Genomic DNA, 144,179 nt, shown 5'->3' with positions numbered 1-144,179 from the left:
TGAATTATGATGAATCCCATTGTAAGAGCCTTTATGCGAGTTTGTGATATGCATACTCTTACTAAATTTATATGATCATGACATATGATATCACAGCAGAATAGCTCCTCTTTCAATAATTATTATACAAAAATGAGATAGATGATAAATATTAGTTGAAACCTCCAGACCACATTAGAATCCTAGAGGAGCTGTTCCCAGCACTTGCTCTGTGAAACGAATATTCATGCCTTCCTGGTTCCTGAGGCTTAACATGTTGCTGTTAAGAGACATTCTTTTCTCCTTTCATGACCAAAACCGAATTTCTTGGCTTTTGGGGAGTGTTGGATCCAGATGGTTCTAAGCTAAGTTCCTCTTGGAAAACTGCCTTGAAGAGATCTGGCTTAATCTCAGTGATTCGTCCCAGAGGCAACCAATGATGGTTGATTACATGGTGTGAAGTCTAGTCCTTTTTCCTCTGTGGGACAATTAGGAAGGGCTGTTGTAAGCAATAAGACCCAGAAGAATCAGCAAAATTCTTCCTCACAATGGCATTGCAATCCAATACTTCCTTCTACTCATTCTGACTTCCTTTCCTTCCTCACAGAGCTGATCCCAAAGGACTTCTCAATAATCCCCTGGCTTGCAAATATCCATCTGAGAATATGTTTCCCCAGTGGCCAAATTAGGGTTCAGTTGGGTTGTTTATTTGTTGCCAAAGACCCTGACTGGTAAAATGTGGAAATTTGCATATTTTTGCTGTAAGTTTTTTAGTAATATATGTCTGTGGGTATACGTGCACAGATACACACACACATATACACACACGTAGGTTTTTGCTTACATATCAGAGAATGAAACACTTGTCTGTTTTTATTGTGAGTCTAGAAAAAAGGTTTGGGCAGGTCTTTGTTTGTCCTGCCTGTGTAACAGGCGATAGAGTATTTTAACCTTCATTTGATTTCCCAGTGAATCAAACCATTCTTCTTGTGCATTAACTACATGCTTAATGTACTTTACCAGGCGCTGTGTAAAATCGAAGCTATGGATGACCCAAGTAATAACTGAGAGGAAAAAAAAAGCATTTTTCATTTTATTGTTAGTTTTATTTGTAATAATATATTCATTGTGTATTACAGTTAACAGGTGCTTTCCAATGATTTTTCTCATTGTATTCTCATAACATCATGCGAGCTGGCAAGCATTACCATTTTCTTTTACAGAAGAATAAACTGAGACTTGGCAAGATTGATTATCTTGCCCAAGATCACCCAGGTGAAAAGTCCTAGGACCAGGTAGCTCTGGTTCCTGGTCTTACAAGGAACAAGCCACTTTAGACCTGAATCTGCTACTGGATTGTGGAACATTTTTGTTTAGGGAATGATGAGGATGAGATAACCTGGGGGTTGAAAGGAGAAAATAAAACAGAGAGGCTTTGAAAAGGCTTAATACTATGGCCAAACCTGACTTATAGAATGTTATGGGGTTGCCAGCACATGACATGCAGTGGCTCAGCACATGAATCAAGACTGAGAAAACTTGAAGCACAGAGTATGACATAACTAGAGACTGTCTACGGGCCTAGGGCTTCACAGGCTTCAGTAACTATTTGCAGAAATAATTACTGAATAAATCTATAGTGGATGTACAGATCCAGCCTGATCTGGCCATCTGGTAAGGTCATGTGTCTTTCAGTTTCTTGAAGAATCCATCTTATGGGTGGCCATAGTATTACACAATGAGGTGTTTCCTTGGCATTGATGACTTGAGTCTCCTGGTAATGGTCCTCGTTTGAGTCTCAAATGCACATGAGTTGGGTGCAAGGAAGTGATGTTGGCACTAGATTTATAATATTAAGGATAGTGTTGAGGGGGGCACTCAGTGCTCATGTGTCCAACATCCTGCCTGAGAATAGACCCTCTGCCTGCTGCAATACAGCCATTCCTAGACACACGGATTTGCCTTGCCATTACCTCCATGCCTTCATCAGAAAAATCTAAGTATTAGCAAACTCACTGATTTATTCTTTTGATTTAATCTGCTTTAACTATAAGATTCTTGAAGGCAACTATATATCTTGAAGATAACATTTAAGTGTGCTATCCCTTTCACATAGTAGTCAGTTAATAAATTTCTTTAAAAAAGCCTAATGGCACAAAACTGGATCTTGAATAATTGGAAAAATTCAGATAGTAGAGACGAGTGGAATAGGTGTCCATGATGACCATTTGGTCACATGTAGGTTTGACCTATACTAAAATGGCATGGGAAATAATCTGATTAGACTCATGCTGATGGTAAAGACTTGAGGGAGGCAAACATTAATTAGGGAACGTGTGACCATATTATACAGGATTTTGATTGTCAGAAAGAGGGTTCAATGTAGTTGGCCAAGAGAGCCAAAATAGTTAGCGGACTGAAAAGCAACCACGTTGATTAGGAAACATGTGACCATGCAAGGGAGCTTAATGAAAAACCATCATTGGTTTTTAAGTAAAATAAGAAAAGAATCAAGAACTATCAGCATAGAGGCATGTGGGTGGCTCAGTCGGTAAAGCATCTGCCTTCAGCTCAGTTCATGATCCCAGGATCCTGGGATCAAGCCCCACGTCAGGTTCCCTGCTCAGCAGACGGTCTGCTTCTGCCTCTCCCTCTGCCTGCTGCTCTGCCTACTTGTGCTCTCTCTCTATCTCACTGTCAAATAAATAAATAAATAAAATCTTTAAAAAAAAAGAAAAATTAGCACAGAACATCCAAATATTATGGAAGTCTCTTGTTATTTATGAAGAGTGCATATTGTAACATTTAACTCTAAATTTTTTCTGTTATTTAACATTAAATTCTAAATTTCTTTTGGAAAACTACAATTCAATTCTATGAGATTGATTACAATTTACAAAGTATATAAAATCTGCAAAAAAATAGAATATACCTCTGACTAATACATCTTCAAAGATAAATCAGAAGAAAGACATGGGACATAGTTATCTAAGGTCCTGAAATGCTTCCAAGGTCCTTAAATTGTCAAGTATGCAGCTACCCAATATTTTCTGATTTATGCTCAATTTTTCAGAAAGACATATTTTTGCCTCATGATTAAGAAAAGATAAATGACTATGTATTTTACAATGATGTCCATTAAAATGAGGCTTCAATGATGTCAGATAAAAGTCTCCTTTCATTTTTAGCAGAAAAAAGGCAGATCTGAGATAAAGAGTTCATCCAGTTTATGTTTCAAGGCAATCACATAACTGTTTATTATGGTTAGTGTAATATTTTGTTGATAATTAAGTGTTATCAATTTATACAATATCCATATAATTTATTTATTTTTCTCTCCAAATGGGCAGTCATGCTTATTTGATGTGTCTTCTCCCACATACATGTGTCTATAACTATTGATCAAAACACCTCTCTCTCCCATTCAAGTACTAACCAGGCCTGATCCCACTTAGCCCTTGAGATGAGATGAGATCGGGCACATTTAGGGTTGTATGGCCATAGATGATGAGCACTGAGTAGTATATGGACCCACTGAATTACTATATTGTACACCTGAAACTAACAAATACAGTATATTCACTACACTGGAATTAAAAGAAAATTCTCTCATGGTGTACATTGTGCTCTTTCCTCAACACACCCTATGCAATTCTATGGATAGACGACATGGTGGTGAATTATCTGAGTATAATCTCAAATCTCTGAAGTTTTCACTTAAGGCAAACCATTGAAGAATGCCTTACACATCCTCTATCCTTTATCTTCCTGTCCCCATTTGTATCATTTCAATGCCATTATCAAATACTACCTGACTCAAGACTCGTTTCCCACATCACTTTCATCAGAATAAATTTCTCATTTATATCTACCTCACTCCTACAGCACTTTGTCTGAATATTTATTGTACTATTTATACAAACCTGCTTTATATTATTAGCAATTTATAAATAATTACTTCATCTATTAATTTATGAGTCCCTGTGATATTAGAGAAGTGGAGATAGCAGATTGATTTTTAATTTATCACAGTGTCTTAGACATCTAACTTGAACATCCTAGGCTATCAATAAATCTTTACTGAATTTAAAAAAATGTCTTAAAGTCAATTTTAGTAACTTTGTTTTGAGAAAAAGTATTGATTTTGACAGAAGGAATCCTGTCATAGATATGATTTCAAGAAAATTTGTATATGGTGGACAGCAACAGATCAAAACATCATTTCTGTCACTTGATTTATAACCTTGGCAAAGCTACTTTGGGGACACAAAACACTGTCACTGGATCCAGCTTATTTTTGTTATTTTCCGTCTTGGAAATATGTGAGGTTTAAAAATGACCACCTGTAGATATTAGTTTTGTTGTTGAAAAAATTAGAAAAAACACAATATCTAGTTTTTCTTTCTCCACAGATCAAGGTGAGTACCAGCTAAGGCAAAATGAGTGTAACCACAGGTACTTTAATATTTGAAGTTATTTTTAGAACTGTTTCCTATTTCATGATCTACTGTGTTAGATTAATACTTCTTGCCTTATGCAAGTTTTAAGAAGATTAGCATAACAATTGTTTGCATGTTTTATAATATGTGAATTATGCTTATGTATATTATCTCAATCCTCATGGTAGACTTGGAAGGTTGGCTTTATCTACACACTCCTAAAAATGAGTTATAAAATAAATTTTTGAAATTTTATCTGTATGTGTGTGTGTGATTTGTGTTTCCTCCCTTTTGTCCTGAAAAGTTTATATGGTAAGTTCTTTTGAGTTTAGCTTTTTGGATTATTTTTTTTCATAATCCTTAAACGTGGTGCAAATAGTATGGAAGCATAACATGTAAATAGAAAATATTTATCACATAATTGCTAATTCAAACAAAAAGAATAAATAGAAGGAGTCAGCATCTCAACATAACAGTGACTGGTCACCATCGTATTTTGGATTTGATCATTGAGAAACAACTATTGGACATCTTTTGTGTTCGAGTAACTTGAAGTTCTCGTATGTATGAAATAACACCTCAATATTGCCCTTGAATATCATTAGAAAACTGCACATTTGTATAAACATATCTTACTAAAAGTGTTAATGTTAATTTTGTTCAAAACTAAAGAGTAATTCCAAACCTTGAGGCTTATTCCATATGACATAACATAAACTCAGTGGGGATTCTTCTGTTTTACCATAGGACATTGATAATCGTCTTTGACAAAACTTTTCAAACAGTCCAAATGATGTTCTTTATTTAGCAAAACTGATCACTCATTGCATAAAACCTTTAATTTCTGAAATATCCAATGCTTTTTTTCCAACTGGCAAATCAACTTTTTAAATTCTCATTCTCTGGCTTCTAGGTTCATAACAAACGTAAGTCTTATCTTCTACCTTATTGTTATGGTCTTTCTCATACTGTCATCCCCAACCTAGAAATACTCATTCCAAATGGCCCTGTCTTCAAAAATCTCCTTTCTTGTTTAATTTCATCTGGCTGTATTTTGAATCTATTCCTACAGTTTAATTTGTATTCTCTGCGTATGTGTTATCAAATATTATAATCCAAAAAAATCTGTCTTAAAGTTTAGATTTGTAATTTCAACTCTTGGCGTCACCTCAAATTTGCCCCAATGGAACTTTTATCTAAATAGATCAAACAAATATATTATTTTCACTTCAAAAATGCCACTGCCTTTTCCATCTTCCTGATTTCTGTTAATTATACGAACATTATTCTACATATCTTCAACAACAATTCTAATAAATTCTTAACATCAACATCTAATTTCCCCCCATGGTAGGAAAACTGATCTAATTATATAGATTCTGCCTCCGCACTATATCATGCATTTATTCACTCTTTCATTAATTTTTTTCATCCATTCATCCTTCCAACAAATATTTATTTTTCCCTTCTTTCCTGTTTAAATAAATCTCATTTTCAGTATTCTGAGACAGTCTTAGAGCCAGTCTCTGTATCTCCCTTTGCTCGGTATTTGGAACCATCCTAAACCCAATAAACAAACAAATAAATAAATGTTATTAAATAATAATATTTTTAAAACAATAATATAAAATAATAACATCTTACAACATAAAACATAGTTCACACCACTCTCAGCAATGTCTAATTGATACTGGTCACTCAAGCAGCATGACCGGGACCCAGCAGGCTACTCAGTCCCATATCACCTTCCAGGAGCCCATCTAAGGGCCCAGTGTCGGAGCATGATACCAAAGGGAGCACTGACTCCAGCAAGCCCAATGACATCCCCCAGCGTCACCACCTTTGCCTTCAGCCACCAACATTCCCAGCTTGGCCCTCTCATTACCTCATTTTCACGTGCCATGCTGCCTCTGGTCTATCTGTGCTATAGTTATGGCTGCAGTACTATCATGCCCTGGCCCCCAGTGGATCTCATGGTCTGACTGCCCCCCGGCTCATCATCCACGCACCCAGGATCAATGTGGTGCCCATGCCTCCATTGGCCCCTCCTACTATGGCACCCCACCCTCTTCCATGATTGTGCCAACAGCCTTTTTGCCCCCTTCACCTTTGACACTGGTCCCAGCCCCAGCCCCAAAGCCCACTGTCCATCCCCACCTCCCATGGAAGGTGCGCCTACCTCCAAGACACTGAAGACAAAGAGGAGCCTCACGCCAGAGGAGGGGTTTGCACACAAAAACAAGGCTGGTGTTCTTCAAATCCAGATGCCTAACATGCAGGATAAGAGAATGGGAACTGAAAGGGCAGGTGCTACTCTTCACCCTCCTGCTCACAGATCAGTTCTCCGTCATCACGGAGATTTCTGAAGCCACAGGCATGCTTGCAAGGAAAGAGAAACTGTCCCATGAGGGCATCTTTACAAATGATTCTAACTTGCTGGCTTACTTCAACACGGTCAATGGCGCAGGCATCTGCTGACCCGTGAGGAGAGAGGCAAGCAAAAGAGGTAGGTGAGAGAAGGCTGCTGTCAGACCCCAATTGTTTTGCTTCACTTGACCCCCAAGCTCTGCCCCAGACCCAGGAGACTCTGTCTGCACATTTATTTTCCTCTTACTAAGTTTGGAAATTCAAATTGTCCTGTAGAGTTTCCTCCCCAGTCCCATTGATAAGAAAACAGGCTTTTTAAGCAGGCTGCTCGCCGGTGGTCTCTGGAATGCCTTTTCATTAGGGTCTTGATTTGAAGAGATTCATTTCTTGGCAGCCCATTAGGAAATGTGAGCCCAGAAATATCCTGTAGGATTGTGTCATAGTGCCAAATGGGACCTGGCTGATGAAATATGATTGTTACGGTCACTAAGCATTTTGTATCTTGCCATGGGCTATCTAATGAACCTCTTGAACCCTTCTTGTGAAAACAAAACAAAACATGTCATTCTCTAATTGACAAACTTAATGATTTCCTGTTACTTTTCAGCTTAATACAAAAGCCTTACATTGGCAACTCATGGTCCACAACACTGAGTTAATTTATCGCACCGAATTTGTTTCCTCGTGCACTTGTATATATAATCTATGCTCCTACAAAACTATATCATTCACTGTTCCCTGAATACCACTCTTGAGTCTGTGGTCCTAACAGTGCTCTCTAATTCATCACCACCACCCATCTGCATCTGTCAAAGTTTATCTCAAACGCCATTCTCTTTAAAGATTGCTTTTGGACTTCCCTTAACTCAATGCGCTCCCTCTTCCTAGACAGTCCTATAAATCTGTATTTTTATATTTCTCCCTGAATTTATCATAATCTAGGATTTTCAAACTGAAATTTCAGGAGCTGAGGGACCCCTCACAGGTGCTTCAGGCTTTGTGTTGGAGGACCAGAGAGAGAAGGAAGTGCGTATAAGTTCAAATTTTTAAAGCCCAAGCTTGAATCAAAGGCTTATGTTCATTTTTAGTACAGTGTTTTTCTGCATGACATTTATTTTGGAAAGCAATGTTTCTATTTCTTGAAAAGCAAAGACCTCCTTTCATTTTAGTTGTTTTGTATAGTCATTTAGCAGGAATGCATTTCTATTGTCAACATGTTAAGAGCAGGAATTATATTGCATTCCCCTTTGCTTCCTACTCCCTCCCCCGCTCAAACACAAGCCCTGGAGGAGTAAAATAATGGAATGCTATATAATCTGGCTATTTTTCAGTGAGTATGGCTAGCAGAAAAAACATATTTCTACATATGGATCACAATCCATCTAGGGGAGCCGAGTTGAATCAAAAGACCTTTGTTATCAACGGGCGGGAGTTCAGCATAGCAGTGGTTCCAGCATGGTCTCCAGAGGCACCCTGTTTTCAAATCGCAGCCACCAGCCACTAGTTAAGTGATCATGGGAATTTCGCTTTATCTCTCTGGGTCTCAGTCTCCTCGCTGGAAAACATTGGGTGATGATACAAGCACCTACTTCACACACCGCTGATGCAAAGAGTATGTGAGTTAAAATACCTGATCTCTTAGAACAGGGTCTTATCTTGTACATGGTAAGAAGTGGATGTGTTAGTTATTATCATGTTTAACATGTATTTTTATTTACATAATTATAATACACACTTATATAATGTATTTTATATTCATTTATTAGTGTGTCTTTGTCATCTTACCTTCCCATCATCTGAGTGTCTTTCCTATGCTTGAGGAACTCTCACCTGGTAAGGACCCAAAGCTGATTTCTAAAGAAAGGGAGCGAAAGGCTTTGTATTTACACATTCTGCTTGGACAGGCACGTAATGTAAGCTTAAACAATCAGATGAGTCACTCAGTGGTTTGAAACAGGAGCTAATGATATAAACAAGGGAAGTGGAGAATCTCTTTAGATAATGGTACTAATGACAGAAGTCCTAATGACAGAACTGGTCGTGGCCGGGCAGATTGTAGTAACCAGGCAGGAAGAGCCTCAAATTCATGAATTCATTTCAGCTTGGTTCCAGTAGTCTGGCCATCGCCTCTTCCTGATCTTTCTCAGAGCCCATTTCTCTAGTCATCCCACTGATAAGGGGAACCACCAAATGTGTCCTTAAATAATATTTGCATCTCAGCTTTACTGAGATATAATTCACGTACCATGAAGTCCACTGCCTTAAAGCATATAATTCAATGCTTTTTAGTATAGTCACAGAACTATGCAATAATCGCTGCATCAATTTTATGATAGTTTTCATCACCCCAAAAAGAAATCCTGTATCTAATAGCAATCACCACCCCCCACTTTCTTTCAACTCTGGCACCTCCAACCCTAGGCATCCACCAAAGCTACTTTCTGTCTCTATAGATTTGTTTATCTTGGATATTTCACGTACATGGAAGCATATAATATATGCTATTTTGCGACTTGCTTCTTTCACTTAGCATGATGTTTTTAAAGTTCATCCATGTTGTAGTTACTTTGTTCCTTTTGATTGCAAAATAATATGCTATTTTGAGGATATACGCCTTATTTTCTATCTATCAGTTAATAAACGTTTGGCTTCTTCCCACTTTTGAGGGTTAATTTTGAGAACAGTCTTTGAGATTTGTCCAGACTCCAAAAGGGCTCTTCTCAGCTGTTTTTTACCCTTGTTTTCTCTGGCGAAGTAGCTAGCCTACAGCTTAGTTTCCTACACTGATAGAGCTGCCAAATTCCCTTTAATTGCTTGCCACCAAAACCTCTCCTGTTTTGGAGACTGCCCTTAGATCTGAAACTCTCATACTCTGTTGAGAGTAGGGTCAATTCCTCTGGAGAGAACTCGAGAATTCTCTGACACCCCATCTTTCTTGCACGAGCAAAATCTCTGAGTTAGGAACAACAGCACTGGTACACTTCTTTCAAAGTGACACCCTTCTGTACCAGTAGGGTGCTCGGGGTGGGTGGCAGTCTCTGATATTCTCTGCTTTCCTCTTTCAGAATGCCACCACTACCCTAAGAGTTTTCTGGGTGTCCTCCAGCTCCAGGATTCTAGGCCTGCTGTGCCGGGGATAGAACCTCCATCTTAGGAACCCCAGCTTCTCAGAAGCACTCACTTGGAGTTTAGCTTCTACCATACAGAGAGGAAGGGCTGTGGGAAACACTGGTGTTTTGCAGAGCTCTTCATAGTGCTATTTTGAAGTCATACCCCTCCATGTCCTATCAGCAAATTCCCTTTCTACTTATATAATCCAAATGTTATTTCATTTTGTTGTTGTTGCTGGTGTTGGTATCTCAGACTACTAGCTGGTATCACATTGAAGCTCTGTAATCAGATATCCAGATAGCAAGACCCGCTGTGGGAGTGGCCTGTATTTCTCAGTCTTGAAAAACGTGGAAATAAGATGTAAATGAATGTAGAGATTTTAATGAAATTTCACCCTGAACCTGCAAAATTTAAGCTCTTTTGATTGCTTTCTTCAGTGACATAGTTTAGACTCACAAATATGGATATATTGGAAAAAGTATTCTCTTAGCCCTCTCTTTTACTCTGCAAGTGAATTTCTGTAATCTATTTTTAGTTGTATTGCAACCCTTTTTGACAAGGTCAAAATTCAGATGGAATTTTATCTCAATTTTAACATAGATGGGCACCTGCCTGTAATTAAAATCGTTTGAATTAAACTGCATTTCAAATTCTCTAATCCCTATGAATATATCAGCCCTTAAGTTTGAAAAACATTGTGTAGAAATATCTCTTATATAACATTAGTTAATATTTATGAAGAATAAAGAAAATGTAATAACATGAGTATTTGTTTATTTCCATATTACAACTCTCATTCCTTAAAATGCCAGGTTTTTCTAAAGAAGATGTTGAAGACAAAGTACTTGGGAAATGTTTTCTTATTGAACAAAATTTAAAGTTAATTGTGAGACAATTTGAAATAGTCTTTATTTCTTCTGGTAAAATTATCTTGCTATATGAATCCACACTCATTCTGAACAAAGGGTCAGGGTAGACTGTGAACGTAAAGGGTAGATGCATCTGTCAGTGTTCACCGTAGCTGGACACGGCTGGCCACTTGTCAGAGGTCTCCATCACCACCCGTTCCTCATGGTCAGGCAACAGTGTGACAGAATGAAAGTCACCAGACTGAAGTCCCACATCGTGGACTGGTGTTTTCTAATTATTACTGTGCCTGCACTTTTCCCACTAGTAAGTTATAGGCTTTTTGTGGGCAGAGACCATGTTTTATTTGATTTCTTGCTTTTAGGTATGGATCATAGGATTTTTTCCCCCAGATTTTTTATTATGGTAAAATCAAAAGAACACAAAATTTACCATCTTGACCATTTTCAGTGTACAGTTCGATGGTATTCAATACATTTATGATGTTATGCCACCATCATTACCATCCATCCCTGTCACTCTTTCATCTTGTAAAACTGAAACCCTGCGTCCATTAAGCAATAACTCTCCATCGTTCCCCTCCCCTAGCTCCTGATGAGCACCATTCTACTTCTGTCTCCATGATTTTGACTACACTAAATACGAATTGAAGGGGAATTATACAGTATTTGTCTTTTCTGTGACTGGCTTATTTCACTTAGCATAATGTCTCAAAGTTCATCCATCCTGTAGCATGTGTCAGAATTCCTTTCCTTTTTAAGGAAGAATAACATCCCATTGTTTACACATGCCACATTTTACTTATCCGTTCACTTGCTGATGGGTTGCTTCCACATTTTAGTTATTGTGAATAATGGATGCCGCTATAAATATGGATATACAAGTATCTCTTGGAGACCTTGTTTTCAATTCTTTTGGGTGTATACCCAGAAGTGAAATTGCTGGATTATATGGTAGTTCTCTATTTAATCTTTTGAGAAACGATTATACTGTTTCCCACCGCAGCTGTGGCATTTTGCATTCCCACCAAAAGTGTATTAGGGATCCAATTTCTCCGCATCCTCAACAAAACTTGCTATTTTCTGTTTTTATTTTTTATTTTGTTTTATTTTCTTTTGATAGAAGCCATCTTAATAGGTGTGAGGTGGTATCTTACTGTGGTTTTGGTTTGCATTTCTATAATGATCAATTATGATAAGCATCTTTTCATGTCCTTTTTGGCCATTTATAAATCTTCTTTGGAGATATGTCTGTTCCCACATTATAGGATCTTGTAGGTGTGTAACTCGCTACAAGTGAATAAATGACTACTTAAAATTCTAGTCCTATTTTTCTGAACAATAGAGTTGTAGAAAAATTTTCCATTGCCGGTCTTTCAATGCCAAGAGCAGAAGGAAAAGGCATTATTTTTTGTAGAAGTCTAATATGTAACTCCTATTTGTTTACAATCTGGGAAATTAGAGGAAGCATTGATTGGGAGGCAGAGACCTGGGACCTACCTGTCTTTCCACACTTATATTTTGAATATGTTGCATCCTCTTTAAGTTTCAACTTCATCATTTGCAAACTTAAATTATTTACTTTCGGTTATTTTTTTAGACCAAATAACAGCAATTCTGCCTTTTTAATATTCCAGTCACAGTGGTTACTTTTAAATCAACCAGTTCTTAGTAGTAAAGAATATTATGTAATAAAGAGTATATATGGAGTAAAAAATATATGTATATATGTAGTGTATATATGTATATAGATTTATAATAATATATGGATATATGTATGTAGTAAATATATATCCTAGCCTTCTCATTTTCTTTTTGTGTATTTAATCTCTCTACCACCTATGTGAAAAAAACCTGCATTTCTTAATTATTTTATCACCATCTTGAGAAGTTCAGCCTGATACAGACTACTAATAAAAGAAAAACTCAACTTTAAATAAATTCTTCTAAATTTACCAAACTTTTCTAGAAGAGAATCAACTGTGGATTTTTGCCAGAATATTCTTCTATGACTCTGTGATGATCTGAGAATGCCTCGTGCCACTAATCAATTCACAAAATAGCACTCTATACAACTATATCTCCTTTGTATTCTTTGCACTATTATAAGAAAGGCATTTTTCTTTTTTGTTTTTAAGATTTTATTTATTTATTTGAGAGAGAGCACAAGAGGGGGAAGGGTCAGAGGGAGAAGCAGACTCCTTACTGAGTGGGGAGGCGAGGCTGGATCCTGGGATTCCTGGACCATGACCTGAGCTAAAAGCAGATGCTTAACTGACTGAGCCACCCAGGCACCCCACAAAGGTATTTCTATAAAAAAATGAATTTCAGTTATTTAATGAGTCCATGCATATTTGTTAGATTTTTATCTTTTTTCAAAAAGAAAACAAAATTATTCTACCACTGCTGATCGTATCAATTTTGTGTGTAAGTTATTGCCCAAAGAATGTCTAAATATGCACACTTTATTAATATTTCAGAGCGGTTTTAAGGGAATTACTCTATTTGCTTAAAACATCCTGTTTAGATCATAAATTGTGCAATGTGCCATGAATTTTATACATTTAAATATCCAGCTAATTTTCATGTTGATTATAGTCATGTAATGTTCTTTACTTCCTGGTCTTTTTTCAAAGTCTGTTAATGTAGAAAGATGGTTTTTAAATAATTATCATACAGAGCATGTTCCATTAGCAGGATCAAGGTGTTCTGCTTCTGTAATTGAATAATGAGTCTTTTCCCAATTTGTAGGAAAAAATACCTAATGGAGACATTTTTTTTAAAAATATGTTTTTCTTCCAAATACATTTGTCTTTGAACATTGACTCTTGTTGTATCTTATTGATCTTATATGTATATAAAATGATATTGGGTATGCCATAAAATTGTGTATGTAGAGTTTAAAGATACACTCATTATCTCCGTATTTCGATGGTGTTCCTCAAATTGCACTGTGACTTCCAGCTTCTAGACCAATTGAATAATTCTGAGAACCACTGATCTAAGTCCGAGAACTAAAGGAAAACAAAGGAAAATGATAAATGTGGAAAAAATGAAATTAACATTCCTGGCTAATAAACCTCTTTGAGTGCTATAAGATGTGCTAACCCATTTAGTGTAACTACACTAAATCATTTACTGAATACCCTTAACAACCTTCAAGTAGGATTTTTTTTTTTTTTTTTTTTTTTTTTTTTTTTTTTTTTTAAGAAATGCCAGCCAAACAGAATGGGTATTAAAGCTTAGTCTCTTCTTACTTGGATAAAAATGTTCCTCATGATGAACCTTAAAACATTTATAAAAGCTCATTTACCAAAAGTAATGGCAATTAAAATACTGAAGCAAATTTTATTTGAATATTTACATTAAAAAAAGAACCTTGTTTCTTCAGCCATAATGCTGCAGGGGAAGAGATAAAAATTTACTTTCAGTGCTAGGGATAAGGATATCTGTTTCCAGGCTACAGAATTCAATTGACAGAGAGAGAGAGGGAGAGAGAGAGACAGGGAGGGAGAGGGGAAGAGGTAAGGAAGGGAGGAAGGAAGAAAGGGAAAGAAAGTCAGGTATATAGAATAGCATGGAATGGGAGTTCTAGGATATGAGTCATTATTATCCATATTACATAACAGTGTCTTAGTTTTTTAAAATTTTGTTCAGATTTTAACCATTTTTTCCTTTATTAGCTTGATTTTGATCCACTATTGAAAAGAATTTAAGAAGATAATGTCATTATTTGCATAATGAAGAAATAGAATAGTCTTTCTTCCCTATGTCACTATGTATGCCAAAGACATATACTTTGAAAAGTAGACATCTCTAAAAATTTCCTTACACTAGGGAATGCCAATAACATTAAATATATTTCTGTATTTGTTCCACATCTTTTTTGATAAATTTACTACTACTATTTTACTATTAATTTTACTATTAATTAATTAGCAATTTTACTATTAATCAATTCTACCACTTGTTCTATCATATTTTTTAAAGTAATTTCAGGTGAAATTGTCCACCTTTTATCAACAGCTTATGTGTATATTTTACCTGAGCTTGGTCAAGGATACCTATTCTTGCTTTCCATATGATGTAATTTCTCTATGAATGAGATACTAACAAAATTAATTACCCAAATTTACAAAGTCTCACGGGTAAAATAAACCATTATCATGGCTCTAGGTCAATATTAGAGGAAGCTATGGTGTTAAACTAGCTTCCATGCTCAGAGATCTTCCTCCCAACACTGTCCAATCTCCCTTTACTATATAGCAGTAAGTGCAGCTATAGAAAGAGAGAAAGCCATCGCTGTCTTGGTAAGATGTATTGTTTTTGGTCATTTGTTTGGAAGAGATTAAAATCTGCCTTAAGAAAAATGATGCTAGAATCAAAGAAAAGCATCCGTGAGGCTATTTGACAATTCCATGTTTGAAGGACCAAAATCAGTCATTACCCACATAATTCTAAACTGAAAGATTTTCTGCCCTAAAATCCTAACAGGGGCCCAAGTTTTTATTAGTTAAATGAGAAACATTATGAAGTGTTACATGTATATTTAAAGTGCCCAAACAATATCCAATAAGGTAAATATACTTTGTACAATGCTGAAAAAGAAGGGTCAAACTACAATATCCAATAAGGTAAATATACTTTGTACAATGCTGAAAAAGAAGGGTCAAACTACAATATCCAATAAGGTAAATATACTTTGTACAATGCTGAAAAAGAAGGGTCAAACTATCAGGTAAAAATGGAAATTGCTTTAAAACATTGTTCCTTGGTCTCCAAAATATTAATAGGGCTGTTAACAAGTAGCCATTTTATATGCAGGACCATGTTCTCCCTGACAATTACTTTTACCCATCTGCTCTGCTTACTTTTATACAGTTTTCTTCAAAATTTTCTCCACTGTTTTGGCATTCATTGTACTGTAATAGACAAAATAAAGACTAAATATAAAATCACAGTGAAATCATGCTCAGGTGAGAACAATATGGCAGAGAAAGGCATATCTGGTATATTTTGATGGAACTCCTACGACCTGCAAAACACACTTTCCAACTGTTGGGAATAATCCACAGGTTTTTCAAAATTTCTATATGTAAGTATAACATTCTACCAATTGTACCTGAAATATAAGTCAAGCGTTTTCTATTCTATCATGTTGATAAAAATGCAGTTTTAGAGGAAATACATTTTGAGGAAGTAAATAGAAGTATTTCCTATTTGAGCATTGTCTGAAAACCATTACATTGAGACATGGACCTAAGAGAAAATTTAGAGTTTAAAAACCCAAAGATGTTTTATAGGGAAAATGTTTACCTATAGAGTCTTCAGAAGTCTTTCCAAATTCCTATTTGGCAACAGAAAATTAGCTGAATCTTTTCAGCTTACATACAGTAGACCCCTCATAAAATTCTAAGTTTTCTCTGCAATGTGGAGGATATGAAGATATCTCTTTTGTAAGTGAAACAGGCAAGGATACAATCTTAAATTGTTCCAGATTTCAGAATTCCGAGGTATTTTTTCAGGACAAATGTATTTATGTTGTAGTTGTTTAAACTTACTACCCATCCTTCACGTAATTGATAAAAGAAATACTGGATACCACTGCTTCAAATTTTTAATCAATTTTATGACCACTTCATCCGTTTTGACATCACTTAAAAGCAGAAACTTCTCTATTCTAGGTTTTTAGCCTTGTTCCATGATTAATGATTGTGCCATAGCAACACAATCGCGGTAGTTTAATTAGCTAGATGGTTTTACAGACAGCTGAATCAAAACCTTCATTTTTCTTCCTAGGATTTATGCCCTTAGCGAGGTAAGCTTTTTCCAGGTGAAAATATTCCTGGCCATCCCAAGATAAAGAATATCTAACCAAATAGGAACATGAAACATACATAAAACATTTAATAATTTAATCTTAAAATCTTCAAATGATGATTGAGTGAATGATAGAACCATGTTAACCTTAATTAAAGAAGACACTAACTGAATTGTAATTTGAACAAAATAGTAAAGCTGGTTGTGTTAGGCACAGCCATTATCTATATTTAGGGATGCTAGAGAGGAAAGAAAACACAGGTATTTCAATACGCTTTTGGAAATAGTTATCTATTGTGTAACTTTATTGTTGACCCTTTGTTGCATCATGTATATAGTTACCAAAATAGTGCACAAACTAATTTCAATTCCACAAGTTATTATATATATGAATGGTGATCAAATGATTATATAAAAACAAACGAATGCTTACAGATACAGCATATAGATTATATATAACTATATATATGCACATTACACACACACATATATAGGTGATCACTATATGTTATGCTGTGTATGTATTCTATAAATGCATTGATTTAAAAACATTAGATTAGGCTTTTCATAATTTCATAGCCATTCAGTGCTTCTAAAACTTTTGAGTTGAGGACTCCTTTGAAAAAAATGATGACAGCAATAGACAATGTTCTTCTTCAGTGTGTTTATGGTTTTAAGTTATTCACAAATCTTCCACCTCCCCATATCCAATGCACATCCCATAGAAACTCCAGATTAGTAACTTCCTTGTTGAATCACCTGGGAGGCAAGATGCAGAGTTTATGGTGTTTCAGGAGTAAAGGTGCTGGAGATAGCATCGTGCTTCTCAGCATTGAGGTTTTGTCACTCTCTCTCCCTGTAATGTGTCCCATAAGGGTTTGATCTTGGGCCATAAGGCCACCTTCCAAAAATACATGGCAAAATCAATACTTCTCTTATGCAAACTTTAAAGTGCATAAAATAAAAATTTCCTTCTACATGCTCCACTCAAGATTTATAACGAATTCTTTTTTTTTTTAACCAGAAATCCTTCCATTCTTTTGCATAATATTGCTAACCAAGGTCACTCTGATTTTCCTTGCTTTCTCAATTAATATTTGCTTGGTTACTGTTTTTATTGTACATCATAGAGAACATGTTTATGTCAATTTATACCCTTAGGTAACTTAAAAATCAGGGTATGGGCAGTTTCTTAATGTTTTGTCCCTGTATCTGATCTTTGTCTTGCTCTAAAACACATTGCTTTATCCTTCCAACATATTCCCTTTTCCCCTTGTCGGTTATTTGCATGGATTTAAAGCATTTCAGCCTCTTGCCAAATCTCTTTTTATCTTAGTTTTTCTCAACCTTAATCTATTTTCCTGTACTAAGTCTGTAATTCAGCCTCCACATTCTTTTATTCCCCATGAACTTATCTCTAATCACAGGCATTTTTTTTCCTGCATAAAACCTCCAATACCCCGTGTTACTATTCATTCTGTGTGGTTCTCACAGATTCAGTAGATCAGCGCTTATATTAGCATTCTGGGCCACACAGACCCATGTTCCCAGCTAGCAGCTCTTCCTACAGGTTTCTCAGCCAAACAAGAGAGTGTCTGCGCAAAAGTTTGTCACTGTTAATATGTTATTCTTTTAGTCTTTTTCAGAAAATATCATTTGCCACAGGAATAATAATAATAATAATAATAATAATAATAGAACAAATTGGACTAGAATGCAAGAATTTGCTACCTTTCCACCTGAACCACATGATCCTGGGTTTTGCAGTTTAGAGAAATACATAAAGCAACAATCCAACTCGGACTTTGTTTCTTCATTCAGATTTTACTGGCTTCAGATTTACCCTCCTGACCGAATTCTCATAGCAGCAACATGCATAGTATTTTTTTTTTTTTAATTCATAGGATTTTGAGTTTCACTTCATTGTCTAACCTTTCTCCTTTCTCCGTTAAGGAGCAGAGTCCTGGTAACAAAACCCAGCTTGTTAAAATTGGAACCATACATCCTAATGGCAGGGTTTCTTATAAGATAATTCCTGCTCTTACATCGGCCAGGACTCTGCTGTAGGACCCGCGGGGCAATACTGCAGCGTTGTATTGATGTTCCAGAAGCCACCGCTGTGCTGCGAGAACATGCCTCGCCCCTTCCCGCAGCCCCCCAGGAGTACGTGTATGGGCTGCCCCTGTGGACTTCTCATACTTCCTCTGTTTCCCCAGAGCCTACGCAGTTATAGGGAGGAGGATAAATCCCAAGCACTCCTACTCATCCCCTGGCATACTGAATTTAACTGACCCTTGACTGTACATATGGCCATCTGGACACGAGCTATGTCTCCATTTTTCCTACCTTACATTGTTGATATATGTGTGACCCTCATGCTTTCCTTTGTCAGTTATCTCCCCTCTCCTTATTCTCTCTGTTGGCTTTAGCATGTCAGTGGCTTTCTATTTCATTTTTTCTTCTCATCTGATTTGGTCTTCAGTGAGTCATTCATTCATTTGTTCGAGCATTCATTCATTCAGGAAAAGTTTAACAAACACACCTGCCCGCACTGTGGATGCAAAAGGAAATAAAACAGACGGCTCTCCCTGTTGGAACAGACAGTACAAAGTAAATACGTAAGAATTACAGTAATTTATTATTGCAGCAGGTGCTGAGAAGGAAGTAAAATGGCAAGATGTGATGGAGCACAGACAATGAGAGTGGGGAAGGGAGCCACCTGAGAGTGTATGGGCAGGACCAGTCTCCCTACAGAAGTCTTAAATAAAAAAGTCTTAAATAAAAACTTCAATGAAGTGTATATTCAATTATACACGAGATCAGTGTTCCAGCAAAGTAAGAGACAGAGCAAAGGTCCTGTGGTAGACAAGAGGTGACTTGTTAGAAGACCAAGAAAACCTGTGTGGCAAAGCAGAGTAATAGCTTAGAAGCATGGGGACACAATGAGTGTGCAGATGTTATAAAGATGTTTTAAAGACTTTATGAGATATGAACATGTATTGTATTGTATTTTTAATGATGTTTGGATTCAAAAGAGAGTTTTAAACTGGAAGTTCAATCGACTGGCTTATGTTTATAACGATTACAGCCGATGAGGTAGTCCAAGGGAGAAATGATGATGTCTTGGCCCTGATGATATTAATAGAAATAGACAGATATTTGGGTGTATTTGTGGGTTTAGCTGACATATCATCCTATGGTTCTTTGGAAGTTGTCATTCATCTCTGAATGTTACTTTATAATTTCTACATCTTCATAAGATAGCCAAAGGTTTTACTTTACATGCAGAATGACCCTAGTTAGATGTTCAAGGTGTTTCCAGTGACCAGGTTTGTCTGGGCAGAATATAATTATTTAGGAGTGGAGAACAATATTCACATACAGCTACCATTAGCAATGGGAAAATCAAATGATAGGCCAATGGGAGATTTGGTTGTTGAAAAGAATCCATGAGTTAGCTTTTATTGCTGTTTTTATTACATCAACATTTAAAGAAGAGGTAAGTGAACATTGTAAAATAATAATGGATGACCTTGAAAATGACTACAAAGTATTTGGCTCTGATATGAAAGATGCTATTGGGGAAATCCATTTTCAATATTACCTTCTTCAACCAAAAGAAAAAAATTTCATGGGATGTAAAACATGTCCCCTCATGACTCCTTGTTATAGTATACAGTATGTAAAAGTTCAGCATAGTGTTCGAGGCTCTTTAAAATCTACCCTGTTCACCTTTATTGGTTGTTATTCCTAACACATGGCTTACGCTTTTCCCACACTTGATTTTTTAAAAGATTTTATGTATTTATTTGAGAGAGAGAGAGTGAGAGAGAGAGCCGGGCGGGGGGGGAGGGTCAGAGGGAGAAGTGGACTCCCCCTGAGTGGGGTGCGCAATGCATGGCTTTATACTGGGACTTTAGGATCATGACCTGAGCCAAAGGTAGACACTTAGCTGACTGAGCCACCCATTATTTAAAAATAATTTTTAAAAATTATTTTTAAAAATAATTTTAAATTATTCTTTCAATACTTTTTTTTTTCCTTTGTAAAGTACTTATCCTTGCTATTGTCCCTACTTGGCATGTTTTCCTCTTGTTTATCCTACTCTAAAATTACTATGTCAAGTAACTGAAAATATAACCTCTGTGAAAATTACCTTGAGGTTGCCAACGACTTTTCCCCCTACAATCCCATAGCACTTACGACACAGGTTTATTTATTTTATTAAGATTTTCTTAAGATATAAGAGTTTATATCACTCTGAGAGAGAGAGAGAGAGAGAGCATGGGGAGGAGGAGGAGCAGAGGGAGAAGCAGACTCCCCGTTGAGCTGGGACCTCCCCCCCAACGATGATGACAGTGATGCAGGGCTGATCCCAGGACCCTGGGGTCATGACCTGAGCTGAAGGCAGATTCTTAACCAACTGAGCCCCCCAGGCTGCCCCATGTATGCTTAGTTTAGCAGAGTCTAAACCTGCAGGAAACCACTGAGACTCACTTTTCCCCTCTGCACATTGACTGTACAGGAGGCTACCAATAAATACGTGGGGAATTGAATAAAATCCTACTTCACCTCACCATAATCTAACCACAAACCACAGCCACTAAATTGATGTCCAGTTTGGACCGGAAACAGGAACCCTTGTGTTCTAGTTTTCCTGGGGTGATCCCTCAAGGCGGGCTCCACTTGTAATTCCATAGGGGCCATCGTTACGTTTCCATGACATGCTCAGACTGTCTTGGTCTTACAAAACAGTGGGTCACATGCGTTCTACGTTGTATCATCATGGAGGCCAAGCCCCATGTCAGCTACTCTGCCGGTGGTTCGCCTGCATTATCTCAGTTAATCCTACATTGGTTTGGGTAGGTAGTAGCTAACTTCATACCGGAAAGAGAAAGGAGTTAAGCAACTTGCTTAAGCTCTCACGGCAGGGAAATGTAATTCCAGATCCGTTTGACCCCGGAGTACTTGCCCTTTGCTCTGCAATTCCACTGCCAGGAGAAGCGCAACATCATCTTGGAAAGCCGTAGGCAGGCACAGTGAGTCTCCGTCGCCTGCGCTAAGAAACACAGAGGAAGGCCTGCGTGCTCTACTTACCTATAAACCTGCTACGTTCAGGAGGTGTTCAAAAGGTTTGCTTTCGGCCAACCACTAAGGGGCAGTGATACACAACAATCAGCTCACTGTGGCTCTGAGCAGTGAGTCATGGCAGCTGCGGGTCCAATGCAAGGAAAGGAATTGAATCCTCTCGGTTTTATTTCTCAGTAGAGAACTGGAGCAGAAACAAAGCAAAACACTTTGTCTCCCTCCAGGATCTAGTTATACCTTTTACTAAGACAAACACATCACATTCAATTCTTCTTTCCCACTGCTGATGAGAGAGAAATACATTCAAAGAACCAACCGGGGCAGCCAGATTACTCTCACACAAACAGAAACGGTAGTTTTGCTTACAGAACTCTTTCTTGTCCTTACCCACCGCCCCATGCTCATAGAGGAAAGCAAGGGAACATCTAGCCTGAAAAGATATTCTCATTTCATGGCTGACGTTTAAGATTTCAAATGGGAGGTAATGTCTGAATGCCCGGCCTCCAGAAATTAGTGTCCCAGTAGCTAATGTTCTCCGACCTCTCTCAGCTCCAGCTACTTTGCATAATACCCTCAGATATTGCTTTTGCACTGGGCAAGCTTGGGATGCAGGGAAATTGCTAGTATAAAGGTTGGCGGAAAATCCTCGCACTAGAGTTGACATGCTGTATCGATCGAGTTCGAAATCCAACCGTTCCTGAGACAGATGGGGGAGCTCTGAGACTCTCAATCCAAAAATCGCATCGGTGGCTGCCGATGCCTCTGCATATGCTGACCATAGCTACAGTCTGAGAAGCAGGGTTTACACGCCTGAAATAAATTGTTTTGATTAGAACCTTTAGGAGAGAAAGTCATAAGGTACAGTTTTATTGACTACTTGCCAAACAACACAGACCCATGCACTGTAAGCTTGTTTTGCTCGTGTAAGTCAAGCACCAACTAGGCTTTTATTTTCTAAGGACTTGGAGAGTAATATATTATCATTTACTCTGAATTATTGCACACATGGCGTACGACGAAGCAGAATTAATTCTCAAGTATTGCTGACCTCTGTGTCCGTGTCTGTTTGTTTATTACCTTGTTTCCTTGTAGCAGGTGTCTCCTAATTTTGTGTAATGGAGACTGCTTTGATGACTTGGTAATCTATTAAGTGTCGTGGCCTGCAAAGTGAGTTCAAAAAGCTGCCACTGGGCTCTAAAGAAGCGAATTGTAAAGAGAATAATCATATAACTAGCCATATTAATAATGCCTTCTCTCCTTTTTCTGCCCTTCTTCCCTGAAGCGTATTTTTTTCTCCTGCAGAGAGCTTCCTTTTAAGCTGTTGCTGTTTTTCAAAAACAAGACAATTCAGTGCAATCAACCAAACAAAATTCGGACAAATCGTTGTAAAATGCAAAATTAGAAGCCAGCATGCTTTTTTTTTTTTCCCTGAAGCTGGACCTGTGTTACGTTATCCCTCAAGAAAGGAATTGATCGTTATGTTCTTTTTCCAACCCCATGCAAGGAGATGATTCTTCTTTCTTACTTTCTTAGCCCGTTTGTGTGGGTTTCAGAGTTGGCTATTATAGGTAGAATTTAGTAGACACAAGGCTTATTGTATTACTACCTGTAATGACACTATCTTGGTGTATCTAGTACACCTGCATGAAAGCAAACATCTTGCCGAGGGAGAAAATTGTGTGTGCATGTCTCCATACACAGGCTTTTATGGGAACTAATAAGATGAAAGACAGGAATAAAAGGAAACCATATACATTATATCATCTATTTTATTATAGTCACTGTATTCCACGTTTGACATATATCATTTCATTTTATGTCAAATCACCAAAAAAAAAAAAAAAATACGACAACGAACAAATATATACTGCTGTAATTAAGTGTAAACTTGGGCTCATCAATCTTTTAGTATTTACTAATCCTACCACATTCTAACTTTGTGTCAGATTAATTAATTAATTAATTAAATGAACGTAGAACATAATGACTTCCCTCTAGGATTTTATCATCCATTCAAGAGATATGAATCATGGCATTTCACGGTTAGCTATGAAATGCTAAATGTCAAATGATTATTAAAGCAATGTAATAAGATATCAATAAGGGCCAGATATTGCTGGTCAAACAGAACAATAATTTATTTCATATGATAAATGCCTATTATAAAAAGGACATGTATTAATTAAAATGGCAACCTCAGTATATACGGCTAACATTTGACCAATAGGTCTCCACGTTTCATAAATTGTTCTTAATATATGCTGACACCACCAGATTCTAAAGTGGTGAGATCCAGGGTCTCAATTTTTAATAACTCATTTGAATGACAAGTTGCCTAGCTTTCAATTTATATGCTGCAGGAGAGCTAAAGGCGGAATTAAATCTGCTAGAATCTGCATCTTGGATTTTTGGGGTTAGCCCTGAAATATAGGACCACAAATTCTAAATTTCTTCATGGAATTTGCATTATCAGAAACTCACAAATGCTAATTGCAGAGTGCCTGTCATTTTTCTAAATGACACGAACACTATATCGCTGCAATGCATACCATGGAGATTTTTATCATGGTTATTATTACGAGATAAATAAAAAGATTTCTATGTGAAATTACTAACCATTTCCCTATATGCCAGAAATTCCAGGTGTGATTTTATGGGGTTCCCTTGTCTAGACAACTTACCTCATTCGGTTATGCCCTGAGTATATGAGGCTGTTGGACGCAGCAGGAATATGTAGGTCGAGCACACCGAAAGAGTGAAATGCCGTCCCTCTGCTCTTAAGCACCAGGAGGGTCATAAGTATTGCAGTAAATGGGGCATCATTTATTACTTCTGTCTCTTCTACTGTGCTTTTGAGAGGAAGTATTGGCACTTACTTTGCAACAGATTTGATCTTCTGTTCTCTGAGGAAATGCTGTCACTGGTATTATTTACTCTCTGAGCAACAAATCCTCATAAATTATAATGGTTCTCCAGACAGCCATTTGCAAATTTAATCAGGGATGATTTCCTTGCCTTTTTCAATTAGCCCCAAATTATATTCAGGCGCTGTAATATACTAAGTCCTGTTCTATATTTATTCTGGAAATATGACTGCAATAAGCTTCCAATCTAAAAGAAAGGGTATAGATTAAAATACATCTAGCTTATAGCCTCTTTTTAAAATGTTATATATATATTACATATATAATATACATAATACATATTTCTTCTGCTTTAAAGTGTATAAGTACTGCAAAAGATTCTAGGTCACTTGTGCCAAAACACTTTATTGCTTCTCAAAGACAAAACACACCACCCAAATAACCGATAATCGTAGAATGTTAACATGAACTAGAGCCTTATCCTTGTAGCACAGACTTTGAAGACAGACGGACCTAAATTTGCATTCTGCCTCCACCACTTACTAGGCATATGCCCATGAAAATATTTTAGGTTCTCTAGGATTCAGTTTCTTCAAATGTAAAATGGAATAATACTAATACATCTCTCACACAATTATTAAATGATTAAATGATATAACAGATATAAATAATGTCGAAAAATCTAGACATAGTACTCAATAAATGATAGTCATTATAAACAGCTCACCTCACCTCTCTTTTTTAAATGAAATAACCAATGTAACCTGGAAGAATTTAAATAACTACCAAGGGTCATATTAAGAGTTGGGTCATATTAAAAGCCTCAATACCCGAGGCTATTGAACATGTGTCTCCAGCTGGCAATCACTTTTTATTAAACTCTTTGCTGCAGCAGTTTATATTATATAGACCCCCAACTGTAGATAAGTCCCTGAGCAGTCTACTCACTGTTTAGTGAAGGTCCCATCATTTTTCCAAATAATGATATAGAAGAGTAGTGGTCCGTCACCTGTGAATATTGCCCTAGAGATTTCAATGACATTTTAAAGCTTATTTCAAACTGTTCTTGCATTTGGACCTGGTACTGTTGGACACTGATGTGGGATGGAGTTGAGCTGCTTCAATACTCAACAAGTCTAAACTGATGTTAATAAGCTAAGTAAAGCATCGAGCAAGAGCCAAGAGTAGGGTACCCTCCATAAATAGTAAGAATAACATTTCTCTTCCAGAGGTGGAACATGAGGAGAGGGTTACAACCGGAAGATGTGAAGTTGTATTTGATCTATTTTTTTGCATTCTGCTTATAAAGTTATTCTGGGAGCTAATAATGGGAGACACCAAAGAAATATGTGAACAAGCAAACTGAAAGTTAAACACACACAGCTACATAAATATATTTCTTTTTAAACAATTAGATTAAATACTAGTCAAAATTGCAACAGGCAGACAATAACAGTTTTCTCACCAATAAAGATAATAATTTCTAATTTTAGCATCAGCATCACCCCAAACCTTAGGAATTTCAAGATTTAGCAAACCAAATAGATAAGCTTTTTAAAAATAGGCCCAAATCGAGAAAATACTAACAATGAAAAGAATGTTTGCCCAAAAAAAATTTGTAGTTTTAACCTGCCACAGTATTACATAGGATGAAATTGGGCAAAACAGTAAAATAATTCCATTCTCCTCCTGTCATTAATTTTGGCTCTGGGATTACATTATATTTTGATACTATTTTATTGATTAGGAAAAAATGTAACATTCAATTATTTTCTAAATAAGAAGTGATCTAAAATATACAGACTTTTAAGCTTTGGAGTCATTTTATTAATCTATGAAAAATATGGATATGTAAGTACATATTTATATATGTGAGTTGATGAATACTGGTAGGTATCAAAAATGGTATGCTGAAAGATAAATACATATATATATGTATATATATATACACACACACACATATATATATGTATATGAGAGAGAGAGGGATTGGAGTCTTTAAGGCATCCTAATAAATAACACTTCTCTTCCTTGCCCAGGTTTTTAAAATTAATGTCTTTTTAAAAAAAGATTTATTTGTTTATTTATTTGAGAGAAAGAGTGAGTGGGGGGAGGGACAGAGGGAGAAGGAGAAAGAAAACCTCAAGGGGAGCAGACTTCCCACTGAACGTGGAACCAACTCAGGGCTTGATCCAATGACCCTGAGATCACGACCTGAGCCAAAATCTACAGCCGGACTCTTAACTGACTGAACGACCCAGGTGCCCCAAATTGAGGCCTTAAAGAAAGAAAACAGAGATGAAGGACAAGGTATCATCTCATCTACTGATAAAGATTAAGCTGGAAAACATCAGTTGGTGTTGGCGCAAGTGGTTCTGTTGAGTAGCCCCCAAAACAAAATAGATAAAAACTGGAACAGATGTGTCATTCCATCCCTGTGGTGTCCTTTGGTCTCATTACAACTCTTATGATTCCAGCTTATAGACTTGATTCTTTCTAAATCTTTTATCCACATTAATATAAATCCTGGAAAGTTCACTACACCATCAAGAACATAAAAACAGTGATTTTTTTTTTTACAGGGCAGTGAAACAATATCTTAATAATTTGATCCAGCAAGAACTAGAATGTTACCTCAAATATCTTGTCATCCCAAAGTCTGTGGTACAGCAACATCACTTTCATTAACGTGGTAGCCATTTTCACTCAGCTTAACGATTACCTTCCATATGTATTGTGCGTGCAGATTTTACTTTGCATTGCTAGTTGAGGATGTGTCATCTCTGTTAAGCTTTAATGAGCCTAACATACAACATAAAAGCTGATTTCTATATCTGTCATACTTTTGCAGTTTAATATGACAACAAGTTTAATCAATCTTAAGTGTTTCGCCTTTGTGTTTTTTTTACACTTTTCATAATGTTGTGCATTTGAAACTCAGGCTCTCCACTACTCAAAAATATATATATATTTATATATTTATATATATGTGTATGTATATATACATATATATTTATATATGTGTGTATATACACACACACACACATATATATATATATATATAGTATTCTATGTCAGCATTGTTTTTAACAGAATACGATCCTGTTGGTCTCTATTCAAAAATCTGACCTGAGGAATAATGGAGTTTTATTGCAGCTATTCTTAATGAAGTGACATAGTCTTTCCTCATTGCCTTCTGAACTCCATCATCTCTTTTCCTCAACCTATCAAGCGTGCAAGAGAAGCAAAGGCCCATGAGGATAGCCCGTAGAAACGACTCTTAAATGTACTGTCTATTGTGCACATCCCCATCCTTCCTGTTGGTATATACCTATCAGAGCAGACAAAGGAATCTAAAGTCATATGCCTAGCTGTTAAGCATTTAATAACAATGACTAAAACATTTATTAATTATTATCTTTTTGTAGTCAAGTTAAAAGAATACTCACGGCAGAAGGTAATGTGAAGTAACTATTTTCCTATCACTATTTGCTCTAACAGTCAAACTGAAACCGCCTGGTTGAAATTGAAAACATGCAGATACTTCATCTAGCTCATTCTAAATATGGATATGTTTAGAAATCTCAAGAGGTGGGCGCCTGGTGGCTCAGTTAGTTGAGGGATGGACTCTGGGTTTCGGATCAGATCGCGATCTCGGGGGTGGGAGATAAAGCACGACGTGGGGCTGCACGCACAGAAGAGTCTGCTTGAGATTCTCTCTCGCTGCTCCTCCCCCAACCCTTGCACGTGCTCTCTCTCTCTCTCAGATAAATAAAATAATCTTTAAAAAAAAAAAGAAATCTCAAGAGGTTACTGTATTACTATTATTATTTTTTTTAATTTCGGTAACCAATACTAACAGCGCCTCCAATAGAGTAAAATGTGGACCTCTCTCTGATTCTTAGATTTACTTTTGCCCACTGGGGGAAGATGAACTTTTCTCCTGGGTGAGGCTGAGAGCAGAGTTAACAAATGTGACCCAGCCCCGTTCTCTCTCTCTCTCTCTCTCTGAGAAACCTAGAAGAAAGCACATGCTGCGTCACCTTTCTGAAAGATTTACGGGGTCAGGACCCCATGGAGGGGTGTAAGTTTCCACAAGCTTGAAACTGAGTGGCCAAGCTCAATTTCAGTGTGTAATCTGAGCAAGCCCACGAGGCTAACAGACTGAAAGACAATTTCTCCAGTTTAGCTTTTATCAGCATTCTTGGTGTTCTTTTGATCTCCATCTGTCTAATCCCTGTGTCTCTTAATTGATTCCAACTAGAGCATGAAAATAATGCTATTTATTTTTCTCCCCCTCAGTTGCAACAATAGCTCACATTTACTGATGTTTTATTTGTTTGAATTTCATAAATTTATATTGTTCACAAACTCCACTGAATTATGACTCAGTGTTTCACAAGTGCTTAATTATTTACCTCTACAGCAAAGTTATAGTTTTCATTATATTGATAATAGATTTTATTAAATTTTCATTACTTAGATTCAGTTGGACATGAATAAAATCTCAATGATCATAGATAGAAGACTTAGTGACAACAAGATGGAATGCAGAAGAAATCAACTCAAGTAATATTTAAATGTATGGGAGGATTTGCAAGCAAAGAGTGTAAATTGCTTTTTTTTTTTTTAATGTGCTTTAATTACGTCCACTTCCAAGAAATTATAATACTACCAGCTTTTCATGGAAAGAATCCCAAGTTTTTCAATCCTTGAATAATTTTGGAGATGTTCCAATTTTTTTATAATTTTTTTTCTAGAACAGCTTAAAATCATTACTCTGGTATTTCCCTGATTTTTCATAAATTCAGCCATGTAGACAAAGTGTCTTCTACATAATATTTTGTGCCAGAATTTATCTGGGTACAGACCAGTTTCAAAGGATCTTTAATGTGTCTTTGTTTCATATATTAATAAATGAAATATCAAGTGAACTGATTTTCTTTACCTATAGCCACGAAATATTGTTCTTCCTTAAGAACATATATTTAGGTACATGCATTCTGACTCTCCACTTTTTTTAATCTTTATATTGCATCTACTGCATTTTATTTTACACTTAAGCTGACCTTATCATCCCCCATATCAGAAGAAAATGAGAAAAGAAAAATTTTCAGATTCCCTTGACTCCCTCTTGTATTTTTTGTCCTTCAAATATAGAGTGATACATTATCTGTAGGCCAAGTGCTTTGAGTTCATTTCCCATTTATAAAAATCCAAGCATGCAAATATCCCTATGCTCTCAGAAATGCAAGCTCAATTTAAGCTATGTCACTGAGGAACAAAGGCAATTAAATTAGCCTTCCCTGTTCTCCTTGATGCCTTTCTCCTGACCATACCACTTTACTGATAATTTGTCTCAAAAATCATGTCAAGAGAGCTCACGATCAAACTCTTATGGTACTCACCACCATAAGCCTCACTTCACCTCTGGAAGAAAAAGGTTTGGGTGAGACTGACTTCCCTATTAGTTTTCCACTCTGATGAAAACTTTCCTCAGGAGTCCTGGATCTCTTCATTGACACTGGTGTGCTCTCACTCCAAACTTAAACTTTCATTTCCACTTTAAATGTCATTGATGTGACCTTCACTATGGAAACATAATGGTTAGAATTAATAAATATACCTAATATTACTGTCGGCTTACTTTTGCTGATTATTATCCTTGTCCATCTTACAATTTTAAACCTGGAAAGGACCTTAGTGAAAAAAATAGACAAAATCACTATGTCATTGCATGACTAACATGTAATCATTTGGTGACTAATACAGAGTCAGTGAATACACTGAATGGGAAAGTTACTTCACAAGAATTTGGGAATGGTAACTAAGCTCTAATTCATGTAGTAAATAAAAGCAAGAATAGAATTTTAAAATGCAGTGTGGCAATAATGAATAATCTTAAAATTCTATTCTGAGTATTTTGCACTTAGAAAGGATGATAGTCAATTCTGTGTACACTATTAATTATAGCCAGCCCATTCCCAAATGCTTCACACAATCAGCATTTGTTGACTGATTTACCAACATTTTTCTGGTTACTGATTTTTTTATCCTCCCTAAACATTTTGATGAAAGAGATTTACCCCATCTCTCAGTCTGAGAGTACTTGCATGTCTTCTCTGACGTCTCAGAAACAGTTATAAAATATGGAAAATGTAGAAGCAATTATAAAATATGAAAAATATAATCAAACCCACCAAGACATACCCCTTCATTGCAAAACAAAGCAAATGCACAAAGATAAGATACACATAGTGTTGTTATTCTATGGATTTCTGTATGAGAAACTGGTTATTTTTATTATATGATTTTATGTGATTTTTTTTCTTTTTTAAAATATCAGAGGCAATGTCTCTTGAATGATAATGGAAAATCATCATTAATATTGAGAATCTATAGACATACAATGGAAAAAATGTGAATAAAATTCTAAGCATTGCTTTGAGTTGGATCAAGGAATACTGATATGCTTAACTGTCACCTTTTCTTTTTAAACCTTTTTGAACCAACCTGTGCAAAATAGGAAGAAATGTCAACCAAGAGACATTGTCCATCAGACTATGGCATAGTACAAGCAACTGGTAAATATTTTAAAGTCCCAGAGGAAATCACTTGGAGCCTTGACACTTTATATTTTTATACTTATGCTAAAGACAAAACGTTAAATGGAATGTGTGCTGGTATCCATTTGTATCTTTACGAAGACCTAAATTATTTGGGGGATGATGAAGCTGTGAGCGATCCAGAGACTAGTAGCACGTATTTAATGATGTTATAAGGGAGAAGAATGGCCTTCTCCACAGAGTCACACTACTGTATTGGACCTCCTCTCCCCTTCTTGCTCAAAGGGCCTGTGTTCCTAGTGACACCAGGAATAGCTAACAGTTCTGCTAACTGTACATAGCTGGAGAAGAAACGTAGCTAAATCCTTCTGCCCTGTCTTCTGAAGAGGTCATTCTTTCAAGCAGTAGCTTTAGCAATTCACTTCAATTTGGAGGAAATGAGTTTTTGTTACTTGACTACCTGTTCTCAGAAATACCTTTAGCTTGTCAATAGGAAAGGTCCACTTGGGGTTCAGTCAATGCATAAAGGAAGTTTTTCAGTCACAGGAGATTCTTACCTTTCAATACAGCTACTTTCCCACCTTTCCTTTCCCAGGCTATCCCCAGGCTCTCTCTTACAGTCGCATTGTTTGAAAACCATTACCTTAGTAATGGTATGAGGATTGTGATCTAAAACTTGACTGTAACCATTTCAAAGTGCTAAAGTTAGTGGTAATGCCACCTCAGTGACTAAAGGAACACCAACTGAATTGAAATATTCTCTTGTTAATGGAAAAGAAAAAAAAAAAAAACCAAAAAAAAAAAAAAAAAAGAAAGAAGCCCTGTACAACTTCAGGGAGAGTGAGCAACAATGACTCTCACAATGCCAAGAATAGCAGGGAGCTCTGCTGTACGTACACGTTGAAATAATCATGTCTTGGTCATGTTGGGTATGAATTTCTGTTAAGAGGTGACTTGGGTCTTTGTGCTGTAGGCTTTTGGGCTCTCAGGAGGAATAAAAAGGCCTCCCTGGGAAAACTGGGTACCATTAGATAAAGGATATCTAAATGGCCTGGGGTGGAAATATGACACATTTCCTAATATGTCAGAGCAGAATCAGAACCTGACATTAGCCTCCAAATGGCACTAATTCAGAAACCCATTTTTAATCAACTTGGCTATTTCCATATGTCTATTTTTATATTTCTTGCCTGTCACCCTAATATAAAGTCACTTTGACAAGGGTGCTATTTTGGGCTTCCATTTCTAGTCCATCTCTATGCCTCTGCGTTTTCTGACTTTCTAATTTCAGTTGTAATCCCAACTAGATATCAGAATTATAGGTATGCTAGATTGTGTCTTATACACAGTTGGAATTCAGGAAATGCCGACTATTTCTTAGAAATATATAATTCATTTCATTCCTGTAATTAATCGTGACCTCATGAATACAATAGTAGCTCATCTGACTCTGGATCAAAAGTCAGTATTCTGGAGGGATCAGATCTCTTGCTAGAGTAGCATAGATGCTTTAGAGGTTCAACGAATATTAATCAATGGCGATGGAAATATTAATGAATAGTTAAAAGTGATACTGTAAAAAGGGAGCAGATAATATCTTTTAAGTTAAATTTTAGATTTTTAAATAAAAATAAATGATATGCTACCATTACCTACTTAAGGAAGGAAAAAGTCCACACACACACACATTCCGTTTTTTTTAAATATTAATTTTCAGATACAGAGAGTCATGTAAGGAATGGGAATTCTATTCCTTATTGAAAAATCTCTTCCTATAATTTTTACCAGTCTGTTTCTAAAACAAATCAGCTTTTAAACTGTATTGTCAAGAGGGTAAATTTCCACCCGTTAATGAAGCTGTTGCATGAAGTTCAATAGCCATTCTTTTAAAATGAATAGTTTACTAGAGTTGTACCCACTCTCCAATTTTTAAAAATGTATATAGGTAAACTTTCTCATTTTTATTTATGGAGCTCTGGAAAAAATAATTGCTGAGTTATAAGACACAATAGCTATGTTTCAGATTTACAGCGCATGCATATATCTTTCAGAATGCAGAACTCTTGCAGAGTGTGATATGCATTGGGCATGCATCAAAAAGAATTTCCAAACTGTATATTGGCATGTGGAAGGGAGGGTGGATTATCAGTGATATCGAGATATTAATTATTCAGTTTCACTGCTATGCATTATGAATAATGTATATGACATTCAATGGTAAAACAGCAGTTCCCATCAGCATGCAATACTCTATAAACAAGTATAGGGATCCCATGGCATTAGTAACATAATTAATTGGTCCTGGATCTTAGTATGAAGGCTTCATCATCATCAGGAATAGTAGGACAAACCTGGATTTTCATATGCCTCTGCTGTTGGCCTGGCAGGTAGCACAAGATAGGATATAGTTAACAAGGCCAAGTGGATTAATTCTGTTGGGAAGGAGAACTTAGAACTAAGTTTTGAACAGTGATACGTGGCAAACTGAGGTAGAGAAAATGAACTTTCTTTCCTTTTTCCTTCTTCTTTTTTTTTTTTTAATGCTCTTACATTTTACCAGTAAATGTTTGTCAGCATTTACTTAGCATCAGAAAATCAGACAGGAATGGCTACAAGCTCAGATTCTGGGGCAATTCAGAGCTTGTTTTGAATCTTGCTCTGGGACTCAGGGAAAGTTATTTCTCTAGAAGTTTCTTCACTTGAATAAAATGTTGAAAATAACATCTAAACTAACAGATTGCTGTGAGGACTAAATTAGATAACTCTTGACAACAAAATACCGACTAGAATTATCATTCTTTTTATTGTTACTGAAGAAGGACCTTAGTTTCTGCATGTCCTATCTGGGTACTGACAGAACACCTGAAAAGGAAATATTTCTTAAAAATAAAGGGAAAAAAGCACAATTTGAGATTTTAAAGTAAACTCAATATGATGAAATAAACTATTTTTTTCTGCCTTGGCTCATTGGCACAAACATCATAAGAAAGATGGTGACAGAGAAATCTCAAGTTTCAGGCAAAGCAGTTTAGGACTCCCTCCCCAGGACACATCTCTGGGGAAATTAACGACAGAAGGGAAACATAGACTCCAAGAACTAATCAATCAAACAATAACAATAAAATATGAGTTACCAAGCAACAGCACAAGTAAGACAATCCCAGGAAGACAAATGCTGTCTTGGACGAGCGTATTTAGACAGTGCATGGCTGCAATCTGGAAAAGAAGACATCTGCAGAGAAGAGCGCTTGAAGAAAACATTTTAGGTCCCATTCCTTCTTGGCTCCTGGTGACCTTATTCCTTCAGAACAAAACCCTACCGCCAGAGCCTAGACCATCCATGCTGGGGCCTGCGAGGTTACATCTGTGCATGGGAGAAGCCTGGAGCTGATGAAAACAGGTGTGAGTTGAATACCCCTTGGGCCTGGGCATCACTACTTCAGTCCCCTTTTTCCTGAGGAACTGACCAAAAATGAGGACGATCAAATTGGCTGAGATTGTCACCAAAAAAAAAAAAAAAAAAAAGTCTGACTGACTCCATACTCAAACCACGTTAGCAGAGCATATCTGATAACCCAAAGGAAAGTGGCACCCACAAGCCAAAACCTGAATATCTGTGGAGGACAAACACCATAAAAGAAATTGACCAACAGAAAGATTTGAATCAGCATTATTGCAATGGACAATCATTTTTAAAAAGAAATTAAAGAAAAATATTAGAAAATAAAAAACAATTATAAATATTATATGTGAAAATATATTGGTTGAAATAAATGCAGAATACATGGAGATCATAATGATAAGGATACAATAAAGAAGAAATTAGTGGAATGGAATATCAGATTGAAGAAATCCTAGATGATTTCAGGGAAGGATAAAGGTGGAAAATACATAAGGAAGCCTAAGATATATAAGGACCAAACTATAAAAATTAATAGTATTTTTCTATACCAGTGATAAATAACTAAGACATATCACAAAGCCCTAGTAATAAAAACAGAGCCATTTGGTTGCAGAACAGATAAATAGATAAAATTGATTAAAGGACTTAGAGGCAGAACCATATGTATGTGGACATAAAATGCCGTAAATATGTTACCGCAAATTTAAAGGACAAGGGCACGTTGTTCAAACTGTAACAGCTGGCTCACAATAGGAAGAAAACTAAAGCTGTATGTATCTTTATGTAACACCAGGTAACTCCTATTGGATGACTTACCTAAACATGAAAAAGAAACCTATAAAGATAGTAGAAGGAAGTGTGAAAAATATTTCCCACCCCAAGGAGAAGGACTTCTCACCAAAAAGCAATTTAAAAAGGATTAATTAATTAATTAACAACTTCTGTCAGCGACGAACACTATAGACAAAATTAGAGGGAGGCCAGAAGGGGGGTTGGCATATGCGTATCCAAAACTGGCAATGGTTGGATACATCTCCCCCTCAAACACACACACAAAAAACCATCAAAACAAAACAAAACAAAACACAAAAAAACCAAGGTCTTGTAAATCAACAAGAATGATATGGCAATTCCAATGAGCAAAATGAGCAAAACATAACAATTGTCATGTACAGAAGAGAAATCTCGAAGTGCTGGTAAGCATATGAAGAAATGCACAGTCATTACAAGTCAGAAGCAAGCAAATGCAAGTAACAATGAGATATGAGCTTATACTTGTTTCTCCTGCAAAACTTTAAAGGCTGGACAATTCTACCTCTGTGCGTGGGTATCAGGGTACAGCCGCTCTCACGCTGGCGGTGGTGCTGTAGACTGTGGGATCTATTCTGGACAAGAGCCTGCCAGGACACGCATTACTCTTACACATAATACTTTGTCCTAGCAATTCTGCTCCTGGGAGTCCATAATGCACAATTTCTTACACAGGTCCAGAGGGCGCATTTATCAGGATGTTCAGTACAGTGTTCTGAACGGCGGTGAAGCATTACAGGCAATCGGGGTGCCTATCACCCGGAAAGCAGATGGAGAAATGTAGTGGATGCACATCATAGAGCCGAAGAAGAAAGGGATAAACATGCACATAACGTAACATGGTTGGATTTTACAATACAGCTTTGAGTTAAAAAACAACAACAACAAAAGAGAACTAAACTAAAACCAAAACAAAAAACCCCAGAGAGACAAAGCACAATATTACTTATGTAAATTTAGAAACTGCTTGCATATATAATCAATATACATTTTAAAAGAACATGAACAAAAATGCATAATAAACATATTGGAGTTTTTGTCTCTACAGAAAAATGGAAGAAAAATGTCTAGGAAATGAAACAAGGAAGTAATAAGGAAGGGAGGGAGGAAGGAAGGCAAAAGGGACCAGGGAGGGAGCTCAGAGGGAGGAAAAAGCAAACGAAAGAAGAGAGGGGACTTGAAAGGATCAACAACGATAAGGTACCATGAGTGGTATGATTCACTCAATTTTCTTAATTTGAGGTTTTGAAAAAAAATGAACCAATAATTTGTAGGAGAGCATCTCTCCTTTCAATGAATGTTGCATCACACAAACACATGTGCTATTTTGTACAAATAAACCCTAGAGATACGTGTAGGTAAACAAAGTCATGATGAAGACAAAGATGAAATCATACATTTTCTTCCTGAAATCTCAAAGACTTTAATATAATTCGTATGACATTTAACAGCACATTATCTGATAAATAATACGTGTTTAATATGGTACCCACTAATTAAATCCTTTATGCTGTAATTAGTTTAAAAGAAAAACATAATAAGCTTATTTATTCTTTTGAAAAAGACAGAGTAACACTGCAGGGTCCACAGCTGGTTGTCTATCAACCCATGTCTGGTGGGCAAGACTCCTCCTGGTCCCTTAGTATGTGGTGCTGGCAACAGAACCAAAGCCAAATGGGGCTGTAGCTGAGTCTTCAGGGGTCCAACTTAAAAATCCAACTGAGTATAGGATCCAATTGGGTCTGCTTTGGGCTGGCCTGGGTCTGGTGGGAGGCCACAGTGTTATATCAAATAAGAGCTAATTGTTCATGGGAATCTCAGAAGTCAAAAAAGCCACAAACATTGGTGGACAGGGATTTAACAGTTGTTAGAGCCCTCACCACCTCAAGAAGACTCCTGTGATAGGTCATGAGAGGTTTTAGTCTGGCTCTGGGAAACCCAAAGCCCTAGCTAAAAGAAATTTGATGCTTTCTATCCAAAGAGTTTAGCTCACTACCTTCTGGCACGGCTATTATTTCATGTTTAAGAACTGTAGCCCCAGAAGCTGCAGATTATCTAGAAAAATGGCAAAATTTTACTAAAAATAACTTCGAGATAGGATGGCCATCTTGGGGAACATTCCAATTAGATGAGATCACTCATTTAAGAAATGCACTTGAGAACAAGGGATCCCAAGTTGAATAAACAGAATGGAATGCCTACTTTAATTGGTATGCAGAAACTTCCAAAAGACTTCAAGATTCCAAAATAGCTTCATTAAAAGGCTCCTTACAAAAGGCTAATGGAAATTTAAATACACAAGAGGTACCTAAAACGAAAAATCATAGGACTAATGTGACTCCTGCTATCTGCCCCCCCCCACCCATTCTCTTTCACCTGAGTACTCAGGTTTTACTAATTCTTTGTCGGAACTACCTTTCCACTCTGAAGAGACTATTAGACAGTTACTTTTTAAAATCAAACTACCTGAGCTTACAGATGAACTTCAGATATCTTTCACCCTTCGGTGAAAGATTGAACTAAGAGTCCTAGTTAAAGAATTTCCTAAACCTAAGGCAGAACCCCAAGACATTTTTTGAAGAATTTAGAGTCACTATCGGGCCTATGACCCTGGGCTGCCGGATCTTTGTCAGCTTGTACACATGTTGGGAGGACTTGGTGGAGCTCAAAAATGAATGCAAGAAGCAAGATGGCAAAACCCAGAGGATTATATCCAAGCTCCTTGGTTTCAACATCCAGAGACCAGAAAAAGCTCGCACAATAGCAGTTGAATTTTTACAAGCCATTCTTGAAGTTTTCCCTGCCACCCTGATTGGTCTATTTTTCAAACATGCAAACAGACACACAAAAATGAATCTGTGCCGTTCTTTAAATCCCGTTTGGAAGCCCTTTTTCTATGGCATTCAGGGTTCCATATAATAAATAAGGTCACACAGGCTGCTCTGGCTGCCTTCTTTGTAAATGGATTATCTTCTAAGATTAGTGGATTGATAAAAGGGCAAAAAAGTAAGATGGGAGGCCACAGGCCTGGTGCAATTCATGACTCAGTTCTGCGTTTTGAAAGAACCCTGGAGCAAGACTGAAAACAAAAATCCGCCCAACTATTAGCTTTCCAGCTACAAAAGCTCCAAGGCCAGAGACCCAAAACAACACCTGGGGCTCCTGCATTTCACCCTCCCCAGGGGTCCGTCATCAAAACGCTGGTCCCAAGATAGTTGACAGTAGTCTGAGGGGTTCTCACACTTTAGATGGATTCGTCTTCCAGAAAACTATTACCAGTAATTCCCTTAAAGAGCCAAGGGGAAACAAAAATTAAAATTAATGGGAAAATTTGCCAAATTTTAGTTGCTACCAGAGCTACACTTTCTACTTTAAATTTCACCCTCATAAAGCAACATATCCCCTGGAATAAAAAGAAAGTTTCCATAGTGGAGGTATCTAATAACGTCCAGGGAGAATTTTTTAAAATATTTATTTATTTATTTTAGAGAGGGAGAGCGAGAGTGTAAACTGGGGTGGGGGTGGACAGAGGGAGAGGGAGCAAGAGAATCTTCAAGCAGACTTCCCATTGAGCATGGAGCCCAAAGTGAAAAGTGGAAACAAAAGATGCAGACAGATGCAACTGAACCGCTCCCTAAATTACCTCCATATCCACTGAAGCCTGAGGCCATACAAGGCTTCACACCCACGATGGTGGATTTAATTGCTCAGGGGCCGATCATTCCCAGTCTTAGCCCCTGCAACACTCAGATCTTGCCAGTCAGAAAACTTAATGGGTTGAGCTGCAGATTTGTCCAGGACCTGAGAGCTATTAACAAAATAGTCATTCCTGGGGCGCCTGGGGGGCTCAGTCAGTTAAGCGTCTGCCTTCAGCTCAGGTCATGATCTCGGGGGCCTGAGATTGAGTCCCACATTGGGCTTCTTGCTCAGCCAGGAGTCTGCTTCTCTCTCTCCCTCTGCCCCTCCCTCTGCTCATGTTCTCTCTCTCAAATAAATAAAATCTTAAACAAAAAAATAGTCATTCCTGTTTTCCGATTACTCTAACTCAAACACACTTCTGTTGTAAGTTCCATCGAACTCAAAATGGTTCACTGGTGTAGACCTTTGTTCAACCTTTTTTCAGCATCTCTGTAGACCCCAACAGCCAATATCCGTTTGCCTTTACTAGGAACAATTGACAATATACCTGGACAGTTATGTCTCCAGGGTTCATTGAGGTCCTTTCTTATTTTCCTCAAGTACTTCACTGAGATTTAAGTGCCCTCCAGTTCCCTGGGAAATCAATTTTTGTACAATATGCAGATGACCTTTTGCTGTGCTCAGTTACCAGAGAAGCACCCATACAAGAGTCTGTTTATTTGCTGCAACAGTTAGCTGAAAAGGGACTCAGAGTCTTTAAGAAAAAATTGCAATTATCTCTAGACACTATTCATTACCTGGGTCAGGATCAAAGTACTGAAGGAATTCGGCTGTCTCCAAAAGAATTAAACTAATCCAGGAATTTTCTAGACCCACAGCTAAGGTACAGCTTTGTAGATTTCTAGGCTTGACTGGTTATTGCAGACTATGGGTTCCTAATTTCTACCACACTATTTACCTAACTATTTAAAATCTTTCACTGTGTTTGTGCACGAAAGGGGTAATTTAGCCCTGGGAATACTCACACAAGAACATGATAATAAGCATAGGCTTATTGCCTATTATAGCATACAAGTTGGTTCAGTTGCTCATGTGTATTTCAGCTGTCTTAAGGCTCTATGGTTGCAGCTGTGAAGTCAGTGAAAGCTCCAGCAGATCTGACCCTAGGAAATGATGTTTATTTGCAAACTACACACTCTGTCCAAAGCCTTCTTAACTCTGAATTGACTCAACATTCCTCTGCAAGTAGACTAACTTTCTTAGAGTTTCTTCTGCTTTTGCCACCTAATCTGCATCTTAAATGTTGTAACATCCTTAATCCTGGTGTTATTACCCTTATCTGATGAAGGCCAGCCTCATGACAGCGGGGCAATAGCGTCCCATTTTGTGACATTACATCCTTATTAACAAGACACCCCTATGCTAATCCTAATCTAATTTTGTTTGTGGATGGGTCATACTGTAGAAATGGAAAACGGAGTTTTCGGGATGGTGACATCATGCTCTTACCACCCAATGTAACCAAATTGAAAGTAGAACTAACTACTCTCAAGCTAAATTCTCCCAACGAGCAGAGCTCCATGGCTTTACCTGAACATGCCAGCTATCAGGACAAACCATTATACTGATAGCAGGGATGCCTTTGGGGTTGTCCATGATCTGGGGATGTTATGGAAACAAAGAGGTTATTTGTTTGTTTGTTTGTTTTTTCCTTCCTCTGAGACCCCAATCAAAACCTAGCAGCAAGTAAATGATTTCCTTACTGCATTTCTCTTATCTTCTGAAATTGCTGACTTTAAAACTGAAGTTCATACTCAATGACTGAACCCGAGTGTCAGCATATGGATTTCTAATATATATCCAGTGGGAATATAAAATATCACAACCATTTTGAAGAAAATCTTTGCAGCTTCTTAAATGTGGTCATTGTACTTCTAAGAGTGTGGAAAGCCTATGTGTATATACAGACTTGCACATAAATGTTCATAGCCTCTATTTTTAATAAATTTTTAATTATTTCTATATACAACAAAATGGATAAATTTCAAAATCGTTATGGTGAGTGAAAGAAGTCCAACAAGAAAGAGTACATACTATACAGCCACATTTATATAAAATTCTAGAAAATGCAAACTAACCTATCCTGGATAAAAGCAGATTAATTGTTACCTGGGAAAGAGGGTGTTGGTGGGATGGTAAACGGGCAGGGAGGACGAGAGGGAGACACCACAAAGCGGAATGTGGAAACTTTGGGGAGTCATATGTTCATTATCCTGATTTTCATGGTGGGTTCATGGGTGCATTTGTATGTCAAATCTTATCAATTATACCTTTAAATGTGTATAATGTATTATATGTCAATTGTACCTCAATAAAGCTATATTAGAAAAAATGCATTGGAACAATATAAAGGTACATTTGAAGAAAATCATCCAATAGTGTCAAGAGGGATCTATTTTTTTTTTTAAGGAAACATATTCCTTTTCAGATTTTTTAAAAAAGATTTATTTATTTATTTTAGCAAGAGAGAGAAAGAGACAGAGAGAGAGCAAGCTGGAGGGGCAGAGGGAGAGGGAGAGAGATTCTCAAGCCGACTCTGCTGAACATGGAGCCTGACACAGGGCTCGGTCTCACAACCTGAGCTGAAACCAAGAGTCAGATATTTAACCAACTGTGCCACCAAGGCCCCCACAAGGGATCTTTATTTTAATTTGAACAAATACGCAGTTAAAACCAAAACAACAAAATTAAACCTGAGTGGAATGCCTAAAATTCAGTGTAGGCTTGTTATGGTACCAATAAGGGTCAATGTCTCCAAAGCCTGGAGTCCCCCATTAGCTATTTCCCTGTAGAGAACATCAGGGCATAAAGCTCATGGCCTATACTGATATTTTACTTACCTGTATACTTTCACTTCCTAAAGTCCTCCAACCACAGGCACAGACTCTGTATTTGATACAAATGTATGCAATAAGGCTCACTTTCCACAAGCAAGAAGTATCTTAATTTCAACCTAATTGTTTTAAAAACAATCCAGTTTGAACTATGTGTCTCCTTTCTATTTGACAGATAGAAAATTCGTCTTTGGCCATAGGAAGCAGCAAAAAAACCCCCAATAGTTGCCTCTGGTTCTTGATCAGAATGCACTATTCTCTCAAAGAAGCCTACAGATTTATTTCACACGGTTCCTTTAGTCCCCTCTGCTCTGCTGAGTCTTTGACTCATAAATCTTTTGCCAACCATGATACTTTTCCACTTAGAATTCCACTTAGAATTCTTAATACTTCCCGGGGAATTTTCTACAGATCAGATTAAGGAGCCCCACCACTGGTGCTAGCCATAGAACTATATCTCACTTTGTTTTCTCCAGTTTCCAGATTTTGTTTTTTGCCTGGAAGAAAATCTTCCCTTTGTATTCATGTTTCTTTCAGTCTCTCTCCTCTAGGGAACCTAGACTGATTGCTTCAGTGGATTTTGGTTTTAGGAAACAAATGCCAAATAAGGAGAGTGTCATGCAGACAACTTCTGTTTTTTTCTTCCTGCCAAAAATGCCTCAGTTAAGAAAAGGCAGCTCGGAGCTTGTTACCCGCAGGACAGAAGAAAGGAGAGGAAAATTACAAGGAGAAAGATAAATTGATGTCTCAAACATTTCACAAGAACAAAAAAGTTGCATTTGCAAACTGTTTTGGTAGCATTTGCTAAAATCTCTCTAGTAGCCAATCCAATGAGCAAAATTAGACGTATCTGCCATGTCCCACGAAGCATTTCACTTGTTCTACATCATGGGCAAGACCAGTAGGACCAGCTTCTACTTTGGTGAGAGTTAGAATCTACCAGATAACAACTCTAAGGTTAGCCTGTGAGAATACACATGAATGTGTGAGTCTCTGTGTGTGCGTAAGGGAGGGAGACAGCCAGAAACCTAAACTGCTTTGTTGCATGAAACAATATGCTTTAATTTACATTAATTATTTTCTCACATACTGTACTATTTTATTTTCTCTTCATCCCTTATGATAAAATATTTTAATTTAGTATCTATTGAAAAAATCAGGTTTAGGCAAGTTAAATGACTTGCCAAAAAGTGCAATTTATGTGACAGGTGGGATTTGAAAACCAGTTTCTCTCATTTAAATCTCTTAATATCCTAGTGTTATTAACAGAATTAAATTCAGATTCTGGCTTGACAATTTTGCACATAAGATGTACTTTTCTTTTCTATAAAATGGGGATAACCAATTAGGGAGCCACCATACTTACTACTTGTAAGGGAAATACGGCCACATATAAAAAAAGATTGGTAAACCAATTTGATTGTCCCAACATCAATTCCTCTGGTCTCCTTGAAGAAAGTGTAAAAGTATTGCCAAACTATTCTGATGGTAGATATCCTTAAAAAATTAAAATATTTTGTTTATTAGGTACAATTCCAGACTTAATATAATGGAATAACTACATTTAGGTGAGACAAACTGTGAAGATCTTTCTAAAAGAAGTTATCTACATACTGTTGTTATCGATTTTTTTACTGGTAAACTCTTGGTATGAGCAATTTTTGGTAAGTAAGCAAGAACTACATATGTAGATGAAAAGTAATTTACACCCCAAGATGCCTAATGGAGCAGAGTTAATAGTAGTGTAGTTGATTTCTTCCCTTTGTCTCCCCAGACCTGCTCTCTACCTCCTCCTCCTCCTTCTTTGCCCTGAGAAGCTGACCCATGTGAACTAGGATCTCAGTACACCCAGGATCTCAGGATTGGTTTTGTTGGGTGGGTTTGCTGGGTCTCAGTTAGAGAAGAGAGAAAGGAGAGTGGGCTCAAGGTCCTCATTCATCTTGTTGCCTACTACTAAGACCAACTTAGGTTGTCTGTCTCTTAAAAGACAGCCTGTTCTACAAGATTCTTCCTCTTCCTGGCATTGGGAAACTTTCCTTTACCCTAATCCTTCAGCCTTGGGGGTGATAACAGTTCTGCTGATAATAGTCAAAAATCTTGCATGACCCCTTTCTTTCCATTTTCTATACCCATCCATCCTTTGTAATTAATTTCTGTGTAAATAAACTTCTTCAAATTACCTTAATTTGAGGGTACCATCTGTTTCTTGTTTGCACTCTGACTAATACAAATTATTATATAAACTTTCAGAAATTTGCTTACATGTAAAAGCTTATATCCAAACATATAACCTTTTTTTCTTCACAATTAGCAGTATTCTTTGCATACTTTTTAAAAATTAATTACATAGCTCGTAGATCTCTTTCCACATTAGCACAATAGAGATTTATCATATTAAAATGAAGTAGGTTTTAAATAGTATAAAATTTGGAAGCTATCAGAAGAAACCGAAATGTTACATATAATAGAAATGCTTATGGTCACAAAAATAGTTTAATCCACGATCTTTTTGTTTGCTTCCTATATTTTCAGAATCCATTGAATGAGAATTTAACATCATCCCAGGATGGAAGGTTATTCACCTTTTGGAAAACAAGTTATTTTTCCTTTTAATCCCTTGTGTGAATGATTCCTTCAAGATAAATCCTTTCATAGCCAGTTAGTAAAACAGAGCATATTTACTACTTCAGTAAAAAGTGTGTATCATTTGAAAGTGAAAAATACCAGGGAGCAGTATAGCTGTAGGTAGGCTTCATTACCATTAGGATGAAGATTGAAATGTATCAAATCAATACTCTGTACACTTTAAATTTATACCAGTGGTATATGCCAATTATATCGCAATAAAAAATTTTCCAATAAAAAATTTTTCAAAATATAGTTCAGATTGGAGCCTATAAAACCACTGCTCATATCACCAATAATAAGTCTTTTCTGCATTCTAGTTTATCCTTTGGGCACATTTAGGAGCAATTGTAGAGGATGGGAGGAAACAAGAACATCTTTTGACTCTGAGAATGAGTTAGCAGGGTGTGTGTCTCTTTTGTACAGCTCTTAGGCATCTGCCACAATCGTCTAACTCGTTTAGCTACCCCTCATTTATGTTACTCGGGTTCATGGAACTTCTGAATAAACCCACCCACAGATTTTCAGTTTCTTGACATCTTCTTCACATCCATTGATATATTTATTATCAAAAGGTTCTAATAAAATCATTGGAATGCCTTTACAACTATAAATATTCTGGAGAAGTGTTAAATAACATTAGCAAAGGAAATACAGTATCTTGAAATCTAAAAAGAATAACATAACTCTGAGCAAAAATTATATTTTCACAGAAAATAAAACCATATGGCCAAGTGAGAACCACTTTTCTTTATTTACACCATCTTATTATTAAATGTTCCGTATGCTATTGTCTGGGCGAGTGGAACCACATTATGTTTAAACAGATTCAATCTATTCATTGATTTAAACTGACAAAACAGAACAATTGTTTATTTCCAAAAAAAGCATACCATTTTCTCCGTGGCACTTTTTTTCTCTGTGGATTCCATCAGTTTTTGGCTAGGAAGTGTGTTCTCTCCGCCCTGGAGGAGTCTGCTTTCTTTTGGTTGGCAATTAGCCCTTTCTCCGTGTTTATTTCAGCACTGAGACTCAGGAGTCTTGTGGAACCTATCTCTAAGCTCATATAATTCCTTTCATTATTTTAAAGCTACATTAGTCTTTTTAAGCCAAAGAAGAATGGGCCTTCTCTGTGAATTTCAGTCTTAAAGTATCCTATTATAAAGAACACTGTAATTTCCTACAAAAGTACGTTAAAACACTGAGGTAGTCCTCACTAAGATTGGAATTAAATATTCAATAGAAATGATAATAACATGTTATCAAGTAAATAATCTAACAATTTCAGACCTATACAATTACTAAAAAAATTCAAGGGACACTTAAGATAAAAATGGGCATTAGGTAATATACACATTAATTCTATCAGAGGTGCCAGTGTATTTCAATATTCACACATGATAAGTAAAATATGGAGTTATACTATATCGTAACTCTGACCTAAATTTATGATGGCGCCCAGGGCATAATGATGCTGCCCCACCAGAAAATCCCCACACCCTAATCTCTGAAACCTGTGACTATGTTACATATCATATTCAGATGTTATTAAGGTTACTGACATTGAAATAGGGAGATTATTCTGGTTTATCCAAGTGAACGTGAAGTAATCACATGGGTTCTTAAAAGTGGGAGATGAAGGCAGAAGGAATGAGTCAAAGAGACCCAGCAGAAAGGGGAGACAGAGAGAAGACTCAAAGCATGAGAAGGACTGGACCATCGTCACTGGCTTTGAAAATGGAGGAAGAGTCCTCCCAGGAAGCTTGAGAAAGTCTCCCAGCAGAGAGCCAACGAAGAAGCAGGGACCTCATTCCTACAACCACAGGGAGGTCAATCTGCCAGCTCCATGAATTACCCTGGAAGATCATTCTCCTCCAGAACCATCGAAAAGGAAGGCAAGCCCTGCCAACAATTTGACTTAGACCTTGTAAGATGGGGACTATAATACTGGGAAAGGCAAGCCAATTCCACTGACTACAGAGCTGTGAGATACTAAACTGATGTTGCTTAACCCACTGACTTTGTGGTAATCTGCTAAAGCAGCAAAAGAGAAGTAATACAGTAGCTGAGCTTTGCTTGTTACAGTTTTGCTGGTTCAGAGCCTTCTAAATGACCTGATCAATGTTCTTTTAAATCATTTTATTTTATTGTTCTAACTGTAACTATTTTCAACAGGTAGGAGGCCAAGAAATAAGATGTATTACCACCCAATTAAGGCATTTTCCCTAACTTTGTAAAAAATTGTTTGAATCATAATATCCAGTTCCAAAGCTTTCACAAATATATGGATTGTAACTAATTAAATGCATTAGTTTTCTATGGCTACAAAGTACCACAAACTCAGTGGCTTCACCAGTAAAAATGTATTTTCTCACAGTTCTGGAGGCGAGCAGGGCTATGTTCTTTTCTGGATTCTCTAGGGAAGAATCTGTTTCCATGCCTTTTCCAGCTACTAGAGAACATTCTCATTCCTTGCCTCATGGCCCCCATCTTCAAAAGCCAACAACACTACATGTTAAAGGCCATTGTGATTAAAGTGGACCCACCAAAATAATGCAGGATAATCTCTCTATTTTAGGGTCAGTTGATTAGTAAACTTAACACCTTAATTTCCCATGTGCCATGTAACCTAACATTCTCATGTTCTGGAGATTAGGACATAGACATCTTTGTGTGTGTGTGGGGGGGTGTCTTACTATACCTACTTTAGGCACTAAGGGCTCATGGAATAATGGTCAAAAGAATTGACTTTGAAGTCTAGACAAATGGGGTTCGTATTCTGCTTCTTTTGTTATATGATGTTGGGCATGTATTAGTATATTCTGAGTGTCAAATTTCCCAGCTCCAAAATAGAGGCAAGAGGAGCTACATCGTAGGGAACTTTGGAAATTAAATTTATGTAAAATGTTTAGAAAAGCGTTACTACAGAAACAATACAACACCTGATTATTATTGTAAGTGTTGAACAAGAGAGGAAGATCCCATTAGAATCCTGACTCAGAGGAAAAGAAGACAGTGACCGTGATGAGGGATAAAAACAATGAGTCTCCTAACTCTTTGGAATATGAATACCCAAGTGAAAAAGCAAGAGAGACAAACACCCTTTCATTACCAATCCTTTCCTTTAGGACTGCCTGTCAGGTGAGAGCCTCCAGGATTAGTGATTTCTTTGGTGAGTGAAGTTGAAAAAAAGAATACCGCTAGTAGAAGTGAAAATTAATTTAAAGGATATTTGGTAGTGTCTAGTACAGTTGAAAAATGCACATAACCAATCTGTTAGTTTTCTAGGGCTGCCATAACAAAGCACAAGTACCTCGAATGGCTTAAGAAAACAGAAATGTATTGACTCACGGTTCCGAAGTCTAAAATAAGACCTAAAATAAGACCAAGATGTTGAAAAGGTTGGTTCTTCTGGAAGGCCATGAGGGAGAATTTATTCCATATCTCTTTTCCAGCTCGGGTGGTGTGCTGGCATTTTCTGATATTCCTTGACTTGTAGAAGCACCATCCTTATCTCTGCCTTCATTTTTGCGTGATGCTTTTCCTCTGCCCATGTGTCTCTGTCCAAATTCCCCCTTTTTATAAAGACACCAGTCAGATTAGGGTCTGCCCTAAAGACCTCATCTTAATTTGATTTCTCTCTAAAGACCCTATCCCTGGATAAGGTCATATTCTGAGGTACTTGGGATGGGGAATTAAACATATGAATTTTGGAGGGACACAATTAAACCTTAACAGTTAAACTCATTAACATATTCCCTTTTAAGAATGCAGTAGTTTCCCCTTTATCCATAGGGGATATATTTTAAGAGCCCCAGTGCATACTTGAAACTGCTGATAGTACCAAACCCTATATATACTGTTTTTTTTCCCCATATGCACATAATTATGATAAAGTATAATTTATAAATTAGGTGCAGTAAGAGATAAAAAATACTGAAGGATAAAATAGAACAATTATAACAATATAATAAAAGTTATGTGAATGTGGTCTCTTTCTCTCTTTCTCTTTCTCTCTAAATATCTTAGTGTAATGTACTCACCCTTCTTGTGATAATGCGAGATGATAAAATGCCTACTTATGAGATGAAGTGAGGTGAATGATATAGGACTATAGTGACGTGGCATTAACTTACAATTGACCTGACAGTAGGTCCGAGGGAGGATCATCTGCTTCTGGACCGTGGTGGACCACGGGCAACTGAAACCATGGAAAGTGAAGCCATAGATAAGGGGGGACTATAGGATACCAGAGAAAGTATTGCATATTGTAACAGAACATAAGGATAATGATTTTCATTGCTACTATGTAAACTGTAGTAAACTATTGGGGGAAAATGTCTGTTGGGCTCATGGATAATTTTTTTTTAATTTTTAATTTTTTTCTTTTTTTTTTTTATTTGAGAGAGAATGAGAGTGCAAGAGTGTGTACACATGAGCAAGGGATAGGAGGGGCAGAGGGAGGGAGGAGAATCTTAAGCTGATGCCATGCTGAGTGTGGAGCCCATTGTGGGATTCCATCTCACCAACCTGAGATCATGCATGTCCTTAGCCTAAATCAAGGCTCAGACACTTAACCAACTGAGTCACCCAGGTGCTCCGGTAATTATTTTTAAGTTTATGTGTACTATATATTATCACACAGTGTTCAAAATTCTCAAATTTGTATATTTTAATGGGGCTAGATTACCAAAACACAACGTAAGTGGAGAGAGCCAGTTACAGCAGTTTTTTAAAAGTATACAAAAAAAGTCATGTATTACTTATGTAAACATAACCACACTTTAAAAATTGAAGAAACAAAAAAGGAACAAATATACAAAAGTCAATATGTGTCCAGATAGAAGGGAGGTGAACTGATGAGAGAAAACACAAACTTCTGTTTCACATGTAATGCATTATTTCTTTGTTTTAAAGAGTCTGAACCATTAAAAAATTATATTGGTGATTCTAATATAATCATTTGGTATCTATGTTGCTATATTATTTACTTACTTTTCTGAATTTTTTAACCTAAGAAAATTTTATAGAAGGAGAAAAAATTACAACAATAACTCCAAACTTGTAATTATTACGTTAATGTTTCTCAATTGGCATGGTACCCATGGATAAGCCACAGCAAATGAGCAGGCTCTTAATACCATCATTTCTATCTTAAAGCTACCAGATGTTTGTGAAAACACTAGGTAGGCACATTTGCATTTTATTTTGCATAAATATACATATAGATTTGCTTAATCTGCATACTACTTTGGAGTTTTACATCGAGTATGTAAGGTAAAATAAAATGCTACAACTTTTACAACAGAATTAAAAGTTGAACTTCCAAATCCAAAATTAAAACAGTTTTAGAGGAATCCCATCACAAGCCTGGCATATATGTCTCCTGATAACACCACTGGAGGAAGACAAAGAAGGAAGGGATTATCTGGGGGAAGTTAGGAGGAAGGACAATATAGTGGCTGAGTACACAGTGTTAGAACACCCATCTACCTCGGTGCTAAACCTATCAGTGTTCTCATCTATGAAAAAAAAGGGCTAATAAAGATGTATACATCTTGAAGTTATAGACAGTCCTATAGAAACAGTTTATGTTAAGAACCTGGCACATGGTAATTTAAAAAAAAAATAGATGTTGAAGTATATATTTATTTTTCTGACATACCAGTGCATCATTTTCCGGACTGTGGCATCGATTTGCCTAACAAATACCTTGGGGACTGTCCGATAAAAAACAGATCTGAATATAGCTAAGGAGTTATTTGACTCAGATTATTGCAATAGGAGGAAAGTGACTCTTGTAAGAGGGAGGACACTCCTAGGAAAGTGTCTGTGCTTATCTCAAAGGTTAGGCAGAAGAGACTCTTGTTTGTATAGGAAGGAGTAAAGTAGGCTAAAAAGGCATGGTGTGGGAAGTAGCATGAACAGATGGCATGATCTCATAGTTGATGTAGTAATGTTTTTCCCTGAGGGCAGTCAATTTTCAGGAGTGCCCATCGAAGAATGTTCTTAATTCCAAAACTTTCTTAAATTCAAGGGTGAGTCAAGGTCCAACGACCTGTGGGGAAGAAAGAAGACTGACTAAAATTTGGCCAAGTCAGAGGGTATTTTGTCTAAATTGTTCAGGTCAGATAACAAGAGTAAAATCATCAAAATCACTTACAGTAGAAGCAGATTAATCCAAATATGTGTGTAATTGATTATAATTTGGAAAATGTTTTTTTCTAGAAAATAATTTCATATGCACCTTGCTTAAAAGCAAACACAAGTTAATTAACATAGATTTGCTCATGAGCAAATAACACTGGCTTTATTAAAGGTGTTAAAATGAAAAGAAAAATGAAAGTAATTTTTTCTTAAATGTTGGTTCCAAAATTATTGGCTCAACATTTATTACAGTGATTTTAGTGGAGACTTGCTAAAGATACACTGGGATTATTTAATTTCTCTTCATGCCACTTAAAATTTTACCCTCTTTCTATGTCAGATGTCTGTGACTGATTGCTAGGTTTATCATTGGCATGTTTTATTTTGTAAATGATAGGATATCATCCCTTGGGCATTATAGGGCTGAAAGGAGAAAGAAAGCTGCTTTTGGAAAACATAAGCCTTCGTTTAAACATGGAGAGATTTAGTTAAGAAAGTAGTAAATAGTAGAATAGTTATAGAAGCATAACTAAGGCAAATGGAGCTAAACAGATTTGTTTGGGGATGTTCTCCTCTCTTTCTCTCTCATGCATGAACTCAAAACATTTAACTCACCGACTGTATCTTATTTTGCTGTTAAATTTTACTTTAAAGCTAAAAATATTTTTAAATATTAATGGCAATAATCATTAATGTATTAGCCAGATAGGTTATTGAATTTTATAAAATATGTAAATAAACTCAATGCAAATGAAATTTCCCAATATAAACAAAATAAGATACAATCATTCATTCTCCTATTACAAAACAGCTCTATGAAGCTATAAAAAACTAAAAAGGAATATACAAAGAGGAATTAAAAGTACTACTAATATATATACATGTATGTGTAATATGGATACACATATATGTATACACACACACACACAATATGAAAGCTCCTTTTAGAAAAAAAATCAGAAATGTATTTTATACATTTTTATTAAATGTAAACTGGATTCTAACCAGCTCCTTTTCCTATTTTAGGATTCTGAAATCCAAGCTCTATATTATTCATGTCTTCTATATCTTCATTACTAGCTCAGAATAGATGTGATTATTTAATTTTTAACAAGCTTAATGTATGGTTGTAAAGAACTATTACATCACATTTGAATCTCAAACTCAGGATTGCTAATGTTTTATGCTGAAAGAAGTCTGAAGCATAGCCCTCCCCTGCTTTGTTTGAATGACCTTTCTTTCACTAATAACCTGGATTTTTCATTTGTCAGTTGGTTTGTTTGTTTGAAATTAAAAAAAAAAAAAGAAATAATAGCAATAAGAGGATAAAAGCAAATAAACTAAGAAAAAACTCCAGCATCTCCATTGAGGTAACTTGACACACATCGGCACATCTTCCTCGTCCCCTTATCAAACTCTTCTTTAATGCAACCCCTCTGTAGCTCTAGGTCTCTTTGAATAAGCAAAACAGAACTGAAAGTGACTTAGACGTCTTCTCCTAAGTGGGAGATGTATGTAAGTATGATGGGCAATGAGGCCTTTGAGGTCTCTTGATGACACTCTATAAATAATCTGGCTGAATTAAAAGAATCTTGAATTCGTAGTAAAATGCTCAATGTGGAAGCAGACATCTTAAGAGTCCTAGACAAATCTCTTAGAGTTTCTCTACTTCGGAGAGCCAAGGCAAGCTTCAGAGACTGGCAAGATGCCTTACAGATTTGTTTCTAAAAGATCTATACGTGGGATGATTAGCTTGATGCAGGACGTGGAAAGTGGGTCATACTCATTTTTTCATGGTAGTTCAACACTTTCTATACATCAGGCACTAACAGGTGCTTGATATCCTAATGTAGTTCAGTCTATTTAAATGCAAGAGATAACTATACCAAAAGAAACCTCCAATTTATGTAAATTATATAATACAAGAATAATAATAATAATACACATATAATATAATATGGATACTCGCAGAGTACTAAGGAAGCACAAGACCAGGATCCAACCTGTCCTTAAGAATCAGAGATAATTTCCAGGATGGGATGGTGCTTTATGGAAAGCATAGAACAATACAGATGGGTAGACTTTCAATTGCTAGAATTAACTTCCTTTGTCATTTTCTTAATTATTTCTATGACTACCATTATACGATAAACATGGCATTTATAAATTTATTAAGTCCAGCTATTGAGGACTGCTTTCTAATTCTCCTAGAAGTGATTAAAAACCCAAGTGAAGCTAGTTTAAATAATAAAGGGAAGTAATTTCAGAGTATCATGCATACTTTAGAGTTTTTGTTTTTGTATTCCTTTATCTAGTTCTGTGCTTTGACTCCGTTTTGCTTTATCCTCTGATGCTGCCTCTTTTTCATATGAAACTTTCATGATCAGGTGGCTTTTCCTGAGTCAGTGAAATAACTTGAAATACTCTAGTCCACACATTTGTAAAGCAAACCATTCAGAAGAAAAACTTATCTCACTCCAACCATCAACTACAAATCCTGGACGACAAAATGAATGTTCTAAATTGGACCAATCCCTTTCGATGTTGAAATGCACAGAAAGATTACATTAGTTTTAGGATAGTGCCATCTGTGAAATAATCGCAAGGACAAATGAATGGGTTTATGTCCTTGGAATGGAAGAGTCATCGGGATTTGGCTCTAGAGCAGAACCCGGAGTGAGAGGCAATCTGGGCGTATGGAGATTTGTGGGGGAGAGTGATATCTTTGTCCCTGGAAGTACCTAGACAACTGCCCAACATCCACGTCGAAACTTCTCTTTATTCTTCTCCACTAATTTTATTTTCTATACCTGTCAACCTATATTTTTTAAGCTTTGGTATGTGGAAACTAATAAGCTGATTTGGTATAAGCGAACTAGAAGGCTTTGGAAGATCTCTAGGTGTATCATTTGTAAACATCTATGAACTTCATTTCTCAGGTGTGTTTTGTGTTTTTCAACACCACTAAGCAATTCTCTAACTCTCAGTAGACACTGACTGGGTGTCCTACAATCTTACTCAATTCTGACTCTACCTACCTAGAGATAGGATGAGCTCCCACAAGTTAAAGGCGCAGTCCAACAAGATTGCTACCCCTTCACACACACATATTTCAGCCAGCAATCACAAACCCAGATTGTCACATGTGCTTCTGACCAACTGGTTATAAATAGGAGGGTCCCATGACTTCCTCCTTGGGTGTACTTAATTTGTTAGAGCAGCTCACAAAACTCAGGAGAAACATTTACTTACATTTAACCATTTATTATAAAAGATATTATAAAAGTCAGGTAGAGGTACATAGGGCGATGTCCAGAAGCCACAGACCTGAGGTGCTGCTCTCCCAGCAGGTGGACACACACACTATTTGAAAGCACATCAAGTCTCCTTGTTCAGAGTTTTTTAATGGTGCTTAATTTGTAGCCCCACCCTCCTCTTCCCAGAGGTCAGGGTGGGGCTGAAAGTTTTAACCGTCTAATCACCTGGACTTTTTGGTGACCAGCCCCTTCCTGAAACTACCTAGAGACCCCACCCTGGGCACCTTGTTACCTAAGATGTACTCCAAAGTGACTCCTCACGAATAACAGACACTCCTGATCTCTCAGGAAATTCAAAGGGTTTTAGGAGCTCTGTGCCAGGAGTAGGGCACAAAGACCTAACATATTATTTATTACACCACAAATATTAATACCTAATTTTAGAAAATTAGCTTCTAATATGAAGGTAGTATACAATCCAAGATTGACACCTTCATTAGGTTTTCAAAGGCTGCCACAATATTACAAACTTAGCAACTTAACACATTTTTTTTTAACTTTGTTTCTGTAGTGGTAAGTAGGACATGTGTCTAAATAGGCTAAAATAAATGTGTCAGCAGGGCTATGCTCCTTCTGAGGGCTCTAAGGAAGAATCTATTTTCTGCTCAATTAGATTCTTAGCAGAATTATTTCCTTGTAGTTGTAGGACTGAGGTCCCCAATTTCTTCCTGATTGTAAACTGAGACTTGTTCCCAACTTCTGGAGGCCACCACATTCTTTGGCTCATGCCCTTTTCTTCCATTTTCAAAGTAGCAATTGTCAGATCTCCCTCACTTTGAATCTTCCTTACCCTCGTCCACTTTTAAATGAGGAATAGTGTGATCTAATATGAGTAGATTGGATTCACCTAGATAATCCAGAATAATTTCCCCATCTAAAAGTTCCTAAACTTTACTATATCTGCAGTGTCTTTTGCTATACTTACAGGTTTGGGAGATTAGGACATGGACATCTTTTGGGGATCATTATTCTGTCTACCATAACACACTAATCTCCACATTATTTATTTCCAGAGTGATCCCCTTAAAATTATTACAGTTACTGTATTAGTCCGGGTCCTCCAGAGAAACAGAATGAATGGGAAGCATGAGTCATGTCTTTGTCTCCCTGGGGACTTTGAGAGTCTGACCATGTGATTGAGTGTGGGACTTTGGGTCGTGTGGTATCTATTTGATCTCCTGAGGGGCTAGAGTCTGAGACTGGTCATGTGGTCAGTCAGCTATGCTTATTTGTTGCCCCATATAAATCTGTACATCAAGACACAGGTGAGCTTATTCGATGCCCCAATAAAGATCTGTACATCAAGAATCAGGTGAGCTTCCCTGATTGACAAAACTCTGTGTATATAATCACACACCCTTAATGAAAAAGTAACATGGTTCATAGCTCTAGAGAGAGAGAACTGAAAGTTCCATAACTGGCACTTTCCTACACTCTGCTGTATGTAGTTCTTCCCTTGATGGATATAAATGTGTATCCTCTAGCTATAATAAACCATAACCATGAGTATCACAGCTTTCAGTGAGTTTTATGAGTCATTCTAGCAAATTAGTAAAACTTAGGGTGGTCTTGGGAACCCCCTGACCTGTAGTTGATGTCAGAAGTGTGAGCAGTTTTGTGGGTTGGACTTGCTCTAATTTTGCAGCTCTTCACTGATAATCTTTACATTTCTTAAACCAATATTTTACCATCTGGTTTCTATATCTAGCCCCAATCTGATTTCCAAGCTTTCCCAGCTATGTACCTTCTACTTGGGCAAAATGCTTCAAAGTGATTCTAGTTCCTCCCTGCTGTGTATATGGTCACAGTAACGTTCTATGCTGTTCACATTTTTTTTTTTTAATCCACATCTTCTTATAGTGATTTAGGGTTTACCCTCTTATTTGCTAATGAGCAACAGATATGAATGATACAAGGAGAGTCTTAACAAATGCTTACTGTCAGAATTTCTTTCCGCTGTTCTTAAAACCCTTGTGCTGCCATGTAAACAGCCTGTTGAGTCATGAGAGGCATGTGGTGACCCAGTTGCCCCCATGACTCCAGGGGACAGCCTCTCAAAAGCAGACCTGTTAATGCGGCCATACTAGATTATACAGTAGTCAGCTGACTTGCCAGCTAAATACAGGTACACCATAAGCCCAGCTGACATTCTTAATCAAATCTCAAGAAGGGACTGGAATTCATTAGTAATGGTACATGAAAAAAGGACTTATAAGGGAAAGGAAGTACAATAGGGATGGTCCATTTTGGGGCCATGTTATCAGGCATATTATGCAAGGAATGGGAAAAGAAGTAGCTTATCTCAGACCCATTGAATGAACAGAACTTGTTTTGACTGGAAGATATATGGCTCCTAGAATAAAAAGGATGCTGGATAAATGAGTTACTTATCCATTATAGTTACTCATACTTTTAGAGTTGGATTTGTAATTCATAAGGTACACTGTAGTGAAACATTGTCTCAAGGTAGATATATTAAGAAAATAGATTGTTTTAAGAGGTCCAGTGATATTCCAATTAGATTCACACTCTAATCTGTCATTTTTCTTCTTGACTCCACTAAATAGGGGGCATACTTGCAACCCTGTAGAGGCAATAGTAGAGCAGTGATTTCTTGCTAATGGACTATTACACTAGGAATAGTAGGGTAGATACTGTACATTAATGTGTAGATGGGTTTTATTTACTGCACTCAGCAATATATTTTAAGTTTGTGCTTAAAATTATAATGCAAAGCTTTCTAAAACTCAAATAGTCAAGACTATTGCATGAGTTCAAAGCCTCCAAAAATTCATAGGACGAATCCTTACACCCAAGCTGACTGTATTTGAATATCATACCTTTAAAGAGGTAATTAAGATTAAATAAGATCATAAAAGTGGACACCTAATCAGATAGGAATGGTATCCTGAAAGGAAGAGGAAGAGACACCACAGATCTCTCTCTCTCTCCCCCTACACACACACAGCAACAAGGTAACCAACTTCAATGTAAGAAAAGAGGTCTCACCAGACACCAACTCTGCTGCTACCTTGAGCTTGGACTTCCAGCCCCCGGAATTGCGTGAAAATTTTTCTGTCGTTAAAGCCACCCAGTCTGTCGTACTTTGTTGTGGCAGTCTGAGCAGGGTAATAATACTCCCTGTTAGTTAGAACGGATATTTATAATTTCTGCATCACAGGTTCATGCTTGTTACCCGTTCCATTTTACTTCATTGTTGTTAGGAACTGCATGATGTTTGTCTTCCTACATCTTTAATTAGAGCTTGTAAATCATTTTAATTAGACCTTTTAATGAAATATTGAATAATGGAAATTTCATTATCGGCACATCCTTTAAAAGGATAATTAAGAATTTGGTAATCTTTCAATAATATTTATGCTTGTTGTATATGCTTAAAATGAACTAAATGATAAGTATTATTTTTTAAACTCCATGTACATTCTGAACATTTGTGTTTAAACTTGGGAAACTGAACATTTGTGTTTAGACTTAGAAAACTGGAGGGCAAATTGAAATGAAGACAAATTTCTATGTGTCTTTAGGTCTGCATGGTTTTGCTTTGCATGCACTTGAAAATTAATATCATTGCATAGGTGAAAGAGCAATGAGATCCTAAGGCAAACTATGGACTTGGGGTGATTATGATGTATCAATGTAGTTTATCAATTATAATAAATGTACCACTCTGGTGAGGAGTGGGCTATGCATGAATGGAGGCAGAGGGATGTGGAAAATCTCTGTACCTTCCTTTCAATTATTTTACTGTGAATCTAAAACTCTAAGAAAGTAAAGTTTTGAATATATAATTACAACCTAATTTTTTAACCTAAAATTTCACAAAAGCAACGGGCAGTCTCATAACAATGATAGCATATATTGATGATGTTAAATTTTCATAAATCAAAATTGAAAGCATCATAAGTCATGGAGGGAAGAAAAGAGCAATGGGTACTATAGTTATTACCATACAAATGAGTGGATAAGCTATTATCCCTAAAGCTGTTTTGTCATTTTGTTCATTCAAAAACGTATATTAAGCACCAATGAAATGATATCTTCTGTATCAAAAATGTAAATTTCTGAAGTGCCTGAGCAGATCTTAGTGGGAAAAATGACGAAATGGGTTAAAAAATAATTTCCTGCTCAGAATGATTAGAAATGACTTATGAATTAATGAGGATGGTGTATAATTTGAATGAAGGACATGGAAATATCAGGAGACAAAGGAATAATTTATTCATGACTCAGTGTAGTAAAGGGGCCTCTATGAGAAGAAGGAATCTGCGAACTGGTCAATGTGTCAGGACAACAAATGAGATATGGGAAATTTATGATTAAAGAAACTTTCTTTCCAGAGGAAAGAAACCAATAGGCAGAGAAATAATATATACTGACAGAAAAAGAGTAAAATTTTGCCTATGTTTTTCGCTGATTGGGTAAATGGAATTGTGTAGAAATCTTTTTTTTTTAAATATTTTATTTATTTATTTGACAGACAGAGAGACAGCCAGCGAGAGAGGGAACACAAGCAGGGGCAGTGGGAGAGGAAGAAGCAGGCTTCCAGCAGAGGAGCCTGATGTGGGGCTCAATCCCAGAACGCCGGGATCACGCCCTGAGCCAAAGGCAGACGCCCAATGACCGAGCCACCCAGGCATCCCAAATTGTGTAGAAATCTGATATAAAACCACACAACCATTTTCAACCTAAGGTTGTGTTAAAAATCGGGATAAAAGGAAGCCTTACCCTATTGGGAGCCAGTGTTCCCTATGTAGAGTGATTTTTCTCCTCCTCTTTGTAGCATCCTGTGTATAAATTCTTAATAGCTTCTACCACATTGCATTGAAATAATATGTTTAAATACCTGTCTTTTGCATAAGATCAAATTCACCAAACAGCAATGATTAGGCTTTATCTCATTGTCTCTCCAGTACTGGGCACATGATCTAACACCTAAAAGGTGTTCAACCAGTATTTACAGATGTAAAATATAAATTCATCCTGTGATTAACTAAAGGACTATTTCCCCACAGTGGACGTGGTACAGAGAAATGATATCTTTACAGAATTTCAAAGACATTAGATTTAAATAACGTAAGCAGCTAAAATCCAAAGTAGTGCTAGAGAAAATTGACCAATCTACCCTCTCTTTTAAAAATATTTTCTAGTTATGCTATTTTATAGTTTTATACTTATATTACTCTACTTATTAAACCATTTTTAAAAAATTTTGAATTCCAAATGAACTTCTTCACTAACAATTGATTTAATTATTGACTTTTTATGTATGCTTGCCTGCAAACAAATATAAATCTCTACTTGCATTCTGGGCTTTTGGCACTTACTATCCTGTTGTTAATATGTTGAATGAATCATCAACGAGCTGAAGTACTTAAATGTCAGGATCAAGTACTTTGATGGCATTAATTAAAATTAAGAAAAAAAATCTCAGATCATGTAATTTGTTTTGCTTCTAATTTGCTCTGAGATGCAAACAAATCCACTTAATTTTCATAATCTAAATTATAGGTGAATGGAAAAATACATAATATGACTATATCTAAAAATTTAGAAGATATTGGTTGGTATGTAAAATTAAGAACAGTATAAGTAGAGAAATGGCTTCTACTATTTTGAAATGGAATATGCCATAAAATGATTTTAAATGTTTTTATTGCTTTTGGAGATTTTTAAATGACATTCAAGGTAGTTGAATATATTTTATTGCCAAAATAACACTTTTATGATTCTGCTTTGGACTAAAGAGAAATTGTTGGATGAGCCAGATATACACTGGCTGGATTCTTATTTTTAGGAAAGGTTTTAATACACACACGCTGCAGATATATGTTAAAGACCTTTTAATTTGAATATTTTATTTTGCATTGTGGAATTCCTGTTCTGTATAGAAAAATCAATCTATTTTTAAGGAAAGGGATTGGTTTCTGCTAATCAATTCTCACTATATTACTTTTAGGAGCATGGCACATAGATGTAATACATTTGTTGAGTTTGAAAAACAAACCAGCAGATCATATACTTAGAAGAGGATATGAATGTATGTTCCTTTATCTCTCATTCAAAAAATAAGTTTCTTAATATACCAGGCAGAGTCTATCTACTTTCTGTTAAAAAAAAGAAAACAACAGAAAGAAAAAAGAAGGAAAAAGAAAAACTCACTACATTTTAAACCAGACCTCCTCAATTTATGAAATGCCCCAGTTTTTTATAGAAAGGTGAAGTCTGTTTTCCCTTTTCATTTCTTTTTATTTTTTAAATATTCATTTGTTTGCTTGTATAACTTTACTTTTTTATTGTAAATTACTTTAAATATGTATTTAAAAAATTCCTAACAAATATTTAAAATATAAAAATATTCGTAATATACAGCAAGTCCTCTAGTTTTGTTTCAGAATACATAACATATGTGTGTGTATTCATTGAGACAAACCTACAGATATAGAAAGAAAAGGCCAGTGGTGCATCCTTCATCATACTATTACTTCTCTCGCTTTCTCCCCAGAATTAACCATATCCTACACTGGTTGTTTATTACTCAATAGGTCAAAACTTATTAATACAAAGAAATATTTGCTGAGTGCCCATTATACACCATGGATTCCCAAAGACACTACATAGAGAGCAGAGCACAGCATTTACAAAATTTACAAACAACACAAACTTATGCCTCCTTACAAATACATAGTATTGTTTTCATGGTTTTGAAATATTTCAAATGATGACAGAAATACATATATATTTCCATTATATTTTCAGTAATTTAAAAAATTTTTACTAAATATAAAATTTTTGAGAAAATCCATGTTAAAACACTTACCTGTAGTTTACTCATGTCACAGGCTATATTGAATTCTCATGTATACCTTACCGATAGAAGATACTATATTTATCCACATGTTATATATCCCTGCTCTTCTGTTGTTAATTTGTTTCTTCTGTTCTGAAAATGATGCTTGCTGCAATGAGCATTCTTAAACATGTCCTTACAAATGCATAAACTTTTGTTTTGCTAGGTTATATATCTAGGAGAGAAATTGCTGGCTCAAAGGATATACACATCTTCCACATTAGATAATATTGATAGAATGCTCATCAAAGTCTCTATACCAATTACTCTCCAAATAACAGCAAGGGGTTTTGCTCCAACATTTCTTTGCCATCAATTATTATGGCCAGTTTTTCCCTTTTTTAACTTTGACATATAAAATACTGTCTTAATGTGATTTTTAATTGTGTTTTCTGGATTATAAGTGAAACGAGCATTTTTGATATACTTAAATATTATATTATCTATGATCAGATACCCCTCTTGCCTATTTTGATAATTATTTTTTAATTATTTGTGATCTTAGTAGCTTGCTAAGTAACATAAGACCATTAAATATGTTGTCTAAGATTTTATTCTTGATAGATATGTATTTTGCTTTTCTTGAGTAAATAATTTATCAGCCAGTCTGATAATTTAATTTTTGTGTGCATTAAAAAATAGGGAATAAATTTCTTTTTCCTATATGCATAGGTAATTCCTTGGCTGGTGTCACTTATGGAAGTAGATAGTTATCACCTCCCGGATTTCATTCCATATATAATACATCACATTTTAATGCAAGTATGTATTGTTTGTAATTATTCTATATTATTCTTTCCATTTGTCTATTGATCTATCCCACAGTGTCTTTACAAATTTTCTAATCAATTCAAACAGATGACCTATATATTTTCTTGCATTTTCTATATGGCAAATTCTCTGCTTGAAATCTGTGTTTGGAATTTTCTTATCTTACTGCTTTGGCTCTTGGTGCTAATTCCGGACATAAGCAGAGGTATAGGCCAGCAATATAGGCTGCATTAACACATTTTGAATATAGAATCACCTTATGAGCCTGGGTTAAAACCCAAGTAGACACATCTTTTTTTTTTTTTTTTAGGTTGAGTTTTNTTGAGTGTTTGACAGATGAGAATAAGAAATTTTTTGTTTCTTCTAGAACCCTTATCCAGTTTTCTATCCATATCAGCCTAAATGATAAATTAAGTTAGATAATAACCTTAGTTTTTCTTCTCTGTGAAACATTTAATGTGACACGAATGATCAATTCTCAACTATAAAACTACTTGATCTGTCATTTTTGCCATTTGGGGGACTAAACTTTTCAGAAACTGCTGTTTCTCATCCAAGTACTTTTCTCTGTTCATGATACGTAAATATTAAGAATTCTGCATAGACATTCATTCATTCATTCGATAAGTATAATAAGAGTAAATAAATCAATAAACAAACAAACAGATACCTTACACAGCAAGAGCATTGCCTGAAACATATTAGCTGCTCAATATATGTTGAAAAAAATGAATAAAATGACAAGTCAGGGGACAAGGTGACTGAAGAGATTAACAATGGAAAATTGAGGACTGTTCATTTCTAATAGAATTCATATTCATCTTCTAAAAAATGAATTTTGTGGTCAACAAATTTGAAGGTTAACAGTTAAGATGCTATTGTGATCACCTTGGTGAGAATTTGATCATCTAAACTAGGTCCGTGGTAATTTGGCTAGAGAACAGAATGCACATGCTCTCTTTGTGTATATTCATGCATGTGCAAATAATATGTATAGACAGGAATTGAAACAGCTGAATTTGTTTCTTGATTGAATTTAGGGAATGGACAGAAAAAGAAATCCAGAATGCATGCCAGGTTTCTAGGTGGGCTGACTGAGTGAATGATGGTTATACTACCAAAAAATACTCGAAAAAAAAAATACTGAAGTAAGAGCAGAATGAGGGCATGGTGAATTCTGTTTGGACATAGTTATTTTGAGAGAGACTCCCCTAACTAACCATATCTCACACATGCTGTAAGTCTCAAATGAGACAAGGAATGTGATGACATTAAAACAATCTAGGTACATAAAAGATACCCTTGTTGTTTTCAGTTGAAGAGAATTATGTAAATCAGAAGTAATGAATGTTATTTTCTTTTTACCCAAAAGAATGGAATAGAGAGGTAAGGTATTGGCTAATTAAATTAAGGCGGAACCTATATATCAGCATAATGAATTTGCATATGTTGATCTTTGTACCCTCAGACTCTGTGAATCTGTGTTTTAGGCTTACATATTTTTAATATAATTTGCTCCGTAAAGTCTTGATTAATCATTTTCTCATAAAATCCAATTAAAGAGAACATCATAATAACATTCTCAATGGGCATTACTGACTATGGTGAAAGTACCACACTTTGATGAGAATCTATCAGCCTATATTGAGGATAAAAACCATGAAATATTATTATGAAATTCATCATAATATCTACTGTAAGGAAACTACTGTGAGGAATATACAAGATCATTCTGATTCACCTTCTCCAGAAAAAAAAAGTGTCTAATCTTTATAAATAATATTACACATTTATTTAACTAATTTAGAATTCCAGAATAATGCTAAATTGTTTTCAAGAATTATAAGGTAGCTGGTTTTAGTATGTCCATTAAACATTTATGAAATCAAAGCTTATAAACAATTTTGTCAGAACCCATTTGGAATCCCATAGTTGGTATGAAGATTATTTTAAGATGAAGAAACTTGAGATTCAACAGATGAAGAAAGAAGCATTTTCAGAGCTTCCCTTATATGACTAAAAGCAGCAAGTTCTAGAAATGAGGCTGCCATAAATTCTTTCTCTAGGAGGTCTACTCCCAGAATAAATCTACCATAAATCCCTTGTCCAGGGAGTTGTATGGCCCTGTAAAAAGTAGAAGGACCACCCATACCTGTAGAGACAAACTTCATCACAAACTTTTTTATCCTCTTTGTTCTCTTAAAAAAAAAAAAAAAAACTTGTTCCCCCCCCAACAAAAAATAGACTTTTCTCTTTCCTTCCATTCCTTTACCAAATTAGGTATATAAACCTGTAACTTTAACCACTTAGCAAGCCAGCTATTTTATTTGTTCATTCTCACATACATATGTATAAACCTTTTTATCCTATTAACTTAGCTATTGTCAGTTTAATTTACAGGCCCCAGTCACCACACTGCGAGGGAACAAGAGAGGATTTTTTCCCCCTCTTCTGCAGTTCCAATATATAAAATGAGCAACTGATGGATCAGGCACAAACCCTAGTTATCTGATTCTAGAGTCTGTGTCTTAGATAACCACACTCCTCTGGTTTATTATTCGTTTGTGATTATTGTTTTTGTTTGTTTATTTATCTTTTTAGGTTTTAAATTTCAAATCTTATTACCCCTGTGAGCAGTGTCACAGACCATCTCATTGATTACTAAATGTTTTGAAACAAACCTGTAAATCTGCCCCAATAAAATACAAATGTCAGTAATCTTACTATCAAATTCCTATGAACATATTATCTCAATAATATATTTCCTTATTAGCAAAACAAAAATAAAGGATAGTATTTCACAGCAAATATATGAGATTGTTAGTTTATTCTGACAACACAATTGATTGCTGTTCATGGTATAAAGCCGGGGAACTTTCAACTAAACTGAAGGTTGAATTTTATGTGATAAAATATCAGTCCTTTTGAAAGTTTGTTGTTGAAATAAATAGCAACTCGAGGTTTACAGGTATGGGAAGCTAACAAGTACGGAAAAGAGTGAATCTGGCTATATATATTGGCCCATGTATATATGTTGTTAGTGGTGGAGAATAGACATAATAGCAAGGGGTCTACTGTACTAGTCTGTTTTAACAGATACATTTCTAAGCCTCAATTCTGGTACTATTTTGTTTATATTGTCAATTTCCACTTTATTATATTTTACATTTTACAAGCGAGCTTAAGTATTTCCTAGAACTACAGTGAAGAGGAAAACTAATAAATTAAGCAGTCACATATGTATGTATTATATATATGTGCATATCTATTTTTCCCACCCCCCCTTTTTTTGGGGGGGATCATTTTGTCATGCAAAGCCACACTACCTGGGAATATATATGGATCAGATAGGATAATATTACATCCTATTTTATTATTATCTTACTATTTTATTAATTCCATACTGGGATGGGTATCATAACAGTGACGAGGGTCTCTTGGTTGCTAATTAGCAAGAGACAGATTAAATAATGTCTAAAATAGGCTGATTTCTGGCTCTGCTGAGAATAATGACTTTCTGAAAATTTTTTTAATTTCATAGGCTATTTGCTACAACATTTCAAAAATGCTTTTCATGGTTTTGAAACTAAATCATTTACTGATATGATTATATTTTTCAGTTTCTAAGCCTACTCTTCAAGCAGTATAAATCTATATCGTGATTAAATATCCAGGCAAAAGGTGTGAGAAGAAAACTGTTTAATTGTGTACGGATATCGGCGGTTTCTTAATTATACAACTGGTGAAACCAGAAGAACAGTTTGATGTTTTCTTTTCTTTTGTAGAGAAATTTTGAGAATCAAAACCAGTGACTGTCTTTGCAAAACAAAGAACTGATTACATGTTTAGTCAGTAAAGAAAGAATGGCTGGTTACACATTATGTTTTGTTCATTTATTTCCCCAGCTGCATTTACAAGGTTTCTTTTGAAACTGCAGTCAAACGAGATGGTCTCTGGGTAGAGAACAGAGAAAATAGTGTTTTCTCGTTTTCCTAATGCCCCAGCACTGCAGCGCACCAAGTGCAAGCAGCAGGCTCTAATTGCAAGGAGGTGAGGGCACAGAGAAAAGGTTTCCTACGGTGGAGGTTACGATCTACTGTAGGAAGGATCTAACATGAGAAGAACTGCGCTGTATGTGGGCCCGGGGCAGGGGCCAGGCGGAGAAAGGAGGCAGTGGAAGGGCTGCTAGGAGAATGTGCAAATCAGAGAAAAGGAAGAAGGCGATGACCTTTACATTTGTTCCTTTCTCAAGGAATGTATCCATTACCACCGTACCTGCATTTGTGCTAAGTTTTCCAGGTCGTTCATGCAGGAAAATCAGTTACACCAACGCACATGGACCTAATTTGGGAAAGTGTCTAGCCTAGGACAGGATCTCACACCAGCTGTCACACTCGTTAGTCACCAGAAAGGAGCTTCAGTCGGCCCTCCTTGCTTCACTCGGGCTTGGATATCAGAGTATTCACGTCTGGGAAGAAAACACGCCAAATGAGCCCAGAATGGCTCATTTGCAGCGAAGTGAACTGTGCTGGAATATTCTACTGGTTTCCTGCTACTGGTGGAGTTAACTTTGTCCCTCTTGGCTCTCAACAACCTTGGTCATTTGAAGGAGGACTAAGAAGAGAAAGGTGACTTTATCAAACTGATGTGAGTCCCACTACCGATCTGTTGTTTCTAGGTGGAATACGGAGGCTCCGCACCGGAGGTCCAGTGTGCTCTGAAGAAAGACCTGGGAAATGAGGTCCCAGGGAGCCAGTCATGGATCCTGCTTTACTTCTTTGTGGTTTGGGGGAAGGTGGCAAACAAACAACAGAAACAAAACAAAATGAAACAAAAAGCAAAGTCTTTACAGCAACAAAACCAAACATGAATTGAGTTAAGCGACTAAGCAGACACGCACATACACATCTACCAAAATATTTCCTTTTCTGTTTACCATGACTTATCTTCAAGAAACATTTTTCAGGGTGATTCAAAACTGAGAAAAGAAAAGTAATAATGTAAAATGGTGAGTTTTCCCCGGAATATTTTCAATATTCTTATCATAAGAAAGAGAGAAAATAACAATCTGAATCTTTTCTTTTCATTTCTTTTTTTGTTTTCTTTTTCTTGCCTCTTTCCCTTTTGGAGAGTAGACTTGTACTTTTTATGCTACAGATTCTAGAAGGAGAGCCCTACATATGTGTTCAAGTGTAATAGAAAAAAAATTTGATAGTGTATTATTAGATTTTTATATCCGCATACACACACATGTATACATAGGTGTGTGTGTGTATGTATGTAACCACTAACTCTACATTAAATAAACATAATTGTTCATTTGTAAAATTTAAAGATTTGGGAATTGCACCTGATTAGTTCATATAGATGGTATGTTGAAAACTGATTTTTCTGGAGCAGAAAACATTGTATCATAGAGGCTTATGAAACTGGAATCTGAGATTTCAAATAGGTGCGTTTTTCTGCATTTCTGTAAAAACCAAAGATTTTCCTTGTGATTGAAATGAGAATGACAAAGGTAACTTAGGGTTTCCTTCTTTGATTTTGTAGGGAGTGTTCTCTTTGTTACCACCACTTTAAAGATCCCCCTTTCTATAAATCTGACAGTAGATTATTCCCCTTAAATCTAGGAGGCCTAACCACTTGGAGATTAAAATTCCTGCATCTGTCTGACTTTGCATAGCCGTGAGATGAGTCAAAAGGCCAGACACTATCTTATTGGGAAAGAAAAATTATCATGTCTGAGTACCAGGAGTAATGATTCTAAATATGGACGGGTCTAATTCATTCAACACTTCAACGATGGCCAAGTGATACGTGCCGGGCAGGCTCCACTTCTACAGCTGGAATTTCAGCTCTTTGGGAAGACATGGCAATGCAGATCTGTTGAAGATAATGACATACACTTTTTTTGGAATAAATGCATTTTCAGAGAGGGACCTTTCAGAAATCTTTGGGCTAATATCACTTTCATTTTCTTAACTGTTTCATTCTCTTTGTCCAACAAAAGCCACTCATACCCCACCCATCACCCTCAGACATAGGTATTCTTGATCTTAATTTTTATACTTTTGCATTTAAAATATTACTGCAAATATCCATATTTGGTCTCCTTTGGCGATTGCATTTGCATTTTTGGGGGGAGGGCTATTGGAAACAAATGGAAAGAAAACCGATTTAAACAAAGATTACATGAACATGTACATTAAAAAGAAGTGATTCTCAGAAATGTAAAATTACGTAGTATCTTTTATTTGCAGCCTCCCACAAAAGGAATAGATCGAGTGCTAACGACAGATTTAACAAAAACAAGATACCATATGCTGTTGCGAATCCTCTGGTGTTACCTGAGTGATTACCTTTCACACCATTATCATTGTACAACCATCTCTAAAGGTATATTTCTGTACCACTTTCTGTCCCAGAAAATTGATATTCAAAAAAAAAGAAGGGTTTGACAAAATCAGCAACACACCTGGATTCTTTATATGGTCTAATAAAATAAGATGATGTGTTTTATATGTAGTGAATTTTGGTATCTCCTCGGTCAATCACAAAATAAATCCTCTAGCACTGTCCTGGAATCCTAAATTGCGACTTAGGCTGTGACAGTGATGAATAAAAGTATATATAGATAAGAAATAGACACACCACGTAAAACCAAACTTCTAAAGCAAAGTAGTAACTTCAAAAGATATAAAAAATGCAATATGTATTTTCTTTTTATATTTGTAGAAATAAAAAAAAGCTGATTCTAACTAATATTAATTAAATATAATTCTAATGTATTGATGTATTTTGTTTCAGATATAGGAACCCATCGGTGGCTAATGTATGAAAAGGAGTTGAAATACTAGCAGAAAAAAGGCTTTTAGAAAAAACTTATTTTGATGAAAATATAGCTCATTAATGGACTTTCATGAACCATATTCTTAAGATTCCATCACTAATGTAAACTACTTACCATAGTTTCACTACAGAAATATAGTCAGATAATATCTCCAATTTATTTAACAAGTTCTTGTCTAGTATCTACCATCTGTCTGGCACAGTAAAAGGTACTGGGTATACAGCAATAAAAAAAAATATAAGTGGTCTTTAAGATTAACCAGAAATAATTTTCACTAAATACCAATAAAAATTTGCTAACATTTGGGGGCACCTGGGTAGTGCAGTCGTTAAAGCGTCTGCCTTCGGCTCAGGGCGTGATCCCGGCGTTCCGATATCGAGTCCCACATTGGGCTCCTCCGCTGGGAGCCTGCTTCTTCCTCTCCCACTCCCCTGCTGTGTTCCCTTTCTCGCTGGCTGTCTCTCTGTCACATAAATAAATAAAATCTTAAAAGAAAAATTTGCTAACATTTGTAAACTTTTCTATGATTTATAAAATACTTTTACAAGAATTAACAAATTGAGACTTCCTATGACCTATGAATAAGTGTAAATACTTACTAACATTATTTCCATTTTCATGTGAAGAAATCAAGCTTCAAAAGCTTAAATAAATGTACAAATATTTTTTGGCTAGTAAGTAGCAGAGTTGGGACTTACCTGTAATTTTATACTCACTACATCATGCTTTGCAGATGTAAAAAAATTCTTGTTCACTTTCTAGATGTACACAGGCTTTCTCTCTCTATTCTTCCTTTAGCAGAAAGTCCAAGTAATATCTTCCATGTTGACATGTAAGTAGTTACTAATTTAATAGAATTTTAATTAACCAATATGTGGAATTATTCCTGGAATCATGGCGTAAGGAGGGATTGCACTGTCTGGTCTCACTCACGTCCTCCAGATAAATAAAAACATCAGTAGTGCTAAATCCAAACAATTTATCCTTATTTTTTTAAGGCTTCAGCAGAACCTTTAGCTGCTTAATGTAGGATTTAGTCATCCTTAAAAGAAAAAATTAGTTATTCTGGACAAAATATTTCCTAGATACAACTGAAATCCATTTTTCCCTGGCTTCAAGTTAAGAACAATTGATAAAATTCTATTAAAATATTACCCATCTCTCTAGAGCCAGATAAGTTTCATCTCTGACCACTCCCAATGTCAATAATCTATTTTCTTTGACTCTGAATATTTAGAGTATTTCTTAAAAGTCTATATTACAAAAATAGGATAGTGTGGTTTGGATCTTATTTTGCATTTATTATTAGAGTTTCATTTTCTTATTTCATAAATTGTAAACCTATTAAGGCTTTGTCTTTTGCTGTATACACCTTTATCTAATTGCATATTACTCACAGTTGATGTTTTATTTGGATGGTTTCTCAATGGATTATATAGAGGCTGAAATCCAGAATTATATTTCATTTCCCATTTTTCTACTTTGGCTTTAGGCTAAGGTCGGCTACATACAATGGCTAATGAGGACAGCTTAGAGGCAATGCCCAATTCTAACTAATGAGCTCAAGTGCAGCTACTCTCCATAGTTCTCCTGGAGTAATATCATCCAATTTCATTTATTAGACATATGCATTTCCAAAATTAGTGTATTCTATCTCAAAATGGCACCTGAAATCATTATAACTATTTGGTAATGCCATTTTGTATATTGTAGCAATTAGACAATAATCAAGAGATAGTACATGAAAGAGACACTTAAGTGCCATAACAACAGAAGTACACAGTTTTGGAAAGGAAAAATGCATGCTTTTGCATTGATTAGAGAAGATTTCATGGAGGAGCTTTTCAGAGAGGCATTAGAAGGATAAGCAGGGCTAGGGTAGATGTTAATAGAACCGTGGGGATAGTGAGAAATCTGCTGTACAGAAAAGAGTTGTCATTCATTAATTGTCTATTTTAGTCATTACAACACCATCCAAAAATAGAAAGCTATTTTAGCACTACACGTGGAGGGGAAGTGATGTGGAAGAAAGTATGATAGAAAGTAAAAAAAAAAAAAAAAAAAAAGCTGAATTTTGTTCTTGATTTTATTTCAGTTAGACTTGGATATTTGTTAAATCTGTGTAGGCTCTTCAAAATTCAGTTTCCACACCTGCAAAATAAATAAAATGACTTAATATTTATTAACTTCCCACCAGAATATTCAATAAATTTATGGTATTTTTAAAATAAATGCAATTAGGTTTTCTGCTTTTCTCCTCTTTTTTCATCTATCATGATATTTTAATCTCAGAGTCTTTTCCATTTCTCTTTGCATATGTCACTACATAATCCTGAATTTAAACATGTTTGGTATTCACTCCACACTATTGCAATTTGACCCACTGGGACTAAGCCAACAGGAAATAAGGAAAACAAAAGGGTGAAGGGTGCCTGGGTGGCTCAGTCAGTTAGGCATTCAAGTCTGGTCATGATCTCAGGGTCCTGGGATGGAGCCCCCTGTGGTGGGATAGAGCACCCTGTCAGGCTTTCTGCTCAACTGGGAGTCTGCTTCTCCTTCTCCCTTTCCCTCTGCCCCTAACCCGCACTCCTGCTTGCTCTCTCTCAAATAAATAAATAAAATCTTAAAAAGAAAACAGAAGGGTAAGAAAATCAGAGTGAGGTCAGGTAATTGGATATGTTTTTTGTGAGACTGGCTTGTAAGAAGTTAGACAGAGATGGAAAAAGGCAGGACAAGCAGCCAGGGATATAATGTATCATTTTATATTTTTATTATTTATTTAATCATTTAAAATAATTAATTAATTAATTAGAGAGAGAGAAAGAATCAAGCAGGGAAAGGGCAGAGGGAGAGAGAGTGAGAGAATCACAAGCAGACTCCACGCTGAGCTCAGAGCTGGACAAGGGGGCTCAATCTCAGGACTCTGAGATCATGACCTGCGCCAAAATCAAGAGTCAGATGCCCAATTGATTGAGCCACCCAGCCACCCCATAACGTGTCATATTAAACAGTTTGGATTGAATTATCAAGAAACAGAAAACCATTCGAGAGTGTTAAGTAGAGGAAATGGTTTGATAAGATTTACATTTTGAAGGGCTGACCTAGGACTTCCCATTTCCCATCTGGCACATAAAGAGCTTGGAAGTTACCACTTCATCATGACAACAAGTAAAAAGCTGAACAGACTGAAAAATCAACAGCTCTTCTTAGATCCTTAAGAGAAGTGATGGAATAGGGCAAACTGCTGACCCTGAAGTTGAGCAAAGAGACAGGCAGACACAGAAAAGCAAAACTTATCAGAGCAGAAACACAGCAGCAAAAACTTCTATGGGTACCATTGCCAGAGTAGGAAAACTTAAGCTATAATTGATGAATCAGTGGAGACAGTATGGAAAAGCCCAAAAGTCCAAAACTCCAGGTGACTCCAGCCCCTGTGCCTCCAGGAACCCAACCAAGTCCTTGGAGAGAATATCAGAAAAATCTTCTCATGTTTCTGTCAAGGAGAGTGGAAAAGTCACCATTTTGAAAACACCTGTGCATTTTGTTCTTCTTTACATGTCTGGTCACAAGAAAAAGTATTTAACCAGAGCTTAACTTCTTAACCTGCTGGGAGTTTTCTCAGAGCCTAACCTACCTGGGGGAAGGGCAATACCAATTCTCCCCTCTCCAGCTATCCTGTCCCACCTAAGGTGGTGGTGGTGAGAAACTGAGAAGCACTTGCAGAGTTCATAGTGCAGAGACACAGACACACTAAAATACTGAACCTGAATTACAGGGCTATGGGGCACTCACTCCCTTCCTCCCTACCCTTTCTACCACATTATTAAAGGCCTTTTTAGAGAAGTTCCTTTTACCTAGTGCATGTCTAGCTGTAAAAAAACAAAAACAAAAACAAAAACACAAGGTATACAAAATGCCAAAAAACAAAACAAAAAAAAAACCCCAAAAAAACCAACCACAACAACCACCAGAATTTGAAGAGACAAAGCAAACATCAAAACCAGACTCAGATATGGCATTAATATCAGAATTATCAGAATTAGGAGCCTACTATGCCTTACAGGTGATTCTGATGCACACTTACATTTGAGAACCACTGGTCTAGAGGACTGATTTGGATACTAAATTTTCTAGATGTAATTTTCCCTTTCAGTTGTGTGTGTGTGTGTCATCATTTTACTCACAAATCTACTCACTACAGATTTCAAATAATTCTCATTGCTCTATTCCTGTAATCCTTACCTCTACAAAGTTACCGTAAGTCCTTTGAGAGTTGTACCATGTATGTGTTTTATGTCCCTTCATGGCCTAACATAATGATGTTAAAGAAGTATGTAGTAAGTCTTTAATGAAAGAGAAGTTAATAACGACGCGTCCACTAGCTAAAGCTGGTTATGTAGACAGTGACCTGGATAGAGCTCAGCTTTCTAGATGATGTTGAGTGTCAATGTGATGACATCTAAGTTTCAGTGAACCAGAGATGACTCCCATTTATCCATAGGCATTTTGCCCCACTTAAGATCATCTAAACCATGAATCCTCCTGCCCTCTCTCTTGCTGTTACACGGCAAGTATACAGAAGAGAGGAGAGAAAATAAATCTGATATATTGGCATGTTGATGTTTAGTATCAGCTCTGGGGAAGGGTTTGATGGAAGGCGAGCTGTGAGTGTTTGATAAGCACAAAGGTCCTGACTAAGTGGTAAGTACATTTCATTCATCACGCTTGACTAAATGCAATGTAAGTTATCATAGGAAAAAATGAGCTTTCAGGTCAATCTTACCTTATTCTCAAGTCCCCAAATGAGTATGTACTTGGATTTTATCCAGCATTTGTTCTTCTCCGGAATCCACTTTTGGCATGAAAATCCTGAGCCATCTAAGAACCAAAGAAAGCTGCTTTGTGTAGAAAGTGTAGATGGGTCATTTATAACTATGTATACCTGCTACACAAAAAACAAAACGTGTTCAGATTGTGCTTTCTTCTTATTTATCAAACATGAAAACAGACTCTCAACTTGACAACCCAGCCTCTGTGGAAGGTAAATATGTATAATTTTTTTTAAAAATTAAATTTTAGGTAGGCTCCATGCCTGGCATGGAGCCCAACTTGGGACTTGAGCTCATAATCCTGAAATAAGACCTCAGCTAAGATCAAGAGTCATTCACTTAACTGACTGAGCCACCTAGGTGCCCCTAAATATGTATGATTTGTTAAGGCTTTACTATGTTTGTTTCACTGTTCTCAGCAATTTTTGTGTATTTAATCTATACAATGTCCTAGTAAGAAATGTCCAGTTACTGATTGATGGAAAACTGAGGCTTAGAGAGGCTGATTTATTTTCTACAGGTCACACAACCAATAAAGACCATAGTCTTTAATATATAAATAATATATAATAATAAATAAATTAAATAAACACATTTATTGCAGTAGAAAATCTGATTTCTTTACTATATCTCAGACCACAGGTAAACCTTTATTTCTTCAGAGCTTTTAGTGGATATGGCCTCAGTTGCCTTCATGCAATTTTAAACTTAAAATTATCTTTTTGTGAAAACGTTGGGTTTTTTTTTTGTTTCCAAGTAGCAATTTTATTTAGTGTTCCCTTACTGATCAAGTCTCCTGTGAATTTCCTATTTACTTCTTTGGCCAGGGGAGAGAGGGATGTTTGCTAACCTGCTTGTACATCCCATGAGTTGACCTTTTAGTTTCCCTTCTGGTCTTGCTTGTTGGAGATTGTCCTCTTCCCACCTGCTTTTGTTTGTACTCTCTGAACCACTGTTTGCATTTAATTTTAAAATGTCTCCTTCTATTATCTCCTCTGGTTTTCAAATCTTTTTTTATGCCACTTCCTTTTATACCTTTCATACTTTCTAATTCATCTAAAACTTTTTTTTTTTTAAATATATTCTAGAGCATAGAGAAGATGCCAACTGGGAGTGTACTCAATGAAGAAAAAAAAGAAGAAAAATTAAAGTGGACAGAAATGTCAAAAAGATTGAAATACAAGAAATACTGAGTTGATACCTGAAAAATTTCTTAAACAGAAGTATAAGAAATAGAGTAAAAGTAAGAAAAATATCATAGCAAAGAGTTTAGGACAGGAATTGCAAAAGTTGCTTTAGATTCACCACTGAATCCTAGAAACATAAACTGTGGATCTTACTGTCTCCACATAAATAGTAGAGAAGAGAAATGACTTTGTGTTTAAATGAGAAAACAAAACAAGTATGTGTACAGATAGGCATCAGGTTTGTTTTTTTTTTAATAATCCTGTAAATAGGAATTTGACTTAAATAGTTCTTTACATAATACTCTATGTATTGGGTGGACCCTTGATCAGAGAAGATGCAGTTTGAGAAACATGTGTTCTCATTTACTGAGGTCGTCAGAGTTGATAGGGCCAATTTCTGTCTCAGACTGAGCTAACCCAGAACAAAATTACATGATCAGTTTCTGGACTTTTCACTTTTTGGTTTTGTACCTTTCTTTTGTTTGCTTCCAATCATGAAAATTCCAGTAACTTTATGTTTTATGTTTTCTCTTTTAACCAAATTATTTGGGGTCTAATTTTATTAAGAATATTAAAATGTCAAGAAAATATATGCTAAGAAATGTTTATTGCTTATTTTATAGATATAATGATCTATATAGATATAGGTATATAGATATATAGATATAACATAAGAGATATATAGATATAGATATATAGCTATAATGATCCATTATCCTTTTGTAATTTTGGATATATAATATTTTAGGGTCCACTATATAGTGAGAAGGAACAGACTCTGCTAAGTATTGTATATTTGTCATGTCATTTAATTAACACAACAATCCCATATAGTAGCTATTGTTATGGAAGTCCTAAAACTTTGGAATACTCGAAGATTTAGATTCAGATCCAGGTTCAGGTCACTCTAGCTTTAAAACCAGGACATCTTTTATATTAGTGCTAAAAATGTGTGCTCTATGAAAACAAATTTTATTAAATTGTACTTACTTAATTTTTATCAAAAAATAAAAAATAATAATTGAATGTATATTTATAGTTATATATTTCATGTTATCAACTAGACAACAGATAGAGATATATATATAGTATAGTACATAACAAACCAGGAAATTTTAAAATAATACTTTATCTAGGACAGTCATAAGTGCTTTAAAGTTTACTCATAGGGAAGCTACAACCTAATTTTAATTGCACACTGGTCCACATTTTTTATACTGTATTTGTGGAACATTGTCTATCTCATTTCACATCATTCTTTTCTGACCCACGGCTTGAAATTCTTTAGTCACACTCTTTATTTTTATTTTTTTCTTATTCAAACACATAAATCTCATATCCACCATTAAACTTTTTCACTGGTAGTTTTCCCATCTAGTATATTCTTCTTCTAGATCTTCATACATACAGCACTGCAATATGACTCAAGTCTGCTTCCAGGAAAATTGGTGTAACAAGGACCCAATTTACTTCCTTCATGAAACAACACTAATACGTCGTGTAAAACATACAAAAGGGTTTTAGATATAGAACAGTATAGGGCAGTGAATACTGAGACAAGAAGAAATGAGGTGATTCCTAAAATTGCCACAACTTCTTAATTGGAGAGAGATTCCTGGCAATGGATGAGGGAGGAATTACTCAGAGCCTGATGATCTCCCTGAGCTAGGATTTGGATATGGAAGTCTAGAGAAGTCAAAGCAGCTGGAATTTATAAGGGACGGTGTCAGAGAAGAAAAAGCTTCACAAAGATCTGGAGATATCTTCCAGAGTTGTAGAGAATCCACTATAAGTTTTCAACTGAGCACTGATCAGTTCATGTGGGTAAGAAAACTACCCAATGGTTTGGAAAATCTACCAAGACAAGACAGAGGGTAGAATCCTGGAGATTGCATAAGTCTGAATATAATTTATGTTCTTACTAGGCAGAGTTGAAAATATCATAATTTATGGGCCATTCAGTAGAATAGTCAAAAGCTTATTACCTTGGCAGTAGGACAAAATCAGCCCTAGAACTAAAAGCTATTCTTAACAAAGTTTAAAAGCAAGTCTCAAAGTGATCAAACAATTTCTAACTAAATTAAATTAACTAAGTGAATTATGGATCAAAACTCTAAAAAACATATAGGAATACAAAAATATCCTGCTTCCAACATAGTAAAATTCACAGTATTTGTGATCCAATCAATAATTACTACATGAAATAAAAGAAGAAAATATATGCCGTATTAAGAAGAAAAAATAATCAATAGAAAGAAATATAACCAGAAATTAAATAAATGATAGAATTGGCAGAAAAGCATATTAAAATGGTTAAAACTGTAACTCATATGTCAATATGGAAGAGCAAAATTAAACATGTTAAGTAGAGATATGGAAGAAATGACAAAACAAATTGAACTTCTAGAGAGGAAAATCATTCCTGAGATTAAAAAAAAAAAAATGCAATGCTTGGATGAGATGTTTAGGAGTTTATACATTGTAAAAGAAAAAAATATTGCATATGAAAACATAGCAATAGAAGATATTCAAAACAAAATACAGAGAGTAAAGAGACTTAAAAAAATAAAGAAGTAATCAACAAGCTGAGAAAAAACTTCATGAGTATTAACACATTTAATTGAAGTTCCCAAGGGAGAGGTTGAAACAGAAAAAAATATATAAAGATATAAGGCTGAAAATTTTCCAAATTTGGCTGAAAGTGTAAACTCCTACATCCAAAAAATTCAACGTGCCCTTAGCACAACTACATTTGAGAAAATATTAAACACTGATAGAGGGTAAACACGCACATATGCAGACACACACACACACACACACACACACACACACCATGAACAGAGGGACAAAGATGAGGAGGGCAACAGATTTCTTGTCATAATGCCAATCAAAAGAGAGTAAAACAATTTAAAAGAGAAAAAAAAGTCAGTCCAGAATTCCATAACCAGCAAAAATATCTTTCAAAGTCAAAGGGAAAATAGAAACATTTTCAGACATAGAAAAACTGAAATAATCACTATAGTCTAACTTGAAAAATGTTATGGGAAGTTTTAGGAAAATTATAAGAGATGGTAATTTGCATTCTTCACAAAGTAATGAAGGACACTAGAAAGAAAAGACATCATGAAAAAGCAGTAAATAAATGGCTACACAGAAAACATTTTCTTACATATTTAGTATTAAAAAATTGATCTATTAAAGCAAAATAATAATCCTGTATTATAGGGTTTAGGATATATAGAGGCAAAATATAAAAATCAATATAACAAAGCCAAAAAATGAGGAAATGGAATTGCTATGTTATAAGGTTTTTATTATACATTTCGTATACATTTACTTGAAGGTAAGCTTCGTGAAGTTAGAGATGTATATTATGAACTGAAAGGCAACCAGTAAAAGGAACAACATAAAGAGACAGCTAATAAACCAACAGAGAAGATAAACTCGTAAATACTAATTAAGTCAATAGGACGCAGAAAAAGAAGACAATGAGAATAACAACAGCAAAACACATGTGACAAGTAGAACACAAATAAAAAGATGGTATACTAAAGTCCAACCACACCAAGAATCACATTAAATATAAATAGTCTAAGAGCGCCTGGGTGGCTGAGTCAACTCGGCCACTGGCTCTTGGTTTTAGCTCAGGTCATGGTCTCCCAGTGGTTCGATTGAGCCCTGGGTAGGACTCTGTGCAGAGTCTGCTTCAGATTCTCTCTCCCTCTCCCTATAGCTCTCTCTCACAAATAAATAAATAAAATCTTTGAAAATAAATAGATGATCTTATATTATTTAAAAGGCAGGATCATCAAAATTGATTTTTAAAAAAAGTAAGACCCAACTCTATGTTCTTACAAGAAACAAACATACATAAAGACCCAGATAGTTAAAAATAATTGGCTGAAAAAGAATTAGCATGCTAACACTAATCAAAAGGAAGCTGAAATGGCTAAAATAATATCAGATGAGGTAGATTTCAGAAGACTATTATAAAGGATTAAAAAAACCCTCAAATGCATAATTTTAAAAAAATCTCAAATCAGTCAGGAGACAAAATGTTCCTAAATGTTTGGAACCTAATAAAAGAATTTCAAAATACTTGAAGAAACAATTTATAGAATTATGAAATTAGATAAATCCACAATCACAGCAAGAGATGTCAATATCCCATTCTCAATAATCGATGGAAAAATTAGACAAAAAATCAGCAATGACATAGAAAACTTGAACAACACTATTAAGGAACCTCACTTAATTAACATTTATAAAAGACTTCATTCACAAACAACGAAACACATATTTTCAGTTGCATGTGGGGCATGTAGCAGCATAAAATATATAGTAACAACAATGAAAGTCTCAATGGATTTTGAATGATTTAACACAAAATATAATCTTGATCACAATACAAAGTTGAAATCAGTAATAAGCAGATCTCTGGGTAATTCCCAAATATTTGAAAATTCAATAACACAACTCATGAGCTGTACATCAAAGGACAAATTAAAGACAAAATTAGAAAGAATTTTGAACCGAAGAGAAAATAAAAATACAACATGTCAAATTGTATGATATCAGCTAAATCAGTACCAACAGAAAATTGTATGGGTCTTAACATCTGTATTAGAAAATAATCAATAATTAGAAAAGAATCAATAATCCCAGCATATTTTCAAGATTCATTTATATTATAACACATATTAGTACTTCATTTCCTTCATGACTAAATAATGTTCTACTGAGTTGATATACCACATTTTGCTTATAATTCATCAGTTTATAAACATTTGAATTACTTCCCCCTTTTGGCTATTATAAAATTTGTTGTTATAAACACTTATGTACAAGTTTTGTTGTTTGAATCCCCACTTTCAATTCTGGTTAGTATATACACAGTAGTGGAATTGCTGGATCACATGGTAATCTATGTTTGCCTTTTGAGAAACAACTACACTGCTTTCCACAGAAGATGTGCCATTTTATATTTCCACTAGCAATGTACGAAGGTTACAATTTCTGTACATTCTTGTCAATTTTTATAGAAACTGGGATATTTTGATTAGCGTGGCAACTATGGAAATTATAGTCTTACCCCTCTTCAGACTTTGCTATTTCTGCTCTTTGTGAACTGTTGTGTAGTGAATTTTCTAGCTATTTTTTGTGACATCTATATTCTTTATATGTGACCACTGAAGTCCCCTGTTCCATTGCATTGATGGTCAACTAATGATTTGACACAGATTTCTTTAAAGACATGGAGCAACAAACAACAAACAACAGCAATAACAAAAACCCCAAAAAACTCCTTTCTGTCTTTGTAGATTGCCTCTGGATTGGGAAACTACCTGTCTACTTAGCCAGGCAGTTTACAATTCTGTCTTATGTTTTACTTTCTACAGATTCCCCCAAATATCTCTGTCCCCATCCTCTTTTCCCCAGGATTTTTAATCTGTCTATTGCTTATATATATATAGACATAAACAATATATATATATACATTCTGTGTGTGTGTGTGTATATATATATATATACTATATCTATATTCTATACTTATATTCTATACCTCTATTCTATATCTAAATTCTATATCTATATATATATATATATTATATATGTATGTTCTGTATACCAGTCCTTTGTTGGAAATGTGGTTTGCAAGTAAGTTCTCCTACTCTTTAATTTGATTTTCATTCTCTTATGAGGATCTTTTGTAGAGCGAAGTAATTTAATTTCAATGAAGTCCAAGTTATCAATTTTTTCTTTTATAGATCATGCATTTGATAAGTTTAAGACTTTACTGCTTAGCCCTAGATTCTGAAGATTTTTCTCCTAGGTAATTGCTGTAAATGTAATGGCTTTTCCATTTAAAATCATGATCGAAGTTGAGTTTATTTTTGTATAGTTACAAAGTTAGAGATTTTGTTTTGCTTTGTTTTATTTTGCCAACAGATTCCAATTTCTACATCACCATTTTTTAAAGACTATTCTTTCTCCCTTAAATTGCTTTTGTAACTTTGTAAAAATCAGTAGAGCATGTCTGTGTAGATCTATTTTTGGGTTCTTTATTCTTCTCCATTAATCTATGTATAGATCCTTATGCGAATACTACATTGTCTTGATTACTGTAGCTACATAGTAGGACTTAATATCTTATAGAGTGGTTCCTCCCATCTTATTCTTCTTTCTCAATATTGGGTTAGCTATTCTAGGGCCTATGCATATAATTTTAGAATACGGTTGTCTATGTCTTCATAAGCACTTGCTGGTATTTTGATGGGAATTGCATTAAACACATAGATCAATTTGCAAAGAACTGACATCTTTACTATACTGAATTACATATGTTGTGATTTGTCTAATTTTTCACTGGTTTCCACAATTAGAAAATGTTTTCACATAGGTAGAAGTTTGGTTTTTTTATAGTAACTTAATCTTCAGCAAAGATTATGCAAATTTATGCATAAGGAAATTATCTCAGGAATACAATTTTGGCAATTTGGTAGGGGCAGATGTTCTCTTTTTAGAATTTGACTTATTCAAAAGAAAGATAATGGAGCAAAAAGATCTTCTATGTCTAGGACAAGAACCATGTAATTCTTTAGCTCTTGTATCAGAAATATCCTCCATTTATACTTCACATACCACTTTGTCCTCTAACAATGCTATCAAAGTTTCTTTCAATAATTAGAATTGACCTAGTCCCTTGCTCCTCCATCTTGATTTGTTTAATTGTATTTGAAACAATTCTGGTTATACCCATAGCTCCACTGAAATTTGTTTTATACTTGTTAACATCATCATTTCCCTACATGTAGCTACAGTGCAAACAATTTTAAATACATGAAATTGCTTACTATTTTTCTGCCAAAAATGAGTTTTTATTCTCTCCAATTGTAGTTTATGTTCCTAAATAGGTGAAAGGGCAGAATCTGGCATACCCTAAGGTGGGTACATGACCTGAATTGATCAAGTCAGATGGAAGGAAACAACTTAAATGCTTGGGCAGATTGTTATCTCTCTCTTTCTCTCTTTGTAACTCTGTCTCTCTTTCTCTCTCATTCTTTTCTACTGAACAAGAGATTTAGTGGGCTAGTTGATTCAGAGAGGCTCTTTGTGACAATAAAAGACAAAGATGACATAATAAGAAAGGATCCTAGAAATATGATGTGATGAAGAAACCCTGAACATGTGATACTCTGTATGCCTTGTTACGTGAAATTATAAATTTCCTAGTTGTTAAGTCAGTTCCAGACAGATTTTTATAACATTCCCAATGAACTCTAATGATTAAGAATTCTTTTTTAAAAAAAAAAAAGAATGCTTATGTATCATTGAGAAAAACAAAAATATTTCAAGAGGGAAAAGACAAACCAATGTAATACATATAGGGAGAAGCATAAATAACCAGTAAATTGTTGAAATTTGTTTCAAATAAATTTTAAATTAAAAACAGTATATTTTTTCTCTATCAATTTTAAATGTTTTTTATCATTTAATACTAATACTTTTTTAAAGAAAAAATGGATGTAAGCATGAATATGTGCATATTAAATGACAGAGTCCAAAATTGAGTTTCATGATTAAATTTGAGGATATTTGAGCCTTTCTTTTTCTTTCTTTTACATTTATAAACTTTCTAAATATTTACCAAGTCTTAATAACATTTTTGTGTGAATATATGAAATGAGAGTTGTTTCAGAAATATAAATACATGTAACAGGAACAAATTATTAAATGTGTGCATTATAATTATGCTATTTTGAGCCATTTTTTCCTCACAACTTGCAATAGCTATATCAAGAATATCTACTTCTCCCTCTCCTTCTGCCCCTACCTCCACCGCCGCTTGTGCTCTCTCTCTCCTTCACTCTCTCTCTCAAATAAATAAATAAATAAAATCTTTAAAAAAAGAATTTTTGGCATTGTTAACACTAACTTATGCATGTCACAGTCATAATTGACCTTTTATTTACAGAAATTTTTAAGAAAAAAAAATTTTCCCCTCGTACAAGAGCTGTTTGCATAGGGAGTGCCATGACTTCTTTATAAACTATATCTCTGTTTCTTTTTATAGACCTATATCATCTATATCTATGTATCTATATGTATATCTATATCTATTTGTAAAGCATCAGATATATACTTCAGATTATTGGTGGAGAAATAACTTGTTTGAAAATTTACCATACCCAAGCATGTCATGAATAATATGTGAGACTGTGAATATAACAAGGTGCATGAGAACCTAGAATAAGTATATGACCTTTGTATACCTGTGTGAATGTATGTATTAAATTATTTTTTATTTGTGCAGCATCAATTTATAAAGTCAGGCATGTTATCATAATCCAATTTATGATAGTAAATAAAGATTTGATCTTTTAAAAAATTTTTTGTTTATTTATTTGACAGAGAGAGAGCACAAGCAGGGTGAGCAGCAGGCGGAGGGAGAGGGAGAAGCAGGATCCCCACTGAGCAGAGAGCCCGACTTGGGGCTGGATCCCAGGATCCTGGGATCATGACCCAAGCCAAAGGCAGAGGCTTAACTGACTGAGACACCCAGGCTCTCCTGAAGATTTGATCTTCATCTTATTTTGATTTATTGTTTGTTATGTGTACTCTATGAGTAATCTTCTCAAAGAGTATAGATGGTTGGTTTATTTTTGGTTACTATTAAATCCTAAATCTTATTTAGTCATTTACTTGTTTATACCTTTGGGGATGACATATTAGGTAAGTAAGAGGATGTTGGTTCAGCTTGCTCTACTCTCTATATTTTGTAAACACCTAATGATATGACGATAACTTGTTAAAACCACAATCAGAATGGATGAGTTTAAATAACCTGTTTTAGATTTGACAGTTCAAAAAAACTAAATATGTCTAAAGAATTAGGGCCTTTTGGTAATATTTTCAAACAACCAATAGTCTTGAAGCATATTTTACAGATTTTATAGATTTATAAATTTTATAGACCACATTATACGACCATAAGCTTATGAAAGTACTTAAAATTAACACTTAAAAAATTACCTTCGAGGTGCGCCTGGGTGGCTCAGTCAGTTGAGCAGCCGACTCTTGGTTTCAGCTCACATCCTGAACACAGAGTCATGGGATCAAGCCCCGTGTCAGGCTCTGTGCTCTGCAGGGAGTTTGCTTGAGATTTTTCCCCTCTCTGTCAGCCCGTCCCCAACACACTTGCATGCACGTGCACACACTCTCTCTCAAATAAATAAATAAATCTTTTTAAGTTAGGAGTAGAGCTACCCTATGATCCAGCAATTGCACTACTGGGTATTTACCCCAAAGATACAGACGTAGTGAGGAGAAGGGCCATATGCACCCCAATGTTCATAGCAGCATTGTCCACAATAGCTAAATTGTGGAAGGAGCCAAGATGCCCTTCAACAGACAAATGGATTAAGAAGATGTGGTCCATATATACAATGGAATATTACTCAGCCATCAGAAAGAATGATTACCCAACATTTGCAGCAACATGGACTGGACTGGAGGAGATTATGCTAAGTGAAATAAGTCAAGCAGAGAAAGACAATTATCACATGGTTTCACTCATTTGTAGAACATAAACAGCAGGAAGATTGGTAGGAGAAGGAAGGGAAGAATGAAGGGGGGGTAAACAGAAGGGGGAATGAACCATGAGAGACTATGGATTCTGGTAAACAAACTCAGGACTTGAGAGGGGAGGGGCGGGGGACTAGGATAGGCCAGTGATGGGTATTAAGGAGGGCACATATTGCATGGTGCACTGGGTGTTATACACTAATAATGAATCATGGAACATTACATCAAAAACTTAGGATATACTGTATGGTGACTAACATAACATAATAAAAAAATTATTATAAAAAATTACCTTGGAAAAAAGTAAATGGAAACTAAAATCACATACTGTTTTAAATTTAACAAAGGAGACTATCATGTCAAAAGTATAAAATAGAACTGAAACTTCATTTGGAGGAAAATTATGAGTCTTCAATGATTTCACTTTTTAAAAAGAAACTACAGATAGTAACATCAATAATAATTTAAATAAACTGAATAATAATTTAAAAATCTAAGTAAAATGAGAATAGAAGGTACTAATTAAATGTGTGAAGTCAGTATAACAGGAAAGTTACAAACATTAAATATTGAAACTGTTACAGATTTTGGGAACAGACTGTGAATGTCTTCACACTAATCTTATTTAAAAAAAGACATAAAGAAAATAAAATAAATAGTAAAAAAAAATAAATGGAAGAGTTGTAAAAAATCACATAATTGCATAATAAGAAAATTCAAGACATTTAATGACAAATGATTATCTCTTAGGAGATAGGTAAGTAGGTAAATATATACAAATGAATAGCTTTTTATTATAGCATCTTACTTGTTTATAAATGAAATGGGGAAAATATCTCATTTATTATAAATAAACAACTGTAAGCATGTAGAAGTAAATTCAAAAACAAAAGTTAGTTACTTTCATGAATTGCACTAATTTTGCTGATGAACACAAAACTTAATCTGGGAAAAAATGTATAATTCTTTAGAGTGGACAAAATGCCAAAATACTTCAGCTTTCATAAATCAATCTATGCATTAAATATATTTCCAATAAAAATTTGTTTATAACACTGGACCATTTAAGAATGCATGTGGTAAAGGATAGTCACTTGAGAATTGCCAAGTTTTTTTGTTTTGTTTTGTTTTGTTTTTAGAGAGAGACAGAGCAAGCAAGCTGGGTGGGGAAAGCCAAAGGGAGAAGGAGAATCTTTTTTTTTTTTTTTTTAAGATTTTATTTATTCATTTGAGAGAAGGAGAGAGAGAGAGAGCAGAACAGTGGGGGGCGGACAGACAGAGGGAGAAGCAGACTCCCCACTGAGCAGGGGGCCTGATGCTGGGCTCAATCCCAGGACCCTAGGATCAGAACCTGAGCTGAAGGCAGACACATAACCAACTGAGCCGCCCAGGCACCCGAGAGAGAGAATCTTAAGCAGGCTCCATGTTGAGCATGGATCTGACATGGGGTTTGATCTCATGGCCCCGAGATCATGACCTGAGCAGAAATCAAGAGTTGGATGCTTAACTGAGGCACCCAGGCATCCCAGAATTGCCAAATATGTTTTAAAGAGAAGACAAGTGAGAAGCAATTTGAGTAGCACATATTAAAGTACACCATGATCTACTGTAACAATCGGTAGAACATAGATTAGTGTAAAGGAATGAAGTTTCTATAAACAGATGGATATTTGTAACCAGCTATATATACAACTAAATATGTATGTATTTTCTGTTGGATAAATTACTCATATAAAATAGAATATCTCTAGTATTACCAAAGAAACAAACAAAGAACAAAATAGAAAATAGTGATTGACAAGGAGACCAAGGAAAATCACCCATAACCTGTAGTGACAACTAATTTAGAGACAAAGTTTTCTAAGCCAGTTATTTTTTAATAACCTTCTGAGACCTTCTGAGACCAGCCGTGTTAACTCTGTTGCCAAAGCAAAGACAGAGAAGCAGGTTGTGATAGTGTGGAAAAGAAAAGAAAGATATAGGTCAAGGTGGAAAATACTGAGAATAATTCTAACACCTTTGGGTCAGTCCCATGACCCCTGGGTATATGAAAGAAAGAGGCTTGAAAAGTATATGTACCAGTGGTGATGGTTTGGAAAGACCTCACCTCTAGAATAAAGAGAAGCAACTATTACTGGAAATATCTCCTATTGAACTGATGATGAAAGAAAAAAAATCAGCAGCAGAAATAAGATAGCATCCATGAATCAGAAGTAAAGACACATTAGTTTCTAAAAATCATCCCTCACTAAAAAGAATCAGGGCTCCTTGGAGAAATGCCTACTTCCTAAGCCAGGAAAGGAAAAGTACTAGCTAATGGGAAATCTTACATCAGAAAGCAAGGAAGAACTGCAAAACTAAGAAGACTCACCAAAAAACAAAGAGGTCAAGCCTAAAAAACCTCCCATGGGCTAACTCTGGTACATTTAAATAACAACACCATTAGTAATTTATTATCATTTTTGTAATAGATGATAAAAGCTTAAATAAATAGAAATACCTGAGTTGATAGCATCTTCACCAGGAGTGGATTTCATTTCAAGAAACCACTTTCTTTGCTCATCCATTGGAAGAAACTCCCATGTGTTCAAGTTTTATCACAGGATTGCAGCAATGTAAATACAATAATAATGAAAAAGTTTGAAATATTGTGAGAATTATCAGTATGTGACACAAAAATGAAGTGAGCAAATGCTGTTGGATAAATGGTGCTGGTAGATTTGTTCGACATAGGGTTGCCACAAGCCTTCACTTTGTAAAAAACACAGTAGAATGAAGTGCCGTAAAATGAGGCATTATTGTAATAAAGAATTAATCTTAGTTAAAAAAAAATTAATGAGTACTTTGTGTATGTGTGTGTGTAAGAGACAGAGAAAAAGATACAGAGACAGAGAGAGGAAGAGAGATGGATGCTAAAACCAATCATTAAAGTGTTTCAGAAAAGATAGAAATTTGAATAGTGCCAGAAGATATCCATAGCTTCTCTGAGAATTGCAGAGGAGCAATAAGTAGGCTTTTCCTTTCTTGGTGGTCATTTTCTTTAAAAAGCAATGAAATTTAACATCTGTAACAGTTGCATCCTGATTTAGGGGGGGAAACATAAATTTTGAGGCTAAAAGGAGAAAATTTAACATTGATATTAGATATCAGGAAATAATTGTTGATTTAATTTATTTTAAGGTTTTATTTATTTATTTTAGAGAGACAGCATGAGAGCTCAGGGAAGAGCAGAGGATTAGGTACAAGCCAACACTGCTGTGCTGAGCATGGAGCCGGATGGGGGCTCAATCCCATGACCTTGAGATCATGACCTGAGCTGAAATCAAGAGTTGGACACTTAACCGACTGAGCCACCCAAGTACCCCAAGAGATAATTGTTGATTTTCAGTGGAAATGTAACTGAATGAACTCCTAAAAATTTCCCTATTTTTATAAGATGCACGTATTCTGGGTAAAAAGTCAAGATTTCTGAAACTTACTTTAAATAGTTCAGCAAATCCAATATGGATGGATAGAGAAAATACAGTAAAATATTAAGAGTTATTGAATGTAGATCTTCCTTATAAGAGTGATCATTGTGGGGGCGCCTGGGTGGCATAGCGGTTAAGCGTCTGCCTTCGGCTCAGGGCGTGATCCCGGTGTTGTGGGATCGAGCCCCACATCGGGCTCCTCCGCTATGAGCCTGCTTCTTCCTCTCCCACTCCCTCTGCTTGTGTTCCCTCTCTCGCTGGCTGTCTCTCTCTCTGTCGAATAAATAAATAAAATCTTAAAAAAAAAAAAGAGTGATCATTGTATCATTATTTTTTACTTTAAGGTATACAGATTTTTATCATAGTAAGTGTTAGAAGAATTAACATATACATAAAAATTAAGAAAAATACTGATACATTCTTGAATTATAAAAAATTAAATATTAGGAAAATCAAGGTAAAAATGGTCATATAATATTGTAGAAGTTAAATTATTTCTATACTAAACAAAATTAAATATAAACATAATAAACCAGGGATTAAATTCACAAACAAAAAGAAAAATTTGAAAATTCATTAAAATATAGATTTCAATAAAAAGAAACATATTTTACAAATTGGGAGCACACACAAAAAAAGAAAAAAATAGTCAAAATTCATATTAGAAAACTGGTCAACATCCTCGCTGTTATTTAGAGCAATGAGAATTAAAACAGTAAAAAATGACTTTTTAAAAGAACTTAGCAACTATTTTAAGATAGATAGCATTTGCTGCTTTTAAATATATGAGGGTAAAACACATTTATACGTTGTTGGTAGAAGTGTATATTGGAACAAAATTTTGGGAAAAGACTATGTCAGTAACTATTAAAAGTAGATTTTGCTACTGAACATACCAACGAACAAACAAAAACACCATCAGATTAGGGTATTTATACAAGGATATTCCCTGAAGCACGTTATCTAGCTGTAAACAACCTGAATGTCAAATAATATGGAATTGTTAAATAAATTATGCTACCTCTGTGGTTAGAAAGAAAATGAAGCAGCTAAATAAATGTGTCTGTTATTCACATATTGACCTAGACTTCTGTCCATAACACATGATTCAGTAGTGGGTAATTCTGGTTTTATAAAGTATAAAAAGGAAAAATGAACCATATGTGTATGTTTATATGGAGCTGGATCTATCTGTATCATCTGCAAGTATAGCTATCTTTGGCTGAGGTTAAAAAAGGCTATGGTTTGAAAGGAGAAAGCCAAATGGCTAACACTGCTAAGCACACCCCAAGGTAGGAGGAGACAAAAGGAGGGGGAAAGCCGAGACAATTGACACTTAATTTATAAATATCTATTCTTTGAATTGTTGCAAACACGTATTCTTTCTCCGATTAAAAAATAACACAGTTTAAAAAATGCCTCAACAAAAGCAACAAAAGAAATTGCTACTGAATGAATTATATCTATTCAGGCACAAATTATTATTTTCTCATGTGCAGAAGTTTGACTGCAGGCGTATCACAAAGAGAAAGGATGTATGAATCTTTTCATGTAAAGTTAATGATGAGTATAATGTATGGTCCTTTTACTTTAAAGAAAGGTATCACAATGTGATACTTTATTACTATGCCATTTTAATTGCTGCAGCTCTGTGTGCTTTATTGTGAATATTTTTAGTTTTGTATTTTTGACCCTAGGCAATTTCATTATGAAGTAGGGTTCCTTTTCATGGATTAGAAAATGTAACAAATCAAAAGGATAAATTATAAACTCAATAGATTATAACTCAAACTCTTAAACTTCCTCATATTTTTCCTTTTTATCCTGGTGGAACAGAGTGAAGACTCAGTAAGTTAGTGTAAAGTGAATAAATGAAAGAAAGTGCTGCAATTTTTCTTAGAAAGAAGTTTAGGGGAAACTGTCACTTCAATTAGTAAATTAGAGAAATCAGGAAGCAAATTATGTCTTTAAGGCTAAAACATAAAATGTTATCCAGGGCCTAGAAAAACATGATGTTACAATATCTTATAAAAATTAAATAGTAATTATGATTTATAGGATTAGTAGACCTCAAATCCTCCGGTATAAACATACAGTATGTAAGAATAATATTGTAAGAATAATAATTATATGGAAACCTCTTATCCCAGGCTTTCTTATTCCCCTATTTATTATTCTTGTTTTTCTAGACCCTGCAGAGATGTGAATCTGTTCTATAAAACTTCTCTTGTCCATCGGGTTAGTAAACTCTGCGTGGGTTTTGTTTTCCTCTTGGGTGTCCTAAGACACAAGATTCATATCTCCCTTCTGAAGTCACCATCTGACCTGGCATCTCACCCATCAGACTGTGAAACCTTGAGAGTAGTAATCATATCATTAATCTTTGTAACTTCAGGAGTGAGCAAAGTACATAACTTGTATCAGGTGTTGGATAAATGTTAGCTGCATTCAATGAATTGATATATGTGACATTGGACACATTACAGGCACTTAGGAAATTGAAGGTGATATCTTAAACTAAATGTGATGATTTATATTTTCCTTGAGAAAGACAAACTTACTCCCAAACAGTCTATGGCAATGACCCTAGAATGTAATCTTTCCCATGTTGTAAAAGGATTATCTCATGTCTATTCTTCTCTCATCAATTATCTTTTGATCTTTTTGCCCCTTTATTTATAGTTCATGAAATAAATAATGCATTCCCCCTGGAACTCTGTCAACTTTACACCACCAAATCTATCTACAGATCCATCTGCTTTTTCCTCCTTACATTGGATGAAATATCCTCCTTTCTATCAAAGGCCATTTCTTTAATTTGCTTAGGATCTCATACATTCTTGTCTTTTCAGATGTTTCATTAACATGATTTTAATCTATGAATTTTTGATTTCTCCCCCTTTACTGAATCATGATGCTTGTGTTAGCTTTCTATTGCTACTGTACAAATTTCTACAAATATGTCCTAAACAGTAGAAATTTATTATCTAACAATTCTGGAGATCAAAAGTCAAAAGTCAATTTTGGACTTGACTACAATCAAATAAAACCAAAATAAAATCTGGAGATTGTTAGGGAAGAATCTGTTTTTCTGCCTTTTTTCTGCTTCTGGAGATCGCCCACAATCCTTGGCTCATGGCCACATGACTCCAATCTGTTTTCATTGTCACATTTTCTTCTAGGACTCTGGCTGTGTCTGTTCAGGTGGCTTTAACAAAATACTATAAATTAGGTGGCTTAGAAACAATAGACATTTTTTTTTCCTATAGTTTTGGAGGTTGGAAAGTCCAAGAAAAACGTGCCAGCTTTCTGGTTGATAAATGGCTGTCTTCTCCCTGTGTCCTTGCACAATGGAAGAGGTGAGGGTTCTCTCTGGGGTCTCTTTTATAAAGTCAGTAATTTTATTCATCAGAGCACCACACTAATGACTTCATCACCTCCCAAAGACCCTACCTCCAAATAACATCATATTTGGCCTTAAGGTTTAATATATGAATCTGGGGAAAACTTAAACACATAGTTTGCCCCTGCCCTACCCTCCCCCAATTCAAATCCTTCTTGCATACAAAATTCATTCATATCATCCCAATAGCTCCCAAAGTCTTAACTCTTTACAGCCTCAATTGTAATGTAGAAGTGCAAAAGCTCATCTAAATATGTCTTGATCAGATATGGGTGAGACTCCAGGTATGACTCACCCTGATACAAACTCCTCCAGCTGTGAACCATGAAACCAAACTGCTATGTGCTTCCCAAATATAATGATGGGGCAGGCTGAAGATAGACATTCCCATTCCAAGAGGGAGAAATTGAAAAGAAGAAAGGGGGGACAAGTCCCAGGTAAGTCCAAAGCCTGATGGAGCAAATTTTATTAAACGTCAAGGTCTGAGAATAATCTTTTTAGGCTTGATACTCTGTCCTCTGGATGCACTGGGGCTACAGTCCTGCTTTTGAGTTGGAATTACATGCCTTCAGCTCTGCCAGGAAGCAGTTCTGCCTCCATTGCTCTCCCCAACTGGGGTCATGCAGGTGACTCTGATTCCATGGCTCTGTGGTGAATCCATTCTTTAAAATCTAGTTGAAGGCAGCCAAGCACCTGCACACCTGACCCCATCCTTGCACTGTGTGTGCCATCAGACACATGCTGCAGATGACCCCAGTGTTTGCTGCTTGTGTCATCTAGAGGGGGTGACCACTGTAGCCTGTGCTGCATGGGAACCTACTGGAGTCACACCTAGGACAGCTTAGGGGTGCTGCATCTCTGTGCAGGTAGAAGCCCATGGTGTGAGATGGTGCCGGGGAGTGTGCACCAGGCAGTGTGCTCCTGGGTAGCCCTTCTGATACCGCTCTACCCCGAGATCCTTGTCTTGTGCGCCTGTAACAAGAAGGGCAGATCTGAAGATCTCTGCACTATCTTCAGGGTCACTCTCCCATTGTCTTGGAGAATTGCTCTTAGATTCTGTTGAGAGTGCTTATCTGTGCTAATTTTCTCATCAAATGATCTCTTGGCCAAATCCTTTGTGTTCTTTTCTTAACAAGGCTTTCTCATCCTTCACAGTATGAAAAGACTGAAAATGTTCTAAATCTTAAAGTCCTGTTTCCATTTTGAGTAGCAATTCCATCTTTAAGCCGTTTATCTCTTCTTATATTTTAGTATAAATAGGAGGAGCCACGCTGTACCTAAAACACTTTGCTTGGAAATAGCTTCAGCAAAATACCTAATATCATTGCTCAACAGTTCTACTTGCTGCAAAAATGTGGGCATAAACACAATTCAACCAAGTTCTTGGCCACTTTATAACAAAGATGACCTTTTCTCCAGTTCCCAATAACATATTTCCCATTTTCTTTCCCCCCCCCCTAAGATTTTTATTTATTTATTTATTTGACACAGAGAAAGAGAGAGAGAGAGGGAAACAGCAGAGGGAGAGGGAGAAGCAGACTCCCTGTTGAGCAAAGAGCCCAGTGTGGGGCTCAATCCCAGGACTCTGGGATTATGACCTGAGTTGAAGGCAGCTGCTTAACTGACTGAGCCACCTAGGTGTCCCATATTTCTCATTTCCACCTGAAACCTCATCCATGGCCTTCATACTTTTACTAGCATTCTGTTCAGGATTATTTATGTATTCTCTGAAAGACTGAAGCCTTCACAGCTCTCCCCTATTCTTTCTGCATCCTCAACTTTCCTTTCACAGCAAGGTAGGCAGGCTCATGCCCCAAACTCTTCCAGCACTGCCCATTACCCAGTTCCAAAACCACTTCCACATTTTAAGGTGTTTGTTACAGCAACACTTCACTTCTCGGTAGTAATTTTTGTCATAGTTGGTTCAGGCTTCTGTAACAAAAAATATCATAGACTAGGTCGTGGCTATATATGCTTATATATACTTAGAGAGAGAGCGCTCATGAGCAGGGAGGGGGTGCAGAGGGAGAGGAATAGTGAGAATCTTAAACAGGCTCCATCATCAGTGCAGAGCCCAAAGCAAGGTTCAATCTCAGGACCCTGAGATCATACCTCAGCCGAAATCAAGAATTAGAAGCTTAACTGACGGAGCCACCCAGGTACCACTAGGTGGTGGCTTTTAAACCATAGAAATTTATTTCTTATAATTTTGGAATCTGGAAAGTCCAAGATAAAGATGCTGATAGATTTGGTATTTGATGAAATGATGAACTAGATGCTTCTAGTTTATAGAATCTATCTTCTTGCTGCGACCTCACATGATGGAAGGGGTACCTGAGCCATCTGGGGACTCTTTTATAAGGGCACCAATCCCACTTATAACAGTTCTACTCTTATGACCTAATCACCTTCTAAAGGTCCCCCACCGCCTAATACCACCACAATGGGCTTTAGAATTTAATATATGAATTTGGAGGGGAGGTCACAAACATTCAGGGTATAACACTGGCACTCCTACTTCCCTCTTACAAGGATCCTTGCAAGTACATAGGACCCACTGAGATAATCCAGACTAATCTCCCACGATTCTTAATTTAATCACATCTACAAAATCCCTGTCATTTAAATAACATATTTGTAGGGGACTAGGGTGATGTATTAGTAAGGGTTCTCCAGAGAAACAGAATTAATAGGATGTCTATGGGTGTGTGTGTGTGTGTGTGTGTGTGTGTGTGTGTATAACAAATACATATGTAAATGTATAAAAGGAATTGGCTCACATGGTTGTGGAATCTGAGAAGTGCCAAAATCTGCAGTTGGCCAACTAGAGACTGAGATTAACCAACGGTATAGCTCCAGCCACTATCTGAAGGCTTGAGAACTAAGGCAACAGATGGTGTCTGATCCAGTCTGAGTCCAAATTTGAAGGCAGGAGCTGACCCCTGTCCAAGCTCAATGACAAGCAGAGAGATGGAATTCTGCCGTATTCAACGTTGTGTTCTATTCAGGACCTCAGCAGTTTGGGTGAGGCTGTCCCACCCTGGGAAGTGCAATTCATTTTATTCACGTCGACTGATTCAAATATTAATCTTATCCAGAAACGCCCTCACAGACACACCCAGAATAACACTTAACTAAATATCTTGACAACCCATGGCTCAGTCAAGTTGACACATAAAATTAACCACCACAGAGGTGTACATGTTTGGGGGACCATTTTTCAGGCTGCTGCAATTTCTGTAAGCATCAAACATGCTCTACTATAATTATCTGAAACTAAGGCATATCTTGTTTTATTGTGCTTTGCTTTATTGTGCTTCACAGATATTGTGTTTTTTTTATTATATCAAAATTTTGTGGTAAACTCTGCATTGGGCAGGTTTATCAGCACCATTTTTTCCATTTGCTCACTTTGTGTTTGTGTCACATTTTGGTAATTCTCACAATATTCTAAACTTTTTCTAGTTGCATTGAGAACACTCGTGATTCACGGCAAGAGGTCAAAATATGAATGTTAACAGGAGTGTGGATGAAGGTGATTCCAACCCTCATGGATGACATCGAGGGATTCAAGGGTTCAGTGGAGGAAGTGACTGGAGATGTGGTAGAAACAGCAAGAGAACTAGAATCAGAAGTGGAGCCTGAAGATGGGACTGAATTGCTGCCATCTTGTGATGAAACTTGAAGGAATGAGGAGTCCTTTCTTATAGATGAGCAAGGAAAGTGGTTTTTTGAGACAGAATCAACTCCTGGTGAAGATGCTGTGAAAATTGTTGCAATGACTACAGAGTAGTTAGAATATTGCATGAACTTATTTGATGAAGCAGGGGCAGAGCTTGAGAGGATTGACTCCAGTTTTGAAAGAAATTCTATGCTGGGTAAAATGCTGCCAAACAGCATCACACACAGCAGACAAATCTTTCATGAAGGGAAGAATCAATCAATGTGACAAACTCCGTTGTTGTCTTATTTTAAGAAATTGCACAGTCACCCCAACTTTTAACAACCACCTTAATCAGACAGCAGCCAGCAATATCGAGGCAAGACCCACCATCAGCAAAGAGGTTATAACTTAGTGAAAGATGGTTAGCATTTTTTCAACAATAAACTGTTTTCTATAGTGCAGGGGAAAGGGGCAGAAGGAGAGGGAGAGAGACAGTCTTAAGCAGACTCCACGCCCAGCATAGAGCTCTCTTCAGGGCTTGATCTCATGCCCTGAGGTCATGCCCTGAGTGGAAATCAAGAGTCAGATGCTTAACGGCTGAACCACCCAGGTGCTCCAGTAATAACTATTTTTAAAATTAATGTACGGGGTGCTTGGGTGGTTCACTTGGTTAAGTGACTGCCATGGGCTCAGTTCTTGATCTCAGCTCCTGGGATGGAGCCTCAGACAGAGCCCCAGCAGGGAACCTGCTACTCCCTCTCCCTTTGCAGCTCCCCCTGCTTGTGCTCTCTCTCTCTCTCTTTCAAATGAATAAATAAAATCTTAAAAAAATAAAAAAATAAAGTTAATATATGTACATCATTTTTTTAGACATAATGCTATTGCACACTTCACAGACTACAGTATAGTGTAAACATAACTTTCATATGCACTGATGAATTAAAAAATTCATTTGACTCGCCTTATTGTGGTCATCTGGAACTGAATCCCCAATATCCCCAACGTATGCCTATAGTTTTCGACTGATGCCAACTTCTTCTCCAGTTAACCCCTATTTCTCTACCCTACTTCATATGCAAACATGAAAGAGCTCTGTATATTTTCCCATGCTTTAAAACTGAATTCCCTTCTGAACCCTCATTAAGTGGCATTTCGGCTCCTCCGTTTTATTTCAGCTTATATCAAGGTAAAAACAGCCTTTAGTGTTGCCATACGTAATGACCACCTCTTTATTCTGATCTTACTAGACATCACAAAGTCTGTCTCAAGCTCTCCCTTCTTGGTCTCTACAAAGCTAACTTCTCATCATTCAAGTTCTAGTTTGAATGTATCATTGAAGATGTCTTCTCTAACCAGTTATAATTAGACACCACCCCTCAGGCTTCAGTTTTATTTTCTTCAGGATATTTATCATTTCTGAAATTATCTTATTCATTTATTTGCTTGCATAGTTATTATCTTCTGCCTCCTCCCCCGATAAAATGGAAGATAGGTAAAAAAGGAGCCATCTTTGTCTTCATACTCTGCTATTCTAAGTGTCAAGAACAGTGCCTGACACAAACAACTGAATGAGTAAATGATGGAATTCCTATTATAATTTGCAGAATATCACTATCAAATTTTATGTAATGGACCTGCAAAAATTAGAATTGTAGTAACCAAAAGATACTGATCTAATTACAGTGATATTGCATTTTACTACAAATAAGACTAAATAAATAAAGAATTGGTTCCAGAAAAGAGTTTATGCAAAATTAGAAACAGACTCCAATGATGAATAGAAATAGAATGGTTAATGACAAATAATTATGAATACACACACACATATAGATACATGCACACATACACACACATATATATGTGTATGTACGTATAATACATGCATGTATATGCATATATGTGTATATATATGATCAATGTTTTAAAAATAAAAATGGTGAATACAATCTAACATCATCATCTCAAATAGTTTTTTGAGATTAATTTCAAATTTATTCACTGTTGAAGAGAAATTGATTGTTTTGTATTTGCTTCTTAATATCCATTAAGGGTTGAGATTATCATTAAGTAAAATTTCAGTTTAATAATTTTTGGAAGGAATTAAATGTTCTGACAGTTCAGGTTATAAAATGACCATAGTTTCTTTTTTTAATTAAAATTATTTTTTCATACTTTTTAAAAATAGATATTCAAACTGTCAAGAAAAAATTTGTGCCTCATCTTTTGTGGGTTAAACTCATAATGAGAATTTCTGCACTTAACAAGGCCACAAGTGAAAAGCTGAAGTTTAAATTGTTGCCAGGACATACTGACCGTTATAATGGGCAAAAAAGAATGTATGCAACTGAGTCTTGTCAAGTAAAGACTTTCTAAGCATTCTACATTATGGAATTTCTAGGAAAAAAATTAATTTCTGCCTTTCATATTATAATTTGAAAAAGATCGAAGGGGGAAATAATCCAGTCAAAGTTATCTGAAACAGCAGGAGAAAAGTAAAATATTTGAAGCCAGAGATATACTTTACAAAGAATAATTTTGACTTAATAGGAAATACAGTTTAATATTGTAAATGTATAAATACAAGCAGGAGGTGTGGATTTCATTCGTATCTTCTCTAAGAAAATACACTGGTCTAGGCAGTGATTCTCCAAATATGGCCTGTTGACCACTAGGGACCCGTGAGGCCCCTTCAAAGGGTATGCAAGATGACATCAAAACTATTTTCGTCATAGCAGTAAGATGTAATTTCCCCTTGTCACTGTGTTGACATTTGCCCTGATGACACATAAGCAATTAGTGGGTAGGCTCCCTGTTTCCTTAGCACACATTACAGCAGGGGCACTAAATTGTGCTAGTCGTCACTCCGTTCCCTGCCATGGAAGAAACACATCCTGCCAGGCACATGGACACACACATACTCACATAAATCCTGATCAGTTACCCTTCAGAATTTTCTTTATGAAAAGCAATAAAAGTTATTTGATAAAACCTCAACCTCTAAGGTATTCTGTGTGATGAAATGGTAAGTACAGATAAAACAGTTCTGTTGCTGACCAAAGTACATTGCTTATTCAATGAAAATTGTTATGTGATCATACTGCAGGCTGTACTAGTCACTTTTCTCATGGAATACCATTTTTGGAAAATTCAATTAGATAAGCACAATATGGCTACTCAGCTTTGGGTACTTGGCAGACATTACCTCATAAATGAGCAACACAGTGAGTCTGTGGCCTCTGGGAAAAGAACTGACAGTATTTGTTGCTGAGTAGGAAAAGCTCACGTCTTCCTGGCGTCTCTTGTATACTGACACCACAACCACCAAACTCACAGCACTTCTGGATGCCAGGCCTGTGTGGGATTCTCTCACACCAAGCAATTCTCTGTGACACTAGTTCAGTGTCCTTCAATTTAACCCAATTCTGACAGTACCTACCTGGAGATACCATCAGATCCCTCATGGTAGGGTCTTAGTCTCATGAGACCGTCCCCCACTTCAGATGCCAATAACAAGTAGTCGGTCTCCTGGCTACCCACAATGATTGTCTGACTTGGCTACAAACTGGAAGTTCCCATGACCTCTCTGCCTTGGGTGCTATTATTTGCTAGAACAGTGCACAGAACTCAGGGAAACACTTACTAGTTTACTATACAATAAAGGACATGATAATACAAATAAACATCCAGATGCAGAAGTAGAAGGGCAAAGTCTGGGAGGGTCCCTGTGGAGTTGGGTTGCACCACGATCACGGTACATGGTTGTGTTCACTGACGTGGCATCTCTCCAAACGCTACACTATTGGGATTTTAGGGAGACTTCATCACGTAGACATGACCACTTATTAACTCCATTTCTAGCCCCTCTTTCCCTGGAGAATGGGATTGGGGTTGAGAATTCCAAGCTTCTAGTGATGGCTTGATCTTTCTGCTGACCAGCTCCAATCCAGGAGCCCACTCCGAGTTGCCTCATTAGAACAAAAGATACTCCTATCACCCAGGAAATTCTAAGGGATTTAGGAGCTCTGTGTCAAGCATCAGTGTCAAAGACCAGGTGTTAGAACGGAAGATGTTCTTAGTGCTCTAATCACATAGGTAATTATAAGAGTTTTAGGAGCTTTGCAATGGGAACTGGGGTCAAAAACCAAATGTTGTAACAAAAGATTCTTCTAGCACTTCTATTTACAAGTGTTTTAGGAGCTATGTGTCAGGAACCAGGGGGAAGAGACTATATATATATATATACATTTGCCTGTCTGAGCTTGACAGCTTCCTGACTTAAAGATTTTCTGGTGAGTTCAATGGTGATATGAATGATTTTTATATTGTATAATAAAATGTGTCCTTTTTTGTTTTTGAAAATCTATATAAGTCAGTAACAAATGAACAATGTTACAAATTCACATATAGGTAAAATATCCATTTTAGGTTTCAAATAATGGATTTTAATGTCACATGATATGGTTTGTGTGTGTGTGTGTGTGTGTGTGTGTGTGTGTGTGTGTTTCCAGATTCCACATGGCAAGTTTTAAAAACAATATAACAGGCCCAAACTGGATTCAATTATGCTAAGTCTGTGTCACCAAGCCACGTTTTATTTACTTTCAGCTCTCCCAGATATGGAATCTTAAACCAATCAGGAATCACCTGATTAGCATTGGTCAGGTAATTTGCCTGATAGACCCCAGCCTCCCCTAAAGAGAAGTAACTTTGCAATAACCAACCCTTTTTTTTTTTTTTTTTGCCTAGTATAGCTTTCTCTTTCCTGCTCCTTTCTGCCTATGAAAGTCTCTCATTATGTGCCGCTCCACCCAGCTCCCTTCTATCTGTTAGATTGGATGCTGATGGATTTGAATCAAATTTTGCTCATATAAACTCTAAACACTTTTAATGTGCCTCAGTTTACCTTTTTAATACGGTGGCTTTAAAAATATAGTTGGATAGTTTTGGTGGAATATCAAAGCAGAACACGGGGCGCCTGAGTGGCTCTGTTGGGTGAGCATTCAACTCTTGGTTTTGGATCAGGTTATGATTGGGGGTAGTGGGGTTGAGCCCTGCAACAGCTCATAGTGTGGAGTCCACTTGAGGTTCTCTCTCTCGCCCTTCTGCCCCTCCTCCCACTCGTGTGCTCTCTCTCTCTCAAAATAAATAAATAGATAAAATCTTTAAAAAAGAACGTATACAACTATCTAATTGCTATTAAAATATTCATCTGTTTTCAAAATCTTATGTATGTGAGGTTTCATTTTCTTTAGATGCTTCAACCCAAACATATCACACCATATTGAATGCAGATGCAGATTTAAGAAAGTGGCTTTCGTTTATGAAGACAGAAATTATATGAAAATGTAGAGTAGTCTCACTCTTCCTACTGTTTTTGCTTTGGAAAATATAGTTATATATCAAAAATGTGTATATATTATTTACATTAGAATGTAATGGGTTTATTATTATTTTTTATAAAGAATTGGTAAATACATATTTTTAAATTTTAAATCATTTAAAAATTCTAATTTTAAATCAGTTTTAGGGGCGCCTGGGTGATGCAGTTCTTAAGGGTCTGCCTTCAGCTCAGGGCGTGATCCCACCGTTCTGGGATCGAGCCCCACATCAGGCTTCTCCACTGGGAGCCTGCTTCTTCCTCTCCCATTCCCCCTGCTTGTGTTCCCTCTCTTGCTGGCTGTCTCTCTTTGTCAAGTAAATAAATAAAATCTTTTAAAAAATAAAAATTAAAAAATAAATAAATCAGTTTTAATTCTAGTCTGGTAAAATCAGTAAATATATCACATATGAATAAAAGCTCTTTGGGGTCTTCAATAATTTTAAAGAATGTATATAGTTCCTGAGAACAAAATGCTTGAGGAACATTTGTCTATAACAGTAGTTTTAAAATTCCTTTGAAGTTTGAATTATTTTTTTCCCAAACGCCATCTTCCTTGAAATTGCAACAAATAGGAGATAGTTTGGAGCTGCTCTGTGGGAAGTGAGAAAATCCTAGCAGCTAAATGGCCCTCCTTTATCTATAATAAAGTTATCTATGATATAGTTATCTAGATAACATATTTATCTATATAAATACAACCTTATATAGATATAAAGTAGAAAGACACTGGATTCTGTGGATATATCTCATATAGCCTTGTTTGAAAATGGTTCAGTTGATTTGACGGCAAGGCTGGTACCTGTAAATTTGCATGGATTATATGAACTAATATATATGTTACATGTATTTCATTGCGGGATCATACTGATATTTAGAGTCACTGTGGATACAAAAAGAAATTATTCCACATCCACCTGCTTGTAAATAGTTCAACCAAGTTACATATGGGCAGCATAAAGCTGTCTGAGTACAGACAACAAATTGATGTAGGATTTACAAAACGACTTTATCAAACACCGATACAGCATACTTTCCCTTAGTTAAATATTAGTAAAGTAAAAGGATGAAGTTGGTCAAATGACTGATTTTTAAACACTATGAAATTCTTTCTGCTTTGACTTATCTTTTTAACGTGCATCACATTTTTGTGGGGGAAATGCAGTAGGTGTTATTTTCATATCCTAGATTTTTAAGCTCTTAGTCGGGTTGCAAGTTTCTCACCAGAGGATTGTAAATGTATAGGATTCTGAGCATGAATGATAAGGAAGATACATGGAGGCATGTAAGCAGGTGATGTGTGGTACAGTGCTAGGTGATGCTTTCTGTTGGCTCACAAAGGATTTTGCTCCACTGATTTGATGGCAGGTTGGTCTAGGTCACATTTTAACAAGTTTCATTTCTGCTAACAGTCGTGTTATCATTCTCTAGAGCTTTCTTCTCTGCACAGCATTTTCCAGAGGAGGTGTATGTGAGCGAGTGTGTATGTATAAAATGCTACTCTTTCACAGTGCTGAGTATTCAATAAGCAAGGTCACTTTTAAAAGCAGTCCCTTTAGTATTGATAGAGCTGTCTCCTCTGGCTTGTTTCTCTCAAAATATTGGTTAATGGATGGCTACAGGTGATTTTTAAAATAGGAGCAGAAGTCAGGGATTAGAGCACCACAGCCTCCCTTACCTGTGTGAGAAGACGCCAGTCTGCTGTATGATGGATGGTCTCGGGCAACGTTCGGAGCCTCTCTCTCACTTTGTATGCAATGTCTTTGGCCACATGAGAAATAAAATCAATATATGAGGCAATACAGTTGTAGCCCATGTCTATTAGAATAACTTGTTGACCCAATTGTTTTAAATAGTCTTTATGTAAGAAGTGCCACAAAGCAACACTAGTAGTGTAATTTTCTAGTCTTTAGAACAGCAGTCAGGTGGTTGGTAAAACTGTGGCTTCAGGTGGCAATGGAAAGAGGCTCAATGGGTTCACTCTTCAGAGGAGCCATTTAGGGAGGTTTCTTCTCCCAGTTGGTTGAATTGTGTCCCCCACCCCCCTAAGTATATAGTAAAGTATATATTAAAGTACCACCAGTACCTCAGAATGGGACCTTATTTGGAAATGAGTTCATTTCAGATGAAATTAGTAAAGTTAAGATTTATAAGGTGGCCCCTAATCCAATATGCCTGGTGTCCTTATAAGTGAAGAGAGTGCCATGTAAAGTCACAGACACACAGGAGGAAGATGAGAGGGGGACACGGGGGAAAAGCTATGTGAAGTCCGAGGCAAAGATTGGAGTGATGCATCTACAAGCCACGGAACACCAAGGATTGATTGCCAGCTGTCACTGAGCCATAGGAGAGAGGCAGGCAACAGCTACTCCCTCAACCTACAGAAAGAATCAACCCTGCTGACACCTTGATTTCTCACTTCTAGCCACCGGATTTCTGAGGGAATACATTTCTGTGGTTTTAAGCCACCCAGTTTGTGGTATTTTGTTATGGCGGCCCTAGGAAATATTCATACATGGGGATGCTAAGATGGTTGTGGAAAAAAGAAATGGGGCGCATAACGTATATTAAGCCATTGTCAGTTAAGTTATGATTTCAGTAGAATCTTTTCATGTGCAAAAGCAGAGAGAGTCATATGGAGACTCTTTCAAAGAGCTCAGGTGACAATCTGGATTAAAATTCCCAAGTATTAACCATTTCTTACTTTTATTTACATATATTAGCATACATTTACATATAAAATGTGATGCAAACAGACCACAGATTACCTTAATGTCATTGGTAAATTCATGAAGTGATGGAATATAGAGTCTCCCTAGACTGAGGGGAGAAATAAGTGGTGAGAAAAACAACCCAAATGAACTTCGAATGGGTGGCCTTTTACAACACGAACCACAGTAACTGTGACACCAGCATTCCATTATCCAAAAGTGATAGATGATGAGAAATAGGTTCAGTTTTTCATAGAAATGGGTGATCTCCCATATGCGCTCTCCAGAAACTCATCAGCCAGCACTGTGGCCAGACTGGGGAGAGCCCCTTCTTCCAGCAGAAATGTTTCCTTCATTCATTAAACTGGTCATTTTCTGATCAGTGTTTGCATGAGAGGGCACATCTTTGAAGGAATGAGGAAAACTGTGAAAACATTCAGAAATCAGAAGTCTATTTCTCCTGGAAACTACCTGAGAAGCTGCAGAAGTAGAATATTGCATTTAAACTGAGGAACGTCTTTGATCTTTTCATTAGTATGGTGCTGGACTTATGGAAGTTGTTTAAACGAATACAAAATTTTGTTTTTTTATTTAATTAATTTTTTAATTAAATAAGGCTGTTTTTTACCACTTTGTGATTTAATTTTCCTAATGTTATTCTGAAAAGATTGCATTTATTATGAATAATTATTTAAATCGCCAATGCCCCTTTCTATTCTCTTTTTGTTTAATTTTGTTAATTTTATTTTTTTTCCACTTTGATGAAGAAAATCTCATAATTCTCTGAGAATACAGTATGGAGATGATTTTTTAATACATATATATCTTATAGAAAATATGGCCATCCCATTTTTAAGGACCACACATTCCAAATATTAGAAAATATACTTTAAGAAAACTTTTAACTGTAGATGGAGAGACACTTCAGAGATCAAACAGCACATTCCCTTCCCATTCTTTTAGATATGTGACCAGCCTGAGGGACAAGAGCAGGGCATGTAAACTAGTGATTGATTACCCACCCTGTAGCAGGCTGCAGGGAGGGGCCAGGACATTGACTCATGGTTCCAATTCATAGTTAATACAAATTTAAGTATCTGCAGGGCGCCTAAGTCGCTCAGTCGGTTAAGCATCTGCCTTCAGCTCAGGTCGTGATCCAGGGGTCCTGGGATCAAGTTCTGCTGTGTCGGGCTCCCTGCTTAGTGGGAAACCTGCTTCTCTCTCTCCCTCTGCTCCTTCCCCTGTTCATACTCTCTTCCCCTCTCTCTCTCAAATAAAAAAATCTTAAAAAAATTAATTATCTGCAATTTGTAAATGCACGAATTCAAATTCAGTGAGGTTAAGTGACATATCAGGGCATGCAGAAAACAATGGCAAATTAAACCCAAAGTTTCCTGGTTCTCCATGCTGGGATCATTAAAAAACATAAAAATCGAAAAGTAAATAAAGTTTCCAACAAAACAAACTTTTCTTTTTTTTTAATTTTCTTCCATCTAGATGCCCTCTTAGTGATATTTAAATCATTGTAAGCATTGCAATTATTTTAGTTTTGGTTTTCTGCTTTTCCTTTTTACCGATATACTGTCATTTATCTACCTATATGCCTAAAATGAGATATCCATTCTATTTGCAATGTTCTTTTATTTAAATAAATATTTCATATATGTAGTAGTATGTTTCTACATAGCATTTGTTGATGGTTGAGACTATCATGACAAAAACATCCTCCCTGTTCATACTATTTCCAAAATGATACCATCAATTTATAAAAGTATGAGTTCTAAACTCACTTTCCTGAAAAGCCTCTGGTATCGAGTTAATATACATATATTTTTAAGTTCTAAGACCAATATTATATTTCTTAATTCTGCTTTTGATTATTTATAAAATTCTTTGTAACTTGCATTTTGCCTAGTTAACTTTTTCCCTATGTATTTTGGTTTTTTATCTATTGGGTGCTTAAAGTTTTCCTAACAATATATATGTGCCTGTTGTTGTACAATTATTTTATACACGTATCACATAAATATAATTCTTTAAATTACCTTATAAGAGAGGCGTTCTTTCCTATAGAGTTCTGTCTCAAATTGAGATGTAACATCCTAGCCAGCATTTGAGTGCAACTCTGCGTGATTATCAAATCTTTTTGTATTTTCTACTCTTAAAGCCTCCTTCCTTATCTATCTATGTAAATCAAATATCTAGGTTGGCCTTGAAGGTCCCAGAGATCCCTCAGAAATTTATACACACAGTTATCTATGTCCCAAACAGTCATTGAGGGATTAATAAGTCTTCTAGGCTCTCTGAAACATACATATCAGTAATAATTTTAGATTGTAATTTTATGATAATATGAGTCCTATTTTCTTTCATTAGGAAAAAATTTTGAAGTTAATGTTAAGTTATTGTCTGAGGGGAAAACAATGCACTGTGTTCCTGATATATGAACTAGCAGCGTGCTATGCACCACATATTTGTAACTGACAGTGCCTATGGCTCCATTAGGTCTGATTCATCAGTCATGTCATCTTCTGAAAGTACTGGAAATAGCAGCAAAGCTGGAGTGCCTTTTGAGATGTCCTTTCACACTTCCATAAGGTTATTGTACATCCATTAATACAGATGACAAAAGAAATGTCATCTGGGTTGAATGAATGGATGCCAAGACGCTAAAAGCCCCATTGTCTCAGGTGAAGGGGCAAATGTGCAGCCTTGGGAGATGGAAATTTCCAATTCTCTGTCTTATGTAGTCACACATGATGCACATTGTCCTTACAGATTTGTGAGAAAGAGGATCATCAACCAGCAAACAATATGACATATACAGCCGGACCTCGAAGTTAGCCCACATTAGTCTTCATCTGTTTTCAACTGATGGTCTCTGTTTTGTACTAAATGTCAGTGACCTAGAAATGTGAAGCCACAGTGGGCTCCCAGGGCCAAGATAGACCCCAAATAAGGTCATGCTTATAAAAAGATAGGAGAGATATCAGAATTCCGTATGTGACAGTAATGCAGAGTTGATAGCATGGAAATGGTGTGCTGGTTAGGAGACACACCTGGTCAAATCATCTCTGGTAGGACACGAATAAAAATGGAAATGGGAAAATATGGGATATTTAATGTCAAAGAACTTAATAAATAATCTCTAAAGCAGTTATAAATAGAAATACATGAAATGAATAGAGGTGTTGAAGGAGATAAACAATGAATATTTGTACTTTTTGTTTCTTCTTAACTATGAAACAAAAGCCCCCTGAGCTAAGGGAAGAGTTTGAAAACCAAGGGCCTCTACTATTAAGTCAGTTTTTGACTCACCTTTGGAGCTATTTGAAAATTCAAAATTCAGGGCCCTCGTCAGAACTAATGAATTTGAATATTAGGGATGAAGTCTGGGAAACTGGATTTGAAGTAAGTTCATAGTTGATTCTTATTGAGATGCATTGATATTGACCAACCACTGGATGGGTGATCTCAAGCTCTGCTAGCTCAGTCATTTCCTTCTGCTACCACCTTCTTCCTCTAGCCCAGAACTCACCTTTTCCTGAATTCCACAGTGTTCATAACAGGGGAAGTTGATGTATTCTTCTAAAGGTCTACAGTTAAATATGAGAAGTTCCGGAGATTTGTGAACAAAGTCAAGTCGCTGTGATCATGAGAAATGTACATAAATATAAAGCAGTCAACATATCATAAGAAAGAAAAGATTGTCTTTGTAAAGGATATATAGGGCTTATATTTTCACAGAATGATCATAGAGCATTGAAAATTAAGAGATAGGATGTTGGCAAGTAGTTTTGGTAGGGAATGAGCTAAACGTAATCTCTGAATAAAATGGAGACAAATTTTCCCCTGGTGATTCTGGAGTCAAGGAGGGTTAATAGATATGAGGTAAAATAGATCAAGTCTATGAGATTTGAATTTCATTAAGTTGGGATCCAGAAACAAGATTTGCAAATAATTTGTAAATAAAAGTCTTCCTGATGGGTAGGGTTCCTGTTAAGTCCTTTGAACAAAATCTAACATCCAGTGGTATCACAAAACGTTCTCTCAGTGTTGTTCTTCTAAAACCTCCAACTTCAGTTTTCAAATCAGATTTAGAAAATAATTTCATAGTCAGTTTCCATCTACATTCTGAAAACAAATGCAAAATAGTATTTTATAGAAGTATGAAATACTGCTTTCAGCTTCAATTGAGGAATTTTGGTAAAGAGGCCTTAGTTTTTAGTTATCTTTTTGTTAACATCCAAACTAGAAAATAATACAACAAAAAGCTAAAATTCAAAAGTTAATATATTTTGATTATTTATATGAATTTTTAAAAAGATAACATTAATCAATTATATGCTAATAATAATGACAAACATTTATTTTCAGTCACCATTCCAAGTAATTACCATGCACTGTCATTTAATTTAATGTAAGAAAACATATAATAAGATTTCTCTTCATTATTTGGCCACTTGAAAATATCTTTCTTGTTACATGATTGTTCTACCTTTGGTCTCTAAGTAAAAAACAAAACAAACAAATAAAAAAAACCAAAAAAATAACAAAAAAGCAAAAAACTGGCAAATATGCAAAGCCACAATAGATAGGGACTGTAGTAAGGGAATTAATCAGCAAGGAAGGATTATGCTTACTGTGACTGTGGATTTAATGTGCCCTTCCTCTGTGCGACTGATGGGTATGAAGGACGCACTCACAAGTTCATGACATAGACCCTTCAGAATTAGAAACGATTCACCTTGGTTATCTACTCCGATTCCTTTACATATCCGTGCATTTACAAGTGATTATCGAATGTGCCTTTTAATCACCTTCAATAATGGACAGTTTTTCTTAAACATTCATAATTAACATCTCTGATACAACTAGATAATGGCAATGTATCATCACCTCCCCAAGGGATCACGTGGAAACCCCAAATGTCATTTTCCACCTTTTCACCTTCCATTGAGTTGGAAGGCGAATGGAAGGCAGGAGACCTGGGTCAACTGGAGGAGTAGTTAAACATTCAGACTCTGGAACAACCCACCAGGTTTTGTATCTTGGCTTTGTCATTTAGTAGCTGCACGACATTGTGAAGATCACTTAATCCATCTCTATTTTCACACGTATGACAGAGGTATGAGATGATTAATTTTATGTGTCAATTTGACTGGACTTTGGTGCTTGGTTGTTTGACCAAACACTAGTCTAGATGTTGCTGTGAAGGTAGGTGCTTCATTATCTTTATATCCATATGTGAACATACATGCTTTCACTATCTTTATTCATCCTATAACAGGAAAAAGAAAAACACCAGAGACTTTCTTTTTTTCTTTTTTTAAGATTTTATTTATTTTATTTCAGAGACAGAGAGACCACACAAACAGGGAAGGAGCAGGAGAGGGGAAAAGAGAATCCCAAGCAGTCTCCAGGCTGAACACAGAGCCCCATATGGGATTTGATTTCACGACCCTGAGATCATGACCTGAGCCGAAATCAAGAGTCGACCGTTTAACTGACTGAGCCATCCAGGAGCCCCAAGGCTTTCAAATTATACAGATATAGGATGAAATTTTAGTCACTTATATAATATAGTGTCTTTGGAGAAGTACATTCTTAAGTTTTTTTCATTTGTAAAATGGTTATCATGATCTATCTCACACGGTGATGCCATTTTAGGTGATTGGTCCATGTTAGGTGCTTAAAATTGATAGTATTGTGTTAATTTTTATTTATAAATAACCAGATTATTCTAAATTTTCTTGCATTAACAGAGGGCAATTAAACAAACTGCACAAATTTCACGTTCAGAATCCTTTATTTGTGCTAATTCTACTAGGTAAGTAAATTTTCCATGGAGTGTTAAGTGATATGTATATGTCAGATACATTTATTAATGATATTAGGTGGTATTAGAATTAGAAATGACAACTTTACAATATAGAAACAAAGAATTATTTAAAAAAAATCAATTTAGTCTTTGGCTCAAATAACCTGCTCAGTATTTTACCAATCACTCAGGGGGCATACATTTTAAAATAGACTTGTACTACGAATGTCTTTCAAATATGCTAGCTTTATATAGAAGGAGTACTCCACCTTTTCATTCAAAAATCAATGCACTTTACCATGGTTTCATTAATAGAACATCTTTAGTAGTAATGTGAACTGATTTTTACGGAGATGTACATCCAAGCATTTTAACAGAGCAGAAAATATCCCATAAGACTTATTGCCTCATTTAGCATTTACATTTGCACAGCACTTTGCATCTATTAAGAGCATGACAATCATTTTTATTAGTTAACAGTGACTAAGGTCAATATTATTTCTCCCATTTTCTAGGGAAAATATTTAAGTGTAGAGAAATTAAGTGATTTCAGCCATGCAAGAAAAAAAAAAAAGGTTGTGATTTGCAAGTTCCACTGTCAGGTTTAAAGATACTGTCAGATTGTTACACTCACAAATTGCCAACCAAATATTTGCCTCATTTTCACAAGAAAATGGGGGCAAAATGCCCAAATATTACAGGCATAACTCTTCCTTTTATAGACTTATATCTTTTTAAAAGACAAATAAATTTTAAAAAAACTACAACCAAAACTATTGGATATTCTGTAGTTGTATCTTTCTTAGATCTTTTCTTTTACCATACAGATCATGCCTAAGATGTTCTAGATTCAGTAAGAAATTAAGAAATACAAAGAAAACTGTAAACTAAAACGTGATGTAGTTAAATGCATATTCTAAGTTTTTAAAACAATTTTAATTGCTTCAGTTCACTGTAAATTCTAGCAAGATGTACTTTCTAAATGAGTATCCAAAATCTGCTTTTGAGAGGAAGTGAGAAAATGATTAGCCCAAGATTAGTTTTGGTAGAGGACCAAAACAAAGTATAGAATTTCAAGTAAAAACCATAATTCCCACAAATATTTCCCGATATCTATCATCTATCTATCTATCTATCTATCTATCATCAATCAATCACCTATCACCTACCTATCATCAATCATCTATCTATCTATCATCTATCAGCTGATTTAGTATAATGGAAGATAGCTATAGATCTTAGAAGTTACAGGCACTACAAATTCAGAAGCAGAATTTCTAGAACTATTTAATACTCTGTGATGGCAGTGTAGCTTTCTCTTTCTTATATAAAAATTATTTAAAGTCACTCATACACTTGAGTAACGGACTATGGTGTCAGAAATATATGTAGGTAACGGTTAAGTAAAGTTATGTGAAAAATGAGTTAATGGATGTAAAAGCATGTTAGAAACAGCTTCATTATAATCATGTTATATTTTCTTCTCACAAACTTTATTTTTTATGTATTCACAATTTGTCTTGCAAGTGTAAGGCCAAAACTTTGGGCACTAGTAATACTAATGAAAATCTATTTTTAGGAAATTCTTTAAAGACAAATTATCACATAATTTTCCTTTTAGTCTATGTATTTTCCCTTTTCCTTTATCTCTAGATTTGATCTTCCAAGATGTAGAAACTAGTAGTTCTACTCACTCTTGGGTCTCCCCAAAAAACTTTCAGGCAGAGTGGGAAAAAAAAGATGAGGAAACTGAATGTTCCTTTCTGCTCTCATAGAATAACCAACTGGCCTTGGGCAAATCAATTAATGCACTAGAATTTCCATTCCCCTATCTGCCATATAGAAATAATGACACTTTCCATGGTGTCCCAAAGAGGGTTATTACAAAATCAATAGAAATTTAGAAATGGATTAATATCCAAACCCAAATCCAACATCAAAGAAAATAAATGACAGACTCAGCCTGACAACGTAGAGTCCAGTGGGCTTTGGCCTGTGAATTCTAATTTTTTTTAAAAGATATTTTTTAATTTTAATTTTTCTTAGTACTTTGTTTTTCTTTCAGGAAGAAGTAAAGAACTATTTTTGTTGTTTTTATTTAAATTCCAGTTTGTTAACAAACAGTGTAATACTAGTTTCAGGTATACAATATAGTGATTCAACACTTCCACACATCACTGGTGCTCATCACAAGTGTACTCCTTAATCCCCATCACCTATTTAGCCCATCCCCCCACAACCTCCTCCTCAGTGTGTTCTCTATAGTTAAGAGTCTGCTTCTTGGTTTGCCTCTCTCTCTCTCTCTCTCTTTCTCTCTCCCTTTCTTCCTCCATGCTCATTTGCTTTGCTTCTTAAATTCCACAGATGGGTGAAATCATATGGTGTTTGCCTTTCTCGGACTGACTTAATTCACTTAGCATTATACTCTCTAGCTCCATCTACAGCATTGCAAATGGCAAGATTTCATTCCTTTTTATGGTTGAGTAATATTCCATTGTATATATGTGCATCTTTTTTATCCATTCATCATTGGAGAAGGACATTTGGGCTGTTTCTATAATCTGGCTATTGTAGATAATGCTGCTATAAACATCAGGGTGCATGTATCCTTTTGAATTAGTATGTTTGTATTCTCCGGGTAAATACCTAGTAGTGCAATTGCTGGATCGTACTGTAGTTCTATTTTTAAACTTTTAAGTAAAGAACTTCTAAAAGGAGCAAAAAATTGTATTACCACTAAAATTTATTTCCTTTATATTGCCAAAGCCATCAAGGACTTATATAATCCCCACTGCTAAAGGTTAATCTGTTGACTTGGTGTCAAATCTGCTGATATTTAGAGATAAAACTGGGAAGGAAAACAAAAACAAAACAATAAAAATTGAACAAGCATATATTTTATACTAATTTTTTTTCTTTTACAAAATAACCTACTGAATGACGTTAATTAAGAAAATGGTATAATCATATTTTTGTGTATCCTTGGAGAGAAAATTGCAAAGGAGCAAGAGTAAAGCATCAAGAAAATGTTGCATTGATCACATGAGAGATAATAATGGCTTAATCTAGGCCATCAGCAAGGAACCTGGAGAGAAGGACATATGATTAAAAGTTTGGGAAAAGGTAGATTGGACAGTACTTACTGATTGATTGTCTGTGGGAGGTAAGGATGAGGAAAGAGTCAAGAATAATGCTCAAGCTTCAGGTAGTGCTTGTCATACAGTAAGGGTCAGAGGAAAATCAGGTTTAAAGGAGGAATAGTTAATGCATTTTGTTTGGGACTTGCATAAGTTGAGGTGCCCACAGAAGAACATGTGGAGTTGCCTAGTATAGGTGTCTATGTCTGAATATATATATATATATATATATATATATACACACACACACACACACATATATGTACACACATACATATATATTATATATATATAAGAAATATATATATATACACGTTTGAGATTAAAAGAGATGTGGATTGGATCGATAGAATTCGGGATTATAATTATATGGAGAATATCTTCAGTCTCAATAGTGAAGGAAATTATTCAACAAATTTTCTTGATTGTCAATTACATATGAGCCTTGATCAAGGTGTTGTCTGCACCATAAAAAAAAAAAAAAAAAGCTATGGATATGGCTTTTACTCTCATGAGTCTACCATATCACCTAAGATGAGAACATATAGTAAGAGAATAAGACTCATAGCAGAGATATTAAAGGCCAAAATTTAGATATGACTAGGAAAAAACAACTGAAAGTTGTCTGGCATACCATCCTTTTTACATTGTATATTTTTCACTTTCTGTCTGAATTTAAAGGAACTGTGTCATTATTTTTTACCCTGTTAATTTACTGTGTTTTTAAAATTACTCATTCATCCATTCTGTTCTTTTTTTCCAACAAGCATTGTTGAGTGCCTCTAAGTTTCATTTCAGGCATTGTTCTAGGTGTTGAAGATTCAAAGATGAATAAAGCACATTGTCTAAAATTGATATATGCAGGTCTTCCTCTGCTGAGATTACAGAATCCATTATACTTTTTTTCTCTGATCATAGAGATTTTAAAAGCAGAAGAATTCATCATGTTTGAATGATGGGAGTAATGACAATAGAGCAGAATATTTCTGAAGGACAAGGAGGCCTGAGATAACCATTACTGCTATTTGACCTTACTTCTCGCTCTTCTCCTACTGGGCATGCTTCTGGAAGGTTTGCTGCCTCTCACTCCACTTGAAGTGAGGCATAACCATGCAGCTTGACTTGGCCAACCAAGTGTGGTCTTTAAGTGTTAGTGCACAGTTTGACATGCTCTCTCTGTCAGCAGTGTTCCAGGTAGGAAAGATTCCATCACCTTGGATCTCAAATGAAGAAAATATGAAAGACTCCTCTGCTTACTCAAGATGAGTATGTACCATGAGAAAAACAAGTCTTTGTTGCTTTAAACTACTAAGACTGTGAAGTTTGGGGGATCTTGGGTGGCTCAGTCAGTTGAGCATCTGACTTGGGCTCAGATCCTGATCTTAGGATCCTGGGATGGAGCCCTGTGTTGAGCTCCTTGCTTAGTGGGGATTCTGCTTGTCCCTCTCCCCCCCTCGTACTCACTCTCTCTCTCTCTCAAAAGGATAAATAAATCTTAAAAAAAAAAAAAAAAAGGAAAGAAAAGTCATGGAGGTCATTTGCTCTTGTAGCATATGCCAGTCTATCCTGATAGATGTAGGAACCAAAGTACAATTCTAAACAAATTTCCACTCCCAGACTGACTTTAGTTCTATAGTTTTGACTCATGATTGTTCTGCTTATAATATGGGTAATGGGGAGACAGAAATAAGATAAAGAGGGGCATGAGGGTGAAAATCTTTCACTTCTTGTATACTGTCAAATTAATGATTGACTTCAGAGATGTGCTATGTCCTGGCCAACCAGTATATATTGAGCTAACAACATTCCAATTTGCCTGTGACTAATGGGAATTTGAGGAACACTAAATTGAAATGTCTCTAGAATCATTTGATTGGTGTCCTCCAGAGAGTGAACTTCAGTGAAGAACTAGTTTCAGTTTTTTGCTGATTAATCATTTGAAACCCTATAAAAGAAAAAGATAGTTGATAGAAAGATTTCTCTCCCTATATGCACCATTTCATTCAATGGGCACAACATGTCTTGACAAACAAGACATTATACTCATTTTTATTTCACAAATTTGAAGGCACGAATACAAGATGTTTGATATTCTTGCTGTGATAGCTTGGCAATTCCATGTTTGCTTGACTCTGGGATAAGCTACCAGTCAAGAGTCTCTTGAGAATGGATAACATCAGAGAAAATGAAGTGTTTATTTCATTAGCTTTTTGATATGTATTACGGTTTCCTGTTTCAACCTGCAGGCCAATTCACCTCAATGTGCTTGGCAGTTTAAATATCACCTCTGCACATATAATAAGAAAGCAATATCCTTAATAGTGAGTGATGGCAGAGATAATTTAAAAGGAGCAGTGAGTACAGAAACATTAAAGCTATACTCATTAACTTTAAACCAGGGCAATGTAGAGCAACTCACTGATGTTTCATCTTTTTATTCTGGCATGTGGATGACAGCAAATCTTTGGTAGTGGAAATCAAGATAGCAGGAGAGAGAATAAGAAGTCTGGATGATCCCTTAGAATAGTTGATGAGAAGTTCAAAGTCCTATTTTATAACATGTTAGAATCTTCAAGACCAGTGATTTTCAACGGTAGATGAGTTTGCTTCTAGGGGATAGTTGGAGACATTTTGGGTTGCCATGAATAGAGGGCTGATATGGGTGCTTCTGACATCTAATGTGCAGCCCAAAATAACAATATTTTCAATTGAGGAATCTTATCTTAGACCAGCTTCCTCATTTTACAGATACTATATCTAAGGCTTGTTCATCTATACCAAAATATTTACTAAATGTCCATGAATATCCAGGCCCTTCATTGAGTAAAAGGGCCACAAAAATGAACCAAAACAGTAAAAATTGTGCCTTCAGGTTTGGGGATAGCAGAGGAAGAAAGAGCTATTGTGACCGATATAAACACTTTCAGCAGAAACACCAAGTAAAAAATATCTGGAATTTTTGAAGCCTGAAATTTTTCTGGCTCATGTTCGTGTCTCCCTTATTTCACGAGGCCTGACACCTAATAGTCTCATATATTAAGTGAAAGAACAAACAAAATAAACCTATTATCATGCATTAAAATAATAAAACCCGAAGTGCCATTATTCAACTTTTTTATAGAACAGTAATGGATTCCAAGCACATTTTCTAAATGTTGGGCATAGGAGTTAATAAAAGAGGCAAAAATCCCCACTACCATGGAACTTATATTCTAGAGAGGAGAGACATAAAAACCAAATAACTCTGTAAAATTTATAACATTTAGGGTACCTATTTTTTTATTTTATTTATTTATTTATTTATTTTTAAGATTTTATTTATTTATTTGACAGAGACAGAGATAGCCAGCGAGAGAGGGAACACAAGCAGGGGGAGTGGGAGAGGAAGAAGCAGGCTCACAGCAGAGGAGCCTGATGTGGGGCTCGATCCCAGAATGCCGGGATCACGCCCTGAGCCGAAGGCAGACGCTTAACCGCTGTGCCACCCAGGCGCCCCAGGGTACCTATTTTTTTTAAGATTTTATTTATTCATTTGAGAGAGAGAGGGTGAGAGCATGAGTCAGAGGTCAGAGGGAGGGGCAGAGTGAAAGGGAGAACAGACTCCCCACTAAGCAAGGAATCCAATGTGGGCCTGATCCCAGGACCCTGGGATCATGACCTGAGTCAAAGGCAGATGCTTAACCAACTGAGCCACCCAAGTGCCCCACATTTAAGGCACTTAGCAAAAAGAATAATGCTGAAGAGGAAGAAAGAGAGGTTATTTGCTAAAGGATTGATTTATAGAAAATACTTCCACTAAAAGATTTCCTGGACTGTCCATGAAAATTGTCAAGACAATTTTTATCCTTAACAGAATATTTAAGCTCAAGAGAGAAAAGACAAATGAACAAAAAAGATGGTAGTAGGGAGTTCTGGGGTGGAAGCGAATTAAAATATTAAATACTGTGGTCAAGGAATAACTTACTGAAAAGATGACATGTGAGCAAAAGCCAGAAAAGGCAGAGGCAGTGACCCATGTAGATATTGGGGTGGAGGGTAGGAGGTAATATTCCAGGAAGAAGGAATTACCCAGTGCTACTCAAGCAAACTAATGTGCCTGCAGTGGAATAAACAACAGTAATGGAATAGAACATAGTTTCTGAGAGAGAATGGGGCTGGAGGTTGGGAGGTAGAGTTAGAATATTACAGCTTAGTGGGAAAACTTTGGTTTTCACTCACACTGAAATGAGCAGCCATTGGCAGTCTTCAGTAGCAGAGTGAAGGATCTTACTCGTGCTATAACAGAATCATTCTGACTAACTGTGTTGAGACAGTAAGATAGGGGGATGGAGAAAGTGAATGGAGGGCCAGAGGGGAAGAAGTGAGACCAGTTGGGAGGCTACCTCCAAAATCCCATTGACGGATGATGGTGACTTGGATCAGAGAAAAATCAGAAGCAGGGGAGATCATAAGAAGTGTTCACTTTCTGCATGTATTTTGATAATATTAAAAGTAGAGCTTAGAGAATTTACAAGTGGATGGAATGTAAAGTGTGAAAGAAGGAGACAGTCATGGATGACTCTGAGGATTTGGTCTGGAACACTTGGAGGATAAGAGTTTCCATTTACTGAGATAGTGAGGGTTACCGGAGAAGCAGGTTGAGCTAAGTGTGGGAGAGTAATACCAGAAGCTCAGAATAAAAAAATCACTGATGTTAGGTTATTTACCTAAAAGACGGCAATATGAATGGAAAGTGACTTGAAAAAATATTAAGCACATAGGCAGCCAGGCTTCTCACAGTAGGCAAGCTTGTATGCTTATACTTCTCCCTTCATCTTTTACTCATTTGACTCCAACTGTTTCTTTTTCATTCTTTTCAGAATAGATTAATTCTCGCCTATGTTTCTGACTGTACATTTTTTGCATCTTTCAAGATTGAGTCCCTGCACAGGCTTCATATAATATAGTCACTTGACCACTTTAAGGTTCATCATATTATAAAATTATAAATACTAATTAAGCCATGACCAAAATACTTCATGGGACCCGACTATGCACTTTCTTTAACAGTAGCCCCAGAGTTCCCCAATTTGGGGGTAAAATAATCTGACAGCTGGAATGTTGTAAAGATAGAAAAAATTTAAAAACTTTTCCCCCCTTAATATCTGAAAACATCTCCAATAGCAAAATAATTTCATGAATTTAGAAATGACTCTCAATCAAAAGGAGCACATTATGATGCAGATAAAAAATGATATAAACGGAATTCCAACAACTATATGGTCATGTACTACTTTGAAAAGAGTTTACAAAAAAGCTTTTTTTCATGTTTCATTCCCACCGTGTCTGAAATCACATATGTGCCTGTTTTTTGTCTTGGGTTTGTTTTTTGCTTTTCTTTTGTCAGGGCTACATGCATGTTCAGAGAAAACTGTAGTTTAAGAAAAAGAAATCCTTAAATCCTTTGAGTTTTTCTTTATCCACAGGAAATATATAAAATTAGTGTCTGTCCTGTAACTTGTATTTTGCTTATCAGTCTTTGTATTTTACGTGGTGACTAAAGCTAATGGATTTATGCACAATTTGTACAACTTCTACTCTTGGTGTCTATAGTACCTTTTGCTGATCGCGCTAAAAGCTACATTTCCCTACTTCCTAGTGTTTTGTGTTTAAATGTATGATTGCACTTCCCAGTTCATCACCTCAGAATGAATGTAGATGGAAGGGAGAGAGGAATTAGCTTTGCCTACAGAACTCAAAAACTTTAAGGGATATAAAATGTCCTCTGAAGGCTAGAATTAAAGTTTACTGTCTTGCATGCTTTCTTGAGTTATTGATTTACTTTCTCCTGTTTCTCCACCTCATGTTTCACAGGCATAAGCTGATCTGTGTATTAGAACCTTTAATGACACTTAGACCCTCAGGAAGAAATATGGAGAGAGCAGATGAGATTTACTAGTGGTTTACCATGTGAGAATATGCTTCAAAAGCAGCTCAGGGATGCACATTACATAGCACAGTAGAGTTTTAAAAGCATCTTACAAACCACAGAATTATGCCTTGACATTTCAGGTCAATATAAGTTTTCTTCTGAGTACCTGGCCCTGCTAAGATCTTATATAGAGAGCCTGGCTTGTACCCGTTGGTAGGGAAGGACAAATGGGGAAATGTACAAGAAGATTCTGTAATGTACAAACCTACCTTAACATTGACATTGGAGAACCTTAAATTTCCTCATCTTATTTTTTGTCTACTCTCATTTTGAGAGCACTATACGTGGACTCTGTTCCTTCAGGGCAGTTTATTTATTTTTAGGAAAATTTTTCAGTAACACATTGGACTATAAACCCACCTTTTCAGCACCTCTCACAGATAAACCTCCATGTTTAGAGTTGTATCTGTTACATCTTTGATGTAGTGAAGAATTATCAGTGAGGTGGAAAGAGAGAAAGAAGGAGACAGAGTGAGAGATTCAGAGAGACTTAGAGAATATATTGGGAAACGTCTACGGAATAAAGCATGGGTTATAAAGAGGCAGTGAGTCTGTATACAATCTTTACACATACTTGATCTCCCATCATTCTTTGCCAACAAATTAGAGGCTGAGATTTTTCCTGACAAGCCAAATCCTTACTGGCATTGTTTCATGCTGTGCTCAGTGCTCTGGGGAATCCAACAGTGTGATAGTAACACTGTAAATGACAGTGAGTGGGAATCATTCACCTTCACCAGGTATATTAGTTTATATACTTGAGCACGTACGAGTACCAGAAGACTCCCGCTTTACTAGATTTGACAATCACAGTGCAGGGGGTCTAAGGATTAAATTCGTTTCTCATTCTAAAACTGAAAAGAGTAGTATAGAATCCCTCAGAGTTAACAGTAAGAAAATGAATCAGACATAATGCAATAAGTTTGACAATATCTAACAAAATCGAACCAAAGGAAAAAAAAATCTGCAAGAGCAGCAAAAGATCATGTGTCAAAACAGCACTATTTGTTACGGGCTTTCTTGAGGCTGTTAATGCTAATTAGCATCTAGTTATCACTAGCAAGTACTGATGATACAGTGTTAGAATACAGAGAGTTGAAGAGAAATGAATACTGGCTGAGGAAGAGAGATGTGTACAAATACATATTTTTGACCGCTAGATTGTTATACTTGATAATAATGTCCTGCAGAAAAAGAATCTCTATTCCTTATATATTGAACCTTGACAATAGTTAGATGGGCCGATTAGCATATGGCATGGGTGATAGATGTATTTAACATCCTTACCTGATTAGGTTAAATTTTCACTAACATGTCTTAAAACCATTCTGAAAACTGGAACTTACCCCTCTTCTGGTACATATCTTCTACAGTAAACTTCTTCTTTCAAACTGAAATAGTCCCCATCTAGTCCATGTCACAAATTCATTCGTATCCTTAGCCATGGGTCCAACCCCCTGAAAGTAGAGGAAAATATATTATAAGCCAAAATTCATTTATCTTCTGATTCACCAATTGGTCATCCACATGGCATCTGGCACACAGTGATTGCATAATGCATGTCCAAAATACAAGAATGCACGTATGTTTAATAATTTCTTAATGTTCAGATTTGTTCACACATGCAGATTTGCTATGTGATGAAACTAGTCTATAACTCGGTGCTGACATCACAAAACTGCTTCCTGTATTTACTTCAAATACCTTGTAAAATGACAATGCCACTTACTCAAATCTTCAGTTCTTAACTTCAATTCATGACATATTTAACCTCGCCCGTCAAATTAAAAATTTCAACACTCACATCAAAAAGTAGGCCTGAATATTGTTTTAAGCATTTATGACAGCTTAAATCAGACTATGCTTCAAGTTTTTTACTATCATTTTTAAATATCATTTTACTTTTAATTTATTATTAAAGAAAAATAATGATCTATATTTTATTTGATGAAATATTTTTAATTTAGCTAAAACATAATCAGAAATCAAAGCCACTCTGAGCTCACAGGTGCAAAATGCCTTTTTTAGAAACCCCATTCACAATTCCAGGCTAGAGAACAAGATTGTCACAGATCTGGCCTCTGGTGAATTGTTGGCTATGTGCAGAGGATTTACCGCAATTACCCATGCTGTGATTTAGATTAAGCCACTTGCAGCTTCAATTCACAAGCACTTATGAACATTCTCACTCAGATTTACTTAAAAGAGTCCCTTAAACTTCAGACTGTTGTGTTGGATAATCACAGCAACCCATTTACTTTAAATGCTGAATAAAGTAAATGTTAAAATAAACTTTACCAAACTCCACACATGCAAAATAAAATTACTTTGCTGCTGGAAGTTCAGTAAACACCTGTTTTTATCGAAATCGGGTAAAGTTGGTTTTGCTAATAATAATAATATATACTAAAACAGGTAGGGTCGGGGCGCCTGGGTGGTGCAGTCCTTAAGCGTCTGCCTTAGGCTCAGGGCGTGATCCTGGCGTTCTGGGATCGAGCCCCACATCAGGCTTCTCCGCTAAGAGCCTGCTTCTTCCTCTCCCACTCCCCCTGCTTGTGTTCCCTCTCTCGCTGGCTGTCTCTCTCTCTGTCAAATAAATAAATAAAATCTAAAAAAATAAAATTAAATTAAAATAAAAATAAAAAAATAAATAAAACAGGTAGGGTCTAAATGTTTATATTATTGCTCATCTCTCGGGAAAATAATTTAGTTCCAATTCTTGTAGGAAGGAATTCTGTGATTTGAGCCATCTCGGAATGAATGAGTGAATGAATGAATGAATGAATGAATGAATACATATTCATACAGCTCTGGGGACTCATCAGAGGTTTTCTCTCTTCAGTTCTGAAGTCAGATGCCATATTTTTTTGTGTGTTTTTTTAAGACTTATTTATTTTAGAGAGAGAAAGTTTGGGGGAGAGGGGCAGAAGGAGACAGTCTTAAGCAGATTCTGTGCTGAGCACAGAGCCTGACTCGGGGCTCAATCCAGGACCCTGAGATCATGACCTCAGCCAAAACCGAGAGTCGGGTGTCCAAGCAACGATACCACCCAGGCGCCCCAGATGCCATGTCCTTTTTTGACATTTCCTTCCTCTTCTGTTTCAGCAATCCCAGGTGGCTAATCCCCTCAAACACAAGTGCTTTTCTTCTAAACCTGCTGTCTTCTCTCTCTGCCCATGAAATCAAGCCTGTGCACTCCACCAACAGCACCTATGTTGCCAGTGTAGCCAGCACCGCACGGAAGCCCTCCAGAGGACCAAGTCTCTAACATTTGCCATTAAAGTGAAGAGAATACGAAACTGCTATCCTGTGGTGCACTCTGTAGGGTAGGCCCCAGCATTTTAATGGATGGTCCCTGGGTCTCACAAATGTGTGATACAGATCGTTTAGTTTTTAGGCTATGGCATGAGTGAATAGGGATTGGGTTGGATGAAAAGACAGGATAGATGCTATATCTTGTTCTTGTGTAGCTTATGTATCCTAGGTGGCTGTGAGCAGCCTGTGACTTCTTTGCCCAATAAAGTGTGAATCTGCAAGCTTAGCAACAGCATGGGTACGTGTATCTCCCCTATGGGCAGGTGCGATGAAGATAGGAATAGCATAATCTTATAGAGGAGAGAGCACGTGATGGTAAACAGCATTGCAATCCATGAGGCTTTGTAAGTCAGAAGAAAGAATTTTGACTGTTTTTAGCATGATTGAAAATCACGGAATTGTTTTAAAATGAAGAATTAATTTAATCTATTTTATACTTTTAAAGATCTAGTGGTATCTATGTGAAGATGAGATTCCATAGAATTCAGAAGGAATGTAAAAAGTCCAGTTAAAAGCACTTCATGAGGGGAACACAGAAGATTGTTCTCATATAAGAAGCCAAGGAAAAAGGAATGAGCTGGGTTTGGAGGTATGCCAACAGGAATCACGTGGATATGCATGAATGAAGAAAATGGAATGACTCCAAGTCTGCCTGCTTTCAGGGCTCTTCCTTAAAGTAAAAGGGATCACTAGGATTTAAAGTAGGTCCTCCCATTCTGTTTACACCCCCTGTAAGAATAAATACTCGTCAAAATCTCTGTGTTTATGATAACTTGATGATTTTAAAGAAAGTGGTGTTTGATTCTAGGGCACCAAGTCATAAACAACCTTTACCTTTGTTTCCCCAAAATACATCATATAATGTTTTTTGATATTGCTAACATGTTTCCTTTTGCAGTTGATCTTTTCAAAAAATATAAACAAATATAAGTACTCTGTCTTTTTAAAAGTTGTCTGTACTTACACCTGTATTTTTATTATTATTTACTTTTCTCTCCTTCTGCTCTTCTTTCTCAAACTTTCTTTTCTGTGTTTGCTTCCTCGAACTTCTAGTCTGGCAGCACATTAACCTTTCGCCCATTCTCTTCTCATCTCATTTCTGTCCTCCTCTTCCACCTGCCACAAAGCTTGCTTTTTGTCCTTGACGTCTTGTTTTCACATTCTTACTAGATTGGGAAATACTTCTCTCAATTAAATACTCTACTAACATAATAGGTTTTGAGTTAAGTCCAATTTAAGAGAACTGGGACAAGGAAGTCCACCTAATTATCTCTATTCTAGAGAAAATAGGACTTTGCAAGTTTTCAGAGAAAAGTTCACTGCCTAATTTTCGAATGTGGCCAGTCAATTTCTAGCCTGATAAAATGCAGAGGAGTGATTTCAGTGGGAGAAAGGATGGTAAGCTGAACACTACAATATTCACACCCATCTTTCTTGCATTGCTTTCCCTTCTCTGTTTCTACCCTACTGCGTGGACTAAACTTATAAATGCTAACATCAAATAACAGTAATTTTTTATAACATTTATGCCATTATTTTCCTCCAGTTACTTTAATGGACTCTTTTGCCTATTTTATAGGTATGCATTTATCCCTTCAATTTCTCTGTGTTATCATGAATTTAGGAAAAAGAAAATTAATCAAGAGAGTCAATGGAGAAAGTATTGCTTTAAACATACACACACACGCACACCCACACCCATATCACAGCGTTGTATAAAACCCATCTATTTCTTTCTTTTTTTTTAAAGATTTTATTTATTTGAGAGAGAGAGAGAGAGTGAGCAAAAGAGAAAGCACAAGCAGGTGGAGGGGCAGAGGGAGAGGGAGAAGCAGATGAGAGTGTGATGCAGGTCTCCATCCCAGGGCTCTGGGATCACGACTGAGCCCAAGGCAGAGGCTTAACTGATGAAGCCACCCAGGTGTCCCCAAACCCATCTATTTCTAATATAAAATCTGGCTAAAATATATTTATTCATTCAAAAACATTTTATTGAGTTCCTACTATAAGAGTCACTGTTCTGGGCTCTACTGATTCAAAAATAAATAGGATGGACATGGTCCTGTTTGTATTGGTTCTTAGAGTAAAGTTAAAAAACAAAACAAAACAAACAAAACAAGTCACTGCTCCCACATGCTGCTTGTAGTTTGGGAGGTATAAAGACATATCCAGGCCTTTGAATCTCTCCTTTTGTGAGTTTCTAAATATGTCCACAAGTCCAGGAGACTGAAACTGCAGATTTCCTCCCGGCACTGTCAAAGAGAACAGAGAAGTCTTAATTTAATATCCAAGGAGGTACTAGATACTCATTATCCTTTGAAGCTTGGCTCACTGAGCACTTTTTACAATGAAATCCTTTCACTTATCTTGCCATCTGAACCAGATAAAATTTCCCCGCATACTTAATGCCTTTAGATGGGAGATACCAAAAGGGAATAATAATGTAAATAACCACTACTGAAATCTCTCCATTTCCCTATAAAAAATGGCCATAAAGAGTTATGTTCTATATTATTTGAAAAATAGATTATTTCCCTTCCTGCATATAGCTCAGCTTTGGAAGATGACATGGTTAATATATTTCCATTTGGATTTTTCCTAACATTGAGAACAATAATGATCTGTTATTTTCAGAACAGTAACAGCCAAAAGGAGGTAAAGCACATTTTCTAGCGTTCTAGTGTTTGATTGCTTTTTTAAAAGGAGGTTTTCCATTAACTTTAATTAAATATTTAATAGAGATTGCAGCCAGAAAACATAATTTCCCATTGAAATTAAATTACTTTCCCCAAAGAAGACAGTGTGGGTGTCTAACAGGATGGGTTGGATCCTCCGTAGAATTCTGTCTCCTTCCTTTACAGAGTAATTACTGACCCGTTATTAACACTCCAGGAAACATTTTTTTTTTTTTCTTGTTTGGCGATTTACATTTCTGGATCACTCTCTCCTTTGTGTGAAACTACACTAAATACAGGATTTATCCTTTGTTCGGCATGTGCAGGAAGAGATGCTTCAGCTACTAATTCTTTGTCTCATTTGGAGCATTAAAAAATGAAAGGCTAGTTCCTGCAAAGATCAGGACTGTCCCCTCAGCGGCAGAATCTTTTGCGTACCTTGAAGAGATGGAATTTGAGAGCTTTTCTGTGCCCGGAGGTTGAACGGAGAAGGTGAAGGTTTTTAGCTTCTGACCTGGGTTCTTTCTTCAGGTCTCTTAAGCCTTTCTCAGCTAGCACTGCTCTCACATTCTCCAGCTTCTGTCAATTCATTAAATGCTGATTTAGGTTTTTATGGCAACATTTGTCTCAGATGAGAGTTACCGTAAAGCTCATCATTAAACCTTATAATTTTTAGTGCTGTGTATAATTTATGGCTCCATTTTAAAATCAAATCCACCATAATAAATTGTCTTAAGACTTTGGAGATACATCATGTAGTTAAAATTTTCTTGCAGCATCATTTATAAAGACGGGATATGACTTTATGCTTGAGGAATATATTTTATTTAGAGCACAACAATGCATTGATGGATTTGTCATACATTATCTCCAAAGAAGAGTATCTCAGAGGAATAATAACATGCATAAATGACCTATGTCCGTACACAATGGCACCATGATCATTTTGGAAACATACTAGACATTCAGGAAAAATAATTGAACAAAGTTGTTTTCTACTTGTCTTGAATGGTATCAGTTGCTGTATGAAAAGTCTTCCGTACTTTGGGTCTAATTAACCTTTCATGCCTAAGCTGAAATTCTGAACCAGAGTTCTTCTAATACATATTATAGCACATTTCTTCCAAGGAATTAATCATTTCACCTCTAGACAACTGTAATATTTGTGTGATTATTCACCTTTAATTATTATCCCCATGCCTAAACCCATCCTTTAAAATATTGTTAAAATCAGCCATGTAAGGTAAAAGTATGGTTGTAAACTGCCAATGCTGGTTAAAATATTCTAGTAGCTTTCCATTGCTTATAGGATAAGGTTCAACATTTGTTTTAAAGATTTTATTTATTTATTTGAGAGAGAGAGAGAGTGCATGCATATGAGTGGTGGGAGGAAAGGAACAGAGGGAGAGGGAGAAGTAGGCACCCCACTGAGCAGAGAGCCCCTGGAGGGGAGCTCAATCCCAGGACCCTGGGGTCATGACCTGAGCCAAAGGCAGATGCTTAACTGACAGAGCCACCCAGGTGCCTCTAGGATAAGGTTCAACATTTTTTTTTCTTTTTTTTTTTTATTATGCTACTCACCATACAGTACATCCCTAGTTTTTGATGTAAAGTTCCATGAGGTTCAACATGTTTAACAAAACAAGTAAGAACCTTTCTTAATTGGTATCATTATTCCTTTCAAATCAAAATCCATCTTGTTATAGATTATACTTAACAGTCCAACAATATTATTTTGTGTCTTACTTCATTATTTTACGTACCTCACTTTTCCTATAAATACTCATTGTGCACCAGCTCTCTGGAAACTGTTGTGCTCTGTACTGAGTGAGTGAAGCTGGATCTGGTCCCTGACTTTATGTTCCTCACAGTCTGCTGGGGGAGACAGCTATTCATCAAAAAAGCAAATAAATATAAAACCATACTGTGACAAGTGGCATAAAAGGGAGGAACATGGTGAAATTTATGCTAGTGGTAGAGGAATTTAATCAAATCACAGAAATTAAAGAAAGCTTTCCCAAGGAAGAATTTCAGAGCAAAGAGCTAAAAGATATTGATGCTTTCTTTGCAGGGAGGAAAGAAGGACATTAAACAGAGAGAACACTTCCTTCTAGGTTGTCATTGATTTCCGTGAGCTTTTTCCTCTGCCTGAAGTTATTTATCCTTCATGCACTTTTCCATGTTCGCCTGATTCAAAATTGACATCTCCTAGAAAATTTCCCTCATTCCTTTCTTATCAGACCAGGTCACTTCCTTTGTGTTTCTCCTCAAATAATACATTATCCACATTGCATCATTTCTGTATTGAGGGGAGGGGAAGGGGGGTCGAACTCAGATCGCTGCCCAAATAGACACTTTTGTTTCTATTAAAAATCTACCTATTCATTAAGGCCAAGTTAAAAAAAATCTAGCTTTCTTTATAAAATCATTCTTGATTTTCTAAATCAGGTATGTTTTCGTCCTACTTGAAACTCCAAGTTTTTAGACTTATTTTATTGGATTACTTCCTCTATTACTTTTGCCTGTTTGAAATGAAACTATCAATACAGTATAAGAGTTGCAGGACACATTCTCAGGCTTGTTTCCCAGCCAGGGTTTTTCAGTGTTGGAACTAGTGACATCATTAGGGGCCAGGTAATTTTTTGGTGTGGGGATAGGGGCTGCATTGTGCATTGTGGGATATTTAACAGCATCCCTGTCTCTCTCCACCATGTGCCTGTAGCACCTTTTCCCCACATTCCTGGTTGTGACAACCAAAAATGTCTCTAGTCCTGTATTTAGATGAGAACTGCTGCTTTTAACTATGAAAAAGGCTCAATTTCCGCAGATAGAAATTGGGAACTCTAAGGATTTTCATGAGATTTAATGTTCATAGAATGCCTGCAAGTCTGACACTAAGTAGATGCTCAATGTTTACTATTATGACTCTTACAATTTTGTTTATTTCCCGTACAGTTCCCAGTGAGACCTGTTATCAAACTGTCCTTTTAGGCCAAATCACCATATTTCTCCAGTAACTGGAGGGAATTATTTTTAAAGGTTTGAAAGGTTTTTTTTTTTTTGTTATTGGTGGTGGTAGGAGGTGGGAGAGTGGGGAGTGTCAAATTAGCTCCTCCAAATTTTATCCTCATGTAATGTCATTTCAATTATTCTCCAAAAAATGTTACGATTTCAGATTTCCCCCTATTGCCTGCCCACTCACACTGACAGTGAAATTTTGAAATAGAGTTCTATTGACTTGATATTTCAGCATGTGGGAGAAATTAGAATCATTAGCAAACAACATTCATGTTCTTTTTCTTCTAGATCATTTACATAAAAAATGTTAAATAAAGAAAAACATCCACCCAAGTACCAATTGCAATTCTTAAACAATTTGTAGCATGGAAACTTGCGTAGCAATGCTTAAAACAATAACTGATTCCCTCTGTCCACATTTGTGTAAAATTCCTCAAGGAACTACTGCCAGCATCTGTTTGTAAGGCAAATATTTTCCCAGCAAGATATTTGTGTTAACATAGTCTTTTCCAGTCTGAGATTTATAGAATTCCCTAATTTTAAACCAATCGTGTTCTATAGTGTTTACTTAAAATTGCATAATGATCACATGATTAGATATGTACTATTTTTATCTTTCTGAAATGTCTGTATCGTTTCTCAATTTCTTATTTGAAAACTTACATGATTTATTGTAGATTTCTAATATTTTTCTTCATAAAATCAATGCAAAATGAGTGGTATAGTTTTCCTATTCTTTTCAAACCCCACAATTAGTGTTAATGATATCTAGATTGCTTTTGTTTAGATGTGAAGGATGTAATTTTTAAAGCATATGCTCCCAAATTGGTAGAAAATATAATTTAATAAAGTTAGATAGATATTAGACATATGTTCTGCTAATTACTAATTATGGAATCATTTTAAATGCATGCAAATTAAAGTTTTTACTTTTATTCCAGATACTTAAAACTCTTAATTTGTGTGTTAATAGTTCACTTTCATTCACATATACAGTTAAATGTTTTCAGTTATATATATATATATATATTTCTAATTTGATTCCAGACTGCTCATTAAAGTAAAATATTAATTAAGATTAAGAAAAATTCAAGCAAAGATGTACTATAGATGAAAAGAAATGAAGACAAAGGTATAGAAGTCTTAAGCTGGGAAAAGTATTCCAGATCATTTAGATCTTATCCACTCACTAGCAAATGAGACAACAAAGGGTGTGCATAACTACCTGATCATCACTCCTTGGGTGTTATCTTGGTCTCTTAATTTCTAGGTCAATAATATTCTGCATGCATCATTGAATCAAAAAATTTTAGAGGTGCAAACGTTTTCTACAAATCCTCTAATCTACCTCTCTTCTTTCTTTGAAAAATTTTAAAAGACAAAGAAATTCACCCTCTCTGAAGATGAAGAGTGTATCTTTCTATTTGTTCAATGTGTATCTTTTTAATTGTTTGACCTATGTTACATAGGCTCCCAATTTCATTATAAATTTTGCCACTGCCTTTAGTTTTGTTCTCTAGTTCAATATAGGGCTGTTCTTCAAATGTTAAAAACAACCATCAGAATAGATATCTCAAGCTTCTTCAGTTGCTTTAAATACAACAATTTCAGTGATGCAGCCAGATAGTTTCTTATAGGAATATTGTAATTTGCCATTATTTCTTCTCTTCCTCCACAAGGGCCACAGCTGGAATGAAATGCAAATTTTCAGGCATTGTCAAACATTTGAGACATTGCTGCCTCTGTTGTGAATATTGCGATTGTACTCATGAAGCCAATCTGACTGTTTTATTAACTTGGGGAAAGTCAGTTCAGTTAATTAAATAATATTAATAGAGATTATAATCTATACTAGCTATTGCACTAAATGTGGAAGTTAAAAGATGGGTAAGGCATGATCTTGCTTTCAGGTGTACAGTGGGATTACCTAATGTAAGTCAAAGCTAACCAGAAGGAGAAGGAAATAATTCTTACTGGACATTGCAGCAAGAATAAGGATTTAACATCTGATCTAAACTTTTGCTGAGATATGTGATTTCTCAAGAAGAAAAATAAGTGAAAGCTATTCTGTGCAGTAGAAATAAAGTGTATATAAAGAAAGGTGGCCATACATTAATGATTTATTTTGTGACCTGTAAGTGGTTATCTATTTTCATATTATGGATTATAAAGACATATGAGGGTAGGAAAATAATAAAGGATTTTTTTAATATGTATATATTTAGGAATCTTTTCGTTGAAAGTTTCAGAAAATGCAATCTAGGCTACAGACGGACCCAAAGGTGGGGGGGGGGGGAGAAAAGGAAGAAAGGAAAAGAACAATATTGGTAGTTCATGAATTTATTTAGCTTGAGAAACTATTCATCAAGGGGCTTTCATAAATCCACAAGGATCTGGTTGCTCTACTTCCCCCAATTCTACTCTCCTCTTTGTCACTAGAATCTACTTGATAGCAAGATGGCTGACAAGAGTCCAGCCCTACATCTTTGCACCGCCAAGCCAACATGAAGGGAATTCCGTGTGTTTGAGCAGTTTAAACAAAAGTTTGGGTACTGACTCTCATTGGCCACACTGGGTTAAATTCCTTTCTCTGGACCAAACATAGTATTTCTGGAGTAGAGTGTACAATTTTGGCCAGACCCAATCTCACAGAGAAGTATCAACATCACCTAAAACATAGAAATGGAAGGTTGGGATAAGTTTGTCCCCTCTTCCCCTTGCCACCCCCAACATTAAGTTTTTGATGGCAGGAAAAAAAAAAAAAAAAAAAAAAGAAGGTCAAAGGTATAGAGGGATAGGAAATGTGCATTAGAAGATATAATTTATCTGAGAATATACCAAAATCACTTCTGTTTCATGTGCAGCTATTTATTCACTGGTTATATGGTTGGCATTACCCATTATTTATAATCCTTGCAAATTCTCTGGAGGATTTGTAGTATCAATTCATTTTATAATTGAGGAAAATTAAATCTGTCAAAGTGTACATGAGGAGTGGTAAAATTTGATCCAGGCAACTTTTAAATTAAAATTGATATCTTTTCTGTACATCTTAATGTTTTTATAAGATAGTAATAATATTTATGTAATGTAATCTTTAGCTCTACCGTCCAAGGAATGATTTATATCAGTGTTTATGAACATTGGCTGCACATTGGAATCACCTGAGAAATTTTTAAAAATACTGAGTTCTGGTTCACACTTAGAGATATTGATTTAAATTAGTATGTGATAAGGCCTATACATTAGGATTTCTAAACCTGCTCATGTGATCCAAATGTGCCACCAAGCTTAAGAACCAAGTATACTTATGTCAAGTACAAAAAGCAAAACAGACACAGGAATCTCACTCTATTTTGCATCTAGGATCTATGAGATTCTTTTTTTTTTTTTTTTTTTTTGAGAGAGAGAATGAGAGTGTACAGATGGGGGCGGGGGGCAGAGAGAGTGATAAAATCTTAAGCAGGCTCCATGCCCAGCACAGAGCCCAGCAAGGGGCTGGATCTCAGGACCATGAGATCATAACCTGAGCTGAAATCAAGAGTCCAATGCGCAACTGACTGAGTCACCCAGGTGCCCCTTATGACAGCAAAATGTCAAAGTCATGATATCAAAATCAGATAGAGACTGTATTTCCTTGTATGGCCCTGTTTAGTCTTACAGAATGGCTCTTATAAATCATCACCATTATTAAAATCTATACTTGGGGTTTTTTGCATGGTTATTTGCTAAGCAAAGTTGAATTAGATGGAACAGACATGGTAACCACTATATAAAGATTTCTCTTTCTGAGCCTCAAAACATTTCCCTCCTCCCAAAATGTGGTAGTTGATTGAGACCAATCTGAGAAGAAACAGGAAGCAGAAAAATGGCTTCTTTTTATCCTCTGTGTTTTTCTGAGCCATGTTAACCCAGCTGTCCTCCTTTCTGCATGCATCCCTAATGCACAGAGCCCGAAACTGTCTTTTCAGCATTCTCATAGACCGTTGAGTACCGTGTCATCCGTTTCCATCACACACAATCCTCGGCTCCTTTGTAGAAGAAGTTGGTTCTGAGAAAAGAGAGATAATTATCTCCTAAAGGCTGAAATGGCGTGGCATTGTATTTCCCACCCAAATTAAAAGGCTGAAGAGCACAGACAAATACAGTGATGTCATATCTAGTTGGTAAGGAGTTTAGCAATGAAATAAAGTCAGACTTGGAGATCAGTACACATTTTTTATCATGGGCAGAGTAATGTATAAAACTCCTTGAGTGAGTGCCTAAAAGCCATTTAAATCGTTGCTGAAGAAAAAAATAGTCAGGGCTAGGGTAAAAATGAGCCAGTTTTATCCTCAGAGCAGTGTCATACTTCACTAGAATAGAGTTTCAGAATATGTTCTCTAAATGTATTAAAATGTATGCTACTATATGGTATATTAAATGATATTCATAGTCTCTTATAAATTCTTATAATAAACTACAATAAATGCTAACATTTAATGTATTTCCTCTTTTCTCTGTAGATGCTATTTCCACAAAGAATTCATTCAAACCTTTTCTAAGATGTATAAGACCCTCTTTAAATATTTAGTAGAGTGTCACTTCTTTCTGAGTCTGATAAAAGTAAGACTTTTCTTTATCCTTTAAACATAAAAGAAGCAATACCATTGACATCATTCTCTCCCTTAGAAGAGTGTTTTCAAATTATCAAAATGAAAAACCCTTTCTTCTCTAACTGAACTTAACTCTGCTGACCCTGGAAAAAATGTCAACCATGTGCGGCATTCTAATATCATGAAAAAAGTTTCCATAGACTGTAATTATTTTCACTCTCCAGATGGAGGGTTGTGTGGTCTAATGTATTAAGAAAGACTTCAACTTTTTAAACATTACATATCCATTGAAAAGACTTGAGGAAATGTAATTCAAAATGCATGTTCGAAGTACAATGTGAAGAATGCCAAATCATTTAGAGGTTCAGGATTCCCTTCATGTGACCTGCAGCTATGGATTGAGATCCATAACACAGACCAGGACCCGAGCCAGGCACCAAAGCCCCAGATAGAGTCCTGAACACTATGTAAGAGAATTTGCACATTATTTCATGAGACAAGGGAGGTTATGAGTCTTTCTGTGTGTGTGTGTGTGTGTGTGTGTGTGTGTGTGTGTGTGTGTGTTGTCATTGTTAAGAAGAAGAGTGATGCTAACTATTTATGTCTTAAAAGATCAATCTATTATCTTGGTGGGTAATAGTTTGGAAAGAAACTACTATGAAAATGAGAATTCCTGGTAAAATAGTTTAGACCTCCCAAGGACACTAAACTCTCACAACAGGTTAATTTTACATTATATGATTGCTTATTTTCTTAAATTTTTATATAGAAAGTGTCTCCAAGTATTTGTGGCAATATTAATGTTCAACAACGTCAACCTATGGAGTCTTTACACAGGGAAAAAACAGTGGGGTATAGTGAAATGTATAAGCAAAATTATTTTAAATATTTAAAACTTATTAAAATACTGTTTATGTATTTAAAGTTATCTTCCCATATCGGGACTTACAGAGTCATGTACTTCCTTGAACATAGATTGTTCACAGGTTGTCTCTGGGAATCAGACACAAATAAGGTACATTTTACTAGGTAAAAAAGATAGTCAGTGCAACTGCTTTCAAGGGGTCATCATATGAGAAGAATGGACTCATTTCCAGCTATAAGATCTGGAAGGACAAGTGCCAGTCACAGCACTGTACCAATCCCATGAGAAACTGTGAACGGAGTAATTGTGAAAGTGGCCTCATGGAGGAGATAATCTAGAGAGACGTTGTAAATTAATTAAATCATGCAACACATGTGTAGTCCCAAATATGTGCCTGGCCATGAGCTGGTTCTTAAATATATTAAAATAGAGGACAAAAATGATGCTCGTGGAATTCATATTAAGAAAAGAAGCTCGAAACCTTACTTCCGCAAAGAATTATTAGTAGCAGCTCCAATAGGCGTTGCATACTCAGCTAACATAAATACTCTTCCTGCTATAAAGAAACAGAGTCCTGGTTTTTTGGAAATTGAATACATCTAACAGAGGGATATTTCTAGTTTCAGATGATAAATAGAACATATATTTTTCTTCCCTGGACCCACTTCATATAACGATGAAGTGATTTTTTAAAAAGGTCTAAAACTACAAGGACAGAGAAAAAGGAAGAAGTGAAAACGGCAACACTGTAAGTTTATATATATTGTCAAGAAAAATTGCACCAGTGTTAAAGAGGCAGGAAAGACTTTGTTCAAGTTCATTGTCACAGGGGAGGGAGAATGAAATTGAGTCCACTGAAGCAAAAGATGGGAGAGTGTTGAAGCACTGTGAGCCAGTGGACAAGTGCTAGAGAATGTTAGTGAAGGGTTGGTCCATGTAATTAGGCCATCTCTATTTGCTGGTCAGCACTTCCTGACTTCCCATAGAGAGTGAAAGATAAAGACCCTGTCTTCCATTATGATTACCTTTCAAAGAGATGACTTCTAGGTCCTTGAGAAAAACGTTCCCGGATTATAAACTGGCAAGAGGCTAGGCAAAGATTTACATTTCAAAGGAGCAGAGAAAGAATTTACAATTGCAAGTTTTCTAAAGGAAATGTTCTAAGATAAAGAAGGTCAAGGGCCTATAGTCAGGAAGAAATCTGCCTCAAGTTTAGTTAAGCTGAGGGGAAAGTTAAGTTATATGTGTGTGTACTTTGTTTATTTACTTATTTATTTATTTTAATACTAAATGAAGAAAGGACAATGTAAGAAAGGAGATTTTAGATCGATTTATGAGTAAAATTAGGTTTAAAAGTCCTAGATTACTAATTAGCAAACCAAATCCAGCACTGTATAAAAAAGGAAGAAAAGTATGGCAGAATGGATCCAATATCTGCTTTGAAATGAGGTGGTTCTATTACATTAGAGTTGCTTATGACAGTGGATAAACTGACATCTTTGGGCCTCTGTTTATCCTCTGTAAAATAGGGATAGGTTTGTTTCCTTGAATGGCTGTTTCAAGGATTAAGTACTGCATTTTACATAGTGTCTAACACAGTGTGTGGTCAAAAAGAAAAAAAAAAGGAAAACAACTCAGTAAATAGTTTTTAATGTTAATTAGACTATGATTTCATGAGTGAAATATGACGAAAGGTTGGAAAACATATACTGTATATGTACACTCAAATGCACAGAGATGTGAGGGAGTACTGTGTATTTAGGGAAACATAGACTGATGTAGCTATACAATAGAGTAAGAACAAGTGTGGGGTTGGCAAGACAGGTGTTTGTAATGGTAGGACAGAACTCAACTGATAAAGTGTAGCATATTCTGTACTTTGGAAATTATATAATTATCATGTGGGTGTTAGAGATTCATTGAGAGATTTAAGCAAGAGGTTGACATGGTAAGATTCAAATGTTAAAAAGAACTTTCTGGCAGTAGTCTGGAGGGTGAGGGCAGCAACACTGGAACCTTAAACAGTGCATTGGAACATGGTAGGCAATTATTAGAACCTGCTGAATGGATGAATGAATAATGAATAATGAATGTGTCATGATGTGGTAGTAATGTATTCATTAAAAAAAAAAATAGTTACATGCCTAATAGGTGCCAGAATCATTGAAAGAAGTTAGGAATAACATCAGGAGTAATATACAGACTCTTGTTCTTAAGGCATTTACATTTGTGACTCCATATCTAGAAAAGGCTCCAATAAAAGTATGGGAGGAAGTTTCCCTCCACTTGTCAAAGCTGAAGTCAGGGAGTAGAGGTGGGAGTAATACTGTGGCAAATTTTAAAAATATATACTTCACATGTTTACCTGCTTAACCCATATTCCATTTCTGGCCAATTCCCCTTTCTCTTTTTTCCTTGGAAAAATAATTGCTAGAGTGAGGAGGGTGATAAGAGGAAGGATATTGACAGCCCAGTGTAATATATTTTCAGATAGAACAGTTCCCTTAACTGTCATGCATTTAATAACTTCGAGTTTTCAATAGAACTTTATTTTCTTGAAATAAAGTGTTCATATAAACCAAAGCAAATATACAGATGTGTTCTAGCATAAGCAAGTAGTCCACACTCGTTTTCCAACATCATTTGGTATGTTTGCCGTGCCATAACCTTGGGTCTAATGATGATCCCAGTGAAGACTATTAAGAGGTTAACTCAGATGCTCACATATTGATACCTTTTAAAATCTCTACACATTTGTATGTGTGGTAATAGCAAGGGATATGACAATAGGTCTACTACTTAAAGGAACGAACAATATATTTTATGTCTTACAGTATTCCTGGAATACTCTGTATATATGAGGAATATATGAGGCAGAATTTTTTTTAAAAGTGTGTAACATCACAAGACCGAACAGCAAATGTCCTCTGTTAGTAATAGTAACAGTGTAATAAAAGTGCTGTATCTACCAATTATAAGATAATTAAATGGTTTTCTCAAGATCACACTGTTAATAAGTGGTAGACTTGAATTTCACTCAAATCAAATGTGTTATTTCCTTCTAATTATTAGAACACCATTTTACTCACGAATAAGAAATGATTATTTGCTTGCTTAAAAAATATTTTCTAGAGGCACTATATAACTTAATACTGGTATTGTAAGGCAGAATTCAGTTGCATGTAGATATAAGTATACTTTGAGGAAAGCTTGTACTGTTTTCATAAAATACACACACATATTTAAAATAATTTATACTATGTTGATGTTAGGTGAGCATATTGTAATTGAGGTTGTCTAATACAATGACATAATTTTGTTAGTCATTATTGATAGCATGAGGGACTGTCATGTGTAAAAAAGGACACACATATTTTTACTAGATAGGAAGACAGAACTAGGGGTTATTATTGGAAGTTACAAGGAAGCACATTTCACCTCAATCTAAGCCACTGTCTAAAATAAGAATTTCCTGATAACTGAGCTAGTTGCCTGATTAAAAAGATAAGCAGAGAACTTTCAAGCTGAGAGTTCTAGCATACTTTTGTGAAGGTGAGAGAAACAGTCTGTGTTTAGGGGAGCCTTGGATCTGTTCCCAAATGGAACATAATGACAAAGCTGGAAAATAGGAGTGTGTTCCATGTCATACTCCGTAACTGTTAGTTCACTGCAAGTTTATTCATTTTCTGCATTGCAAAGTTGCAGGATGTGAATTAGGGCAATTAAGGACAGGTTGTGACAAGAGTCTGAGAGCAAGCAAACTACATATTGAAAGCAGTTAGCTAGAAGGAGTAAGAATGTGAGGAATGAGGTAAGCAGATGCAGACATCTGGATAATGTTGATTGGCAGTTTAATGGCTCTTGTCTTCCCCAAATGAGGTATCCAATGATTGTCTCTATTCTTTCTTATCATAATGGTGTATACAATATGGAAATTCTAAGGAGGGGGAATCTAGTAAGAAGACCGGGGAGGGCACTAAACACCCACCCACCACGTACAAATTCTGACTGAATAAGTTCAACGCAGAGAGCGAGTCTATTTGTATTGTGTCCTTGATATTTAAATTGAAGGGTCTTGAACCATCCTGTTTCTCACAGTATGAAATATACTTATAGTATTTTGACTTGTGCTTTGTTTATGTGTGCAATGATTCCCATGGTGAAAGTTATTTTCCCTGGCAAACTACTTAACCACTCTCTCAACATCCAGCCCATCCATATCTGTGCTTGGGCATTCAATCTGAATATATCTGAATCTGAAATTCAACCTGCCCCAAACAAAACATAAAACCAAACAACTGTTGTTCTATGTCTTGCATTTTATTGTATGGTGCCTGATCTGTGTCCTTTGCCTAAGTCCCAACGCTTCATCAGCAACAACATCCACCATGGACTTAGGCAGGTCCTGCTGAGTGAATAGTTTCAAGATGAAAAGGGTAACATGGAAATGCTTTTAATCTTTCAACTATTCTTAACTATTCATAGGATAGAGGTCAAAGTCCTCGTTTTTGTACACAGATGCAATTTCCAAACCATCTTTCAGACTTTATGTTTTGCGGTAGCAATGCATTATGGTACACTTAATAGTTTTCTTTAAATCAATTCATCGTTTTCAATTTAAATACTTACTTCAGCCCACAATATGCATTAAAAAATTCAGTAACAGTTTATACAATTTTTTTTCTTTAGTTGTATTAAAATAAACATATACTTTAAAATTCTGCTCTGGATATACCTAAAATTATCTAGTACATGTATGACAAATACGTGGAAGCATGAGAACATAAGACAGTTAAAATTGTGCTTTGTCTTCCTTCTCAAACTTCTCTCATTTCCTTCTCCAGCTCCATCACAGCACACTGACCTATCTGCAATTCCCTCATGATTCCAGATTACTTTGTACCTGAAGTTTTTTCTTGAGTTGCACTTCCCCATGAGCTTAGCTATGTCAAAGACACTGGCTCATCTTCAAAGATCCAGCATCTGCGTTCTATGCTGTATAAATTGTCTCTTGACTTGCTTTATTCAATTCAACACAGAAGATTTGGCATCCCTTGATCAGTCCACTTTTTATTTTTTAAGATTTTATTTATTTATTTGTGTGTGAGAGAGAGAGATAGCAAGGTGGGGGAGAGGGAGAGGAAGGTTCCCCACTGAGCCAGGAGCCCTACATGGTGTCGACCCCAGGACCCGTGGATCATGACCTGAGATGAAGGCAGACGCTTAACCGATGAGCCACCCAGGCACCCCTGACCCGTCCATTTTTTAAACTGGCCCTTTTATGTTAAGAATCATGGTATTTGTGACACATGTTTAGAGGTACATTTTATCAATTTTTACTAGAGGCACAGCAGGATACAGTAGTTAGGACATTTCGATCTGGAATCAGCTGGTGTGGTTTTAATCCCCAGTTCTGACACCTACAAGCCATGGGACACAGAGGAGTTACCTTACTTCCTTGGTGCTGAGTTTCATCATGTGGGTCAAAACTTGTTTCAGAGAGTATGTGAGTTAATACATGTAATGAGTTCACCATGGTACCAAGTTCACAATAAGCCAGCAGCATGGCTAATAACAATAATAATATTCTTTTATTTTTAATACTTTATCAATATAACACTGCAATCTGCCTAGAGATTGTATTTTACATCTTACTGGATAATCCAAAATCTGCCTCCTCATCCAGAATTTAGTAGGTGCTTATTCCATGTTTATTTAAACTATGAAATAATGGTTCCATTCACTTAGAATTTAGGCATGATAAAGCAACAATGGTCAGTTTTTCTTGTGTATTTTTATATTCATACCTATGTATATGTCTAAACCTTTTGAAATACTATCTGGACTTGCAACAGAGATATATACCCATATTTATCTTAAGTTCCTGGAGATAATTGAGAAGACCAATTGAATCTGTTCAGCTTCAAGATGAATCTGTGCTTAAATTTGAGATCAAGGCACTAATTTCTAAAGAGGTAATACAGACACACAGTAATACAGGCACACAGAGATGATGTTTAATGGTGTTTTCTAGATAGACATAGACAGCATATCAGATGACTCTGAAAAAAGAGTGTGAGTTACTTTGACCAATGAAACATCTTTACCTCAACGATTCAGATGGGTTTCTTAAATATAATGGTGCATGTATCTGTGGATCAATTTTTTAAAAGATTTTATTTATTTATTTGAGAAAGAGAGCATAAAGGGAAAGGGAGAGAGAAGCAGACTCTCCACTGAGCAGAGATCCCGATGTGGGGCTCAGTCCCAGGACCCTGAGATCATGACCTGAGCCAAAGGCAGACACTTAACTGACTGAGCTACCCAGGTGCCCATATGTGGATTGATTTTAACCTCAGTGGTTTTTGGCTTTGTTTTTTTCCCCTTAACAGCACAGAAAAATATGTTTGATCAAATTCAGTAGTGTGCTTTCTTTCCTGTTTGAGGTCTATATCACTTGCTGAATCACATTCAAGTTGGTATACTGTTTGTTGAAATTTTCACTCCACTGACTATTTGAGTTCAAATGGTCATAACATGCTAATAACCTGATACTTGTTCTACAACTGGCCCTGTCACTCTAAAATAATGAAGGTAAATTATAAAACAATAAATAAATAAGCAGCAATTACCCTTGGGTGACATAAGTACTGCTTTTAATTACTTTAAAGTAAGCTTTTTAGACCCAACAATATGAACTCATTGTTTGATAAACACACTGGAAAAACAAGAGCTCTCATTTTGGATTTTTATAAATTTATGAGGTTACATTAATGGAAGCCCTTAGTCACACAAAGCCTGTTATAATGGAGTTGTGTCATTCTGGGGGTAACTATAGAATGATAGCAATAACTCAATGGAAATAAAATGTATTTATTCAAATTGCTTATCTTGCTGTGAGACAACATAAGATGCAATAGGAACTTTATGAGTATATCTTGTAAATTCTGATTCTGAAGCCTATTTATTCAGTGTGTATAAATACAATTATATTAACAAAGTAGATATGTAATGTATTTGCTTTAATGAAAATAGAAGAGCTCTTATGGGATCATTCAGTTTTGGGATAAAGAAAGGGGGGTTAATCAGAAGGGGGAATAAAACATGAGAGACTATGGACTATGAGAAACAAACTGAGGGCCTCAGAGGGGAGGTGGGTGGGGGAATGGGATAGACCGGTGATGGGTAGTAAGGAGGGCACGTATTGCATGGTGCACTGGGTGTTATACGCAACTAATGAATCATCAAATTTTACATTGGAAACAGGGGATGTACTGTATGGTGACTAACATAATATAATAAAAAAACATTAAAAAAAGAATTATATTCTCTTTGGTATTTTCTAATGCATTGTACCAAATTCCCCAATGCTGGTGCAATATTTGTCATATTCAGAGAAAGAAGGACAAATAAGCAAACCAGTGAGAATGTTGCTTACCATGTTCTGAGAGGGAGAGAGAGGTGGAGGGAAGGACAGAGAGAGAGGAAGAGAGAGAATCTTAAGCAGACTTTATGCCTAGCATGGACCCTGATGCAGGGCATGATCTCAAAACCTCAAGACAATAACCTGAGTCAAAATCAAGAGTCAGATTCTTAACCAACTGAGCCACCTAGACACCCTGCTTACCATCTCTTTTTAAGGTTGAATAATATTTCATTGTGTGTGTGAATGTGTGTGTGTGTGTGTGTGTGTGTGTGTGGTGTGTATCACATTTCCTTTGTCCATTCACTTGTCAGTAAATATTTCTACAATAGTCAAATCATAAAATACAAGATTGAAATGGTGGTTACCAAGGACTGGCGAAAGGGACTAAGGGGGAGTTATGAAATAGGCATGAAGTTTTAGTTAGGTAATGTAGACAAACGCTAGGGATATGTTGTACAGCATTGTAGCTGTAGTCAATGTAACTTATTGCTCACTTCAAATTCGTTGAAGAGGTTAGATTTCACATGTTAACATATGTTCTTACCACAATAAAATAAAGAGGACAAGAATGTTGCTTACCACGGGCACTTTCCTAGAGACACTTCTTTTTTCTTTTAAAGATTTTATTTATTTATTTGACAGAGAGAGAGACAGCCAGCGAGAGAGGGAACACAAGCAGGGGGAGTGGGAGAGGAAGAAACAGCTTCCCAGCAGAGGAGCCTGATGCCGGGCTCAACCTCAGAAAGCTGGGATCAGCCCTGAGCCAAAGGCAGACGCTTAATGACTGAGCCACCCAGGCGCCCCTAGAGACCACAGTTTTGACTGCATATCCATCTGACAGCTATCAGGCCTTCCCAAGGAGTGTCCTTTGAACCACTAGTCCAGGATTTACTAGTCTAGGGTTTACTCCTGGGTGGAAATAGATATAGATATAGATGATATAGATAGATATAGATATAGATATAGATATAGATATAGATATAGATAGATAGTTTGTTTGAAAATAATTTAACCTTTTTATCCCTTGGAAATCTAGTGCCCATTAGTAAGTTAATAATTTTATAAAGTTCTATATTTATCCTTTCATTTATTATTCAATACATATTAACAAGAGTTAACAAGCCAGTAATGGAACACTGAATGAAACCGTAATGATTTTCACCTTTACAGAACTTTTTTTTTTTATTGAATGGGAAAAAAATGAACAAATAATATATTAAGGTGGCAATAGTGCTGTATTAAAAGTAAAGAATTGAAAAGGAACAAAAATACTTTGAAATACTATTTTATAAAGGTTGATTAGGAAAGAGTTTAAGAAAAGGAGACAACTGAGCAGAAATCTGCAGGCTGTGAAGAAGCAAGCCACACGTTTATTAGGAAATGAGCATCTCAAGTAAGGGAAGGAGTACAAAGGTCTTGTGACAGGAACATACTTAGAATGCTTATGAAATAAGTCAGCCAGTCAGCCAGGAGTTGTGTGAATAAGAGATGAAGTCAGAAATTTAGCAGAGATCACATATGCCACAGCAGGAATTTGGCTTCTATTGAGTGCATCTGAACATGCGAATGTCATGATTTCATTTTCATTTTTAAAGGCTATTCTTGCTGATGAGTGGAGAATAGATTTTAGCAGAGCAAAATTTGGAAAACAAATAAAAAAATTTGTAATAATCTAATGAGAAATAATGATGGCTAGAGACTGGACAGTGCTGATTCTGTATATATATAATTTGTAGATATAGCCAATAAAACATCATTAATAGGTTGGATATGAGATGCGCAAGAAATATTCATTGGCTTGAGAAGTGGGAAAAAATGAATTGCATAGATGAGGAAGACAATGGAAAGGGCAAAAGATATTTATTTTGTGAAGCTTCAAATGTTCTTTTTGGAAAATATAAAACCAAATCTACTTATATACACATAAGCGAGGATGTTGCGACGTTATTGGGTATAGGAATCTGAAGATTATGCTATGTAAAGCTGAACACTAGGTTAGACCATGTGAAGATTGAAAGTAGACAGTGAAAAGAAGTCCAATAATTGAACTCATGGAGGTGAATGGGGGCTTGTAAAAGATATTTAGGTGTAAGAGGCACAGATACCAAACTTGAAGTGAAAGAGAATGGCATACTGCAAGTCAAGGGAAAAAAATGATTCAAGAATTGTGTCATCATCTGTGTCAATTGATCTTAATGAAGAGCTCAAATTGGATATGGAGAAGAATTGAAAAATGGATTTGGCACCAAGAATGTCTTCAAAGACCTTGGCAAGAGCCTTTTGGGGGAGGTAAAGGTTTGAAATCTTGACTAGAGAGGGCTTAATAGATGATGGGAAGACAAGAACTGGAGAGCATGAGTAAAAACAACTTCTATTTCAAGCAAAGAGTTGAAGATTGAGAATGAGAGACTGTGGGTTGCTGAGGGCAGAGTGGAATGCTGGCTTGGAAATGGATAGATTTGAAGTACTTCATCACCACGTTCTACACTGAGTAAGTGTACAGCTTTACTGTTAAAATATTCTGGTTTTATTGCCTGGATTCTACCTGCATATCTCACACATATAGTGCAAATTTCTAACACTTAAGGTTATGATACAATTGCACTAATTAATAACTTGTTTTACACTAGCACGTTTTGGAAATCATATTATCTCAACTGACTAGGTAACTGAGAAAAATCATGTATGTATGTATGTATTTATTTTTAATAAGTAGGGAGGCTACTTTATTTCAATGGAATACAACATATTTCATAAGCTTTGAGATTACTTGTCAAGTATATAGCCCTAAGTAAATATATCATCCCTGAATTGCCAGCATTTATTCACTGCTCAATGCAATCTTTTTTTTTTCCCCTGAAGGTTCTCTTTATCTTCTTGCTCACAATGACACCTGGCTGTCTCCTAGTAACACTGATTTCCCCAATGACCTCCAAAAGCAATCTGTTTTCTCTACTACTCTCTACTTATGTGAGGTCTTCAGATGGTGGATATGTCCTCTTGTCCACTAATGCTGGTCTCTTTCTTCTGCCTCCTTCAAAAGCTCAAGCCATGTGAAACATATACACTCAGACCATTCCACTTAAAGTTTTTGTTGCTATTAGCTCATGTCCAGGCCGTTTATTTCATCACTGAACTCATGGTCTTCCTCCTCACTAATCTAACCCCTGGCTGTTTCAGAATCCAAACAAATGATACACACAACACTGATCTCTCCATTCCTTCACTTTTTAGCTCTATCAATGTTTTTTTCTTTGTTTTTTGTTTGTTTTATTTTGTTTTCTTTTGCTTTGCTTTAGTTCCATCTCAGCCGCCACTAGACATTGTCATCATGAAAAACAATCCAAAACCATCTCACTCTGTTCATTAACTCCACTCTTTGCTCATTTACAATAGTTTCCTTTCACTGAGAATTCTTTGACTTATCAAGATTTACATTTCACTTTCTTACTCCTACTAATTATGTTTTAGCTCATGCATGGGATCACTTTCTTCCAAATCCATGTAAATTTATATGTTTCAACTCTTTAATATTGCATTGGAGTTCCTTTAACTTATTTACCCATCTCTTTTGCAAATCACTTACCTTACAAAACTCCAGTTCTGGGTTTACTCAAGTACCCTTTCACTCATTCTCATATGGTGACCCCTTTGTAGAAGTCATAAGAAAACTGATGTGATGTTTAAGAGAAGTATTTTATCAACCCACTGTCAGTTTCCCCAAGCTAGTTAAGTTTGTGCTATATAAAATAATATGCTCTATTAACATTAATACAGAAGATATACCCCATTCTCTACAAGAAAAACTAACTCCCCCTTCATAGTATTTACCCTTTATTCCTTCCCCTCTTGCTTTCTTAATGACCTTTAGGCAACCATATCTTTTTCTCTATACTACTTCTATTTCTTTCTTTTTTTTAATAATAATATTTTTTTAGTATATTATGTTAGTCACCATACAGTACATCCCTGGTTTTTGATGTAAAGTTCGATGATTCATTAGTTGCAAATAACACCCAGTGCACCATGCAATACGTGCCCTCCTTACTACCCATCACCAGCCTATCCCATTCCCCCACCCCTCTCCCCTCTGAAGCCCTCAGTTTGTTTCTCACAGTCCATAGTCTCTCATGCTTCATTCTTTTTAAAGAATGAATCCCATGGAACTGTAAACATGAATTAATTTCATCCATCAGAGGAATAAAATACACAAAATGTTGGGAATAAAAGTAGAAAGTCCTTTGATTCCCACACTCCATACAAACACTGCCCCATTTTTCTGAGCTGCTTTAAGGAGGAACTGCTCAAAATACAGAGTATCCAAACATAGATAATCTACAGAGTGTTCCCAAAATCTCTAAACACTGGAAATATAACATACCTTTTATATTCTTTTCGAATAAACAACTGGACTTTTGGTATTAGATTTAGAAGTAGTGTGATTGAACAGGCATCTGAAGGTTAATACAGTGAAAAGATTACTGAAAAGTGTAACTAACATTTTATTTTATTTTTAAAGATTTTATTTATTTATTTGACACAGAAAGAGAAATAGCGCACGTGTGCAAGAGAGAGAGCACAAGCAGGGGGAGCAGCAGAGGGAGAGGGAGAAGCAGGCTCCCCGCTGAACAAGGAGACTGATGCAACGCGGGGCTACATCCCAGGACCCTGAGGCAAAGGCAGATGCTTAAGCAACTGAGCTACCC

Source organism: Ursus maritimus, unplaced genomic scaffold, assembly GCF_017311325.1.
Source record: "Ursus maritimus isolate PB19 unplaced genomic scaffold, ASM1731132v1 scaffold_8, whole genome shotgun sequence".
Taxonomy (NCBI): Eukaryota; Metazoa; Chordata; class Mammalia; order Carnivora; family Ursidae; genus Ursus; species Ursus maritimus.
This window is presented reverse-complemented; position numbering follows the sequence as displayed.